We start from the raw sequence: 144,179 nt of genomic DNA, 5'->3' as shown, positions 1-144,179 counted from the left end.
GATCCCAAAAGCAGCTGGAAAAATTAGTGACAGAAAAGTCCTTAAGCTCTGTTACATGCACAGGCACGACTTCTTGCTCAGGGTACTCCTGCATCTCAGATTGTCAAAACTGGGAGACTCTTCTAGGGAGATACCCATCTGCATGTTCTGTTCTTCCGCTCTTGACTACCTGTGGAGTAATCATCTTGGGCTTGTTGGACTTTGGTTTGAGTCATGATGGTTCCTAATCTTTCTATATTTATGCTGTGTCTCTGTTAACAGTATCTTTGTTGATGTTTGCAAGCAAACCAGTTTGAGTCCTCATGCTGTCTCCTCCTCAGGACAGTATGTGCTGCTGTACGTGGGCACCTGTTCTACTCTCCAATTCAGTGGTTTTCTAGGCCAAAACTTTGTCCTCTCCTTCAGCGTCTGCCTAAGTTCCCCCAGCACAAATGCAACACCAGAACTGCCACTCACATTTGCTTTGTTTGGGCAATGCAGTGAGCAGCAAGACGGCACAACGTTTGACAAATGGCTGGTCAAGCAATTACCATTACAAACTAAGTGGGCAGCTGCTAGGCTTCCAGGTCTCCCAGCCCTGTGTCCTCTGCATAAAATACATATGCTGCCCCACTGCTTTACGTGCTTACCAAGTGGCTTCAAAGCGCAGTTATGTACCTGGCACACATACATACACACTCACCAGTTTGTCTCCTGATCATGTACTTCATTGAAAGCCAGTCGCATCCTGGGCTCCATCAAAACCACTGTGGCCAGCAGATCCAGAGAGGTGATTCTCCCCCTCTACTCTGCTCTTGTGAGACCCCATTTGCAGTACTGCATCCAGCCCTGGAGCCCTCAGCACAAGAAGGACATGGACCTGTTGGAACAGGTCCAGAGGAGGGCCACGAAGATGATCAGAGGGCTGGAGGACCTCTCCTATGAAGACAGGCTGAGAGAGTTGGGGTTGTTCAGCCCGGAGAAGAGAAAGCTCTGGGGAGACCTTATAGTGGCCTTCCAGTACCTACAGGGGGCCTACAGGACAGATGGGGATGGGCTGTTTGCAAGGGCATGTAGTGATAGGATGAGGGGCAATGGTTTTAAACTAGAGCAGGGCAGATTTATACTAAACATTAGGAAGAAGTTCTTTACAATGAGGGTGGTGAGACACTGGAACAGGTTGCCCAGAGAGGTGGTGGAGGCCCCATCCCTGGAGACATTCAAGGCCAGGCTTGATGAGGCTCTGAGCAATCTGATCTAGATAAAGATGTCCCTGCTTACTGCAGGGGGGTTGGACTAGATGACCTTTAAAGGTCCCTTCCAACCCAACACATGCTATGGTTCTATGATTCTATATGAACACCCTTGCCGTATTAGGAGCTGTTGTGTCTTGTAGTCACACTGTGGTTGAAACTGGGAGGTATCTGAGCACCTCTAGGGGTGACATGTATACCTGAACTACTACATACTTCAGCCTCTTTCCACGGTTTTGGTCCTTTTCTCCACCAGTCTGTCCCTGTAAGCCTTCTTTCAGAACAACCACCTTCATCCTTATCACACTGTTAGCATGTCAAAACAGGAAAAAGGAGAAAGGTAATTGAAGGTAAGAGATAGAAGCATGAGATCATTTGGCCCTTCCATTTTTCCTCAATGTTTGGCAATAATTCATCTGATCTAATCCTTCATACAAAATTTTAGCAAAACCCCCTCCCTTACTGCAAGGTGTTTAATAAGTAATTTGATACTAATTCATCACATCAAGGCTTTATTTCTTGAGGGAGGAATTCTTTACCATGGCCTTTTTGGTAGGGGGAAAGTTTGCTGGGCTTGAGATCAGCAGGTCTTTCTTTTTGGACAAGTGTCAGGATATCTTTGGCTCCAGAAACAACAGTGGTGGAAACCCCTCTAAATCTTTCCCCCCTAATTTCTCAGTTAATACTTTGACCCCTTCACTTACATTTATGCTACACTTATGGGGCCTCAGGCATAGACTAAGTGCAAACCCCTCCCTCCTTCTCCCACACTCGACAATTAGAACTGGTCAAAGGTTAACTAGTCCCCCAACAGACCTGGCCGTGAGTAACTGCTTGGGTTACCTGTCCCTAAACCTGGCTCTCCTGCTGCCTCTTCTTTTTTATTTTGTACCTTCCTGGCTTTTTGTCTTTCCTACGGACAGCACGTTAAAAGCAACGGCAGAAAGTGCACCGGCTGCAACTGAACCAAAGTGTGACCTGTCATCTCCTTACCTCTTGTGGTTCCCCACTGGTCAGTGCTCCCAGGCAGCCATGGCAGGTATGAATTCAACAATTAATGTTTCGTGTTTCAAAAACAATTACCAGCAGTTGGGGAGTAAATTCTCGATCCTACTTCATAAGCTGCAGCAAAACCTCTCCCAGGAGCTCAGTTGAGACTTGAAGTTAGATCACGGTATATAAGCATTTCTGTCAGGAAAGAGATACCTATGAAGATATTAAATTTTGAACGTGCTCCTGCTTTGCGATTACTGATTAAACAATGTGTATCCTCAGTGGTCACACAGTTGCAGGCAGCATTTTTGGCAGTTTTCCTAGTGTTGTCTAATTGCCACCTGTCACATCAACATGTCAGGTATGATGCCCCTATTGAGAAAGGCTGACTCAATGAGTTAGAACAAACACGCCAAGGGACTTGTTTTTAGTTGGTTCACAAGAGGCTTTGTTACCGTGGCATTAGGCATTTTAGGGGAGAGGGGATAAGAGTCTTGCATTACTCAAGAGAACTAGGTGTTTTGCCAAAGGAGGAGAGTTAAAGCTAGGAAAACTTGTTATATTAATGCCAAAACAACACAGAATTATTTGGTCACGGGTACATGAACATGCAAACATACATACAGGGAAGAGGGATTAAATTAAATTAATATTTTCTGAAGCTTTTTGTTTAACTATTAGCTCATTTCCTAACCTTGTTTTGACCTGTTCAGACTGCTTGTCTGCAAAATAAGTTTTCTGTAAGGGGACTGTAAATGCCCCATTTGGTTATGGGACCAGGAGTCAGTCTTTGTTCAGCTTTTATCTGGCTCTACAGACATAGCCAGAGTGAGGTGGGCTTTGAGGCTAATTGCTCCACATTTCTGCCAGTAACTTGCTCTCCACCCATACTTGGGAGGCTCAAGCTTGTGGAGAGGGCAGAGGAGGAACGATGGAAGTTGTAGAGACAAAAGCACTGAGAAACAGCACTTCACATTGCACTTAGGAAAGCAGCTGGCTCTTTGAATACTATAATGCTACTAATGAACTGGAACAGGTCACGGACTGATCTGCCAACCACAGTGACAAATGTCAGAAAAGTGTGCTTCAGTCCAATGTGGGGAATGGAGAGGCCAGGAGACTTTTCACCTTTCACAGAAGTCACCCAGGATGGGAATAAAGTTTGTTTCATGGTAAACCCTTTTGAAAAAAAAAAAAATCTCTTTCCAGATTTCCAAATGTTTCTAAACCTCAGAGGAAACCATGGTTGAACCTGGAGCACAGCCAAGGGAGAAGAGGTTAGGATCACATTTCCGTGAAGAAAGAAGCACAGGGACTTGCTTGAGAAGAGCTCTGCAGTGCAAACTGCCGTGCCTAGCGTGTCAGTGGTCCTGTGAGCCCTCAGAGAGGCGCATCCACAGGGTCCCTGCTGCAACTCCAGCTGCTTGTGAAGCTTCATGGTATCAATGGCCATCAGAAGAGCCTGTCCCAGGTGGGTGCCTTTGGTCAGACCTGCCACAGAAACTTCTGTGGTTCTCCACGTGCTCCAGAAACCACACAGATTTATGAAAGATTTTGTTCAGTCCTGACATGCTGTGAGGAAACCGTGAGTTTGTATAGATCTATAAACACGCTCAGAGGGAGCAATTACTTCTGGCATGTGAATGATAGGATCAATACCTACACATTCTGAATAGCCTTTGCCCCGCCTGCTCAGTACGTAGGGGAGATTATTTTTAGCAGCACAAGTTGTCTGCCAAGGTAGATTTTTCTGCCTTTGCTACAGTTACTTTAGCCTGGGAAAGGCCAGGGGAGAGACATCTGGTGGAAGGGTATGGATGGAGAGCAAGCTTGCTTCTAAATGAGAGAAAAAGTTTGGACCAAGCTTGCAAAGCCAAAAGCTAGGTTAATTAAAATATTTCATCCTGTCATTCTGATGCTCATTGAAGCAAACCAAAATACTTAATAGTGCCCTTCAGGGTCAGACTGATTTGCTTCACTTCTCTTCTAGCTGCCTCTCCCAGTCATTGTTAAGTGCAAGCCTCCAGCTCATAGGGACATCAAGTTTATTAATCAGGTTTCAGATGAGACCACATTATATTGGCCTGGGTTCCAAGGTCACCAGGTGTTTTCTGCAGAGGACTGAGTCTGATACTTTAGATTGATTGTCTATTTCTGAACATTTAGTGGAAACCTATTCTCTACAGTAATCCTCATAAGGTATCACCAAGTGAAGTACATCACAAGCTGTAAAAGATTAGCTGTATTTCATATTAACAGAAACCGTTTGGGGCTAAAGTACAAGTGCACTGAATCGTGTAGCATGGAAGAGGAAAGTATTGAAACAAACTCTTCCAGTGTCCACAAGTTACCAGCAAGGGTGGCTGCAATATGGAGTTGCATTAGGCTTCTGCTGAATCTATAGAATTTGAGCATTAATTTCCTCAAAGTCCTTAGAAAATCTTAAATTGAATCTCCCTGAAAAGCCATACATCAAAATGACAGAAGTTGAAGACTACATTTGTTGCAACTCGAAGCTGAAATCAGTATCATGGTCTCAATGAAAAGAAGAGAGCAGAAAAGAAGCTAACAAGTTAAGACTGACTTTCCCCCCCCGGCCAAATAAAAAAAAAAGAAAAGAAAAAGGAAGATCTATCATGATTGAGGAGAAGGCAAATATTCGAGAAAAAAAAGATTCCTAAACCATTGTACATCACAGCCACAGTGACACACTCAGGAGCCCAGGTTGTCTTTCTCCTCAGGTTCTCCAAACAGTTCTGCCTTTGCCACATTATGAAGGGATGGCTCCTCCTCGGGCCAAAGAGTTCTTGCAGGAGGTGGTAGCCCCCAGTATATTCGCTCAAATTTAACATGACCTCCACACCACTCTTGCTCTGATAGTGTTGGTAATAAGAAACGCAGCATAACTGGGTACTCTCAAATAAGTGATGGCACTGGACAGTGGGTCACAGCCTCATTGGTGAGCTGAAGCAGGAATAAAAGCCAGTGTTGCACCATTCCAAAGAAACAGCTTCTAGGCAAAATGCCAGCCAATGTTTATTTCTCCAAGTTAAGGAGGAGATTACGACATTTTTCCTGGAACAATCCGAAGGACTACGCAAGAAATCTGGTCTAGTGGGAGGTGTCCCTGACCAGGGCAGGGGGGGGGTTGGAATTACATGATCTTTAAGGTCCCTTCTAACCTGAACCATTCTATGATTCTATGAAAAAGAGCTGACACCCAGCTGTCAGGTTAAACAAGAGGCTAAAACCCCAAGGATAAATACCGTCTCAAAAGGATAGATACCATCTCCTTTGCTGCCGCTCTCTATTCAGCTTTAGGACTCTTGTCTCACTCATGGAGGTTGACTGTAACTAGATTAGTCCTGAGCACATACACTGTCTGCCCTGAAATTCAAAATCTGTCTCTCCTTACATGTGAAAGAAGTAATTTCTTCTATATTTCCAAGTTTCTGAGGCAAGCAAAGGAAGCTCCACCCTTTCCTTGGCTACTGTCTCTTCCTGGCTCATTGGTTATCACCAAGAGTTGTGATCCTATGGCTCAGCTCTTCTCTGAGTCCCTGCTGGTGTCAGCCTCATTCATCCATTTCTTTGCCTTCTCCTACTTCAAAGTCCTGTTCTTCTGTAAGTCCCTCTCAATCACCACCAACGACAGAGCAGTAGTTCAACAGGTGTACATCAGCAGGGCACTGGAACAAACTTTACTGAAGAACAAAACAAGGGAATTTCAAAAACCCTGTTCCATATGGTCCAGAGCTCCTTCTGAAATGATGCAATGTTATTTCCTATTATTGTCCTCCTAATTTTTCCTTTATTCGCCCTTGTCATAAATTAAACTGGAAAGTCATTTCTTCCTCAGAAAGCAATGGAAAAACAAACAACAGAATAAGGAACTATAGCTCTTTTTTTTTTTTAAGACTTCACGTGCTTCAAAGGAACAAGATCGCAGCTCGGCATCACTTGGACGAATAACTGCCGGAGGCACAACAAACTCCTTTACGGCTTAGCAAACACCACTAGAAACAAGAAATCAAATGCGAGCCCTTCCTTACGTCATGCTGAGTCCTCTGTCGTTACTGTAGCTCTTCTCTTCTTCTTAAAGCATTTCCTTTCTTCTTCTTTATCTCAGCTGACTCGTTAGAAGGTCTCCAGAACTTGGGCCAAGGGTTGAGTGAGGTGTGGGGGAAGGTCCTGTAGTCCTGTCTGCAAGGCGAGTTATTTCCTCTGATGGAGGGGGAGTGTATTGGCCAGCTCAAAAAATTCTTCAGTGTGGTCTGTTTTACTGAGTGTTAGTGTAATGCTCAGCGTTTTACTGAGTGTTAGTGACTTTCAGAGGCCTTCAGCAATGTATAGTATTCGATGCTGCTTGGCAACTCTCATGAATTTATCACATTATTTGTGAGTTTGATTTCTGAGGAAAAATTATACACCCTGTTTTTGCGACCCTTTCTCCTTCAGAAGCACAGGTCTTAGAGCCCTCCATGCATACATATAAACTCAGTTAAAGTCAGTCAGGGATATTAAGACAGATGAGGAAGTTGAGGTTTGAAGTCTGGGAGTACCCCTCAGAGCTGTGAAGAAGGTCTGGGACAGAGAAGATCAGTGGCCCAGAGCAGGAGACGGGGTGTCTGAGGGTGAGGAGGTGGGAAGAGGGATGGGGAGCTCACGGAAATGAAGACTGATTCAGCAATGTGGTTGCTGAATGGACTGTGGCTGCTGTAGGGACGGGGAAGAGGAGGAGGCGGAAGTGAAGAGGTTGGTGAGGAGAGAGTGGGCTTGAGGTAAAAACACGTTGATAGTTTCAGGTTTGGGGCTGACATATGGAAGGACATGGAGAATTATACCCCCAAACTCTGAGCATCAGTCTTCTCCAGCTGTCAACACACGGCTGTGAAATGCCACAACAGAGTGCGTGCCGTACCAAGTCTGGTGGAGGTCCTTGCAGGTGGGGACATGGCACCCTTGCTGCTGTTGGGGCCTGTGCCAGCAAAACAACGACAAGTGCTGTGGATTGCCCAAACCTGTGACAACAGGATGGTACCTAAAGAAGCCTTCGATTTCTCCTCTATTTGGGTTTTTTAGAAAGCTACAAAGACTTTATGCAAAACTATTGTTAAAAAAAATAAATCTAAAAAATGCTGTTTGCAGACGCAATGATTTCAAAGATCAGCAGCATCAGATGCAGGTGCAAATCAGTCTTGGATGGTATGATACTAAATGTTGCCAGCGTCATATGGAAAAGTAGCGTCTGAACATGTAAAGACTCTCTCATAAGGCATACGCAGTAGAGGAGACGTGTGTTACATTCAAATTACACAAGCAAAGTTTGAGTTTTCCCAGCTTATGAGTGCTTTTTTTGGCAACGATAGTAGGGTTATTTTAGCTTCACGAGTTCCATGTAAGCCAGTGCTGAAGCTAACAAGAGGCAGTATACACTGAGCTGCATAATCACGTCTATTCTTACTGTGAGAGTTTGGAGCATTAATGCCCTTTAAAGAGTTTATAGCTTTTGGTTTAACTGGGTGTTTATTGCTCAGTCTTTCATATGTTTGAATTTAGCCTCTACAAAGCCTATATACACAGTTTGTGTGGTTTTGTATGTAAGCTTATGTAGATAGGTATAATGAAATATTGTTCCATCAGCTTCCTCAAGTGAACTATAAATGGCACCCAGTTTACTGGTTTGTATAGGTTATATGTGAATGGCATATGTGTACCTAAGCTAAAAACACGCATGTGTGGAGAGAGGGCGTTGAAGATTTTCTCAAAAAATACTGCTTTCACCTTCTGCTGTTTGTATTGCTCTATACCAGCCATACGTAAATGTGCTAATGTTTTGGGGTCTGGTTTTGTTGGTTGTTTTTCAGTTTTGGGGGTTTTTTGTTTTTTGTTTGTTTTTTTGTTGTTGCTGTTGTTGTTGTTTTTTGGGTTTGCTTTTGTTTTTTTCTTGTAGCTGGGTAACTCATCTATCTATTTCCACAGCATTTTGACTTCTAGGAACACCTAATTGGTGTTCCATTAGGCACAGTGCTAGCCGCACTTCAAACAAACACTGCATCCTCTTCCAGTATGCATCATTAATGACTGCATAGCACACAAAATCGTTCTCCATGAAGAAAAGACAGATGGCTTCTTTACTGTTTTAATATTGCACACAGTCAAGTCTTGCACTTGCTTTTATTCAATAAAATCTTTTGTCTCCTCTGCAGTAAGATGTATTCTAGCCTTTATGGCCTCACAACTTATTAGATAAATAATTACTGAATTTCCATCTATCACTGAAGGCACAGATATGCTATAGATACAGATGGGACTGGAGTGTGTTTATGAAACTGATAGATCATCTTTAATCAGTGGGTTCCTAAAGTGACCTTCAGAGGTATAAATAGGTACCTGACTCTGAAGAAACTCTGTTTTCTTCTTCCTATGAAGAAAACAGAGTAGGTAAGGCATGTCCAGAGGGCAAATAAGAGGAGGAAAGTCACAAAGGTACTCTAAATCGTTCTTTGAGAGGAAGGCTACCTCCGCAGATTAGGTACAGTGCCTAGTAAAAGAGTGTGAGCACCTAAATAAAGTTTGACTCCCAACAAATGCCAGTTGAACCCTGCCTTCTTCCCTCCTCTCCTCCAAGGAGAGTAGGAAGTATCAGAGAAGAGACTATCTTGGCAAGTACTTTTGTTATAGAAAGTCCTCAGCCCCAAAGGTGGTCCTGGGCATCTCCTGCCAGCTGCCGTAACTCAGGAATGGCCAAGCACACGCTCAGCCTCTGTCCTAATCTCAGAGACAGTATATTATTTGCTGATCCTGGGAAATAATGGAAAATCCATTTTTTAAAGGATTATTGGAAATGTATTTACAGGAAGATTCTTGTGCCTGAAGAAGAGGCAGAGCTGGGCTGTTTTCTGGCTGTTTACCCACTGTGTGACAAGCAGTGGGACAATGGGAGGAAGGAGAGGTGGTCTCCTCCCCAGCTAGAAGTTAGTGATCTGCTCTAAGCTATTTACCTAAGCTCCTCTGTGAGTTGATGAAGGCAGAGAAGCGATCCCTTCCCCCCCAGTCTCAGACACAGACAGTCCCTCCTGGAGGTGCTTGTCTCTTCCTTATGATGCTATAGTGTCCCAAGTGAATGCATCCGCAGCACGTCTACATTTTAGACCTACACCTCTTGGGACCTGAATCACTTTTGTTTGGGCCTGACGCCTACTGCAGGTATCACACAAGACAAGATTTGCTTTTTCACAACAGCTTTTTAGAAAAAATCTGCCAGTCTGTGGTGAGAGGCAGCACATGTGAACTGAAACGGAGAGGGGCACACTGTGTTTTTCAAATCTTGGGTGGCCTGTGGCAATCAAGTACCCATTCTTCAGACTGTTGAAGGGCAAAACAAAAAAATAAATAAATCACCTTCCCTCCTGTGGATAAGAGCAATAGCAAGAAAATAAAGGATGGCCATCACTGGCAACCTAAGAGAGCAAGGAGAAATTGAAGTTAATTGCTGCCCTATTCCACAGAGGCCACAAGACCCTCATTAGGGAAGTCTCATGCAGCCTCTCACTTGGGCGTTGGTTTTGCCATGGAACAAAGGTAGTTATTGCAGAGGGGCAAATGATTGAAAGCACAAATGTTCTGCATTGATGCTTCCCTTGTGAAAGGCCCAACCTCAGCCCTAGCTAGGGTTAGGAATCTCCTTGGACGTTACTGAGAATGAGAGCATCAAATGCTCATTCTGACTGCTCTGATCCCAAACCAGAATCATTGCTTTCTTTTGCAGCAGTGTAACAGAGGCATAACACAGTTGGGCAATTTTTAAAATGCTGGAAAAGGGCACAAGATATTCACACAGCTATTTTTGCAGTGGATTTGTTTTTTTCTCTAATTTTTTTAATCCAGATGAAGAGGAAGCTCACGCCATCTGTACTTTCAGGATAACCTGGACAACAGCTGTTTCTCTTACATCAATGATGAACCTTTTGTTCTCCTCTGTGATTTGTCATCTGTGTTTTTGTTTGCTGTTTTTACTTTTTACTACTATATTCTTGCCCCACTAGGTCTAATTTTTCTCTGAGTTGTAAGGGTATAAATCAACAGTGAGTCCAATGAAGTCAGTGGTGCTGTGCTGACATGGAGACAGCATTTTCTCAGTGAAGTCTTTGGGCATTGCTTCCTAATGTTGTCACACACTCTTCTGAAACTGTGCAGGAGCTGTGGAAGCTAATGATTTTCTGAACCAGCAATTTTAATATCTAGTTACAAAATGTAGCCATATGGTCATTTGTCTCTTGGTCCTAAGGGCCCATATATCTTTGCATGCATCCTCTCCAGGGCCACCGCAGATGAAGAGCGCTTTGGGGACAGAACACAACAATAGCAACAGCAACACTCACTTCAGCTGGGTGGGAGCAGATTCATACCATTCCCATGGTATTGTTGGGATCTTCCACTTGTTAGGAGGTTTATCATTTTCAAGTTACATAAGACAAGCATGTGTGTGAAAGGGAGAGAGACATACACAGAAGGAACATTCTGTACAAAGCCTTTGTAAAAAATATATTAACTGGAAATGGCAAAAAAATGCTATTTTGCCTCAATGGTATCAAATGTCTTCTCCATCTTCCCCTTGATCTACAAATAGGCATTCAGGAGTCCAAAGTTTACCCAAATGTGGAGCGGTGACCACCATTTTAAGCAAGATCTGTCTCTTTCTGTAAAAACACCCCTGGTTTCCATTACCCACTCAGTGACCCTGCTACTGGTTCTGTTTCATTAGCACAACCCGTACTTGGGTTGGAAGCCCACCCCAAAATCATTCTCCAGCACAGCCGGGCAGTATCTCCTGACGCTGTGTGAATAGGCGTGATGACTGTCTGTGACCAAGAGGACTACCTATATCCACCTTTCTCATTATGGCACATCCTATCTTCCTCCTTTTCCTCTTTTAGATTATATTTCTCTCTAATTACAGGTTGCAGTACCTCTGGATGCCAGCAGGTGAAGGCAGGAGATTTGTAACCCTCCTGCTTAAATTCGAACAGCTTGGGCTGTCCATCAAATTGAAGATGAATGTGCCTAAAGAACTTAAAATTCAGGAAGCGAGATTAATGGTACATTGCTTTTTGTTTCATGCTTCTCAAGTAGTGCTATGTGCTCCTATGATCTTTATTTGCCTTTCAATCACAAACAAAAGCTCACTGCTGTGCTGTTCCTATTCCTCACATCTGCTTACAAAAAATCTCTCTGGACGATGCCTGATGCCTCCTCTCAGATACATAATTGAAGAAAGGGAACCTCTGAGGGAAAAAAGCACTTAACCATGTTTAACTTCTTGAATTAGATGCACATGAGTCTTTGACCCTAAGGATGGTCTCAGATACATCCCAAACAAGATAAATATTCAGTAAGGCTCTTGAAAGTGGTGTTTTTCTATTCGCCAGCCTTCTTGAATTTCCCTCCTAGCTCACACTGGTCTGTGTCACTTTTCATGCAACTTGTAATCTCCAAGGGGAAAAAAAGCACTTAACTATGCTGTCAGGCTCTTACTTCAGGCTCTCAACAATCTTCTGCTTCCTCTGAACACTAGTGTATATGCATGAGACTTATAGATATTGTCTGACTAAACAAATCAAACCACCAGCTATCTCATGGGAACTCCTGAGGTAGCTTTACTCCCCTACTCTTCAAAATGTCAGGATGTCTTTTAAATAGGATTGAAAGTCTGCTAGGAATGCCAACCAAGTTGTAGTAGCCTGAAAACAATCGAACGAATGTAGGTAAACAAGTTTGATAACTTTGCCCTAATTAGATACATTTTAGTAATAAGACATTAGAAAGGTGTATATATATACATTTATGAAATAATACACATACAAATACATTTTAATCTTGTGTATATAGTAAGTATGTGCATATATAGTATAGCAATGTAGCATAATAGCATACATATTGTTTTCCTATTGCTCTGTAAGTCTGATTTCTAGGGACACTGACAAATTTGGGAACTCTAAAGGAAGGATGTACGTGTGACCAAGAATATATTAAATCTGTCCCAAATCACACTTGGAAAGATACCAGGAAGTTACTATGTCTTAAATTATTATTAATTCACTCCTGAAGTAAAACATAATTTGGTGGATGTTCCACAGACAAGCATATTATCTGGGAAAATGATTTACAGAAGAATAGGCTGTCTGAAAAAGCATACGTAGATGGATGGTCCACAGAATGGATGGGTTATCAAGTTAACGAAAACAGGAAACATCTTTGGGAAAACCAATTAACCTTGTGTATGGATCATATAAGTAATCACACAAAGTATCATCAAAGTTGACTGTAAGTAATATCTTAGGTTGTGCGTATCAGACTCCATCACGCACAGCTGAGTTGTGCAAATACTGCTTTCCTTCAGAGTTGGGTGTGGGGAATTGTTCACGCTGAGATTCCCTACTGTAACACCAGGTATGTCACTATTAGTTTAGTAATATTAAAGGGAAATACTTTTCGATTGCTGGTGGTTGGTCTGGTACCCCACCCTTGAGATGTGCCTGCAATTTGTATGCAACAGAGGGATTTCTTCTGCGTTGCTTTCACAGTTCTTGCAGACCCTATGGAACCACACACAGCCCTACAGAAATATAAAGGATTAGTCTGAACCTATTTTTCTTCCTTTCTTTTTTCACTTTCTTTTCTTCCACGCTCAGTTTTCTAGCCATCACTTAGACATAGCTCACGGTTTGTAAAGAAAGCTCGAACAGCCTAGCAAATGGCGTGAGAACAAGCTCTTGATGCAGTACTCTTGTACTCGACGTCTCTGCACTGGCAAGCGCTTACAATTCCCCTTGGGTATCTCTAATTATAATGTATGGTTCATTAAAAATGACAACAGAGTTCATTGAGCCTGCATTCTTGTGATTAATTACAATGTTCTCCTAATCAGTTGTTGTTATTTATACCTCTGCCTTTATGCAACTGATTATACTGTACATTTGCACCATTCAGCGAGTAACAGAAGGGACAGGAAGGGCATGTTTACATGACGCAATGGAGCATGGTGTAGACATGCCTGAACCAGCGGTGACCCAAGCTGTGTGCTGGCACTGCACAGAGCTGTACAGCGCTAGAGAGACTCGCCTGGGTCTCCCTCTCAGACCCACAAGGAAGCGACGCCAAGCTTATAAGCTCTGCCTCTCAGAAGGATTTGTTAGCCTCTAGGAAGGGCTGTAGAGTCATGGTTTTTCTGCTTTCAGTTCCAGAGCTCATGCTGTCCCCAGTTGGTGAAAAATCACAGGCAGCTCAGTGCAGGTATTTCTCAGGAACTCCCTTTGAGTGTTCCTGCCTGTATGTGTGTATGTGTATATCAGATTTCAGCAGCCAGAAGCTAAATCCTTCTCTAAGTCTCCTAAAAATATCTTTAAAATATCCTAGATCCACTGACTAAGCACTGCTGTGTATTAAAGAACCCGTTGAATAAAACCTGAAAAAATATCTCTGAAAATCAGCTCCTGTCCATCAGGAGAAGAGAAATTTTGAGGGTGCAAAAGTCCATGTGAAGTTGCCAATAACAAGGCTGTAGTTTGATTTGTGTGCAAATGATTTCTGGCGATTCTTTTATGATCTCAGCTAAGGTAGTAAGCAGTTTTGGGGGCCTGTTATTGGATATCCCAACCCAATACAGACAGCAGTAATCTGATTCTTGGAGAAACTGCAGAGCAGTAATCTCTGCAAATTAGTTGGTTCCTCTCGTTTACGCTGGATGCACACACAAAAATGGTGCCGGTGACGTGCGAGCTCATTTTTCAGGGGATTTTTGCAGAGAAGCTACAAACTTCCTGTGTTGTTACAGATCTTTCTTATGCCTCCCTCTTCTTTTAGTTTTTCTGCTTGCTACACATCTGCTCTGCAATTCTCCTGTTCCTCAGTTTCAGGCTTTTAGTTGCAATCTAATGCTATTTGCACAGCATTATCGCCTGGAGGCCTAAGTCAACTTTGGCAAGCCTCCTACTGGCATGTTATGTTAATAACTGATTGGTTTTGTTCTCAGCGAGAGCAATTTGTTCCAACAACTGGGATGCATCCCACTTTTTTAGAGAGTACACAGCTACGCTCTAGCACAAACATTAAAGGCCAAGATCTTTAAAAATAGAAAGGGAGGGCCCACCAGCATTGCTGCATCCGATCCAACAGCTGCAGGCAACCATGGAGTAGCTGCCTAGTCCAAACTGCACACCCACTCCCGACCCCACTGTCACAGAGCCCTTCCCAGCTCCTGAAGGCAAATTTACATTTTCAGACTCCTGACTGAAGTTTTTGAGCATCCAAGCATCCCCACCAGCTTCAAGTATTTAGACATTTCAGCCAGACTGTTGTTGAAACTTTGGCCCATTCTGATATACTGATGCTGCAGGAAAAATCACGCAGCTAAGGACCTGCAACTTACTGCGTTAATTCATATACAGCGATGGGAATTAAGGTTGCAGGGACCATGCTTATCTGTAACATATTTGCTCTTCAAAATGTGCAAAGTATGTCCCTAATATTACAAGCATTTGTATTTGTCAATATGAGGATGTATGTCGATAGTTTAAGCTAGGCATTTTAACTGCCTGGGAAGTTTTAAAAAAAATCTCCCCAGACAAACAAAAAATGCTACTCGCGAGCAATGAAAAATAGTACGTGAAAATTACTTTGTCATCACATGCAATTTGCATTTTTAAAATGTGTCTGTGAAATTTTACAGTCATTTGCATTTCAAGTCAGCAATTAGATTAAAAAAGCCCACAACTGCAGCTGTGACAAGTACTCTCTTATTTGGAAAACCATAAACAATCCTCTTGTCCTCCAGTAACAGCTCTGATGAGAATGAATTTTAGCATAGCGCTCAACTTTTGCCTCTTCAAGGTTGCTTTCATCCTTGATATAGTATAACTGGAAAACTTAAAAGAACTGGAGTCCAAACAAGATATGTATTTAAAAATACAAATTGCTCTTGGTATTGCACTTGACCCTTTACAGAGCATCTTTTCAGGCACCATTAGGATCAGCTGTAGAGGAGCCCCGGAGCCACAGAGAGGCTTTTCCTGGCACACAGGGTGGGATGACATCCCATCAGCTCCACCATCCTTCAAATGAAGGGTAGATGAAGGTCTCTGGGGATGGACACCCATCAGCTCCCCCGGAGCTAGGACCACGTGCCCTCACAGGAAGGGGAGCCGAGGACAGATGCTTTCTCCCCCATCTTCCCCACATGTCTTGTTGACAGAGACTTTGAGGCTTTGTTTGGCAAAAAGATATACTTTTGTATTGCTCTATTTGAGCAGGACTGCAAATAAATATCACCTCTTTTCCCCAGCTTCCTCAGCTCTTAGCACCAAAACAGGCACCTTCCTTACAGACGTGCCTCCAGCTTGTCCTGGGCATTAGTGAACCCAATCCCAGGTGTAGCAGTCAGTCCATGACACCTTTGGGGAGTAACAGGTATTTGGTGTAGAGAGGACTGACACTGAAAATTTAATTGCTCAACTGCTGCAGGTCTCTGCATTAAACAACCTTTGTCCTTGGTTTTGTCTTCAGCTTCTTTCTGTCCTGTCAAACAAAGCGTCTCCCCACTTCGCACTAGAACCAGCAGGTCATGACTGGCTGTGGGATCACCACTTGCCTTGGGGCTTGAATGGGATCTGATTTTCATCAGGGACATTTTGGAAATCAGGACTCCAGGCAGCCCAGCAAGTGGAGTACCCAAAAAAAAAAAAAAAAAAAAAAAAGAAAGGAAAGGGCAAGCAGTTTTAGTCATTTTAGAAAATGACAGCTAGTATTCAGTAATGGGTTTTAAAACACGTCTCTGCATCAGCAGGAAAGCTCCTTTGGCTTTCTGAAGCACCCCTGCTCCAGCGGGCTGCCGGCTGCGCCTGCAGGGCACAACCCACACCGGGCAGCCAGAGACACCAACAATTAGTTATAAGCGCAGTGCAGCGCTCTGCTACGTGCTTGGTTGTTGCCATTGCTGCTGTTTTTCTCCTGGGTGGTTACTGAGAACAACATTTGTGAGTAGTCTTTATGCTTAGCTGATCTGGCGAGAGCAGGTGCTGTGGTCCACCACAGCCCCGTCCCAAGCGCCTCGCTTCACACACGGACAGTGGCTTCGGTTTCAAACCCTGAGATACTTCAGTGTTCAGCGTCTCTTCCTGCCGGCACTAGTGCTCACAGGGGCGTGTTAAGCCTGAGCCCCAGCACCTTGCGGAGGAAATATGGCGCCTTGGAAAATATCCATCACCAGTCAATGTCTGGATTTCTCTGCGCTTCAAAACCTGTTCTTGCCTTATTTGTCAGTGGAGCTGGGTGAAAGATACAGACTACTTGGGCTCTGTTACTCATCGGTGAGATGGAAAGTAAGCTTTCTCTTCACCTTTAATTGAGGGCTTTTCCTTCCCTGTAATATGTGTTATCACAAAGTCCTTTCCTTATATCAAAAGGCAAGTGGATAGCACAGGGAGGAGAGAATTAGAGACACAAAAGAAGATTGAAAATAAATGATGAGCTAAAGGCTGGTCAGGGGAAGAGACTGACAATGGTTATGAGAAGAGTGTGTCCAAACAACACAAGAGAGGATGTAATCGCGAAAAATAAAGGCAGTAGGAACAGTATATAATATTTTGGTGATTCATGGTCCAGAAAAAGGATGATGATGATGATGATGATGATTATTATTATTACTATTATTACTACTATTATTATTTTCTGCAACAGGTGAGAGAAAGACTAAGATGGTGGTCAGGGAAGAGAGGAGCAGGATATGACTAAAAATGAACTTGTTGCAGCTCAGCAAAGGGAAGGTTGAGAAAGATGTGATTTCTCTCTAGAAATCTATCGAAAGAGGAAATGCCAGACGGAGAACGGCTATTTGAGCTAAAGGGCAATTTTGGCAAAAGCAAAAAAAAGAGGGAAAAGATCAGCCATAAGTACATTCAGCCCGGAGAGCTTTCCAACCATCTGAGTGGCAAGAGTCTGCAGCGTCCTCTGGGCTGGAGCCATCGGGGCAATCTCTGGGACTTCAAGGTAGAGGCTGCTCGCTGCATGAAAAGGAGTGAGTGACGGGGCTGCCTGGCTTTGACAAGGCAGGGTGCTCCTGATGTGCAGGTCTCACTCTCGGAAAAGCCAATGAAAACGGAAATGAGCGCAGGATTTGCTGGCAGCCTTTTTGTTAGCCAGCAGCTATCAATAGGACTGAGTGCACTGAAAATTTCCACAGCGAGCTATCAGACCCTCATCCAGTCAGTGCCCTGAAGCTCTTACCTTCATGTTTTACAATCACTTTACAATGGAAAAAGGCATATATCCACGAAGATGGTGCTTCAGTGGCTATCAATATTTTTTTCTTATTACTGCTGAAGCTACTAAATATGCCTTTCAAGATCATTTGCCATCTCAGCCAGCATTGAACTCCAAATGGGCCACTTAAATTTTAAACAGAAATTCTCCCCACAATACTACATTATCAGCAGCATGGCGGTAGCTCCCCTTGCCTCCCTGCATTCAAGGTTCTCATCCTTCGCAGTTGTGATTTCTCTGTCCTTGTTTAAACCAGCAGTAACTCACCCTCAGACTGCTGGGCTGGTGTCAGCAGGCAGGAAATGGCACTAAAATCAGGCTCCTCTTCTTGTTTTTCATAGAATCATAGAATCATAGGGTTGGAAGGGACCTCTGGAGATCATCTAGTCCAACACCCCTGCCAGAGCAGGGTCACCTAGAGCAGGTTGCACAGGAACGTGTCCAGGCAGGTTTTGAATGTCTCCAGAGAAGGAGACTCCACCACCTCTCTGGGCAGCCTGTGCCAGTGCTCTGCCACCCTCACAGTAAAGAAGTTCCTCCTCATGTTTAGGTGGAACTTCCTATGTTCAAGTTTGTGCCCATTACCTCTTTTCTTGTCGCTGGGCACCACCGAAAAGAGCCTGGCCCCATCCTGACACCCACCCTTTCAGTATTTATAAGTGTTGATAAGGTCCCCCCTCAGTTGTCTTTTTTTCCAGACTGAAGAGACCCAAATCCCTCAGCCTTTCTTCATAAGAGAGGTGTTCCAGTCCCCTCATCATCTTGGTAGCTCTCTGCTGCACCCTTTCCAGCAATTCCCTGTCCTTCTTGAACCGGGGAGCCCAGAACTGGACACAGTACTCCAGGTGCGGCCTCACCAGGGCAGAGTAGAGGGGGAAGATGACCTCCCTCGACCTGCTGGCCACACTCTTCTTGATGCACCCCAGGATGCCACTGGCCTTTTTGGCCACAAGGGCACATTGCTGGCTCATGGTCATCCTGTTGTCCACCAGGACTCCCAGGTCTCTTTCCACCAAGCTGCTCTCCAGCAGGTCAGCCCCCAACCTGTACTGGTGCATGGGGTTATTCCTCCCCAGGTGCAGCACCCTACACTTGCCCTTATTGAATTTCATAAGGTTCCTCTTTGCCCAACTCTCCAGCCTGTCCAGGTCTCTCAAGAGAGGTCTCTCCTGTCAACAGGTCTCTCCTGTTTTTGTACATCTGTAAGCAGTTTCTGGCCAAAAATGTCTCATACCTTCAGCTACAGTAACCTGGTTCAACACAGTCTGCTCTTAGATAAGGTTTCCTTTTCAACAAAGCATGCAATATCTCTATATTATTATTAAATAACAATAAAACTATTAATATTATTATATAAGCATTTGTGTTAATTAAAAATAGTAAGAATACGTATCTGTTGCAGTAGGACATCAGCCTGCCTCCAGAGGTGGGGAGAGCCATTTCACCTGCCAAAGGTGCTCCACTTCCATTTTTTTGAGTGGTTTGGAGGCTTTTTATTTGGTTTGACATTTTTTTGCTAAGGGACAAGTCTGGGTTTTGTGGGCATCCATGGCCAAATGAAAATGCACTCTGCTTATTTGTCACCTTACCAGTTGCAATGTACTCGATTAAACTAAAATCGCACAAATTTCTGTCCCCTGCAGCTATCGCAATTTCAGGTTTTAGTCCTCTACTGTATTTTAATCTTTCCCATAGGTGCCTTAAGTTCTGGCATTTTTTTATATCTTGAATTTTATGTAATCAATTAAGACGTAATTTTTCCATCAGTCTGGCTAATATTAACTTCAGGAGCTACACAAAGTCTGTCGAAACCTCCGAGAGTTTTCTATCGACTATAATGGGCTTTGGATCAGGACTCTTAACAGTAGTCATTTGTTTGAATCTATTCTAGTTTAATGAGTGATTAGCAGATGTTTATTCCACTCTTTACCTAACAGTTGATAAACCAGAATCCGTAAGGAGCTGTGTACTAAATAATGGTATGATTTTATAACCCTCAAATTGCTTTAGAAAATAGATTTATAAATCGTGCACATAAAAGTAAAGGATATTGACAAATTCTCTGCTATAAAAGAGGAGGCTTGCTGTGCTTTATGTGAGTCTCTCAACAATAAAGTGTTACCTACCATGGGACACTGGGAAAAACTATCAGCTCTTTATATAACTTGGTGTCTTGGGTACCTCTCCTTTCTGTTCTCTTTTATTTGAGGTAATTTACATGTCTTTGGTACTCCCGCTCAAATTCCTGCATCTTTTAGGACCAGATTCTTGTTTAAACAATGTTTAAATAACTCATGTAGGAAAAGAGTTGTGCAAAGAAAAAAAAAAGCCCTAGTTTTTCCAATTACTTGGTATAATTTTTTAAGTCACCTTCTGATCCAAGTAACGTTTCTAACGCTGAAAGATACCAACTATCAGGATTTGTTCTACTCGACCTTTCATGATATTTAGGCATCTGGCTTTCCAGCTCAAGTAATCAAGATAATAATTAAACCTACATCTTTGTGAATGTCAAAACTGTCATCTGCATTCAGAATGTAACAGGTCTGCAAGAAATGATGATCAAGAAAAATTTAACATCAGTGAGGTCATTAGGAAGCCATTCCAGCATTGGCTTCACCAAAAAATGCCTTGTCAAAGCAAATGAGATACATGGACGTGTGCTATATGGACTGCCCATATAGAATACCTAATCACTGTCATTATAAACTATGCATACTTTGCAAACGTAATTGTTGACAGCAATACTAAATCAGTAATAGCAGGTTATGGGTATCCTTTAGATTGTTTCACTATTAATACTTAGAATCATAGAATCTTCATGGTTTGAAAGGACTTTTGAGATCATCGAGTCCAACCAAACAACCTACAATCTCTGCCCTTCAGAGCATGCCCTGAAGTGCCAAATCTAGACGTTTCTTAAATACCTCTAGGGATGGTGACTCAACCACCTCCCTGGGCAGGCTGTTCCAGTGCCTGACCACTCTTTCAGTGAAGTAATTCTTCCTAATATCTAATCTAAACCTCCCCTGCCACAACTTCACACCATTTCCTCTGGTCCTGTCATTATTCACCTGGGAGAAGAGGCCAACGCCCACCTCTCTCCAACCTCCTTTCAGGGAGTTGTAGAGGGCAATGAGGTCTCCCCTCAGCCTCCTCTTCTCCAAGCTGAACATGCCCAGCTCCCTCAGCCTCTCCTCATATGACCTGGTCTCCAGACCCCTCACCAGCCTGGTAGCTCTCCTCTGGACACGCTCCAGCACTTCAATGTCCCTCTTGTACAGGGGGGCCCAGAACTGAACACAGTACTCGAGGTGAGGCCTCACCAGTGCCGAGTACAGAGGCACGATCACTTCCCTGCTCCTGCTGGCCACGCTATTCCTGATACAAGCCAGAATGCTGTTGGCCTTCTTGGCCACCTGGGCACACTGCTGGCTCATGTTAAGCTGGCTCCACCAGCACCCCCAGGTCCTTTTCTGCTGGGCAGCTTTCCAGCCACTCTTCCCCAAGCCTGTAGTGTTGCTTGGGGTTGTTGTGACCGAAATGCAGGACCTGGCACTTGGCCTTATTAAACCTCATACCGTTGGCCTTGGCCCATCGATCCAGCCTGTCCAGGTCCCTCTGTAGAGCCTTCCTACCCTCAAGCAGATCAACACTCCCACCTAGTTTGGTGTCATCTGCAAACTTACTGAGGGTGCACTCAATCCCCTCATCATTGATAAAGATATTAAACACAACTGGCCCCAAAACTGAGCCCTGAGGGACACCACTGGTGACCGGCCGCCAAGAGGATTTCACCCCATTAATCACAACTCTCTGGGCACGGCCATCCAGCCAGTTTTTAACCCAGCGAAGAGTACACTTGTCTATGCCATGATTCGCCAGGTTCTCCAGGAGAATGCTGTGGGAGACAGTGTCAAAGGCCTTACCAAAGTCCAGACAGACAATGTCCACAGCCTTCCCCGCATCCAGAAGGCGGGTCACATGGTCATAGAAAGAGATCAGGTTGCTTAAGCAGGACCTCCCTTTCCTAAACCCATGCCGGCTGGCCCTGATCCCTTGGCTGCCCTTCATTTGCCATGAGAGCTCACTCATGATCCTCTCCATGATCTTTCCTGGTACCGAGGTCAGGCTGACAGGCCTGTAGCTTCCCGGATCCTCCTTCCGACCCTTCTTGTAGATGGGCGTCACATTAGCCACCCTCCAGTCATCTGGTACCTCCCCTGTTGACCAGGATTGTTGATAAATGATGGAGAGAGGCTTGGTGAGCTCTCCCGCCAGCTCCCCGAGTACTCTTGGGTGAATCTCATCCAGCCCCATAGACTTATGTGTGTCCGGGTGCAGAAGCAGATCATTGACTACTTCCTCCTGTGGGTTGTTCTGCTCTCCATCCTTATCTTCCAGCTCAGGAGGCTGAACACTTTGCACTTTGTGCAGTTGTAGACACTTCCAGCTTAGAATAAGGCAAAGTCAGGACCTTTAAGTTCATGGGAAAAGGTGTCTTGAAATTGTTCCCGTTTGCAGATGAAGTCATGTCATTCTTTTCCAATCCCAATTAGCAATCAGAAGTTAGTTCCCAACAGCCAACATGGTCCCGAGTTTCCAGCCAAAGTTGTAAGCCTACACTTTGCTCTCACCGATACCGAAGGGGAGGCAGTAGGACAAAGTGTTGACCATCATACGGGATCACTTGCATCTATCATATGGAACTGAAACAGTTTAGTCCAAAGCATTATCAATTTAGGCAAGCATAGGAATTATTTCTATTTCTCTGGCCTTAGTCCTCTCTTGTGCTCCCTGCCACTTTTAAACTTCAAGCACAGCAACTCCAGGGAATGAGTTCAGCCCATGTGCCCTCAGACAATTCTGAAGGGCAAAGCAGCACGTCCAGTGTGCAACTGTCCAGGAGAAGCAGCAGGAAATACAGAGCTTAGGGAGAGTCCATGCCTTGGAGGCACTCACTGCTTGCACCCGGAGCCTTTTCATGACAGGAGGCTCCCCTCCATCTAAGATGCAGGTAGCTGCAGTGTTTTGGTCAACTCCTCTTTACAGCAGAGGCAGATGAGTAGAGCATTTGCCCAAAGGGTGCTCTGCGTCACTTACCAGGACTGTTCTCAGCTGAGCTGGGAATTTCCATCAAAACTCTCCAGCTGCTCAGCCGAGAAGAAAGACCTCTGAAAGCAAGAGGAGCACAAGTGCCTGGCTCCAGCCTAGCTCTTGGGCTGCCTGCACTGGGAGATTTACTGCATGCTGGTTCCTGCTCCCGCGACTGTTTGGGCCTTTCACATCAAATATCCCTGGAAGGAAAACACACGGAAAGACTTCATTGCCAGCAATTTTAAATACTTTTGCATCTACCTACTTTACTGGTGTTTTGGACTGCAAACTCTTAAGAGTAGCCCTAGGCAGGAAGAATTTTGTACCAAATTACTTCTGTCCCTGTGGATTAAATGTATAACCTGCAGCAAAATTTGAGCCTGGGTGTACAGAGAGAGGTTCTTAATTGCCTGACAGCCTGCAAATTCCCATTTTTCTAGTAATTTTCAAAGGATGAGAAAATGGGGTCTCTAGTGGCAGAGCTGGCATTTTAGATGGAGAAAGTGTGAAGCAGCAGTTAGTTGTTAAACTAATATAGCATCTGATCTGTGAGACACTTTTAACAAGCAGAATATCTAACGGTACAGCTGAGCAAGTCATCACTTGGCAGCACACGTCTGCAGGCTGGAGCTCTGGGTAACCTGTAGACAGATGGTTAACCTAGTGCAGGGGTAATGTAAAACCTGACCTGTGATACGGATGAAGGGTGGTGGAAATACCCAGGGGAATGCTGCTGAACGGATTTTAAGTCTTTGGAAAACTCCCCATGCTCTGTCCCAGACTCCCGAGTACATGCACATAAAAAGCACCAGCACCTGGAGACAAGTGTGTTAACTCCTGAAGGCTAGAGCATAAACTCAAATACATTTAAGTACAATATTAGAACGAATAACCTAAAGATTACCATGATGTATCATAGCCCCGAGTACACATGCTGTTTGTCGGTGTGCCTCCTGCCAGCTAGGATAATAGCTACTTTATCTCCAGATTTTTGCAGCAGGAGCAATAACATCTGAAAGAAGCCAACTGCTGACGGTAAACTGGGGGATAATTCAGAGTTTAGCCTAAGGCTCCCTCTGGAGTCAAAGGAGAGAGATCGGTGCCTCCAAAGAGGGATTCAGAGCAGGGACCTGAGTGGCTTTGAGGACCTTGGTCTAGGGAAAACCCAGGGAGGTGGTCTCCCTGTGCCTTGCTGAGGTATGCCAGTGCAGGGCAACCTTGGCCTGACTGGCCACTTCCTGAGTTTTCCCTTGTTTCCAGGGGAGAAAAAAAACCTGCTAATCTAATCTAAATTAGGCTGCAATGCAGGGACAAAGGCTTACTGCATAGCACTTTGCAAAGGCAGGGGACGCTCTCCAAATAAATATTGTGCTTGCTTAAGCACTACCTAAAGTTCAGTTAATTAGGCAGTAATATAAACTCTGGTTGATTTTAGGGACAGCAGCTGTTCTTTTCATATAATTACATATCCCTTTCATTTTCAAGTATGACAAGTGATGCTCTGTGTTGGGTAAGCTGCCAAAGGGTTTCATTTTCAGGTGTACGTGCCACAAGTCAGGCCCTCACAAGGTATAAGAACCACATAAATTAAACACCCCAAATCTGAAATAATTTTAGAAAAGCTCAGACCCTTTATTTGGAGGAGTTTGAAGGCACTTATGAGAGATTCTGTCTTTGTTCAAACAAATTTCAGAGAAGCCTTGGGATTCCCACTGCTTTTAGTTTAGTTCTCAGCTGTCTGCCATACTTCTATTGGCAGGTAGTATTTGCTGTTGAGACCATCGTGACTATAAAAGCAACATCTATGGAAATAGTCTTGATACTAAAAGGACCATATTTATTTGGGGAAAACAGCCAATCATTTCTAATAGAACCTGAACTCCTTTAATATAATGAGTAGTACTTAAGCCATTAATTGATAATGGTTATGAATACGTCATCTCCAAAACACTCAAATAAATATGTGTCTTATGAGATATTCCCAACCACAAAACTAAGTTTGGTACATCATTAATTTTTTCTACTATACAATGCATACAGGACTGGAATAAATAGATAATAGATGTTACTTATGATCTGGGAAGTGTTGCTAAAAGTGAGCAGAAATGTGCTAAAATCAGAGCCTTTCTGTTGATTTCAAAGGCCTTGTAATCACATCTATGGTGCTGGTCAAATCCTAAAAGTTGTGACATGTGCCATTAGCTACTATGAGATTTAAGCAAGCATGAGATCATTGTAGTTTAACCCCAGCCAGCAGTTAGGGCCACACAGCCGGTCGCTCACTCCTCCCAGTCGCAATGGGGGTGAGAATCAGAAGAGTAAAAGTGAGGAAAAAACTCATGGGTTGAGATAAAGACAGTTTAATGGGTAGAGCAAAAGCCATGCATGCAAGGAAAGCAAAACAAGGAATTCACTCCCTCTTCCCATCGGCAGGCAGGTGTTCAGCCATCTCCAGGAGAGCAGGGCTCCATCACGCGTAACAGTTACTTGGGAGGATGAACAGCACCTTCCCTGCCTTCTTCCCCCACCCTTATATACTGAGCATGATGCCATACGGTATGGAATACCCCTTTGATCAGTTGGGGTCAGCTGTCCCGGCTGTGTCTCCTCTCAACTTCTTGTGCACGCCCAGCCTGCTCGCTGGTGGGGCGGTGTGAGGAGCAGAAAAGACCTTGACAGGTTAGCAACAACTAAAAACATTAGTGTTTTACCAACACTATTTCTCATCCCAAATCCAAAGCACAGCATCACACCAGCTGCTAGCGAGAAAGTTAACTCCACCCCAGCTGAAACCATGACAGACAGCTTGTTCCAAAGCAAAGCATGGCAACTGGGTTTAAGGACAGTCTGCTTTCCAAATCTTTAGGGTATTTTTTGGTTCTGGGGGAAGGGGTAGGTGAACTACTGTCAAGATGACTTTAAAACCCCTCTTGGAATCTGTCCATATCCTGACTCCTCTAAAATAACTTACTAATACTTAGCAATAAAAAGTGTAATGAACACAATTAGCATTCCTGGATAAATTTTTTTTTGGTTGGTTTTGAAATGTTTATGATTTGATTAATGAAACAAATAAACAGGATACCACTGTCTTGTTCAGGTATCAAAAGCTCTTTAGCCTCCTGGGCAGGTCAAACTTTCATATAAAGCAGAGGACAAACTTTCTGCTCTTAACGGGCCATGCCCCAGCTTGAGCAGAGATTCATTCGCCATTAAGAGTCTCGCTAAGTCAATGAATGTAGTTTTTCCCTCTTCCTTGATCTACCATAGAAAACACTAGAAAATATAGTAGTTTAATGCTTAAGAACCCTTTTGCTACTTGTGTGTCGATAAGGAAGTGCTTTCATGTTATTTTTCTGTAAAATTGGGTAAGACTAACCAGTACATTATATTCAATATGTAATTGAACATTAAAATTCAGCCCAACATACAGTCATCATACTCCCGCCATCCCCACAAAAAAGAAGTAAACAATTAATCTTTAAATCCTTTTTAATAAATGAATATTCATTCATCAATATTTTCATAAAGCATCTCTTCATCATTCCATTTTACTATTCTTTTTTTTTTTTTCATGGCTGAAAAATACCAAAAATACATAGATGTGCCTTAAGCAAAAAAGACTGGGTTTTAGTTTATCTTTACAATGGGATGAAATCAACTTAGAGTTAAACCACCTTAATATTTCTACTGTTTATTGACCTTTTGGCCTATAACATAAGATAGTACCAGTTTTGTTTTTTTCTTAATGCCTTTTACAAACAAACGATGTGCGAATGTTATTTATAATAGTGCTGAGTTAGAAAGGAGTTAATTAGCTATGAAATACGTTACTCTGGTGCAACTTGGTTGAAATTACCATTTTTAGTCTTAAAGCCATCTATGGTTAAAATCATACACTGCAGCTAGCATAAAGGGACAAGAGCCAGAAAATGGGAGGTCAAGGCAAACACTGTTCTTAACACATGGTTGTGTGTGTGTGTGTCCGTGTGTAAGAAGTGGTGCTGGGACTGGAGGAAGGGAATTGGCAAAAAAAGGCACAAAAATGCGTGTTAAAGATGAAGTGTTAACCTTAAGTGAGAATTTCCTGGCTTTTTTCAAGTCAAACCAAGACTTCGATTTGTTCAAGGTTCAAGCTGCTCGTGCCCCACGGAACTCAACTAGGCTGATGACCATGAAATCCTGTGAAAAAGCTGAAACGTGCAACTGGCTGCTTTTTTGCGATGAGAGGCAAGGTGGGGAGTACGGTTTCATGGAAGAGGCTGCAGTAACACACCGCCCTCCAGTTGTGCAAAGGGTTAAGAGAGGAAGGGTCCTCAGAGACTCGATTCTCTTGCCCATGCAGGGTCCAGAAAATGCACATTGCCTCTTTGCCCTAGCCAGATAGTCATTTTCCATCTGCTTGAAGATCCTGGCTGAGGCCACAGGAGAACTGTTTTCTGCAGGACTTGGGAGTACACATTTCTATCAAAACTAAAAAGTCTCTTGTTGTTAAAGATCCCTGCCTGACCTCAGGATCTCTAGGAGCTGAGGCTTGAAGAAAAGAGAGAATTGTCATTAAATCATGCGGGTGGGACCACTATCTTCTTGAATCCCATTTTTCGGGGTAGTTGTTTAGGGCACTTACTGAAAGACTTGCTCAAAGACCATTTCATTAGGGTAATTTTTCTAAAGCAAAGCCTACCATTTTTAAATTTTATTAAAATCAGGGTTTTTTTGTTTAATTATATTTTGATATTAGGATAAAAACTTGGGAGGGCTTTTCAACAATTCTACTAAATCTGTACTTTGGGAGGGTGTTAATTGTTTAGTTGCTTTGATTATAATGATGACAATGTGCTCTATAATCTCTTCACAGTTTGAAGAGATATTAGAGAGCTCGTAACCCACCGCGGTTTACCAACGGGCGCTAACGCTGAGGAGCTTTTAAAAACCAAGTTTTTCTGCTCCAGCTGTACGGGTTCCTTTGAGGCTCTTCATACTGTATAGTTGTCTGCAGGCACAGGGCTTAAAAAGCTGCGGTTACAGCCGCTGAGCACCACTGCCAAGGATGCAGCAGGACTGCGGTGCTGATCCTGCAACGCGCCGGCAGCCGGGGTTGCGGTGAACGCCACCAGCTGGGGATCGCATTGCAGCTTTGCTGCAAGGCAACCCTGCCGAGCCCATTCCGGTTCAAGGAGCAGCCCCGGGGACGGGATGACAACACAGCCCTCGTAACCCAGGTTCCTCTATGCTGAATTTCAGCCCAGAGCAAAGTTTCACAGTTCAGTTGCAAATAGTCGGGGGCGGGAACAGTAAGGGACCGTACACGGCAGCGACACAAGTATCATTGCTCTACTCACAGATAAGTCAAGTACTAGCGAGAACACGGGTCATTACAGAGCCAAGGCAGCCTTTTCAGTTTCATCCCTTTTTGATGTTTTCGGTAGATGCGTACCCGCACATTTTTCTCCCATAGACATCTCTAACTATCATCCAAAGCTCTCTATCTGCCAAAAATCCCCATCGATGTCCAGAGGGATTCTACATGCAGAGAACTGGCAGGGCCATGCCTGAATTGTTTTTTTTAAGATCTATTTATGCTACTGTATCTGTTGTTATTTGTGAATGTACATGATAGAAACACTGCTTACAAAAAATATATCTTCTTTTCTTTAGAAAGGTTTAGTTCTGATAAATAACAAATTAAGTTTACAGATCTGAAATTGGCATACCTTGACGACTACAATCTACTAGACTGAAAAAAGTTGGAATCCCGGAGGGGGAATGAATACCAAAGTGGTCACATTTGCATGAAGGATATGTTTGAACACAGTTGATGCTGAAACAAAACATACTGTTTGCTATCTCTTGTGATCTGTGACGGCAGCACACTAGCTTGGTAAATGTACGTGTATATACTTTAAGTATATAAATAAAATATGAAAATGCTCCATTACTGAATCAAAGTATCGGAAGAGCTCTATTTCCTCAATTCTAGAGAATAAAAAGTTGTAACATCACAGAAACAAAAATATGACATAGCATGCGGTCACGATAGCAAGCACAGGGAAGAAAAATATTGAGAAAATATACTTATATGCATATTATGCAAATATATTTTACATTAACATACAATGTTATAAGGATGTTAAATAATGTGAATGCATGTTTAAAAAAGGCTACAGCTAGGGGGTTTCATGTTGAAGTAGCAAATAACCTGAGACATCTTCTATGCTTTCACTGGAATAACAATCTTTACATCTACAGCAGATGTAGAACACATTGACAGTAGTTGAATTCTCAGCTAAATTATACTAAAAATGTGCTGTTCTCTTTCAGAATGACATGGCAGCTGGAAGCAGTCCAAGGGAAGGAAAATGTGCTGTACATTTACAGTACTTACAAAAGATTCGTTTCACTGTTGATGGACATTTAAAATGCTTGTTTGAAATATTATGAACACGTATATGTCTCCAAAGACCTAGAGCAACACTCCCATGATCAGTTTGCTTACTGCAGAAGAGAAAGCAAGAGATCATTAAAAGCAATGCCCATTCAGGACTGGGGGGAAAAAAGTATTGTGACATATATAAACCCAAGAAATTTTAGCAAAGAAAAATAAATTTGGCTTGATGACATTGTAGTTGATGGATCTGCAATACAAATGACCTAGTTTAAACTTACCAGTGTAACTCTACCACTTTTTGATTAGTGTGTATGGCAGCATTTACAAACAATGTTACTAAATACTGACTTTATACACGATTACAGCTGTTTGAAAATTTCTATGACAATCAAAGTTTTGCAGTGATAATATACAACACTCACTTTCTCAAGGCTTGTTGTTTTGACGACACCTGCCTTCCAATTTAAAAAGTTCCTCTGAAGTGCATTCTATGTTAAAGTGTCCATAACCTCAGAACGAATGTGCACGTGTGTGTGCATACATATATTCTTGCTTCGCAGTGTGTGCTTTTATGTATGCACAATTCCTTGCTATATGTATTCACACACACATGAGTATGGTCTACATAGTAAAAGTTCATATATATATATATTTTTATATATAAATATATATATAAACTCTGCAGGCAAATAGTACTTCACTTGTTATAATTGAAGTCCTTTAAAAAAGTTCAGTCACTCAGTTAACATAGTATAGCCAGTAAATTAAGTTGAAAAGAGAAAATGTGAATGGAAACACCATTCTTGACCATCTGTCGATGGCATTCACATCTGTTAGATCAGGGATTTTTATTTTCAGTTGTGAAGACCTTCTTCGTAAATGGCCCCTCTTGCTGTGGGAGCCTGTTCTTTCTGACGGACGCCTTCCAAGGCTTTCGCGATGTGAGCTTTGTTTTCTGTACTGGATTCCTGAGTTGTCAAAGGATATCGTTGAATTTCTGGCATCCGTAACGCTGGTGGTGACCTCGTTGCTTGCCACCTCGTTGTGAATTTCAAGCGATGTTAGCAGAATGTTTCCATGGGTGTCCACCTAGGGGGCAAAAATAGAAACAAAAGTTGTTCCAAAAGACTTGACATCCATCAGCAGAATGTGGGTGTATTTAAACCTCCAAGCCCACACATATTTTAAGAAAGCATGTATTCATTTTAAGCATGTGATAATCTTAGAAAAAAATGGCAATACTCAACTGCTTAAAATTAGACAAGTACTTAAATACTCTTACAAACAGGGTTATCGTCGTACTACCAACATCCAGCACAAAACCGTATTTGGCAAAACCAATCATTTTCCTCTCCCTCCAAACCAGCCACATTGTAAAGGATGGTGTAGCTCAGTGAAACCTCTATTTTGCTAGCCATGGGGGGAGAGGGTAAGGGATAGATTCTCTCTTTGCTACCTATGTGTGAAGTTTGCTAAAATCATGAGACTAGCTCTGACTTGCTGAACTCTTTGCATTTTGGAATCACGAACCTTATTTACAACTTCTCTCTTAAACTTTTCTTTCCAAAGTCATTTGCACAGTTTTGCAATCATGGTAATGCTTAACTGTGGGCCTTTTCCATTTGGATAAGTGATCTTAAAAAGCAATTAATTTAGACATGGAAGAAAGCTGCTGAACTGAGGAAACAGGTGGCACCCTTCCCTTCCACCTCCATATCTAAGAGGCACAGGTGAGCACAGTGTTGAGCACAGGTAAGCAACGTGATGCCATTTTCAGTAAATAAGCGGAAAATTATGAACATTTAGAGTCCTTAAATTCTGGTCCAGACTCTCTAGCCCCTCTGAGTACTGACAGAAGAGGAGAAGCACAGAGCTGGGTACGGCTCCTTCAATCCAGAAAAAACTTGCAGTTCCCATGAGTGGCACTGATGGGCAGTGCCAAACAATGCTGTCTTAGTCTCTATTTGGCAGCTTCAGTGGTGGGGCACCACATTCCCTCATGCCCCGTCCCCTGCGTGCTGGAGGACGGGCAGAGAAGACAGCCGATGCATGGATCAGCTCCAGTTTTCCTGCCTCCTTCTGGGAAAGGAAAATAACGTCCAAATGTAAAAGAAATGCGCTGTACGGAGTATTTTCAAGCTGCTAACGCATGTGGAACTGTTCATGTGAACTCGGTTCCCCATGTCAGAAATAGACAGTGAATCATGGCATGCAAGATAATTTCCAGTTTTACGTATACAATGTATTCATCCACCATTCATCCTGCAATTAATACATTTTTCTAACCTGCCACATGATCTAACTGTATTAACTGTGCAGCAGTTGAACATCTCATCCTAGAAGCATCTGTTTAAAAGTGGTTGAGAAAACACACTATTGTCATGGCCTTTTGAAGTTTGTACAGTCATCTGATACCACGTCCTTTGCAAGCTTTGTGTGACGCCTTAAGAGTATGCGTAGCTATGTGTCTGTCCACATGCATTTAGGCTTTTTTCAATCCTGTTAAAATTCCGTAAAATGGATATTTCTTTCATCAATTATTGATGCTACAGCTTATCTTTTCTCAGTGAAACCAATTATGATAGCGTATCAGTAATGCTTTGCCAAGCTTCTTGCAAATGGAAAAAGAATATAAAATGACATATAGGCAAGTAGAAAAATAATCCTAAAGCATCCAACAAATTCTGCTGTTGTACGCAACAGTACACAATGCTGTGAGTGCCTATAAATAAAAATAAACAACGTGAACCAAAATAATGGGGTGGAGAAGCCTCAGTGGTGATTAAGAAGAATTTATTTTCCCCATGGCAGAAACCCATTGGGTACAAAAGTACAAGCTTGAGGTTTGTAGAAACGAGTTCCTGCTGTTGAGCAGTATCTGTAACCAGGGAATACAAAGCCATAAAATACAACCACAGATAGCATCACTACTTATGGTGGTCTCTGAAAAGAACTGATTCCATTTTCTCTGTTTTTATTTCACAAAGAGTACAAGTTATGATCAGGACTTGTAACAGCATTGTGCAAAATATCTCCACAATATGCATTTTCCTTATGAAGCTTTAAATCTCTCATCCAGGCCCTCACAGCATCACGCCATCTCCTTTCCTGTCTCCTCCTAGGCTTCGAGAAGTGTCCTTCAGCTTACTGAAAAAGCCGCAGCAGAGACCATTTTGCTGGGCTCCACCGTGACAGCACTGCCTTCCCCTTGCAGGGCTCTGCTCCCCTTCCTTCCACCACCACAGACGGCAACTGCTCTTTCTCTCAGGGCTTCCTGATCTCTCCAGATTCTGTCTTCCACCTACACACAGACAGATGTTAGCACATCCACAGGTACTTTGTCCTTCTACACCGAGCCTGGATTTTTGTGAGGTGGCAGCTGAAAGCTTATATTCCAGAGGGTACGTCTATGTCTTCAGGCTTCTCCTGCCCAAGGAAATTATTAATTTGATTCCACTTATTTCATCCCAGGGAATAAACTGCTTCACCTTATCTGCTAACCTTACATGCCACCCTAACGTAGCTCCTGCATCTGATCTGCCAATGATGCTGCCACTTTTCACTGCTCGTCACTGCATCTATAAATCGAACCAGAAAGGCGGTCAAGGAAGTTGCAACATTTGTGTAAATGCTTTGTCTGAACATACCATTATGTCCTATGAGGCTGTATGACAGCATTTATTTTCTCAAAATGTCAAATGAAACATATTTGGAAACACACTTTTGAAAAGCATCTCTTTGTTAACAGGGCAACAGACTTGCATGGCAAATAGAAGGAAGGAGCAGATGGAGAGAAGAAGGGGTCTGCAAAGACTGAAATCAGGCTTCTGGTCCACAGATATTCTTGAGATCTATTCCTGAAAACGGTATTGATTCCTTCAGAGGTTTAGGATAAACCACCTAAGCTCTCAACAAATTTAGAGCAGTATCTGCTAATGCTTTCTGACAACCTTAAGGTGATGTTGTGAAGTATGAATACTAAATGCATGCAACATGTTAAAAAGTATTCGCACATATTCTGAATGATTTAATCAATGATTTAAATGACTTTGACAAACGTACATGAGCTCTCTCAATGAATAAAGAAGCAAACCAATAATGTCTCATGTATCGTGTGCAAGTTGACTCATGTTTGCCTGAATATACAGGTAAGGCAAAATCCTCCATGAGTGAACATGAGTGCAGACCGGTGGCTCCAGGGAAACTCTTACTCCAGGTACAGATACAGATTAAGAAAAGTAGCTTCACAATATGGCTACACATGATGAACAAGGCCAACGTCTTTGATAAAACTTTGGTTTTACTCATTATGAGCCTTATAATAGAATTGTATCACTTGGGTCAGAAATGTCACTGTCTGTGCACTGGAAAATCTCCCCAAAATGTAAACACTGGCCTTTGCTCTTGAACCTTGTTATAGAGAGATGACATTGCGTATTTGGACAAGTTCCCCTCACTCCTTACCTTTTGTGTTTTAACCTAAAAATTCCCCTTTTCTCCCTGTACCTCCATACCTCTTGTGGTCCCCTTTCTGCCTGACCGTGGCTCCACCTGAAGCCATTCATTCCTGTTTCCCTGCTGCCGGTGCTCCCGTCTCCTCCCCGACACAAGCCAGGGCGGGTTGTTTCCATGGAGTGTTTCCCAATGAGCTCATCAAAGGAGTCAGAAACAGCTGAGTACCAAACGATTAATTAATTCCCTGCTAAATCAGCATGGATGCAAATATGCAAGACTGATGCTCATATTTCAGAATCAATTTTAATCAAACCCCACCTGTCCCATCTCTGGACAACTACAGCCCCTGCATCAGGGTGAAGTGATTGAACCCCACATAACTCCGTTTGGAGGCTGAGAAGCATGAAATGCTGTGAGACATTTCATACATGGAAAAAGAGATTCACTTTTAAAGGTTTACCATTTCTGAACTATACATGTTACAGTACAAAGAAAAAAATCCAAAACCTCTAGCAGCCTAACGTCATCACACAAAAATCACCATAACTTACCTAACTGAAGCCAGAAAGAGGAGACTTAAGATAGGGCTCACAAAGAACCTCTCATCCTTGCTCATGGAGGAACACCACGTGTCTAATAGGCTTAACTTGGATTGTACATTGTAGATATGAAACTTCAATGCCCTTTTACACCTGGAAAGTCCTGAATCTGCTTCTTAATTCTAGACAAGTCACTGGCTCATTTAGATGTTAAGCATTATATTTTAAAAGAAATGCAAGCCAAGAGCTGCTATTGAATACCTTTCTCTAATCAAGACCCTTGGAAAACTTCAGCTTTAATGCGAGTTTGGAAACACTTTACTAGGGTCGGGAAACTACCATAAGGCTTGATTTACTATTAGGTAGTGTCTGAATTATTTCAGGTTCATTTAGTTCTCTGTTTAATATTCCATAAATTTTAAGGAGTACTTTACAATGAAATCTCTTTTTCCTCCTAAGTCTTTCGCTCTACTACACAAAAAGAAAGAAAGGAAGCATTTTGCTCAAACCCCAAAGGCATGTTTAGGAGTTCATCAATCCCAAATTTTTAAATACCATGTAAACACTTTCCATCATATGAAGCAATATAAATGCAAATAGCGGGTTTAAATAACAGCACGAAAAGCTGTCTCTGTAGTTAGTCTTGTATTATTTTACATCAAAATTACTACTCAAGTAGATTATCCCACAAAACAGATCTCCCCTTAAAATTACAATAAAATGGAAATTATTTTTGGCTGAAATTGTAATCTAGACTCCAGCTACCTGATTCTCACCTGGTATGCCTTGGTGCAAGCATCTATGGTTATGCAAGGGGCAAACTACCTGGCAGCAGTTTTCACCTTCTTTACTTATTTATAGATGGCTTTCCAACAGAACAGTAAACCATCAGGCCCTAAGTGTTGTCTGCGCCTGAAGCAAAATTCATTGACCACATTATGCCTTGGATATTTTAAAAATAATTTAAAACTGCAAGCACAACCAAAACGATAGCGTTGGAGTGTTCTCCTTCAGTCAAAAAGTTGGTACTTCTCTCACTACCACTGTAACATGTTTACATTAATTAATAAGCATAAAAAAATGAAAGAGACTATTATGTCATATCAGCCTACTAGGTGAACCCAGGGTAGCCAGCAGAACTAGGGAGATGGAAAGATCTTGAAAAAAAAGGAAAGTACAAAGAATAAGAAACCCCAGGAAATTGTATCTTAGTATTACCGTCCATCAAGTAAGAATGGAGTTTGACAATTAACTTTGGTACATCTGAACTGATGAAGTAAAGGAAATGAATGTATCGTCCTCCCTTTCCCTGTATTTTACATTGTCTGAGGATTCTTGCGCTCTCTGGGCTGTACTGTGGATTGCATGCACGAACCTTATTGCCATCTCTGGATTTGCACCATTCATACTTGTTTGTGCAAAGTGGCTGTTGAACAAAATCAGTACACACACGAGTCTCCCAGTGCAACACTGATTGTCTCCATCATAAGCGCTACAGGACCAGAGTTCTTCCCACAGGAACTGTGCCTGTCACCCCTGACAGATATTTTTCAAGACTTGGCACCTACTCATCACACTCATGTTTCAGAAATATCCCACTGTTCTAAACAGCACTGAAAAAAGTATCCAGGAAAGATGAAGATGCACAAGAGAATACTGGCAGCTTTGCTATTCTCATATTTCCCAATTTAAACTGAGTGATAATTCTGCCACAGCAGCCAAGATATTCATTCTCAGAATAAAATCCCACTTGTGAGAAGGGTTGCTACAATTAACGATTCTTTAAAAGCGCTAAGTAGATGTAAGTGGCCTCTATTCTCAGCAATGCCTGGTGGGAAGCTGCCGCCTTGGCCGACAGTGAGAGTTTGAGCCAGGAATCTCCAGAGCTAAAAAAACATGCAGGAACTGCCTGACGAGAAGGGCCTTTTTATAAAGGGTTATGCATTATTTTTGTTCAAAGGAAGCTCTTCCCACATGTCTGACAGCCACAGGGGGTTGAAGCTTGAGTAAGCTTGTGTAATAGTTACCCTCCTCATTGATACCCCGGGGCTGAACTTTTGGTCCCACCAAACTGAAAACGTGAATTGCCACAGCTTGAACTGAGGAACAATATTTTTAGCAGGGGACTGTAACAAATCATAACCTCTGTGGATTGGCCCAGAAGGAGCAATGTCCAAAACACATGCCCACCAGCTGATTATGCCAGTAGCCTCCACCACAAGAGTGAACAACAAACGAGAAGAGAATTGCCTTAGAGCTCTCTCATGATGATTTAGTTGTAAATTAGGCTGCGTCTGAGCCTTATTTAAAAGAAACAAATTATGTAACAAAACTGAAAGTGCACAGAGAGCTACAAACGAAGCTTGAATCTGCCAACTCCAACAGGAGAAACAGAATTGATCCGTAACAATGGTGATCAGTTTTCAAACGAAAACACTTTTACAGGCCGCTTATTCTTTTCTGACAGCTTTTAACAATTGCAGGACTTTAATTTAGGCACCCGTATTATAGGCAGAACAAATATTTTACAAAAAAAATCAAGATTCACTTCCTCCTTTATCCTAGAGCTTGCCCTTATATACGAACGAATGTATCAAGTGTTTTGAGAGAGGGTTTTCAATCCGAAACTGGTATGTGTACAAATATTGGTTTACACAAAAAAGGAGCATCCTATGTTCATCTCCAGTAGCTACGGTTTACCGGGAAAAGGCTGGAAAAGTTCAGCAAGGAATACTATTTACAGTGCATTATCTGAAATAAAATATGATGCAAAAGCAGTCAAAAGTAGAGATGGCTAAGTGTGAAATTTTCTTTGTAGTCAGCTGCTGATCCACAGATGAGTCATTCCTGAAGGCTCACTCAGGTTTCATCTCATCACCAGCTCTGAATCTTCTGAAACCATTTCCAGAGATTCAGTTTAGTCAGACGTGCCTCAGTCACCGTGCCACCTCCAGCAGTGCTACACGGGAGAACACAGGGCAGAGTCTTCCTCTCCCCACTGCTTTTCCTTCTCACCCCCGCAACATGAGGACACCGGCTGTGCCGTTTCCATGCTGCGAGGGCTCTTTCTTCCCTTAGGCCTGGAGATATCGGGCTCGTTGGCTTTAACACACAGGCAGAGCTGGACAGAAAGCCATAGCGGGAGCAATGAAGCCAGCGGGCAGCTCAGCGGCAGCAGCTGGTGGAGCCCTCCTCAGCACAGCAAGCCTCAGTGGCAGCGTAGCAGGAATAACTCCGATAGAAGTGCCTAAAAAGCTTGGCGGTGGACAAGCGCGTCCATAGCAGCAGCATCAACATGGAGACGGCTGTGCCAATTTCAGCTTTTCGAGCCCGTAACCTCTGACGCAGGACAATGCAAATGCAAATTGCATTAGGAAGCAGAGTTACTGAGCATGAACAGTGGCTGCTTTGCAAAGCAATTATCAAATAAAATACAAACATACCCACATCTGTGGATTTTGTGGCCTAGAACATTTTTGTTATGAAAACTCTCCTGCTTTACAATCACTAGGAAAGCATGAAAAGGAAGTGGAGTGTTTATAACCAAGCCTGCTAGCTTGCACTCCAGACTTCAGTCCTCCGATGTGTAAAAAATGAACTACAATACCAGTGTCCATGCTGGTTCTACTGGTTTTCCACGGGCTAAAACGCTCCTGAGTGAAAATAACGCAGCATTTTCCCCTCATCCTTCTCTCGTTCCCCTTGCCTGAGAGAAAGACGCTGCCTCAGCAGCACTCCCCGGCTCGGGTACCATATGAACACTACTTGAACTCAGGGCCTGAACGCCAGGCAACACGTTGTGCTGCCTCTGCTCTGCTCGTGCTGCCTCCCAACACAAACAAGCCATTTCCACGGCACCGAGACCCTCCTGACTCAGGCTGGATCTGACACAGCACAGAGTTGTTCTGTCACTACACCCACAAATTACAGCACAAGATGTGGACAACAAATGGACTAATGTTTATTTATTTATTTGGTTTGGTTTGGATTTTGTGCTTTGGGTTTTTTTTTCTAATGCTCTGAGCTAGGACTCTAAATCAATGACAGGGAGCTCATGCAGGGGGTTCGTATACAAGCAAATTCAATTACTAAAACAAAACAGCAACACACATCAACCCAAAATGCTAGTCTTAGAGACAAACTAAAAATAATGCCTTCTTGCAGTTTTGTATTTGAATCCTTTTCGATCTTCTTTCCAGCACAGCGTACAATCTGACAGTCATCAAATAGTGGTGATAGCTGCTAAGGGGGCTGGCCTGTTTTTAGGCACTCCCCCTGTCTTTGAAAATGTTGCTCATCCCCAAATCACATGAGATTTGAAATATTTCCCAGGATTAGAAACCTTCTCTTTCTGAATGAAAATACACTCCATAGAAGCCTCACCAAAAAGACAAAAATAATAATTTCATTGAACTTGCACAAGGTAGTCTTTATCCATGGCTCTGAGCCTCCCTTACAGTGCAATATGCCCTCCAGTTTGTGAGCCGCTCCCAGGGCATCCAGCCCCTAAGTCCCAGCTCTAAAGCAAGAAGCAAGTAAGTGCCAAGCAGCCATCATTTCCATCAGATTCAATGATCTTCAAGAACTAACAAAGGAGAGGTTGGAAGGTAATGTCTCTTTACTGCCCCTAAAGTGGTCAGAGACAAGGTTGCAGAGCTTTCAGGTACTGTCTTCCACGGCAAGCATGCTAAAAACTCTAGCATGGCCACCTGTCCCACTACATCCATAGAATCATAGAATCGTGGAATCATAGACTCACAGAATAGTTTGGGTTGAGAGAGACCTTTAGAAGGTCATCTAGTCCAACCCTCCCTGCAACAAGCAGGGACATCTTCAATGAGATCAGGTTCCTCAGAGCCCTGTCCAACCTGATCTCAAATGTTTCCAGGGATGGGGCATCTACCACCTCTCTGGGTAACCTGTTACAGTGCTTCACCACTCCTCTGGACTCACTCCAACAGGTCCATGTCTTTCCTTTGCTGAGGGCTCCAGAGCTGGATGCAGTACTCCAGGTCAGGTCTCATGAGAGCAGAGTAGAGGGAAAGAATCACCTCCCTCAACCTGCTGCCACGCTGCTTTTGATGCAACCCAGAATATGGTTGGCCTTCTGGGTTATGAGTGCATATTGGTGGCTTATGTCCAGCTTTTCATCCACCAGTACCCTCAAGTCCTTCTTGGCAGAGCTGCTCTCAATCCCTTCATCCCACAGCCTGTATTCATACCGAGGACCGCCCCGACCCAGGTGCAGGACCCTGCACTTGGCCTTGTTGAACCTCATGAAGTTCATATGGTACTACTTCTCAAGCCTGTCCAGGTCCCTCTGGATGGCATCCTGTCCCTCAAACTTGTCAACCGCACTGCTCAGCTTGGTGCTGTCCGCAAACTTGCTGAGGGTGCGCTCAATCCCACTGTCTATGTCACTGATGAAGATATTGAAGAGTACTGGTCCCAGTACAGACCCCTGAGGGTCATCACTTGTCTACCGATCTCCACCTGGACATTGACCACTGCCCTTTGGATGCGACCACCCAACCAATTCCTCATCCAACGAACAGTCCAACCATCAAATTCATACCTTTACAATTTAGAGAGAAGGATGATGTGGGGAATCACGTCAAAGGCCTTACAGAAGTCCAGATAGACGACATCCACTCTTCCTTTGTTCACGGATGTAGTCACTCCATCATAGAAGGCCACTAGGTTGGTGAGGCAGGACTTACCCTTGGTGAAGCCATGCTGGCTGTCTCAAATTACCTCCCTGTCCTCCATGTGCCTTAGCATAGCTTCTAGGAAGGTCTGTTCCATGATCTTCCCAGGCATACAGGTGAGGCTGACAGGTCAGTAGTTCCCAGGGTCCTCCTTTCTACCTCTTTTAAAAATGTGTGCAATGTTTCCCTTTTTCCAGTCTTCACCTGACTGCCATGACTTTTCAAACATCATGGAGAGTAGCTTGGCAACTCCATCAGCTAGTTCCCTCAGGACTCTGGGATGCATCTTGTCAGGTCACATAGACTTCTGTATGTTCACGTTCCTCAGGTGGTCAAGAATTTAATCTTCTCTTACAGTGGGAGGGAGTTGGCTCCCCCAGTGCCTGCCTTGTGGTCCATCCACTTGAGATGTGTGTGGAGAGAGGTTGCCAGTGAAGAGTGAAACAAAAAATTTGTTGAGTACCTCAGCCTTCTCCTTGTCCATCGTTACCAGTTTGCCAGTCCTGCCCATCAGGTGGGATAAGCTTTCTTTGACCTTCCTTGTCTCGCTAACATAGTTGTAGAAGCCGTTATTATTATTCTTTGTGTCCCTCACCAAGTTCATCTCCAATTGCGCCTTGGCCTTCCTGACCCCATCCCTACACAACCACGCAGCGTCCCTATAGTCTTCCCAAGATACCTGTCTCTGCTCCCACTGCCTGTGCATTCCCTTCTTGTCCTTTAGTTTGACCAGCAGGTCTTGACTCAGCCATGCCAGTCTCTTGCCTTCCTTTCCTGATTTCTTACACCTGGGGATCAAGAGCTCTTGCACTCTATGGAAAGCGTCCTTAAAGATCTGCCAGCTCTGTTCTGATCCCTTGTCCATGAGGGTAGTTTCCCAGGGGGTCCTATTGACTAATTCCTTGAACAGCTGGAAGCTTGCTTTATTAAAATTCAGGGTCCTGACTTTACTCTTTGCCTCACCTGTATCCCTCAGGGCTATGAACTCCACCGGATCATGATCACTGCAGCCCAGGCTGCCTCTAATCTTGACATCACCAATTAGCTCACTTGTGCTGGTGATCAACAGGTTCAGTATCTGGTAGGGCTGTCTATTACCTGGCTTAAGAATTTATCCTCAATGCATTCCAGGAGTCTCCTGGATTGCCTACAGCTTGCCGTGCTACTTTTGCAGCAGATGGTGGCTGAAGTCCCCCAGCAGGATGAGAGCTTGTGAGCGTGATGCCTCCTGTAGCTGTAGTAAGAAGGCTTCATAATAGGCTCCCCTTGATCAGGTGGCCTGTAGTAGACATCAACCAAAGGCTCCCTTTGTTGCCTCAGCCTCTTATTCTTACCCATAGGCTTTCAACCTGCTCATGGCTATTCTTCAGAGACAGCTCATCGCACTATTCATTTCTTGATGTAGAGGACAATGCCTCTGCCCCTCCTTCCTTGCCTGTTCCTTCTGAACAGCCTGCAGCCATCGATAGCCGCAGACCAGCCATGGGATTCGTCCCACCAGGTTTCAGGAGCAACTAGGTCTTAGCTATCTAGCAGCACAGTGGCTTCCAGCTCCTCCTGTTTGTTGCTCATGCTGCATGCATTGGTGTAGAGGCACTTCAGCTGGGCTGCCGGCCATCTCACCTTCTTAGAGGAACACCCCTTAGTTCCTTTGAGGTATTTCACCGTTGTTTCCCTCTTGGCTCCTATTACCTCAGGAGCCCCTGGTGCATCTCCATAAGACTTCAAGTGTGCTGCAGTGTAGCCAGCATGTCTCAGAGCTACAGGCTGAGGGTACTTGCTGGTACCCTGTCCCTCTAACCTTGGCATGACATCCCACTATGTGTCACGGGCAAGCCTGGTATCATCATCCCCCTCCCCTTCAAGACTAGTTTAAAGCTCTGTCAATGAGTCCCACTAGCCTGTGAGCAAAGACCGTCTTGCCCCTTTCAGAAAGGTGAATCCCATCTAACGCCAGCAAGCCTGGATGACTGTACATCCATGGATGTCCGTACAGCATGCTACACAGTGGGCATGATCCAGAACAATGGAAACCATTTCTCTGCCTCAAGGCTGTTGTGTCTGGAAACTCTGGCAAACTTTGTCCAAAGCAGGTCTTCTAGATGGATTTTTCCTGAGCTGCTCATCCTGAAAGCAACAGGACCTCTGAGCAGTCCCCTCTGCTTTGCATTTGCCAGTGTTTCTCAAATCAGAAATTCAGATTTGACACCCTACATGAACTGAATCTGCATTTTCTGTCTATGCTGTGTTTCAAAGGAAGATTTCTGATCAGCTCTACCTAATGTCCCTGTCTTTCCCTATTGTATGCTGGCATTTCTTGTCTGAAGGCACTGAATCCAGTGACTGAAGCGAAGCTCTGTTGACTTCACCAGTTGAGGCCTGGAGACAAAATGTTTTCCGCACAGAATGGAACCATACCTCATTATTTATCCTATGTCATTTGAACAGCAAATATTCACAGTCAGTATGAGCATATGCATTTCTACACAGCATACAGAGTTCCTTTTTACAGCTGGGACTCCAAGGGACAAAGTAACACACTCCTCTTTCAGCTCTGGTGTGCTGAATTTATATCCTAATTTCATTCAAGCATGGTGTATATTATTATTAAACCAGCAGAAAAGTCACAACAGTCCATGATATTTGCTTCAGATGGCCCAGAAAGAAAAAAAAAAAAGGTTGCAAGTCAAAAGTGAGAAAAAAAAGATTGATATATTGTATGATCAGATCTGGGATATAAAAATTACGCGATGAAACCCCCTCATTTTCATTAGTTAATGCACATATGCTTCTTTTGACGATGTAGACCAATTGATGTCAAGACAGAAGAACAGTCAGGCATGGGGTGCTATTGGGCCCATTAACAAGACTTGTACTGAATTATGTAAATCATTTAAATGGATGAGATTCACCAGATGGTTTCCTTTGGGAGAACATCTGCATTACCTGCTTGCTGCTAAAATCTTCTCCATTACTTTCAGTGGTACTCTTTTTTTCCACCATCGGCTTTTTTTATTATTATAACTATTTATTTTTCCAGGAAAGGGGATTCATTCTTCCTGCTAGCTTGGTCCTAGGCAGTACTGCTGACTGTGATGAGAATTTGATTTCATTATGGACAAAAATGAGTTTATTGATTCAAAAATTATTTCACAGATATCAGTTTCAATAATTAGGTGTGCATTACATTTCCTATAGCAGACAGAATCATTAGGGTAAAAAAATACAGCTTGAAATTACTTTTATGATACTGGTATTTAATACACAGGTAGTAGTTTTGCCACTATGAGCTCTTCTAATTATAGCTGATAGAAAAAAAATAGTCTTACTCAACAGAACGGAATGAAAAAGACTCACTGGGAGCATTTTAGACAAAAAAGGTGTCCTATTCAAACTGACATGGCTTGCTGACATCATATAGTATTGAATACCTTGAATTTTTCTTCCAAAGGGGAAAAGAAAAGTTATTTATTGGATGAAGTAACACTCCAAGCAAGGAAATAGGCTGGAGTGTAATCAGCACACACCATGCCAATACTGTGCTTCAGAAATCAATTTGAAAGTTTCTCTTGCAATCATAATTTTCTGCTGGTCCTAAACAGCAGCAGATGACAATGCCACACACAGCGGTTCAGCTCTGCTGGACAATGAATTACCACGGCAGAACTAATCCTTATCTGTTCTCTCCCATTCTAAATGTGTCTGCTCTAAGTGAGAAAAAGTATGCTCAGATCCCAGATTCCCGTATGTAGGTACTTAAACGAAATAAAAAATAAATTATATTTGCTTTAGACAAATAAACTCCTTTGTAGATCTCGGCCTTTATTTTCTAGCTAGCTGCGCTCCCATTGTTTTCTCCTTCTTACAGTTACTTGTCATACTGATCATACTCACTTCAAGTTCCGCATGCCTAAATATATTTTCTATGCAGGTTCTCGAATATAAAAATGCCAAAGTTTGTCCACAAAAACAAGATGTTGATGATGTTTTTACGCAAGCTTTTTTTTGTTTGTTTCATACAGTTAGTTTTTATAATAAAAGAAAAGAAAGACTATATATAGATTAAAGAATCCTACCCGGCTGCCTTCAAACTTTGAGCGATCGTTGTTTGCCTTTGCTGTTTTTTCTGCAAGTTTCTTCTGCCTTTGAGGGCCTTTTCCAAAGAAAATGTAGTTGACAAAGGCGTATTCAAGTAAGGCCAAGAAGACAAATACAAAGCAGCCCATAAGATACATGTCAATGGCTTTAACATACGGAATTTTAGGCAAAGTCTCTCGCAGATGAGTGTTGATTGTTGTCATAGTCAGCACAGTAGTAATTCCTACACAAAAGGAAAAAAGAGCATATATCTTACAACTCCAAGCAGATCATGCTTCAATTTTGTTTTCATTTTTGGCAAATTTGCCTTATCAGTGTGAAGAAGCTTAAGAATTTGCGAAAGATACGTCTCCGGCGACATCACTGCGAAAGAAAGTAAAAATAAAGCTTGATGTGTTATTATTCTGTTACAATACTTCCTTCATATGATCGGGGGAACAGCTAACAAGGGGGCCTGGCACCACTGCCATGAGTTAATGTAGCTTCATGGAAGGCAGTGCAGCTGTCCTGAAGATCTCCTCCATGAAGACCAAACAGATCTGCGACAGGAAGGCAAATAGTCTTCCAAGCATAAAAAAAGTTGTGCTCTTCCAGCACGGTGCTGCTCAACATATTGCAGAGAAATTTTGAAAAAGTAACAGAACTAATTGGGGGTCTGGATAGACAAAACTGCACGCACACATTAAGGCAGAGAGTTCGTATAGATGGTGAAAGATTCTTCTCATGCAGTTTTAAATTTCTAAGAGTTAAGCCATTGGTTGAAGTTAGTTCTGTAGGCCCCCCCTGTCGTGGGTGGAGAGAGACAGGGACCTTTCTAAAGCAGTTCATCCCATCTGCTTTAGATACCTATTTCAGGAAAGGACAATATAAAAGAGGGATTTGAGATGACTACTTTAGAGCAATAGTCTAATTTCTACAGAGAAAGAAGTGAGATGAGCAGTGAGCGGCAGACAGGTATGTGCATTTGTGGAAAGAAAAAGCCAAGGAGGGAGAGCAGCATTTTTATTGTGATCAGCTGGACACTAATAAAGTACCTAGAAAATCTATAAGGTATGTCAAACCCTTGTTTGTTTACCTGAGGATGGACATAGCACCTGAAAATACATTATAGAGCACTGTTTTGAAAAGCTGGTAAGAAAAGCAAATTTATTGTCAGTCTGCTTGAGTTCACAATAAACCACAGGGTTTGTATCTCTGCTGGAAATTTTATGAGAATCGCAAATCACAGGTGGCTGAAAACACAGATTTGTGGAATAAGTCTACAACGGTAAAAAAGGCAAGCCATTCTAATAGGTCCCCTCCATTACTATATTCTCTGATTCCATAATTATACCATCAGGTTGTAAGTAATCACTGAAAATGCAGGAGGTACAAAAATAAAGAATGGAAGAGAATTGTTGCCATATAATAAAGCACAGCTTCTTTTACCTGAAGAGACAGAAATAAACACAATATAACTCAAAATCAAGCCGTCAGTGTAAACAGTGTCACTCCAGGGAACTGTAGCGGTAGCCTATGAGGTTCTGTAACAGATATTTTGTATATTTAGTAGGTCAGTGTCATGCAGTTTTCAGTGCTTTTCCTCTAAACCATGAAACAAGTGTGTGTTGATGTCAGATGTTTCACGTCTTGAATTACAGCAGAGACACACAGAGCACAAGCTTATTTAAAAATTTTATTGGGTATAACTCACCCATCTCTGCAGTAAAATGAGGAGTATAGCTGAGATTATTTTTACCTAAAGAAACTTTGACAAAGTCTCTAGAAAACCTCCATGAGAGCACAAGCAACAGGGGTGAGAAGGGTGGAGGACTGCAGCAAACACTGCAAACTCGTATATTTGCAGCCCAAGGGATTTCACTGCCTGAATTAGCTTCTTTCCTTGTAGGATTACCTGCTGCCGCTTCCCATAATGGATTCAATGAATTATCTAAGATCCAATTGTTTCTTGTATCAGAAATCCCACAGATTCCTTTTAACACACCCTTGGCATCTCACTAGCATCCCCCAGATGCTTACCAAAGTGTAGGTCAACATGGGATTTAGATGTCCACCCAGTGAGGGTTATGATGCCCATGTTTTTGGTGCCTGTTCCCAGGCTGTAATCTAGATTCCAGAGATAAGACCTTAAACACCACACGGGGAGAGTCTGGTGGCTCTCTTGGTGACCCAGAAGATTAAACACACTGAATAGAAAGGTGGCTATCACTAACCGAAAGGAATTACATCCTCTGAAAGATCCTGATACCCTGCAGGCAGAGGCCCTTCTGAAGATCAATAATTTATTTTAAAGCACAGCTGGAGGAGAAGCAGCTGACACTCACCTATCATATAAAAATAGGATAATCTTGTGGTGATTACAGCCCTTTACAAGAGTGAGAACTCTTGAGATTATTTTTCTTCTCTCACAAAGGACAAAATTTAGGAACTTCTAGGGATAACTAGCAAAATCTCAGTTTTTAACAGAATGATGGTTTTGAATATTTCTCTTGAGATCAGCCCTATATCAGCCTCTACCTGCAGTGTCCATAGCACGTAGTCTCTGGGATGAGCTGGCCTTTGCTCTATGCCTACGTTTCTCGGTTGAGGGAACTACTCGGTTCAGTCCAGGCTGGACCACAGACAGCGTGTGCAGTAAGAGTCAGGGACGGGAGCAAAATATGGAAGTGAATGAACTAAAATCAGGCTCTTTCAGAGAACACAGGCTTCCTACAGGTGTACAGTAAAAGCTTGCCTCCATATCCCTAAGGACTGCACAGGGAATTCTTCCTCTAGCAAATACCTAAGCCAGCAGGCCTTCTCCTCCTCTGTACTGTGCTTTTCAGAGCCAGTCAACTTTGATACCATTTCATATCAGCTTCAGACTCATAAAAGGGGCTATACAAAGGAACATAGGATTAGACCCATGGTACTGAACTTTATTATACAAACATCACAGACGTAATCACCAAGGCACTAATTGTTCTCACAGAAGAACCTACTAGATGGATTTTCGTCCCCTCAAAAGGACTTTATATCAATGGGAAGTAGAGCATCTGGGCTCCTGAGCCTGCTTTGAATGTCCTCTCTGACTTTTGTTTTAATATTTGTGTTGTCACAGTACAGTACTTGATGAAATTCTGCTACACAGAAATAGGCCACATGAGAGAGTCCTATTCCTTAAACAAGGAAAAACTGCGTGAACCGATTATAGAAGGGCACGGAATGTCACTGGGTTTGGTAACTTCTGTCTAACCATCTGTTCTCTGCAGTCCTGGCTGGCATGTAAAAATCTAGATGCCGTCTGATGTGTTTGAAGCATACCCCTCACGCGGTCATAATGTCTCCAGGGTGGATCTGGATCCAGTAGTTCATTTATGAACACATCAGAACAGTTTGGACTCTTTACCCCACCTCCCATTAAGCTACTACTTAGCTGCAACGTGCCGAATGTGCACTAACTGCTGAGTGGCAATGCTAGGCTGTGGCGCACCATATGCGCCAGCTAACCCACAGTAGAATTACTGTAGAATTACCGTACAGTAACTGCAGTTAATTTACAATATCTTCAGTTACCCAAGTTCAGATGCTAAGACATAATATGATGTTGCACAAATGTGTGGCTGTAGCTGCCCAGCATGCTTTGGTATGTGGGGTCTTGGGAGGTACAGGGTCCAGCAATGGGGAATCACATGGACACAGGTTGGAGTCCCGGTTTGCTGTGGTACATATCAGAAAAACAAGGGAACTAGGGAATGTGTTCCTGTTCTAAGAACAGAAGAGATCATAGCAGGAAGCTATACAGCATAGGCTTAGTGTCAAGTTTTGGGAAGGAAGGTATGTGTTCTTGGGAAGCATAGTGTTGAAGAAAGGATTTGGGATGAGATGAGTGGCAGTTATAAGGATTTATGGATCCATTTAATCCTCCTTGTCTATAGCTATTCCTGAGCATGCTTCTTAATAGATGAAATATTTCCTGTGAGTTATTTTGAAGCCACCTTCCCTTATCTAAAGGACACTTTAATCTGAAAAGGCCTTGGACAGGGATCACCAACCTGTGCCAAATCCATGTTTTTCTGCCATGAGGTAAATGGCACTTTAAGCTGTTACAAAAATGAGCTTGGCATGCCATGCACTCTGAGGCTTAGGTGGGATGTCACGGTCTGTAGCTGACGTGCCCCTGCACTCGGAACTAGCACATGGTTCTTGAGGTCTGTTCCTGCCACTGTCAGTTAAAGCGGGCAGGACCTCAGGTGGAGGCTTGGAGCCACACTTGTCTCCCCACAATGAGCTGGACTAAGAGCCCACGCTTAAGCCCTTGGAGTACAATCCTGGAGCTGGTCCCCTTGCTGAAGCTACTGACAACAACTTTAGCTTTGATGAGAACAAGGCTGGGACCCATATGAGCAGCTCATGTCAGAGATTCAGTGGTAGCTAAATTCTTGCATGGAGGGGAAAACTCATCACTTTTGAGGCAATACTGGATGACGTGATTTTGACGTAAATGATTTTGGGATATCAAAACATTGACATCACGTTGCAGTCTTTAACAAGCTCCGAAGGCTACATTCAGTCTGACATTTTAATGTCCCACTCATTCTCAGCACATACCAAGGGCAACTCTTGCTGCTGATGCATCATAATTGATCCAGAATGACACCCATGATAAAATGGTAATCAGTATGGAGGGCATGTAGGTTTGAAGAATAAAGTATCCAATATTTCTCTTCAACCTGAAGCTCAGTGAGAGTCTTGGATAGGCACCTGAGGAAAAGGAAGGGAAAACAGCGTTATTTATACTGAAGAAAAGACACTTGCAGATACTTGTCTTCAGTTTCCGTAGAAACTACAGCATGAACATTTTATGGGGTAGTATGACATCTGCAGAACAGTAGGGAAAACGCCTTCACTCTATTACTGGTTGGTATTAAAAGAAGCCTTGCAGTGAATACAGTGATATCCAAGCGATTTGTACTTGTAAAGAAAAGAGAGAGTAACTTATTCTAGATTATTGAACAGATGGGTGAGCACCGGTTAGGTTTTAAAAACAGATGCTTAGGTCTCCATGTAAAATGCTTATCCAAATATACAGTTTTATGTATAGTATTTATACTGAGAGGATTAATAATGTGCATAGTTTTATATTTACATGGAAGAGATGTTCATGAGATGGCACTTAATTACATCCGAACTATGAGAAACATGATATCTGTGGTGTTAAAAATAAATTGTAATGAATCCCAGTGAGGAAAAGCCTTCAGATTAGATCCAAAGGCCTCTAACAACAATTACAGCTGGACAGAATTTTTCTTCCAAAAATATTTTAAGCAAAAAAAAAGACAAATTTATATGTGTGTGTGCATATATATACACAGTATACATATATATGATTCATGAATTGTTACAATTGGAGCAAATAAACAATGAAAAACATGAATAACCTCAATAAAAATGTTTCAAACAAAACATTTTATTATTTAACTTCAAACTGGTGTATTTCAAAATTGGTGTTAATCTTCCTGACTATATTTTATCCATTTAGAAATCCGAAACAGTTGAAAAATCATGACTCCTTTCACCAAATGCAAAGAGGGTTAAATCTGAGTGCAGCTGTACAAGAAAAAGGTAGTCATTCACACATTAATTCATGATTTCAGTGTTTGCATTATTAGTCTTAGATGTGATACTTCTAATAGCTCATCTAAAAGCTCTAGTTATAGTCAACACCCTAAAAAACACTTCTGAACACACTGAGGGCCCAATTAGATACTAGAACCCATCCCATCCAAGTCTAATGCAAATATGTGCAAGACACGAAAGATTACATCTAGTAACAAAGAAAAAATTACAAACTTCCCTTTAAATTATGCTGATATGTTTGCATACGAACATAAGAAATTATACTTGCACATATACACGTATACATATATTCCTGAGAAAGAAGGTGAAAGAAGGCACAGAAAAATGCAGATTTCATCACATTCCTGATAGTTAGGTATACTTTGAGTCATATGACAGAAAAAAATGCTACACCATTTCCAGGCAGCAGAAGCATCCAGAGAGTATCAAACTTTATGCAACTATCCTTAACTGTTTTACCAAACAATCTCAGAAGAACTACCATTTTAAAAAGAAATCTCTGGTAGATGTATTTGGTTGCTGTGATTACTTCAATAAGTAATATTTTTTTCCAGGATGAAATGCCTTCTAGTTTCACCAATAGAAGTTTATTGGTAGAGTCAGAAGAATTTAGTTCATCATGAAAATCAGACCAAGGTTTTCTGCTGTCTAAAGCAGTCAATGTAACTTTCAGCAAAGAATCATTTAGAATTTAGCTTGCTTAAAATCTTCATTTTCCAATGATCAAGTTTAATTTCAAAGGACAAACTCGGTTCTTGAAACAATGCCTGCTTTTTTGCTAACAAAGCTTAACTCTTTCATTGAGCTTCTTATGAAACGGTATCTATGGCTTTCTGTCTGCAGACAATGTAAATAAAACAGGAACATACCCTGCCATCATGAAATACATTAAAAATGTAGCAGACCTGATCACCTTTCTGCAGTAAGAGTAGTGCATCAGACAGACATCTTTATAAAGCTCTGTTGAGGAAAATTATTTCATATAATATACCACCCATGTAAAGGATTCTCTATAAATCTTTTCCACGAGTCCTGTCAAGGTCTGGGTGTCTGTGGAATACCATTGATAGAGGTGATGACTGGAAAATCTCCCATAAAATACTGATTCTTTGATAAATAATCTGAAAGATTAATTCAAGAAGGTTCAGTGGAACTGAATCACTGAATCAAAGCCTCTTCTTGGGCTGCTCCAGTGCCGAGGACCCTGGACACATGGGGGAAACCTCAGAGAAAGAACACAGCACTTTGCTATTGATAAAGCAGGGAAAATGGTGTGGATGGAGGAGGTGTGTGTTAACAGTGGAGAGAGTTAATGCGTCACGTATGTCAGTAATACTCAGTAATTAAATCCTGAACTGAGAATCGGTATAACAGAGCAAACTGTAGGCATTTATCTTGAATGCTTCCCCTGTGATCATCATCCATTACCTCGTCACCACCTCCATCTACCAAGAAGGTAATTATCGAAATTAGTGGGACCTGGTCTTAAAGGTGGACTCTCCAGACAGATTGTCCAAAGGCCAGAGATGTCAACATAAAGTTGTTTCAAGAACCAGGTTCTTTGCCCCAAAGCTAGAAGGTAAAACCCTAAGAACCGTACCTAGGGCCAGGACTGTCAGTGCTGGCTGTCCTCCCCCTCTAGAGATGGAGCTGGGCTGTAACAGAGAGATTCAGTTGCAAATCTGAAGGCTGCACTGCTCCTTTTGAGATGTCTTATGATATCTCAGGCACCAGCATGCAGCTGGCAGATATCTTTTCAATCAGCAGCTGGAGACTAAGAAGGCTGCCCTATGCCATCTCAAATAGCAGTTGATTAAACAACTCACTTTAACTGCATACACATGAGCTAGGTGTCTAAGCTCCCCTTACATTTATGGGAGAGTCAGTTCATCTAGTCAGTCTAGTAAACAAAACCTAGAGAATTATCTGTCTCTTCCTAAAATAGACGCCTATTGGTGGATTGGATTTGTCTCCAGACTCCATGGACTGTATTGACCAGATTCCCATCAACTAAGACACTTAGTTCATATGTAGACACTGAAATTATATTCACCTTAAATCAGAGCAAAATGAATCCCAGCCTTGCAAGTCTCAGGGCAGGTTTTGAGGGTCTGTAGCTCCTGGACAATCTAACCAAAAGTCTTGCTGGCATCACAGCTACTTACTGGAGTTGACACAGAATGTTGTCCTGTTTTGTGGTGATTTTCCAAGCTCAAATTTTATTGGGAGGTCTGGGTCTCAGGAAATTTCAGAGTAAGCTGGTCTTTGTATAGTTCAGGTTAAAATTGAAACATAAACTGGTAGCCCTGGTTTTTTTCATACTATGCAGCCAGATTTCTCCTTTAGGCAGCTTTTCCAGAGACTACAAAAGTTTGTATTACTTTCACCTGTATTGCTTTTATGATCTATTGCTATCTATGATCTATTATGATCTGTCCTGCCTGCAGCCTGCTATAATATTTCACCACCAGCAAACAGACCACAGGAATCTGTGGAAAAAAAGAAATAAAAGAAGGAACACTCCTTGTTTCCCCTACTTATTTTCCCCTTTGTCTAGATGGCTAAAGCTCAGTGAAAAGGATGGGTCCTAACCTGCATGGAACAAAGATTGTAAGTTCAGATCTTTATTTATCTAAGAAGGAACCATCTTGTGTAATTTATTTAATAAAAATGGATTTCTTCCTGAGCTCAACAATTACACTGTTACTTGCCTTATTATGCTTGGATAATGATTTGTCAATTAAGGCTCAGTACATTTAGAGATTAATTACCAGGAAATTCTAGTTGTTAACATTCCATCAAAATTTGTTTTCCCCTAAAGAAGAGCATTGCTGTTCAGGGACCAGATTTGTTACCCTTCCTCCCATCTCATATAACATGTTGATGTCTATGGGCTAATTTAAATAGTACAAGAATAACAGAATTTGGCCTGAAGAATTAAAATCTAACAACAGCATTGAGAATGCAAGCATGAAAACAAATACTTAATCAATAACTTAGCTCAAAATATTCCTCTTTCGTATATTTGGGCACTTAGTAAAAAGTAATTACTTGTTTCTGTTTCAATTTCATTCAAAGCTACCAAGCTGAGACATCTAGCTCCAAGGCTAAATTATTCTCTTGCTGTTTTATCCAAGTATGAACCAAGATAACAGAGTTGGTCAGTTACAGAATTCTCATTTTACTCTGTCCTTCTGGGAAGGTTCTTTGGCTATTGGAAATGTACTTTACAGATTGATCTTTCAGAATACAGCAAATAATTAGTTTTCCAATCTTTTAAGACCGCTCTCCTCTTACCAACAGGTTGCTAATCTGGCTCTGACTGCTTTATATCTTGAAGCTTTTAGGTGGTGTTTTACATAGCCCTGTTCCTGTTCAGTTTCTTAGCATTTCTGGATAACAAACATTTAGGAGGCAGATTCAGCTCACAGGTCTAGGCACTGCATTTCAGGTGTTTGTATGCAGATTTTTACACATGGATGACACATAAGCTCTCAATGTAAACCACGGAGATCTAGACTTACAGCCAGCTGATTCTAAGGGTGTGATTTAATTGCCTGTATAGAAGTGTCTAATGCCATTTGATATGCCTTAGGCTACTGAAGAGTGAACTTAATACTAGTTAAGTAACTAATACTGAAGCAGTAGTTTGGCACATAGGACACAAGACTGTAAGACTCCAGAACAGCAGCCTAACTGCTAAGCAGCGAGCTACAGCTACAGCATCTCAAGAGGCACAAGATACCTATGTTTAGGCAACTGAATAGTGTCCTAAGAGCTATTCACTTGACAGAATAGAGGTATTCAAGAGCTGAATAACTCTTTAGGCTCCATTGAGAGCACTGATTTGATATCATTTGCCTACGGGCTTAATTCAGTTACTGACACCTAGGTATCCAGTGCCATTTTATATGCCTTATGGTAGCCTGCATGGGCTTCAGTTGGTGTTAGAATGATAGTCAAACCAAATTTTTCTTCTTCAGGGCAATTTAAATACTCTCTTCTCTTTTCGTCATGGATAAAGAGAACAAACTATTCCTTATATCTTTGCAGATGCTTTCTAGATGCTTGAAGACTTTATTTGCCACCAAGTGTTCTCTTTTTTTAAACTACACAATCATACCTGGCTCTCTGGAAACCTCGTGTATTCCATTTCCTGGAATTTTCCCTAGACCCTCTTTTGTTGCTCAACAACTGTCTTGAAGAGTTCTACCCACAAATATGCAGCTCAGGCTTTAGCAATGGAAGTCAGACTCCTTGTAGGATGTGGGTTTTTTTCTTTTTTCCCCAAAAAGATGTTATTGGCTCATGTTCAGTCTGAGATAGATTGATAGTAACCCCCAGATTTCTACACACAGAAATCTGGCCTAACTTGGTATTCCCTGTCCTGAATTTGGATAGGAATAATTAGTTGTATAAAGGTTGTATTTTGCACTTGTCCATACTTACTTTTATACTTTTTTCCTGACCCATTTTGCTAATTTGGCAAGATAATTTTGCACTCCAAAGCTATGCTTCAACATGCATGCAGTTCCTCTGCTATTCTTGCAGCCCCGCACAGCTTTATGCCATTATCTATGGGTTTTTTCTCATGCTTACCGTTGCTTCTCAGTAGTAACTATGGGAACAGATTTTTCCATTTGCATAAGTTACACAAGATTATACAGCACTGTTCCTCATGGACGACAGGAGAAACAACCACTCCAAAAGCTGTTTATGGCATGACTCTGAAGTCTTCTTTTAGTTTTATGCAATCAAAGCACACTAGTACTGAAATCTCTGAAATGTTCACTGAGATACTGCACTCAAAGAACTAATATCTTCCCTTGAGACTTCAATAACCTCAAAGTCCCAAAAAAAAAAAATAGCATGCCTGACTTATTTTCCACAAAAATGTAGAAACTGGCCCTAATTACTAGGGCCATAAAAAAAGTAGGGTCTTGAGAAGAAATTTGAAAAGAGTGTGCTGACTTTAGCCGTCAGATTCACTAGCATGCTTCAGATTTACAGTTAACTATGTGCTTTTGAGAAACAAATGTGATGTTTTCCCTGCACGAAAATACTTTTCATAAAATTTCATAATTAATCAAGCATTTTCATAATGTCCTGTATCTAAATAATAGTAAATACAGTATCATGTCTTCATCAGTGACAAAAATTATATGCTTCAGAAAATGGTACAAGAAACATAGAGTAATCTGGTCTCTGTGACTGTCTCATCCTACTCCCTAATGCCAAGCTGTCTTAAACCCTGAAGCATGAGACTTTTTTACCCCTTCCACAAGTTTTTTTGGGAAGAATTGTTATGAGTCTGAATATTTGGTCAGTCATATAAATGTTTTCATCCCTAGTTTTCATTCTCTCTCATAGTTGCCTCAGAGGTCTTTGGATTTCTCTTTTTTCCTGAATTTAACATATCTCTCTCATCCCTGAATTACTAAATCATGTCTTTACCTAAATACTTCATATGGAACTGAAAGGTGGCTTCGGACTGTCATGAAAACTTTCCAAATAATTTCTCTGTATTCTCATTGTTGTCCAAAGAGCTATTCCACAAAAGTATATCCAGTCTCGTGGAGGGGCAGATAAGCCCTGGCTGCTGAAGGTAACACTGGCAGCAGAATGAAGGGATACAGGGTTAGAGTATTGATTTATCTTTAAAACACCCTTCCATTCACAATGAGAAACAAGAACAGCAGCAGTTGGCAAACCTCCTAATATTAATTTCAATCCCAGCAATATTTACATTTTGTTCTGAAATACAACTTGTGTTTCTGTGTACTTTGAAACAGATGCTGTGTCCAAAGAGTGGGTGAAGTGATGCTTACAAACATAATAGAGCTGTGCTTCATTTGTTCTAGTGCGCTGGGACAGATGGAACAGCACACTCCTGTGGTCTGGACAGTACTGAAAGTCTGAAGGTCCCAAAAAGTGGCCCCACACTTGCTGATGGCTTTCTGTGGCGCTTTGGTGTTTTCACACGTAACAACATTTTCCTATGCTGGTATCTAACATTAAACATGTAAACCAACGTTGTGCTATGTCACCTGAAGACATCCAATGCTGTGAGTTACCAGTAGCTTTTATTACATCTTCAAGGAAACAAGGATGAAAACCAGGGATTTAATTTTAGCATCTTAACAATGATAACAAAAGCACTGGCTGTGTATACAGTACTATATACCCATCAGTGCAAATCAAGATATAAAAGGCATTGCATTCACTACGCAACAACAGAACAAACACGCACTGAAAAGTTGTAGGGAGGCGTTCATAAAAACTGCAGCTTTTTGACCTGGTATGCCAAAACATACTTATGTATGATCAGTAACCCTGTAGGCTACGTTTAAACTGATGATTCAGAGGTGAATGACTTCATATTTATTTAGATCACAGATATTTAGGCGCCTGGTGAAGTATTACACACACATACACAAGAAAAAGAAAAGTAAACAAGAAATGCTATTTCATCGACGTCTGGCTCCAGGCTTTTTCAAGTAATTTCTTTAGCCAAACACACAACACAGTGCTAGGACTATATATAATTACAATTAAGAAACCAGTAATTCTCATACACAAGGAAATTAAACACCAAATGGGCACTTGCCTGTGGCAAAGACAACATTCTTTGACACCAGTCTATATTCCACGATGGAGAACTGAGGAAGCTCAATCCTCTCCACGCCAGTGACTGCGTTATCTCCACCTCTCCAGTAGAATTCTATGTCGTCAGTTGTGTAGCCATCTGCATGCAAAGCAGGAGTAAAAAAAAGTCAGAAATAGCAGCAGACTGAAATGTAGCTTCCAACACAGTACACACCGTTTGTCATTTGATACAATGAAAAGAATCAGAAGAGCTGGAGTGGTGTATGGTATTCTGTTCTGTCTGCCTGTGGGAAGGTCTTCCAAAGAGCTCTGCCATTACAGTCTACACAGGAATTTGAGGTAAAATACTCTGTTTTCTTTTCCTTTTTTTTGGTATCATTCTCTTAAAATTCACATAAGGATTAATGGCCCCAATGAAACAGAAAATGCTACCCAAAAATCTGCAAAATTGCGGATTAGCATGATTTAAGACATCACACGCATTTAGCTCTGAAACCAAGTGTATATTTATGCTGATAATCACCAGGAAAAGACGGATTATTCAATGAATACAGACAAACATAATTGGGGCAGATCTTTTCCGCTCACTAAAGAGGGGTAGTTGCACCATTTCCATTAGCTTCTCTAGTGGAGGAGTACAGTTGAATATAGACTGTATACCAGCATTTTCTGTACATGGCCCACAATGTCCAGCCAGTAGCAGAAATGGAGCAGGAATTCTTGAAGCACAAATATACATCTGAATATTGCAATCCTAGGACAAGGCTAGGTGGAAGAGAGAATCTGGCTCTGCGTGGAACAGAATTGCAAATCATAAATGGGGCTGATCTGCAAGGCCGGGAGGGGTCCTGCAACAAGACCATCCATGCATAATAAAGCACACTGAAAGAAAATGATGTCACAGTGTTTGCGCTCTTGAAAACGGATTTGATTAAAATATGAACGTTAATTCTCTTGTGTTGAAGATAAGCATCCAGTCACTGCCTCTGCCAAGTCAGGCTGGAGCGATAAATGGCTTCATCCTGTCTCAAACCCATTTTTCTAGGATGTATTCATCCATCTAGAAATGGATGACCCCTTATATTTTTTGAAAAACTCAAAAGAACAAACAAAAAATCCAAAGGGTGATAATTATATGATTCACATAGTGTTTACAGACACCACTATAAATATTACACAGTTCTATAAAAGGAAAACCACCCAGCATCTGAACTAGGTTTTACATGCATTTTCTTATATACATACAGCTTTCTATTTCCAGAGTACAGTTCTGTTCATCTAATGGGTATCTTCTCAAGTCCATCATACAAGCTGCAGTGGTTGTGATTCTGAAATACAAACGTCAAATACAATTACTGTACAGCCAGTAATCCAGGTTTTGTTGTCGTTGTTGTTTATTTTTCAAAGTGAGGACTCTCTGAAGAATAGCTTACAATAATTGAGAATCTGGTCCATCGTTCTACATGGAGCAGCAGCTTAATACAACAGCAGTTACACTGACTGCAGTGGAACAACTCACTGTGACTTACCCTTATGCAACCAGTCCCTTTGGGCTTCAATGGACCTATCTGCATATGCAAATACTACACCAAAATTTCCTGAGATTAAAGACTATGACTTCATATCAGAAAACATGGAGAGAAAACAGCTTGCTACAAACGTCAAAGTAATTGACATAAAGCCTGTGTCAATAACCGATGACTTGGTTCTATGGCAGCTCTAGAAAAAAAAACGGAATGTTGAAAAAATATCTTAAGTCCAGCGAAATGCTTTGTTTCAAAATTGAGCATACTTCTCCAGTTTTCAAACTTAAAGAGGGTTTTGTAATGAAGCACCATATTGAATTTTAAATTCTATCTCCAAATAAAAATATATTTTTGCTTTTTTACTGCTAATGCAGGCAATTTAGCACACTAATGATGAATTTGCAAAACATTTCAGTAATGATGAATCCGCGTTTTTCCTCCGGCTGTTGTATATCAGGAGTGTCAACAACACACATGTACAACCAAAACAATTACAATAGCAGCCTCACAGAGCATTTGCACTTTATTTTTAAATTAATGGATTTATATATTTGTACTAAATTTTAGACTGATATAACCGTATGCTCATGATTAACCTTCAGTGTATTTCAGTGTTTTGCTGAATCATAGCCTTCGCCAAGAGTATGTACATTATTATGTATCATTTCTTTATAATGGAGTCATATAAATTTCACATTTAAATTATCTTCTGGGCCTGACTAGGTCTGTTCCTTATTGATCCTTTTCTGATATAAACAAGGCATGTACCTTGTACACAGTTAATTCCTAAACAAATAATACTCTGGTGATAATTTATGCTCACAACACAAGAGGGGAAATGCCTTAAGTAGACCTCTAAAAACTGGAACCCTCGATGTTATGGTTTTGTCCATGTGTTTTCTCAGTTTTGAAGCTTTCTCATTAATCCCTTAACCTTCAGAAATTACAGTCTTCTAATTTGGTAAAGTAGTTTAAAATTCAGGACTACCATTTCAAGAGGAGAAAAGCAGTTAGGTGCCTTTCTTTAACTCTTTCACACCTTTCTTTCTTTAACTCTTTCACACTAACGAAAAACCTGGTGTTATTATGAATATCTTATCCAATTCTCCCAGAAAAGGAAGGAAAAATGCTTATCCTTAGCATATAGGTTATTTCAGACAGATAACTTCACATAAAATCCAAAGGAAGGGATTAAGACCATTATAGCTATCTCACAGGACAACAGAATCCATCTTCTCTTACTGAGAAAACGCTTTTGCAAGAAAATACTATAATTTCTTTGCCAAGGGGGAGACAGCTGTATGAACACAAAGGCAACGGGTGGGCCAGGAAAGGTACAAGCTCAAGGATTTGTTACTCAGCATATGTTTTCACTTGCCCTCCTACCAGTAGCCAGTAAGAAAGACACGCACTTGATCTTTATCCTTCCCAGCTATATCTACAGCATGATCATGCCTTTGCCTCTGCTGTCCACGCTGGGTGTTCTCTGAATACCCTCCTGTGGGTCCCACAAGCTTTCAGGGATCAGGTATTGTATCACAGGATACAATCAGGTCAATCCTCCTCCAGATGCCTGTTGGGAGATGCTCTGGTTCCTCTGTTAGCACATGTCCCAGTGGGCTGGACCAGCCTCAGCTGCTCTGCACTTTAGGGGGAGGTTTTCTTTGCACCGAACATTTACAAGTGCCCTTCTGGACCTTCAAGCAAGGTGCTAGATACAGGGCTACTATTTATGGCTATGAACGTCTCCTCAGTATGATGACTACTAGCTGCTCTAGCTAAGCATATAAAGTTAGTACTAGCCTATGTTCTTAGAAGAGAATACTTAAGCCTTAAATCTGTGATCATTGATGATCAAGTTCTTAGCAGTAGTCAGCTCTACAAAGACATACTGATTGCCCAATCAAATGATCTTGCTCCTGAGTCAATTGATAACTGTGCTCCAAGTAAAACACGCAGGCCCACTTGGGCATTGCGGCTATGAGGCTTCTGTCCCATGCTTTAGTACATTCCCCTACTCTGACCTAGGGCTCATTTAAGATCCTGCAGCGCAATCCACATGAGCTAAGTGGATACAAGAGGGAGTGTGGTACCAGCATCTTAACTGCTATGTTGTATAACTAGCTTTAAATGCCAGCCATACAGAAAAAATGCACTTACAAATTATTAATTTGGCAGAATTATTAAAAATTAGGTAGCTGGCAATCTTGCATTCAACTTGTTAATTTCCTTACGGCTTTTTAAGGAATGTATTTTTGTTTTGGCCTATTCACGTACCATAGTGGTTCTGTGTCACAAGTTCCAATACCAGAAACTGCATATTATTGCTCAAGAAACTTTTTACACTACAGCAAAATGTATGTTTTTAATTTCATAAATATCCACTAGAAAAGAAGACACAGCTAGATATAGATAGAAACAGATCTACCCCATCTACTCAAAGTAAGTTGAGTGCTCAGAGGTCCCTCCTGAATGAACATTCAAGCAACCAAATTTAACTTGCACAAATGCTCACCAAAAGAAAATGTTAATTGCTCAGGCTTGTGCACGCTCCCAGGAAGAGCAGGTTTATTTTTATGGGGTGGGATATTGCCTGACGCAGCAGGACACAAAGGTTTCAAGAATTCATCATCACAGCAGTGACAGAGAAACAATTACGAGCCAGACAAAGATAAAGCGGTACACAGATACACATACATTTTGGGTGAAAGCAATACACAAAGGAAATATTCTTAATTGTTTAAAATTTTCTACTCCAGTTATCTGTCCTCTGGATACAGCTTCTCTTACCCTTCCCTGCTATTCTATTACGAGGCTGATTGCTTTTGATTATTTTGATATATTGTATAGGAACCCCACCTGTGATGTGCTGGGAGGTGCTGCATAAACAACTGACAGAAGGATATTTTGCGTCCCCAAAATGTTTACAATATAAATCAGTCTAAGCAATATAAATACATCTTATGTGACTAGGCCAACTTGATCGTCTTCTCATCTTGACACAGAAATACACTCATCCAAAAAAGATCAGAAATAAGTGTGGTTGCCTGGTCTGACCAATCACAACTAACCTTTTCACCTTGCAAAGATCCATCATGTTTTATATTCATGCAATAACTACATGAGTCGTTTCAGATAAAACAAATCTGTTCCTCCGCTCTATTTATTCATAACATTTAGCATTGTACTGCCTGAGAACAAGAAGTATACATACGGCAAACACACAAGCAGTCAGAAAGACTCTATTTTTTGATCCCCAGCCTATAATGTCATGATTTCTTTTTTGGTCTATTATGAAAAAAAGCTGTTGTATCATCCTATGTCTTGTATACTGTTCTGAACAAGATGGAACAAAGTCAGTATTGTGCCCAAAGAAAAAAATTCCCCAGAAACGGATTGAACTTCAAAAAGCTACTGCCCCATTCTCCCCAACACTCACAGACTTCTGCAGCGGTAGCAAACTGCTTTCTCTGAAGTAGAGAGGAACCCTGGATAACAGAAGGTCAAGTCTTTCAAAACTATGATAAATTCCATGTTTTTCAGAAGAGAGCACAGAGCCAGTGTGGCCTTGGGATCACTTTCGTTATAAATTTTGGAGGAACTGCTTTGCTCCATGGTTATTCTATAATCGGTTTCAACCCTCCAAAATTTCCCCTATTATTCTCAGTGGCCCTGCGTTTTGTGGCACATAAAACTCCAGGTTCTGGCCTCAGCCCATAGGATGAATCACTGCCTCCAGACTGCGGCTTGAGGCCAATGCCATCGGGATGCGCTGAAGCCACAACACAAGAAGTTAGGCTAGTGGCAGAGCAACACAAAGCTAAAGTTTTAAATCAACAGAGCTAAGGCTCAGATATTTTCTTCTTTCTGATCACAATGTCCTGTATTTTGCAGAGATTTAATTTCAGACAGTTATCCTTCATTAAGTAACTTGGCTGCTTCACACCATGGATATTTGACCATGGATATTGTGTGCTTTCAGAAGAAAGGGAATGGAAAGAAGTTTGCCACACATGAGCCACTGGTGAAATCCCTGCCAAGCAAATACTATCAAGTGAAATGCAATCTGCTTGTGCACATTTACGTTTTGCAGAAGAGGCAGCTAACTTATTCAAATACACTATTTTATGACAGATAATCCTCACCCGAATGATTCCAAATGCTTTTAGCGTGACAGAAAGACTTCTATACATTATTACAATCACAAGATTTCTAATCTCCATCACTTTTTTATTACATTGCTTGTGGGGATGATTCTTGAGATACAGTAAAGGAAACAAAAATATCTTGCATCGTTTTTTGATATTTAACTACTTGTGGAAGGAATCCTAAACCAGCAGCGTTCCATATTTGGTCAAAAGCATGCAAGATGAAAGCCTGCCTTTCCTAAAAACAGTTAATTATAAAGACAACATTTCCTGAACATCCTAAACTTCTTTCAAATTTCATAACAGGCCAAGTCTGGTTTTACTATGTCTAGAAAGATACATCCAATTATAGTCCATACATGATATGTAACAGGAATTAAAGAGGTGAGAAGCCAAGAGCCAAGTCAGGTAAAAAGTTCAACTGTTGATAAAAAAACAAAAACAGGTAAAGCAGTCATACAATCCATCTGAACCACTTTTCAGATCTCATTTATTTTTATACTGGGGTCTCTTTATCCTGCACTATGTGTGTACAGCTATCTCGAGTGTTATCTATGCTTAGAAATACAAGAAACTTCTCATGATGGAAAGGCACCATCACTGGCAAAGACTTGTTTTGACGTTATAGTTTAAACCAATGGAGCAAATGGAGTAGCCTGCCTAAAGAAAGCAACTTTTTGATACTACTGAGTCTTCATTAGGATTTTTGCTAGTGTAATTATGTTTATTAAGGGAAGGATTTTTCATCATTCCTAACCACAAAAGCTATGACAGAAAACAATGAAAACATAGGACAAGCCTAAAATACGTAGAAAGTAGAATAATGTAAGGTCACTTTGTACCTCTGGTTTGAAATATAACACATTGCAGTGCTGATCCCTGTTTGAAGAAATCACTGAAGGCACCCATAGTCATGGTCTTGCCTGTGGCTGTCTCCATTCAACCAGGGCTGCTTGTGGCTTTTTCTTTATAGACTACAGACACATCAAGAGACAACATAAGCACCCACGTTCAATCTTACCGCCTGTATTTTGGACAAAACTTTCAGGTTTACAATTAATGCTTGCCTTTCTGCTTCCTGTAGCTACTGGGCTTTCCAGATATGGTGACTCTACAGAAACAGATAAAACCTGACTGGAGGCGCTTCTGGCAAAATTAAGAAACATCGAGTGTGTCATTTGTTTTCTACAGGCATCTTTCGGAGTTACGGGAAGGTTACATAATGCACTACCCATTGTTTGTAATAACCTTGTACCAGAAAGCAAATATCAACAATACCTAACGACAGTGATTAAATCTTCATCACGGAAGTACAGACCTGAGACCGTAAAGCACCGTTCCATCTGGGTGGAGGCGAATCATTCGATTCTTCACGGTAACGCCATGCACAAATGATTTCTTGTCATTTAAGAAGTAAGTGTCAGGCACCCAGAGTTGATCTGCCACTCGGTTATCAAGCGTGAGGTTGAGAGGTATGCCAGCGTAAGCCAGCCTCTTATCTCTCCAGTACTGTTGAAAATACATAGTCAAAGTGTAATCCTGGTGAGGAAAAAAAAGAGAAACACAACAGTCAATCATACTTGGCGTAACTAGCTTATTTTGCTGTTGGTTTAATTCCATTTTAAATATTTCTATCACTTATTAAATAATTCTAATCTAGTATCACTTATTAAATAATTCTAAACTAGCATCACTCTAGTCTAAGGGAGAATTTAAAATCTTAAGAAATTCAGCTATTATTGGTATGTTTTGTCCTGCTACTCAATTTCTTTCATTTAGTTCCCCTGACAACTATCCGAAATTATGGTGTTTGTGGAATGATAAATGAGGTAGTAGGTAAATACTGCGATCTTCCCCATTTTTAAAACCGACAGCTGAATGCAAAAACTTTCACAGTATTTTGAAGTAGTATGCAAAATTGTTTTTGAACAATAAGCTGTAAAGATGTTGTCTATACATGTGCCTTTATGTGAGACTGCACCTTGCATGACATAAAGATTTTCTCATCAACAGGCTACATCGGTACTTAGAAGAACAGTAAATTGCAATAAACTCCTACTAATGTCAATGTCTGGGTTTCATAACTTTGTCACTTAAGGTTCATGGTGTCTCCTAAGAGCTGTGATCACTAACATAAGAGCCTAAACATGGATACAGAAGCATAAAACATCCATTTAAAAATTCTATATTTCATTTCAGAATTTGCTAACTTGACGTGGTCACGTCATAATAATGTTATGTTGAAACACTTTGAAAGTCTCAGACAATAGGCATTCATTAGCTTCATGGTATTATTAAACAAAAAATATGGGAACGTTTTAAAGTTAAGTAACAAAAAAATTGAAAAAAACAATAATCACATGAAATAGCAAAATTTCCTGTTAGGAAAGCAGAGCCTTTGTCCCTTCATTCCCTCATAACTTTCAAAGTATGGAAAGACATTTTCCTTTTTAGAAAGCCTGTTTTTATGCATGAAATAAAAAAGGTATCTGAAAATAATACTCTCTTATATATGGACAGTAATGTTTACAATTAAAATATTGGGTTTAGGTCTGATAATATTGTCATATTTAACAATGAAAAAAACGAGACGGCAAGTACAGGCCATTAAAACACTGATTTTCAAATTACAGAAGTGCTCTAAAAGACAAAACTCTTCATGAAACTCTTCACAAAGCACTGAGAAATCTATGTGATCTCCAAACACATTTAAATATTTAGCAGCAGGTGTGCAAGCCACAGGATACCTGCATTTGCATCTGGTTCTACAAGCTGGTGATGCAAATCCCCTCAGGCTTGCTGCTTGTTTGGGAAAAGGATGCTCAGGATTTCTAACTACGGCTGTTGGGAAGGGTCTATTCTTGTAATGGGTTTCGTGTGGAGACAACCCAATTTCAGGCACTGATCCTGCCCTGCTTCCCTCATGCCCTCCAGCCTTTCCTTGAAATCAAATGAAACCTGAGAGCACCTTTCACACCCAGAGCCTTGGCGTTTTTTATTCAGTGATTCATCCTCTTTAATGAGGGAGCTGCTATAGCTTTAAGAAATCAATTTTAATTGCTTAGAAAAATAAATCATTATAGATATCAATGACAAGCTGTTCCCATTTTAGGAAACTAATAGGAGACCTTTGAAACCAAAAGGGCCCGGTGATGGGAGAAAGGAGCTTGTATGGAACTGCCTGGAAGGAAGGTCATCCTTCAAAACTCAAATCCAACACGACTGCTCAGGAGAACATGCTCCGACCTTTTGGTTAGAAGCTTTCTTTGGTGGGACTAATTGTCCCTGCTCATCATGGAACAAGGTACATGCCACACTGGGTGCAGTTGCCTTGCTTCCCGTAGCATGTCAGGAAGACCACATCTCTCCTCATGTTCTCTGCAACCAATTTTCTGACACTGACGGATTAGAATGAATACCCTCTACCAGCTCCGTCTTGCCTTAATTAAAACTTGTTTCTATTAACGTTCAAAATTTGCTATGTGCTTGGCTTCTATAATGGTTTGCACATCAATGTCAAGAAACTGGGGATTGTAAAAGCTGTGGACACATCAGCAGTACACCAAAAGCTCACTATGTATAAATGCACAATATACACACAAAATAATGCAAAACAGAAATAAAGAGATGGGGTGGCACTGCACAGCGTTGAAAGAAGTGAAATAGCTAGCCCTAGAATATGAGAGAAGCAGTACATTTGAGCAGAAGAGAGCTTTAGGCTGGCCTCCTTTTTCCTTTGGCTTGAGATACAATTCATGTTAACAGCTAATGAATGGAGTAATTAACTAGCTAAGTAAAACATATGTAACAACACATGCAGTAATAGTCTGTCATTTTATTTGTTTATTTAACTATGGCAGGGAACAATGGAGAAAAAAGTTTACAAATTGCACACAGCCACAGCAACATCCAGCAAACGTCAAGAACTTTCAGTGGCTTGACTGAAAGACAAACTTTCAAAATACATCCTCTGAGGTACAAATTTTATTAGTACGTTCTCAATTAACCTTGACTTCTTATTTCATCTTAACTCTAAATAAAAAACACCTACCTATATATCTGCTAATGTATGCAACTATATTTGCACGTATTGAAAGCAATGATACCCCAATAAGTTATTTCCAAAAGAAGTACATTATTGCATGTGAAATACCAGTTTATTCACAGTTCTTTGCTGGGGATCTAGTAAGGAAAAAGCTCAAGCCACATCTTCTGCAATGGCAATATACTGTCCAGATGCACTGACGCGTCTGACTAACCCAGCTCTCTGCACTTTGAACAACAGGCAAGGCACAAATAGAGTGCCCGAGCAAGCATGTGTGCTACCACACACCTTGAAGGATCACTGTACACTTGTGCTCTGTCAGCCTGACCTGCTCTGAAGGCCATGGGATAGAAAGAATGAATACGAATCATGCTTTTTCACCATCACACTTTTTCCGATCACCTCAAGGCAAAAGGCAGCAGCAAACTCAAATTAGAACTACACTGCAACTCCTTGGCTGTGCAAGGAGCGATGAAGTGAGCAGGAAAGGCCAGTTCCTTAGGGCGGCTCTACAAAAGTCACCACCAACAGAACCTAAGCTTATTTAAACCCGTAAGGATGTCAGCTCTCATTCTTTCATTAGCTAATTTGCTAGGCTTTGTACCCATAAAGGAAGTTTTCCCCCTTTCTACGCTCCAGAGGGAAATGCAAAGGTGGTTTGAGTGTGGACTGGAAAAATGCCCTAGGTATTTGTCAGGTAAAATGAGAAAATGGACTTTTACCCCTAGGTAAGCAGCCTACAAAGTTTATTAAGGGCTATCTTCCTCCAGGGGAGCTTATGGTGACTAGCACTGATATAGAGGCCAAAGGGCAGATGTCTAAAGCTAGAAGAGATTAATCCCACTACAGCTACTGTATTAGGGTGCTATTATATGTCAAAGATGACACAGAGTTGCCAGCTTTAGGAAATTCTAACTACTGCACAGAGCAGTGGACAATTTTCTCAGCAGCAAAGACCTCCATAAATCATAATTTTTTTCCCACACAATACCATGCCACATTCAAGGTCCCCCTTTCACCTCTCCAGTTCCTCACAGTAATAGACGCTTCAGGTGGAAAATGGTAAGAAAATCACTCAAAGCCCTGAAAGAAGGACAAACCCAGTGCTTCTGAAGTACAGGAGAAATGTCCTCAAAATAGGAAAAGCTAGGCTGCAGAAGAAACATGAGCTTTCTTTTGTATATTCAAAGACCATGAAACATCCTACAAGGACAAAGAACAATGACGAGCATCCCTTGACTTTCTAGCACTGCCACGGTGCCACTAATGTAAGGAAAGGCACACAGAAAGGTGTGCTGGTGTTTTTTCAACATAATTTCCCCCTGAGGAAAAAAAAATAAAAGAAAAAACTCAAATAGTAGATAATACTAGGGAAGGAACTTAGATACAATGGTAAAGAGGCCTCTATCGCAACGGAGCATAATATATCTGTATTCTTTGTGTGTATTAGCTGTGATTTCAAAACATCTGAAGCAAGAATTATAGAGACTTACAAATACTATATGATGCTAACCTTGTACAAAAAAATTTTTAAGCGTTTTCTACATGATATTTGTCTCTTCACATACTGAACATACCATGTAGGAAGCACGCTATGATTTAACTACAAAGCCACTTCAGAATGTGCAATAGTATGCTACTCTACAGTACCTAATGCACTGGCTATAGGACTAACGAACAATAAATAATAATATGCTGCAATACGAACAGCAAACGATAATTTGTTTTCTATTACAGGGTTTGTTTTTTCTCTCCTCCACCCAATAAAAGGGAAAGAAAAATTTAAAAATATAGTTTACTCATCAAAACAAAATTAACAGCATTGTATCAGCAATAATGCTCTAAAATTGACTGTCACTGTTTACAGTCTTGGTGTGTTATCTATCAAGGATGTTAAAGTTTTCCATTAGCTGAAAAAATCTTGTGTTTCTTCAAAATGACTACTAGATAGAACACTATAATTAATAATTATGATGGAATACTGTTCATATGGCAGTTATAAAAAGAATTTATTCATGCAAAACAAAAATAAATATATTGAAAGTTACTGTAAATATTGGAAAAAGTTATACAAAAAACTATTCTGCTGCATGGGAGGACAGCCTTGTATCTACTTGAAGTGCAGATTCCTGTCTTAGATTTGCATTTGAATCTAAATTCCCATCCTGGTTTTCTTGACCAACAGACAAATGTGATTATTACCATTGGCTTGTGGATTATTTATTTTGATGAGTTAATAAAGTAAATACTCATTCAGCGGATAAACAGATGTGTTGAAAATCCATGTCTTAGTCTCCATATAACTTCAAGGTCTCTTTCCTCAACTTCTACATAATTTCAAAACTTAGATATGGCTGCTGTAGTGTAAGGAGCTATTTCTGAAGCATTGATGATTGAGTTACATTCTTCCCAATCAGCCCAAAGTGAGTTGCAAAGCCAAACTCATAAATCCTACACTTTGACAACATAGCTGTAAATCTGTCCCCCTACTATACACAGAAGACAACTGAGAAACAGATTCATGGACACATTAATTCACGTAGTTAAATATGAACATAATAAAGACATATTCAGAAAGGCTAACCTTAGGAAGTCAGAATTTACCAGCAATAATAGTCTGCTGTGTGAGATGATCGCTTAATTTTTTTTCTCAGCATTCAAAGTTTTCTAAAAGGTTCAGCAACTTTCATATTCAAAAAAAAAGCTTTATTGAAGAAAAGATTTATTAAAGAAAAATTTCCATTACATTTTACCTGTTGACATTTTGATTTGCCCAATGTCTAAACTACATATTACTTATTTAATTGTCAGTGAATGGAGAAAATCACCAAACTCTGTCCTTCTGCAAAGTCTTCTACAGGAAAACTGCCTGATTAGAACCTCTTTGGTGTTAGATGTAGTTCATGAGCAGCCTGAGTGAAGGAGATTTGTGCATACACTCAGACACACACATCCACCCTACCCCTCCAAAGCACCTTCCTCTAATGTTTCTTGGTCTACATGCAGTTATACTCAATATTCATCTCACCTATAAGATCCTGATCCAGGCTTCTCTCTGGCACCACTCAAAAAACCCTATAATAATGACCAGTTGAAAACACGGCACATATTTTCCCAAGCATGTTGCTGAAATACTCTTCTGTTAAGAAAATGTAATACTAAAGCACTGATTTCAATTACACTGATTTCACTGTGACCCTCCATATATCCATGTTCTCTTGGCATCCTTTGTACCAAACTGCCATGATTTTTTTCCTCTTTTACTGAAACACGCGAGGATGGTGTTATAAGTAAGGAAATATTTAGCCTTCAAGAAACCATTTGATGCCAAAACCCAAAGTTTTCCAAATAAATGTATGATTACGTGGGTCTTTCCTGCCCTCTTATACCCTTTGCCACAAGAGTTTCCATCTCCAACACAACCACAGTGCCTTCTCCGAAGAGCCTGTTCCCCACTGAGCATCTCCAGGTGCTCCAAGGAGGGTTGCCATACCAACCAGCGCTTGGCTTTCTGCAGGCAAAGGGAGCACGGTTGACATAGCAACCGGCCAAAGCAGCTTCTCCCCAGCTTTTCAGGGACAGGTGTTGGTCACTGCAACAGAAATTAAGCTTCTTAACAGGAATGAGGGGAGCAGCCAGGCACCCTTGGTGGGCACTGCCCCATGGCACCTTCCTGCCATGGCCACAGGAGCTTACTACTCAAAAGCTGGGTATTGGCTTTTCTCTGTATGTGTTCCTCTGCCCACAACAAACTGACAGGGATGCCCTCCCGCTCTTGGGGTGTTCTCTCATCCACACATCAAAGGACGCCAGCTGACAAGGAAGCAAATGCTTTGTCTCAGCTTTGGTAGGCAAATACAGAGAGAGACAGAAGAAAGTTCCTGCAAACACTTCAGGGATGTAAGTCAGGGCAATAAGAAGTCAGTCTGGGCTATTTAATCCCTGACAGATGGGGGTGGGGGAAGAATACTTAAATATATTTCTTCTCTGATTCAGAGTATCACAGTTAGTGTATCACAGCATCACAACACCATAGGCTTCTCAGTAGTCAGGAGTTTCTATTCCCAAAGGGCTGATCAAAAAAAGACTAACATACACCTTTACACATCAGGGGTATCATATTCTCTGATCTGGTGGCAGAAAGCTAGTTAAAAGAAGTATGGTTTTTCACTACACCCCTGAAGATCTGTCCAAAGATTAGGTGGCAAATTGCAATCAAAATCCACTTGATGATGGACAGATACAACAAAAAATTCAACATCTGAAGAAGCCCTCCTAAACAAGAGGAATAGAAATAGAGATGTCAAATGTTTAGATGTTATACTTCAAAACTCTGAAAGAGATCAAGTCAGAAAAAAATCCACCAAATATCCTGGAAAAAAAAAGACTTATAAGAAAGAAAAATAATCCTACGCTTACTGAGGCACAGAACTTGCTTCATGAAGCACAAATTTATTTATTTTAAAGCTGACAGGACCTCAAGACAACAGGTACATTTAATTGCACTAATTGAAATCCTGCTAACAACCTACCGGGAAGAAAAAAAATCAACCTTTATCAGCTGTCAGATGGTTCCCACGATTGAGGCAGCTGACCTTAGAGAGATGGGAACTGACAACTAATGGATTGTGCCTCCTACACAGTAGCGGGATGTGCCACAAGTGAGTTGGAGAAACGAGCTAGCGCCCTAAAATCTTAAAGCTATGGTTTGGGTTTTTTTCAGTTATGAGATACGAACAGAGGCTAAAAAATTGGGATCTACCAGGTACCCATTTTCGAGAATGAAGGACTTCTCACACTTCTACTTTGTTCTTTCAATAAATATTATCAGCTTATGTCTCTCTTTGGTATTACTTGAATTATCAATAAAAATCTGGAAGGAAACACAAAACTCAAAGGAAACCCTATAAGTTGAAATTATTTGTCACATTTGTTCAGGTCTTCCTACTTCTTAGACTATTGCATGCATAATTCTTTTACTGTTTGCAAGGTGCTCCAGGACAGCAGGGATGGAGTTAGTTAAGACCCTCCATAGTTCTTTTTCCTCTTCTATTTTACTAGATACACAGATGTGTTTCAAATAATGTGACCATACATATACAGTTCCATGCCCCTCTTATTTGCTATGATTAAACATGAAAACCCTCCAAAACAATTTTCAGTAAACCCATATATCAGACCAAAAAGTCTACAATCTTTTTGTCACCATGGAATTGCAAAAAGACCTTTCTAAAGGCACTCCAGAACTCGTATGATATGTTTTTAATCACTCCAGAGTTCAGGAATAAAACAAAACTATATTTAGAAACAGAGAGCTAACGGAAACATACCCTTGAATGAAAAATGAAATGCATATCGGTTCACATCCACACTTTTTGGTTAAAAAAAGGAATATTTACTCCACTGTGGGGAGAACTTTTTAAATTTTCTCACCTCCAAACCTATTCATTTGCTGACTCCGGGAGCCAGCCAGTCTCACTGGCAGTAGAGCAGCAAGGCTGATGCCCAGATTTCTACTTGCTGTCTGTGATTATCTGAACCACCAGATATTCTTACAGGAAATCCCATTCCAGACAGACACCACGAACGAAATGCCCTTTGAGAAAGAGAGTGGGAACACGCTGGCCATCAAATGCTTTTAAAATGCGTAACTTGAAACATGATCTGTGTATTTTTCAGTATCGCAGCATACACCATTTGGGTATGCCAGGCCTGGGGGGCATCCCCAGATCTTGTTGGCCCTGCTGGTCCCCTGGGGCTCTTCCTACCCTGCCCAAAGCCCAGGACCCCATGATAGACCCCCAAGGCCGTCAGACACTGCCCCAACGATGCTGCAGCAGGGCTGATCTCCATCTCCCCACAGCCCTGCCCTGCCTGGCCATGGGGCCCTGATTCAGGCCCACCCACAGGGCCATGTCCGGGCCTTGGCCCGTCCCTATCCCCATGGAGGTGCCCGATGCCCAGGGCTGGGGCTGCCCTGGTGCCCCCGGCGGCTCTGCGCCTGGCTGGGGGTGGGACAGGCCCTGGCTGCCAGCCCCTGTCGTCCTGTCCTCCATGGGGAGCCACCACCACCACGGACACCATGACAGGGTGTCCACAGCAACTCTGTTTTTTCATATGTAAATGGGCAGTTCATCTTGACCAGGATGTTATGTGTTCGTTTTTAAGGAAGGAAATAAACCCCGCCATGGCAGCGGCTTGGAACTAAATGATCTTTAAGGTTCCTTCCAACCTAAACCATTCCATGATTCTATGATTCTATGAAACTAGAAGAGATTTCTCTGCAATGGCTGAGAGTTGGAAAGGTGATCAGCAAACTGCCCTGGGCAGCCTATTCCCTTCCCTCCCAGGCACGTTACTTAGGCTGCCAGCTTCCCTCACTTCACCCTTTCACTCTATCAGCAACGCTAAATCCAACTTTACGTCTTGCAGTCACAAAATTGGGATGCATGCTAAGTCAAAAGGAAAACTACGCATTTGCTAAGAACTCATTACTGCGGGTACGATAAACTCATCACGTGCCACAGCTATGCTCATAAAACTTGGTAAAGCGCAAAATAAATAAATGGGTAACAAAAGCCAAAAGCTGCATCCGAGAGGAAATATTACAGCGTACGTGATATTCAACCCCCACACAAACCTCTTGCTGTACAGAGACTTGCAAAAGAAGTGGAAAAGAGTGTGCCCCAGCCAGTGCGTTTAAAAAATTAGGCTGTGAGTGATTTTAAAGGCAAATGTCTTGCTGAGGGAGCGTCTCCCCTCCTGCACATGACCCGAAAACCCTGCAGAGATCTGCTAATAGCTTCTGGAACCAGGGAACCAAAATCTGTCACTGCGTAAAGAAAAATGAGGAAGGTTTCAAACTGTAATGCTGGCTGGCTCCTGAAACCACAAACAGGATGGTCTAAACAACCGACATGAAACATGTATTTATTCACAAATATTCCAGTTTTAGTATCTGGATTTTTTGAAGCAGAGTTCTCTGATGACAGCAGGTACTCCCAGGGTTTTTTATCTACTTAGGATACTTAGAGCAAAGCTGATCCTGTAGTGGATAATGTGTTGGTTACTTTCCCCTTCATGTGAATCTCATGAGGTTCAACAAGGCCAAGTGCAAGGTCCTGCACCTGGGTTGATACAATCCCAGGCACAAATAGAGGCTGGGCAGAGAATGGGTTGAGAGCAGCTTGGAGGAGATAGACTTGAGGGTGTTGGTGGACAAGAAGCTCAACATGAGCCGGCAATGTGCGCTCACAGCGCAGAAAGACAATTGCATCCTGGGCTGCATCAAAAGAAGCATGGCCAGCAGGTCAATGGAGGTGATTCCCTCTACTCTGCTCTCTTGAGAACCCACTGCATCCAGCTTTTGGGCCCCCGACATAAGAAGGACATGGACCTGTTGGAGAGAGTCCAGAGGAGAGCCACCAAGATGATCAGAGGGCTGAAGCACCTCTCCTATGAAGACAGGCTGAGAGAATTGGGGTTGTTCAGCCTGGAGAAGAGGAGGGTCCAGGAGACCTTATAGCAGCCTGCCAGTACTTCAAGGGGGCCTGCAGGAAAGATAGGGAGGGACTCTTTATCAGGCAGTGTAGTGATAGGATGAAGGGTAACAGATTTAAGCTGAAAGAGGGTAGGTTTAGGTTAGATATTAGGAAGAAATTCTTTACTGTGAGGGTGGTGAGACACTGGAACAGGTTGCCCAGAGAAGTTGTGGATGCCCGATCTCTGGAAATGTTCAAGGCCAGGTTGCATGGGCTTTGAGCAACCTAGTCTAGTGGGAGGTGTCCCTGCCTGTGGCAGAGGGGTTGGAATTAGATGATCTTTAAGGTCCCTTCCAACCAAACCATTTTGTGTCTATGGTTCGATGATCTACATATAGTAAAAATACTTTCCTCAATGTTCTTGTAAGCTATTTTCCAACATCAACATGTGGGTGCAATACGAGGTACCTGCAAAGACAAAAAACTGTGAATGTATTCTGCCATATGGTCACTTCAAGTAATCGAATGTAGAAGAGGCTACTTGTGTTTTGCGACATTCCTCCTAGTGTGGTACCAACTGGGAGGACAGAAGGCAAATATTTTTATTTCCTTGGAAATTTGTTGAAAACAATGAGAACTGAAAACTTGGTTTGTATACCTCCCTTACACAAAGTGTTTTTCTCTCTCTAGACAGTTACTCTGCTGTATGTAATGCCTGTCCTGCAGCAAAATTAATTGTATAAATCTGTGCTAGGTGGACACACTGATTTCAAAGGCACTCCTTGAATTCAGAAGTAAAGACCCAGACCAGTTATTTAAAGAACTGGAGCCTTCCCTACCACAGGTATAGCCTATAACCACCGCTCAATTACTTACCTAATTCATCTACTATTGTCAAATACCTCAGAAGCGGCAAAGTGCATTTAAGAGGCAAGAAATCATTTTCCCCACAAGGCCTGTGGGTGAAGAAAATGTGGCTGACTAAAGGAGCATGAGCAAACTGCATTATATACCATTGCTTTCAGCCAGAGATTAGTATTCTGCAGAGCACCTCAGTTAGGATAATCAGATGGCCTCCTCAAATACGAAAATTATATCCTTGATCACTACTTCTGCTCTTGCGCTGGCAGTGCTTTTTCATGCTGGCTGGAGAATCAGTCTTTCGGACATCAGCATAGGGATGAAGGGTTTGGATTCATCAGGAACTGGACAAACTTTATACAAATTCTGCACAGCAAAAATAGGATTTAGGTAAAGCTGCTGGAATTAAAAACCATAAAGGTTACTGGAGAAGGGGATTGAATTAAAGACTATAGGAAAGTCAACAGGTGCAGAAGAAAATGTGGCTTGGGGGATGAATCATAGAGGGGTGAAATTATAAAAGCTTTATATCCTTGAGCAAAAGATAAGACTGAAGCTGGTAAAACTCATTTAGGACACAAGTTAAGCTCATTCTGCACCAAAAATACCATTTAAAGATAGCACAGAAAAACAAGCAACCAGATCAAATGCATACATGCTACTATTGAAATGCTAGAAGTTTTTAAATAAGATGAAGGAAGTAGGATATTTATTTTTAAGTGAGAATATTCACCTAATAGGAGCACCAGAGACTCAATGGAAGGAAAGCAGTCGGTAGAAACCTGTAACACAAAACAAACTACATCATAGGCAAGAAAAAGAAGGATGTAGTTTATGTTAAAGAAAGCTTTGCATCAGATAGTTAACTGTACTGAATATTACACTCTATGGATTAAGATGCCAGGCCTACATAAGTATTAGAAATAAGTTGTCACTGCCTAATCAGGATGACAATGGTGTTAGTAAGGTGCCAAGAGAGATTTAAGAGACAGCAAAAAAACCAAATTAGTAATCAGAAAATTCAAGCACCCCCACATAGACTGGGTAAATGTCAGGTTGGGGTGTGATGCAGAGACTAAATGACACCACAAATGACTGATTCATGGAGGAGCTTTTGGTGAAAGCTGAAACACGGCAAGACACTCTTGACTTGGTTCTGAGCAACGTGCAAGTCACGGGTCAAAATACTGTGACAGAAGAACTGCTCCATAACCCTGATGTAATTGGGAAATCATCTTTTAAAACCAAGAAAAATCTAAAATGACATAAAAATAGCCTTCAATTTCAAAAAGTAAGCTGTATGAAAATGAGGCAGCTGGTTTCCAAGTTGGAGAAGAGATTGTTTCTAGTCATCGTAATTGAACTATATATCAAAAATAACTGTTGAGTAACAAACAAACAAAACCCAGAATGTTTAAAATTTCAGTTAAACAATTTTATTAGAACTAAAAAGATGTACTTCAAAAATAAGAAGTCACATCTGAAGGTGAAGAAATAGCTAAGAAGATAAACATAGAAGAGCAAGCCAAAACCACATAAACAGTAATTTGCTAAAGACATAGGCACTTACTATAAGTTATCAAATGGTCTTAAGGAAAGCCTTGTAGAACAAGAAAGTATTTCCTGCCATGGAGTAATGACCAGGTGAAAGATAAGAAGCAAACAACAGAGCTCAGCAGCCAGTTTTCACAACAGCAGGAGTACACTTGCAGACCTGAATGGAGACCTGTGCAGGACTTCATTCTGGTCATCATCCTCATAAACAGCATAGACAGGGGATGCGCATTAAGGTGCTTATATTTGCTACAACATTTCCCAGGATAATAAAAACGAAAGATGCGAGTGTGAGGAAGTGCAGAAGAACAACGGCATTCTGAACACCCCAGTGATAAAACAGATAAAAGTCAATCTGATGCACAGTAATGTATATGGAGAAAAAACAATCCTAACTATGGACCAAGTGGTAGGTTCTGAGCTAATTATGACCACTATGAAAAAAAGGTTGCGATATTAATCAGCAGTTTTATGAAGAGATCAGTTCAATATTCTGTAAATTCAAAATAAGCACACCGAATGCTAAGATGGCTTGGAAAAGCAATAAAAAAAAAGGAAAAATCATTGCACTGCATCATTTTACTCTACTTAATCTATTGAACACTGCGTACAGTTCTGGTCCCTGTACCTAGGGCAGAGCATAACAAGGTACCAGGAACTGCAGCAAGGGGAATGAACGGCACAGAACATCTCCCATATGAAGACAGACTAAACACACAAGGACTTTTCTAACCACGAAAGAAGCAACTAAGAGCTATATTGCAGATATGTCTATTAACTTTATGGAGTAGGCCAACAAGTACTCATAGCTCCTCACTTTGAAGAAACAGAGATCAGAAAAATAAATTACCAGATGTTGGCCTCAAAACAAATGAAAGGATACTCTATTTTCATGCGTATGTGTACAGATGTGCATGTTTAAACTGGGCAGTTCTTACCCACTGCCTGACACCAAAAATATGCAGGGGTCCCTGCTGTTTGATGCTGGAAGAACATCAAAGAAATACCACAATTTAGTCTCATCCTACTTTTATACTCTTCTTGAGGCTTCACCATTGCCCACAGCTGAAAACAGTATACCGGGAAAGATGGACTTCTGGTCTAACTTCACAACACTGTTCTCAACTCTTTACTTTCTTGGAGTGAGCTATTAAGTCATTTAGGACTTCACTGTATTGTTCATGAGCTGATGAGCTTGTCCTGTGGTGTTAATAAGGACTGCTGTCGGGACTGACAACTAATTGTTCCAGGGAGAAAGAAGTAGAAGTTATGACCTGGAACACTTACGCAATTCATTTTTGATTCAACTGCACATGAAGATAATTTTGTACATGAGATTTTTGCAAATAGCATAAATATGCCAATGTAGAATATTTAACTGCCTGTCAAAGTTCAGAATTTATTATAGAGGCGCTTCTTTAATGATGTTGAGTGATAGTTATGTTCACTTTAATTTGTCTAACATCTGCTCCTGGCAAATGTAAGCAGATGCGTCTAATTATTACCTTTCGATACTTGTATATGCATAGCATGAATAAGAATATGAAAAAGTTAGATTTTTGTAAAGTAGAGGTAAAATTCCTTTGAAGCAAACGACAGAGCAATGAATCAGATAGATAGCTAAAATATCTATTTTATAGTTGGGAAGTTAGCAAATAAACACAGGAGATACATTATTCCAATTGAAAACCTTGTTTGAAGATGATAGATATATTTAGTCTATGTGAAATTTAAATTAGTTTGGCGCTCGAAGTCAGAACTGTGTTCTTTCCTATTTATGTTGATTGATAGGGGTAATATTCTTGACCTTATTTTCCAACTGCAACACCATTCACATTTTATTTCAGTGTTTTTTACATGCTGAAAGATTTTTAAATTAGTTAAAACATCAATTAAAGCAGTGCATTTACCCTTTTTAACACAACACAACAATTACATACATTTCTGGTCAATGTCAGGAGACAGAAGTTTAACTATAAATCCTCCGCAGAAGGATTCTCCACTCAGTTATGTCTGTCTCATCAAATTGGCACCTCGAATCCCATAGCCCCTCGTGCAGCCTCTCCACCGCTCTCACCTACATCTCTAGCCCTAGATTTTGGGTCAGTTGTTGACAGCACAGCTCTTGGACTTGCTGCTGTGCCCAGGGACAAATTGCTACCACTCAGCTGGTTGCCACCATGCAAGCCTGCAGGCAGGCAACGCCGCTCGGCTGACATGCAGGATCTTTCTGCGGTGCAAGGGAGTAGCTGTTGGCTTTACTTCCGTAAAAATGAAAAAAAACTAAACCAAACTGTGTTCAGTTTTAGGCCACTTACTACAAGAAAGGCATTGAGGTACTGGAGTGGGTCCAGAGAAGGGCAACAAAGCTGGTGAAGGGTCTAGAGCATGAGTCCTATGAGCAGCAGCTGAGGGAACTGGGGTTGTTCAGCCTGGAGAAAAGGAGGCTGAGGGGAGACCTTATCGCTCTCTACAACTACCTGAAAGGAGGGTGTAGCCAGGTGGGGGTCGGTCTCTTCTCCCAAGTAACAGGCAGTAGGAGAAGAGGAAAAGCCCTTAAGTTACACCAGGGGAGGTTTAGGATGGATATTAGGAAAAAATTCTTGACTGGAAGGGTTGTCAAGCATTGGAACAGACTGCCCAGGGAAGTGGTTGAGTCACCATCTCTGGAGGTATTTAAAAGATGTGAGGATGTAGTGTTGAGGGACACGGTTTAGTGGTAACTTGCCAGTTAACAGTTGGACTTGATAATCTGAAAGGTCTCTTCCAACCAAAACTATTCTATGAATCTATTTCTGACAGGTTGCTGTCTTCCCTGTCCCTGGCGTGGCTGCTGCTCTACATGGCAGCATGCTGGAGTCTCTGGACTCTTCGGGGTTACAAAACGTATTGCACAAAGAGGGTGCGACAGGTTTCTAGGGCGATTTGATCAGGAAAAAAAAAAAACCTTGACAACTGTTGCAAGAACAACATAATCTCAAGCAAATCAAGAAGTCATACCATTTGCACCAAGTGCAAAGTTGGTTAGGTTATCACCTCTCATACACCGAGCACAGATCACGCCAGTAAAGAAGGAAACATTCGACTTTAAATATCTGACTATTTAATCCACAGATAAATTCTTTCAGCAGTTTAAATTTTAAGGACAATTGTTTCACTGTTAAATGATCTGATTTTATTCACAGTATGTAGACAAAATGGCTCCGCTCATAACCAAATATCAAATTTTTTACATGGTAAAAAACCAACCTGCAAATAGTTCAAGTTCTGATAGATAAGAAAGATGTTTCTAAAACTGTACTGCATGCCAATATGTATCGCTGGACAAGCTAAAAATAATTATTCATCCACCTTAGTGTGGTAGAGTGAATTTTGATTCTGTTCCTATCTATGCAAACAGATACTTTTTCTACACAACTAGCTAGTTTCTGTCATGACTATAATAAGTTTATATCTTCTTTCTAATTAGAATTGCAATTATCAGCTACTAGCAGAAACAGAATTACCAAATCATTAATTACATAAAACAACAACAAAATGTAGACCGCATCTCAAAATCAGAAACGAAATGTATGTACACTCTGTACTTCACTATATAACCTAGTTTTACTTTATCTTTTTCACGTTTGCCCAGGTTCATCTCACAAAGAATTCACTCCTACACGGCCAGCTTTTCTCCATGGTCCCAAATCCAGCAGCTCACCTTCAGAGTAGAAGCTGCTGAATACTGAGCACATTAAAACATCTGACGCTATACTGGGAAAAAAAGCTCTTAGAAATGTCATGGTAATGATGAAAATGGATGCATTCGAAAAACCTGGTTGATTGGTTATCTTTTAAAACTACCTGTAACAAATGCATTTACACTAATTAAAAAATTGACTTTCTTTGAATTCAGACCCTGTTCCCAAGTGGATGATTTATGTTATGCTTAGAAAAGGCCTTTGCTAGAATTATTGATGTATGTGTTGTTATTAGAATAACAGGACATGGTAGAAATATTCCAAATGGATTCAAAAAGTGGGTCCCTGGCAATATAATAACTAAATACAAATATAAAGGATTTATCTTTCCTAACAGATATACAGATCATACACACATTTGTATGTGCAGGCATGCAGGCTTTAAATCCTGGTTCCATGCTACTGTACACAAAAGAAAAGTCCAGTGTTTTCATGTCACACTAACTCGTATTTCCAGTAATACAGCTACCCCATCCGGGCTTTAAAAAGCTACTGGTTTTATGTTAACGCTACTGGTTAATGTTACCATTTCAAAAAAGTAATTTGCTGATCATTCACAAACCATCTGAAATATACAAAGAGTCACTGCTTGCAGTTATTTTTTCAAAACCTTTACCTGACGCTATGAATTCTAGAAGGCTAATTTAATTAAAAATTATTTTAAAAATATCATTTAGGCAATATTGCTTTCTCGGAGTACCAGAATTTATTTTACATACTTTGTGTTTTCAGAATTGGCTGACCTTCCTTTGCAGGAATATTCTTGAAATGACTACGAAATGTAATGTCATTTGGGTGTTTTCAGTAACAACAAATACAAATTATATTGAAGCCTGTAGGAAATTAGCTCCTGCCTTTTATAAGGCTAGAATTTCATCGATTGTCACAGGTTCAGCCAAAGAGGATATGAAGCGGTTTGAAACTGGGGAACGCAGAAGTGGAAAGCCATGCACCAAGGGACTAAGAACGGCAGCAAAGTCAGCTGCTCAGTAGGTAGAAAGCGTGGAAGATGAAGCTGGGTATTTCGGGTGGTTGCAAGAGTACTATGAGTTGTCAGTGAAATGCACATGTGAAAGATGCTATTGTGACCCCAGCACGCACCGCGCGATGGAAATAGCGGTGTCACTGCACAAGGCATCAGTTGCGATTTCACCTAAAGCAAGGTGTCAAGTTCTGGACACCTTTCCTGAAAAACTTAAACTGGAAAAGATATAGAGAAGGGCTAATAAAAGGCCAGGGGAAGAGAGAACCTGTCTTCTGAATAAAAAACTGGCTTGTTTACCTCACTGACATGGAAAATGGAGTGCATTATGATTCTCTATCCACTGATTTCTTTCAAACTGAGTAACAGGAGGTGGAGGGAACGTGTGCACCTGCGTCTCAGCACAACACACAGTCAGGACGCACCTGGAGTGCTTACCTTGATCCTAGGGAAGGAAACACACCATGTTCCGATGCAATCTAAGACAGTTCACAATTGATTGCCCCAACAGCCACCCAGCCACAGTTCATCATTTGGCATTAACCTTTCACAGAAAGGTCTAAAATAAACTCCAATTTATATAAAGAAGCAGGCAATAGGTCTTTTTTCTTTCAAAGGTGCCTAGGTGCTGTTAGGATGTAGGCTCCTAAATTACTTATGATCTTAAACTCCTTACCAAAGATCTCATCAAATAAATTGTTCAAATTTTAATGGGAATTAATCAGAATAAATTAATCAGAATTTTTCTAATTTATTAGAAAAAACATATCAACTATATTTAGATGTTTAGTTGCCTACTTAATGTTGATCTGATTTGTTGGTCTCTGTCATTGATTGTCACTAATGAAAGATTCAAAATGTTTATTTTGGATGATTTATAGTGTTATGAACAGCAAACAGAAAGAGAAACTAAACCTGAAGTTGCGGGACCTGTCCAAGCACATTCGGGGCGAAAGCCACAAAACTATTTACATGTCTCAATGCTACTCGAGTGCATACTTCACATTGCACACACACATCAGTGTGCATTTGGAAACCTAAACATGGACCTCAAGAGCGTGTCAAACCATACGCGTGGGGTGTAATGATACTGGACATACAGCGACAAACTGCACCTCTGCAGCATGTGGAGATGCCTGATGCCACCTGCTGATGGGCTGCCTCACCAAAAAGTGATGTAAAGGCCCAGGAGTATGGGAACGGGGGGCAAGAGCACGCTTTGAGGCTGTAGTTTGCGTTGTCACGAGTCGGTAAATAGGAGTTGGAGACCTCTGTGCATTTGTGAGTTTCCCAGGAGCGGACTGATGCCCCAGTATCAGGATCCAAGTGCGACTGATGCAGAGGGAAGATTGCTCATGAAGGCTGACGAAGAAAGAAGACACAGAGGTAAAGCTCTGCTTTGGCACCCCAACGCTTGACAAAACCAGGGTGTAAGTTACAGCCCAGGTATAAGCAGTTGCTGCTTTCAGACTGTTTCTACATCACCACGTTAGCATTATCACAGTTTCGTTTTAAATATGCTTATTCTTGCATTTGAGGATTATGTTCAATTTCGACTGAAAGGAAGCATTACAAGTAGAAGATATTGATGAAAACCTGCAACAATGGTGATAGCATGCAGTTTACATGTAACTACAGTTACTGTTGTACTTAGGATGAGAGCATATTCATAGGTTTAATGCAGCAGACCTATGGCATATCCATGCCTGGATAAACATTCTCTAGAACAGAGTCATAGCAGAAGAGATGCACATTTTAAAATACTTCTGTTGTGTGATTCGGATTCTGGACTGAGCTCAGACAGACAATTTACAAATAATAGGCCAGACTCAGCTAATGTGACGCTATTAGAACTCTACAGGTTCTGATGGGGTTGTACTCCTCTAAAGAAGATGTACGCTTCTCCCAGTAAACAGTAAAATAATGATTCCTGTAGAATGCTATGGTACAAGACTAAATACAACCCAGAATTAAACATGTATGCTTCCCTCCTTTCAGGGCACACACCGCTCTTTCTGTAGGTTTCCGCCGGCTAGATAGTTCTTTCTCCTTTTATAAACTGAGTTTGTGCTCAGGCAAATTCTTCATTTATTGATTTTTTTTAGTATTCTACCCACAGACATCCATTATATGGCCTATGCCACTGGAGCTTTATCCTCTTTGCCATATTTTTGTTTCTGAGTATATCTGATTTGGTCTGTTCTTTTAAATGCATTCCTCCTTCCACAGAAATCATATTTCTTCCTCTAAATGTACTCTCCCATACTTGTTTCTGCCACTGTGCACTTTTTAGATTACACTTGTTGTTACAATACTATCAGACCAGAGCAATAGATTCCTCCTTATTTCTCTGCTGTGGATTTAGTCTGAATTCACACAGATGTAACAGTGCAGAAACTGAAATAGAACATTTTAAGGTGTGGGAATCAATCTGTTTCCACAAGCCAGCGCTTGTATTTATGGCAACGTGTTTTAATAAGTATTTCTCTTCCTTATAAAAGTGCTGTGAATAACAAGCAGTCATGCAGTTCTGCAGGGCTGGCCTTGGGAACTTTGCTGGTTGCTGTGTGTTGGGTATCACCCTACTTCTGCGCATCAACTGTTAGATGCAACCAGTTTAAACCTCATTAATCTAAATGTCTCCAAACCCCATAGGTAGTAAAAGTAGCTCCCTGCCTAGGAAAAAATACAGATTATTGAAGCCACCTAAGAACTAATGATTTTATCGATAAACTCAGGGGTTTACATGTCATCTGAGCCACCCGGGCCCAGATTTACCAGGCCCATAAATTCACCAGGCAGAAGGAAGAGGAAAGCTGGAAGACTTACAAAGTTCAGCCAAAAGCATTCTGCATTTTATTCTAAGATGATGTGCAGGTAAAAAAAGGTAACTTTGGCTACTGATCCCTCTCTCTCTGGCAGTTTCCACAGGCTGATATTGCTGTGTGTTTTACTGTTGTGTTACAGAATGAGAAGTATTCACAGGACAGACAGTTCGTTCAGGTCTAACTACCTGGATAGTTAGACATACGGCATTAAGGGAATTGCACTTAGTCATTTGGAGACTTTTGTTCGAATTATGTAGATTTCAAATCAGTTCCTCAAAAGGACCTCATGACAACTGTTGAAAGTAATTAAAATATTCATTAGCGAGGAGTGAATCACAATAGATTGCAACCAAACTAATCTGATGCAGTCATTGTTTTTCCTTATTTGTTTCCCTCATAAACAACACACATCACAACTTTCCCAGGATGCCCAAACTTCCTTCAGACGGATTAGCCAAACTATTTCTAAGCAATTTTTAAAACTCCCTTCTAAAAATAATTTTTAGAAATTTCTATTCTGAATATTGCATCTTTATTGAACATTTTACTCTTTTACTCTTCATATGCGGAAAAAAAAAGTCAATACCCTTTACTCAAAACATACTCTTTAAACACAATACTTAAAAAAATATTCTGGAGTGTATACACTTTCCCTTCACTGATCATTTTACCTGTGAAGTTGTTACCCAGAAATTTTAATCACAAAATCCTCAGTGATCTTGATCCAGCAATATTGTTCTTATTCTTTAAGTTTTTTTTAACTACTAAGGAACTTCCGAAGTTCTTTGCTGTTTTCTGTCTCAGAAGCAAAATGGAGCGATCTTAAAACGATATAACTTCAGCCCTAACCTTTGTTTAAACATGCGGTGCCATTGTTACTAGAGCCTCCAACCATAACGATGAAACCCCATTCATTTTGTGTATCTGTCACTCCACAAGAAGAAAGAGCTGCCCAGAAAACACCACCACTGAGCTTTACCTTTTTGTACATGTATGACTTAGTCATAGCAGTTTAGCTATAGCATAGACATAATCCCTGCGGCAGAGACGGAAACAATTTGGAAATACAAATGCTCTGCTGCAATGAAGTCAGAGTGGCTTGAGGGGTTGTGCTCTCCCTCGTTTGGCAGTAAGAGAAGCAAATATTTTGATTATCTATTACCATCACACGATACGGTGTCACTGGCTGATACATTTCAATCCAGTATAAATAAAAGGAACACAGAATGACACCCCTGTGCAACAGAGATTGACACTAAAAATATTTATCTGTCAAATGCCTTTACTGAAGCCAGAGGGGAAACAAACCCAAACCCTAATGCTCTCTGTTCAATAAGCCTGGCAAGTACTTCAGTCCAAAGGAGATATCACATTTGTGCAGGTATAGTTTTACCAGGAACCCAGACTTCGAACAAATAATGGAAATACCCAAAATACTATGAGGTCGGCACCTTACACGTGATTCAGCTCAGCAAGAAAAGGTACGCATCATACCAGTGTCTGAGGACAGTTTGAAAATGCAGATGCTGGAGATTTAGTTTCATTATAAAGAGATATATGAAAGGAAGAAAGGACCAGAGTAAAAATGCACCATCCATGAGGAGGAGGCTGCATGTGCAGCCCCAGGAGAAAGCCAAAACCCACAGGGGTTTTTCTGGGGCTAGAGCGTTTATAGCAACGACCAACTTATTTCTGAACACAAAAGGGATGCCTCTTTATGCACAGAGTGACCAGGAAAACACGACTTTTCATATACTTTGTTTCCTTTGTAAACAAACACCAGGATTGGACCAAATAATATCAAACTCATTCATTTCCCTTTCTCACCAAAAATGTAACAACACCCTTTATGTTATCAAACTGCACAAATCTCAGCACAGTAGTATCCACACATGCTGTTACAGTTTTAACGATTAATTAATTAATATTCACAAAACCAATTTCCTTATTTAGTACTTACAAAATTGATTCTGCCTGGAATACACATTATGAAGCAACAGGTGAACGGAAAAGCTGAAAAGAAACATGCTCCAGAGCTGTTTATATATTAATGTATTTTAATACGCCTGAAATATTTTTTTAGTGAAACCTTTATTTTTCACTTCAATTTTTGAGATTTAAGCCACCGTTGAAGCAGAAGTAATTGACACCCTGTGGATGCAGAACAAAGAAAGACAATGTTACTTTATACTTCCAGTATAAAAATAAGGGTAAACAAATGAGTTCCCAATTGCCTGTGTATAGAACTCAAGGGCTGAATCAGCTCATTCCTAGAGCTGCGCTACCCTTCCAGTGTTTCCAATTCAGGAAAACATCAGCCCATAACTAACCAGAGTGTGTGGTTAAAATCCAAGATTTGCTCATTTCTTGCTCATACAAGATTTTATTATGATCTTTAGAAACGAAATTAATTTAAAGAAGTTGTCTGCTTAGAAATAGCAAGCTGCTTCAGCTTAATGCATTTGCTGGGGGTAGCAGGTGAAAACACCTCTTTCTTTCAGACTCAGTAACTGCCATTTCAGGCTGCAAAAAATAGAAAGCAGTAAAATGTCAGCTGACACAGTGAATATCTGTATAAAAGCAATGACACAACTTGGCTAAAGTTAGGGAGATGTATGTGATAGCTGAGGGCAGTAGAGCTGTCAAGCCTGCTGTGCAGATTTTATTGTATTTCTCATGAAAAAAACAGTAACGCGGTTTATATCGTGCACTACAGATACAATATTTCTGCATTTTTTAGTGCTCACCTTCCTATCAGCACTTTTACTTTGTCACTCGTATATTAGTAGCTGCAGAATAAAGGTATGCAACAGGGTGTAATGGCTTGGTTAACTGGTATCTGCTTGTCCGCTTGTGCAATTAAATCAGCTCATTGAAAATACTAAAGCAAGCTTGATTAAAAAGTAACCTCATTTAGATAAAAAAAAAAAAAAAATTTACATGAATCGAACTAGAGAGTCTGCCAAATTTCCATGATGTCAGTTTTAGTGAAGAAGCAACCCAAAACTCCATGGGCAGCCACTCTGATGCTTCGGAGGATATTTGACGTACACAAGTGCACATCATTTGCATCCCCATAAACATGAGATAAACACATTTCTTTCTTGCATCTGTCCTCTTTCTGTAGCTTTGGACTATTATGTGATCTCTGTCTACCAATATAATCTGGCTGGCACTAACTCAAAGAGTATGTTCCTGCCAAATAGTTTTCCCTATGACAAAAATGCTTCATATTTTCGCTTCTGTACTCCCACACATATTTACATCCATCTTCGATAGCCTGTGGACTGTTGGGCCTCAGAAAACACTCAGAAAGTTTGTAGAAAAGAAACTATTTTAGCTGAAGAAAAACAATTTCAGAACATTTTTGTCTTAGAAAACACTTCAGTATTCCCATTGTCCTCAGCAGCGGGTTTGCGGATGTTGCCCTCATTGGCAGTACGTAAAGCCCAGGAGCTCACCAAAAAGAGGACAAGGATAAAAAGAGTACCCAAATGTCAAATAACTTTTCTAAGCTGGTGTCACCAGTAAACACCATGGTGAAACCAGGACACGTTTCCCCGGTACCCCATGCTGATCTGACAGTAGACATGAATAGTGAGACTACTGGTAAACGATGTAAATCACTTACTACTGATGCCAGTACAAGCTCTCCCTTTGCCTTTCATAAACCAAATGACATCATATATAAAAAGGAAAGAAAACCAGTGGCAATGATTACTAGCAGTTTTACTTCCTTTTTGACTTTTAATGAAGAGACAGCACAACAAATTACAGATGATAATAAAAATTCTATCCAACAGACACTGTTTACTTATAGTCTGTAAAAATTGAACACAACTTCATCTAGATCTATAATCATTGTATTGTTGCTTTGACGTTTGTGTGTACACACGACTTGAAAGAATATATACATTAAAACAAAATAGCTTTTTTCCTGAAATCTATAAAGTAGTGACAGAAGCCTACTTGTTCTGAAATACAAATATTACAAATATGAGAAAGCCTGTTCAAATCTAGGAATGTAAATATTGATTATGAGAGAAACTAACTTAGAATGTGTACAAGTATTTTTTTTTCTCGCGTGAAAAAAATAAATAGTACTTATTTTACAAGGATTTCTTAGAATTTTTCTTCAGTGGCTCTTTACAAAATAATTCTAGTCCACAATATAGTGTCTTTCAGTGTGTTACTTGTAGCTCATTTAGTGCTCAAGGTTTTGTTTTTTCAGAGCTCTCAGAATCTGGCACCCAAACACCAGCTTGTGACCCCGCAACACAAGTAACCCATCTCACATCTTTGAAGAAAAAGAACATTTTCACTCTACTGGATACTTGACACACAATGACTCATGAACTGAATGCTTGGCAAACAGATTAAAACACCATTTTCTAAACCTTCTAGTAGCTTGCCGACTACTTAATAATAATTCAAATTTTCCCACTCCAAACCATGGCTTCTTTTTAATTTAGGCTTGCCGTTCTCCTCTCCCTTCTCCTTCTCTTCCCTTTCCCTAACCTTCCTCTTTCCTTACTCTTCCTCTCCCCTTCCCTCTTTATTCATTTCTTATCAAAAATAACAAAGGTCATCATTTCTGCCATTATGCAGTGAAGGTAATGAAGAGACACTCAAGTGGATGTTGGATGACAACAGGAATGGTACCCCATGAGAAGCTTGCCCAGAATACTCTGCTGTAGTTTAGTGCCAGTGTTTTGCATTCTTAATTCTCCAGCCCTGGACTCCTCCTGAGCACAGACCCGCGATCATTTCTGAGCAGAAAGATGTGACCACATATTTCAGTTACAGCTTCCATATTCTGAACACTTGTGATCATTGAAAAACTCCTTCACAGCCAGTAATACCAAATATTGCTGGACATTAAAGAGGCAGAAACTTCCAAGGAAAGAAATACTACACGCTACAATAAACATCTGAAATGAAGCCAGTCTTCTATTTTGTTGTTGTACGGAGAGTGACTGTAAATACAGGCTATATGATGACCATGCTTTCTTTTTCATGAATGACAGGAAAAAGAAAAAGAAAACATCTATTACTTCTTCAGAGAGCATAAGTGTTTAGGCCCCGGCTCATCCCACTGACTTTTAAGCACCTACATGAGTGAGGCACGTAATTGCCCCGGGCCAGTGGAGAAGGCAACTTATTCTAGAGGGCCATTTAGGTCTTAGGCAAGCTGAAGCATCGGGAGGTGCGCTTCTCTTTCCATTGAGTGCATATGCAACCTAGGACAAATTTAGGCTTGTAATTTAGGCTCATAATTTAGGCACCTCTTATGAACTCCAATTCTGTTTTCACAGGCAAGTTACTCAGCTTGGTCTAATCAGAGTTGAAACAAGGCCACCTCTGAACTAAACGTATCAGAATCTGAATCAAATGTCTATTGCAAGTGCAGTTTTAGTCTTTTTCACCACATAATTGCAAGCAACTCTTGTCCGTTTCAGCCCCTCATTATATTTCTAGAGCTGAAGAGTTGATGTTTGTTTATAATAGATTTAGGAAAAGATTTAGATTTCAATTTCCTGCTGCCTCCAAATGTTCTGTAAATAGGAAGGATCATCCATTGTCTACTTACTACTCAAGATAGTAAACAGATAACTAACCTCTTCTAGTACACCATATGCCTCTATAAAAATTTCACAACACATTTGCTTGTAGAAATAAAGCAAGAAATAACACACCTCCTTCAGCTAGAGCTGGCAGTCACACTTGCCAGACAGACTCACAGACTACTGGACAAGCATCGGTGTGTTGCGGTCATCTTACAAACACACTCTAAGGTGGTAGGTAAAATTTTTGTACACACAATTGTTAGCTTAACTTTGTTAGACTATCGAAAGCTGTAATTTCATATTTATTAGAAACCTGTTTTTATTTACTGCGAGGAAACAGAGGGGAAGTGAACAAACAGTAATAAAATAATTAACATTATAGAAAAAAATTTAGACTCGCAATTAGACCTTAAACCCAAACTAAGTTTCTTTTTATTTCCAGAGAGAAATTAGCCCTTTGTCTGAAGGGCTTAATAATCAACAATGTCAAGCAAGTATTTGCACACTAGAGGCATAACGTGGGGAAAAAACCCTGCCTGACAGGAAATTCATTACAACGGGTGTAAATATGTAGAGGTGAACAGATCTCTGACACTAAAATTCATTCTCCTGGAGTCTAGTGTGTTTCTGCACTCTGGCGGCTCTGGCAGATCTCAGCGTATCCAGTCCTGTTACAGTAGTGCCTCCGGCTGGCCTGGAAGCTGATTCACATGTCCCTTTGGTACCTGCGGGCAGGGTTCAGTTACCAAGACACACAAACCTGCTCCTCTTCGGTATCTAAAATTTCTGCACAAGACTGCAGATAGGACGCATGACCCACTCCCCTCCCGGGACTCTACCCGGACGCCAGATGGAACACCTGTAGCACTTAAAGGGACAGTAGATAACTGTAACTGAGCAAAGGACTCCAACCCTCTCTACTACAAAATTAATACAGATTAATTAAAAAAAAAAAAAAAAAAAAAGAGTGAGATGAGCAAAAGTTGCGGAGGCATTAGACTGAAATAGCCGACTGAGTCACAAGTAGCAGGCAAAAGCATAGGCCACAAATTCTGATGTCAAACAAATTTCATGCCTCCTGTGTAACTTCTCCCACTTTCTGTTCCATTTTGCTAACTTAGTCATAGAAGAAGCCCCTGCTGTTTCTCTATCAGGGTTTCATTTTTTCTTTGTAAATGAGTCAAAAGAGAAATGAGATAAAAGATGACAAGAAATACTTAACTGATTCAACTCCTTTTCAGTCCATTTCCGGGATGTTCATTGCCAACTTTTTCACCCAGACGTCCTCAAAATAAGTTACCAGAATCAGAGTTTCAACTCCCAAAGCTGTAAACACCTCCAGATAAACAATGCTTGACAATGCAAACAACACTTGGCAATATATACACTTATAGGGTAAACACTCACTGTCCTGAATGGCTTACTGACAGAGTCTTCCAAGAGGGTGGGATTTTATATTGAATAGGTAGACATATAAGGTCCTAAAATCTCTATATTTACAGCTAGAAATAGTAACTTGAAGAGGAACGATCCTTGACGGTGCAGAATTTGTCTTTTACAACTACATGCCTGGGATCTCCGCTTGTGCAACTGTGGTCTTCTGGTTCAAGCACTCCAGCTTTTTCCGAGTATGAAGAGAAATCAAAATATAACTTAATTATACCAATATTACAGTTGTTACATATTTTATGACCTAAAGCAGACAAAAGGTATAATTTTAAGTATTCAAGCATATGCATATCTGGAGAATACAGGAGTGTTTATATCCTATTCATCTTTTGTGTACAGAAGTAATTTTTGAAAACTCAAAAAGCAGAGTCGACACGAACAGCAGGAAAAGGTTCAGTCACTCTCATTCATTCTACATCGAATGAATTAGCAAATTAATACCAGAAATGTATCTGTCAGACATCACTCATTTTACAGAGTCATTAAAATTTGATGTAAGAAATATTGGATGGATAGCAGAAGAGCTGTGTGATACACGCTTTTAAACAGAAGGGCAAAATTATACTCTATGCAAATTGTTGTCCAACTAAGGCACTTTTACATATGATTAATTTTTTCACAATAACTATTGAAGAGCTGTTGAATGAACTTTTGGGATTTGAAAAAGGCAATATGATTTATTTCTGGGACAAAGTATGATCAATACTATATCAAGGGTGTGCATCCTCATTAAGAAATCTAGTGAGGAGGCATAAAAAGAAGCCCATCTTATGGGAGTGACCTTTAGAAACTGGCAAAAGACATTCCAGCCATTCCTGAGTACGTCAGCTGGGGCAATTTGCTCAGGATAAATGTACTGGAAGGATACGTCTGTGTTACAGAAGACAAGCATGAAAGCAGCCCTCCATAGGCAAAGCTGCAGTACAGACCTTGCAAAAGATTCTGGGTTGCACCGAGTTCAGAATTCAGTTGACTTCTGTTGGTGGCTGCCACGAGATTGACAGAGAGAGGGAGAGGGATGGAGAGAAGGAACTTCAGTAAGATTTAGGCCATCATAGCCAAGGAAATCAGAAGCTCCACATAGAGTATTCCAGTGGGAGAGCATAGAAAACTCTGAGTAATCCCTCTGCTCTGGATGTAGGCTGATCTTGGTGACAAGCTGAAAGTAATTGTGCCTGATCTGGTGCTGTCTCACACTACAGCCACAGCATAGCCCCTGCTGTACAACACTACGTATGCTTGATACAGGTAAGGGGAGCTTTCACAGAATCACAACATGGTAAGGGTTGGAAGGGACCTCTGGAGATCATCTAGTCCAACCCCCCTGCCAGAGCAGGGTCACCTACAGCAGGTTACACAGGAACGCGTCCAGGCGGGTTTTGAATGTCCCCAGAGTTGGAGACTCCACCACCTCTCTGGGCAGCCTGTTCCAGTGCTCTGCCACCCTCAAAGTAAAGAAGTTCCTCCTCATGTTTAGGTGGAACTTCCTATGCTCAAGTTTGTGCCCATTACCTCTTGTCCTGTCACGGGGCACCACTGAAAAGAGCCTGGCCCCATCCTCCTGACACCCACCCTTTCAGTATTTATAAGTGTTGATAAGGTCCCCCCTAAGCCGTCTTTTTTCCAGACTGAAGAGACCCAAATCCCTCAGCCTTTCCTCATAAGAGAGGTGTTCCAGTCCCCTCATCACCTTGGTAGCCCTTTGCTGTACCCTCTCCAGCAGTCCCCTGTCCTTCTTGAACCGGGGAGCCCAGAACGGGACACAGTTTCACTGTGTTCACCAATTTGAACAGTTGCACTGGTTCTCTGGAGAGAAGGGCTTAAAGCAAGTTGCTCAGTCTGAAAACAAACTGTGAATGAGTATGTACGTCAGAGTACAGGGCAGTTCTGGAAAAGCCCCCAAGGACAAGTCACACATCGCCCTGATGTGTGCTTCTGCCCCCTTGCACAGGGTTCCCAGGCTGCCCGCGGTGCACAGAGCAGGCTGGCAGACAACCACCAGTCTGGAACATTGCTGTAAAACATGCAGATGCATGGGTTGCATCAGAGCACCTATGGACAGGAACAGCACCTGGCAGGACTGAATCTGAATTTGTTTTCAAACACACAAGGAAAACTAAGACCAGCCTAAATACCAGCAGATGACATTAAGAGTAAGGATGCAATTTTACCTCCTTGGGAAAGCAGGTTAACATCAGAAGGCTTGCTGTACCGATGCCAGATGGGGTTTTTCAAGCATCTGTAGATCAAACTGAAGGCTTCAGGCAAACCAGAGACAAAGACACGGCAGTGTTCATCACCCACTCATAAACAGTACCAGGGAAAACCAAACCAAACAAGCAGATGCAAACAAACCTGGAGGCAGGACTTCCTATGTTTTAGGCATTAACTGTGAAGTGTATTGCTGTAATTTCTTTGTGGTCAGCTGCCCCAGCAGGGACATAAGGCAAAATTAATACAGCTAAGCAACTTTGATAGAAGAGTGCAGAGTATAAGAGTAGAAACAATCTGCTTTTAAGTAAAAACATAAATTTGTTTACACAGGCATGATTTATAGACATGATCAGAAAACTCTTTGTAAAATTCTGAGGCAACATTTTTCTGCTCAGATTAGCCACGCCAAATGGGTGACAGATTTTCCCTTTCTCCCTACTTCCTTTTTCTTCAAAACTCAGAAGTTAACAGTACCTCTAAATTCAGCAAAATGTAAGAAAATGTAGTTCACGTGCGAAAAAGACAACAGAATTGTTTTTATTAACAATTCAGCAAGGGAACCAAGAAATACCAGTGTTTTGGAAATGCCAAGATGGTACTTCAGAGCCCCACTTTTCCTTTTTCTACCTATAAGGTAGTTATTTCAGGCTCAAGAATCATCCCTACATATCACCTCCAAGTGAGGAGAACCGTGAGGCTCGTCAGCAAGTGCTCCGCTGCAGACAGAGCTCTGCTGCTCCTCCTGTGCTCCACGAACCAGTCGCCTGGGAAGGATGGAACTGAACTTCCATCCAAATCCTCCTCCCCACCCAAACTTGGGTAGGAAAGCAACAGCCACACAGGTCTTGCTCTGCCTCGTTCTCTGTTCTGGTGCCAACATGTATGGGAGGCTGCCCATGCTAGCATCTACACCAACAAGTTACATCTCTTGAATCTCCAACCAGGATTAATCAAATCAATTATAAACTGATCAACAGAAAGGATGCTAATGAGGCAATAATTAATATCACCAGCCATTTCAAACATTTTAAATACAATCAAAGCAACAGAAGCGGAAAGCTAAACGTTGAACTACTCCCAGTACAAGAAAGAAGCAAAGCAAAAAAGGGAGGTGTTACTTTTTTTTATCCAGTAGGACATCTAACAAGCATGATAGCTGGCTTTAGTTGTAGAGATATGAATTCAGATCTCTCAGACAAGTGTCCTTGACAGGGGTATTCTGAAGGGTATTTTGAAATGCCTTTAAGCTACTCCTGTCTTTAAGGCTTCTTGTTCTTCCACTGGGTTTAAAATACTCAATACTCAGGGAGCCATTAGGAAGCAAACATGAAGTTAACTCAGTCACCAGATGGCTAGGACATTCACCTAGACACTGAGCTCCTCTTCCTGCTCCAGTGAACACAGAAGCGTTGTATACCAAGTACAACATCATCAAATAGGAGAGACTTGCAGGACCCCACATGCAAGTAAACCATGCTCATGGTTATATCTTCCAAATGGTAAATGGGTCAAAACTCATTACAACAACGAAAGGAACTGATCCTCAGATGTCCATGCCTAAGGGTGCCACTGAAGGCCTATAAAGTAAAATGAAAACTCTTCTATTTAATTATTCTGACTTAAATAGTCTTCTTTTTTTTTTTTTTCCTTTGGAAACTAATGAGTGGCTTCTGAATCAATCTCACTTTTTACACACCTACACACAAAAGAAAACTCTAATTTCGATACACTTAGCGGAGGAAAAAATCACCACTCCAAAAGAAACGTACAGAAACCAAACAGAAAATTGGAAAGAAAACTAATCCAATGAATCCAGTTTATAAGTCAAAGGATATATTGGGAAAGATCATGATCTTCAATGGCCTTTCTTCCAAATCCCATAAAGAGTAATGTTCCACATCTATTGGAAAACAATGACTCTGAAGAAGATAAATGGCTGAAATAGGCTCACTGTGGTATCTTCCTCTTTAACTGGAAGGTCCTCTGAATTTATCTATATATTTCCACATATAAACTAGTAGTAATTCATGGTCTGTGTCTGTTTATTCCTCGTGTTGGGGGAGGGAAGACAATTTCTGCCCAGCCAAACTGAGACTCTCTGTAGAAAGTAACAGGCCAACTCTGTCACTTGGGGGCTGCTACCTCACTTTCTGTAATTCTGAAAAGCTACGTCCTCTCCATCTCCTGGTTGCTGCATTAAAACATAGTACTTCTGGAATCTGAAATTGATTCTCCAAGAAAAAAAAGGTACCAGTTTCATGCCAGCCATGGAAGCACTACTTCACTGGTTGTTTTCCAATGACACAGTCATAGTAAATCCCCAAGCATGAGTCTTGCATAATCCTGCAGCTCATTCTCCCTTGTTTGTGGATTTAATTATAGCCGGATAAACTATTGCCCAGATAACTTAAGATACAGGAGAAAAACAATAATCCAATTTACACAACAATGTAATTAAATTTCACAGTGCAAATGTATGCTGTTTGTTTCATTTGTTTAAAATCATGTGCCAAACACTAACCTTCTCTCTAATAACCATCAACTAGCAACACGGAAAAGTTGCGAAGGATGTAGAGTCGTGCCGAGTGCTATCTGGTTGAAACTTTAATTTGTGTGGAGGCCCACGTGAATCCTCGGGGCCCATTATGTAAAACTGTTGCTGAAAAGATAGACGGGGCACAGTGAAAGGGGGTGAACTGAGGCTCCCTGGTCTGGGTTAGCTGTTTGTGTTTGGTACTTTGATGTTGCTACGAAGTTGTTATAGCAACGGGCCAGAACCCTCTGGGGGAGAAAAAAGAAAAAAAAAGAAAAAAGAAAACAAACAGAAAGACTTTATGTGACATGTGGGTCACTGTGAACCTGTTTTGATTGAACAGGGATGGGGAACGGGCACTGCCCTGTTCCGATACCTCTGTACAGGCTTGAATTTCTCCGTTTGTTTAGCTTGGGACTTTATCATCCATTAGACTCCACAAACAAACATGTATGTCCTCCTTTAACCTAAATAAAATCCTAGCTGGTCCAGTCAAGTAGAGGAAAACTGATGGGGATATTACAGAAAACAGACAGGGATATTAACCTTTTCTTGACTGTCTCCCAACAGGTCTGAAATTGCTTAACTTTTCCTCTCCTGCCATTCATGCCTTCACCTTACTTCCCTGCTTTTCTGACCAACAACAGCAGCAACCTGTGATGTAAGTGGTTTGGAAGGATTAGTGAGGTAAGGGAGTTGATCGGACTTATATTGAGCGGGGAAGCATGGAAACTATTGAACTGCAAACAAGAATGTCAGATTCTTCATCATTGTCATCTGCCTCCTTCTGACTTACCTTTGCTGGATTTTGAAACACCCACCAAAACCTGACCATTCATAACAATTTTATCTTTCCCAAGAAGAATTATTATAAATACATATATATAAAAAAAAATATATTTATATATAAATAATATAAAACACTGATAAGGGAGAATTCCTCACTATAGGCCTAATTTCAAAATTTAAATGGCCTACATTTGTTATCCTCACCCTTTTTTCTAATTTGGTAAGAAAATGGAGAAATAAATTTATTTAGCAATGTACCGCAGGTAAAAAAGCATTAAAAATCTGAGTTTTTAATAACTTCAGCATCTTGAGAATAATAAAGAGAGAATTAAAAGGATAATTCAGAAGTGCATTCATTCTAACCGTTCATTGCGGCATTGGTGTGGGGAGAGTCGCACATCACCTTGAGGTAGTACAGAAGACTGGCTTATAAAGAACCAAACCAACCTGGATAAATGTTCAGCTCTTGGTGCATGGCAGGCAGCATATGGCAATCTTTGGTTTATACCGTCAAATGTAGATACAGGATGGGTAACATCAATTTATGACAACCACATTATTCAGATACAGCAAATCTAAGTTTCTAAAGCCTTCAGGGCTCTACAGTATGTCAAACATAGTTACATTCTCATGTTTAGTGGCCCTTAAACGTGTATCCTAATTATGTAAATACCTACGTTTTACATAAAACTCCTCAAGGACTACTGGCAGGAAAGAGGACACACCTTTTACACATACAAGCATACTCCAGAAAGTGGGGTCCCCAATCTTTCAGCTCTTTTCAACCCAGGACAAGCAAAGGGCTGGAGGAAGAGATGAAGTGCTTGAGCTGCCACAAGCAGAGCAATGACTTTCCACCCACATACCAAATTCAAATAGGACATAAACGTAACTTCTTGCACTACCTGGGAAACCAAGATATTTTTGAAAACATATCTGGTTCAGCCTGGAAATAAATTAGCCGCTGTACATTCAGCTACATGGGGACGTGCTGAGGATGACTAGCCAGCTGAGGATTATTCATGGCTGTGAAACCTGCTCTCAGCATTCCCAGCTGATAAGCATACAGTGCATGGCCTTTTGGCTGTCTATACTTGGACCACTCTGCTTAGAGGGCTTTGCATTCGCTTAGCATTGGCCAGGTCATTACAGCAGGCATCAGCGCTTCCCTATAAAACAGAACGATTGCCTGAAGCGGTTTTAATCAGTTTGTAACTGAAAATGTCCCATACAGGTCAATGGCTATCAGTTGTCGGAGTGTGCATAATGTAATTAGCATGGGCTACAATTGCTATTTTTGACTTAAATTAAGAGCCTTTTTGCTAAAGTCCACAGCTTTATCTGAAGAGATACTGAACTGTCTCTTTCTTGTAGTAGTGGCACAGCCCATGGAGGCTTCATTCTCCGAACCATGAAATTTGGACTCTTTAAAGAAATCCATTATGCATAAATACTACAGGAGAGGGAGAAGGAGATGGCTGTTTGGTTTTCTTCAAGTCAATACTCTGCTGCCTTTCCTCTGCAGAATTTAGGAGTTGGCTTTCCCTTATGAATCAATATAGAACACGTATTGATTAATACATATTGGAGGGCATGAAAGATGTTACTACTGTTAGCATATACCTTGTAAAGCCCTCCACAGGCTGTTCCGTATTATGCCATATGTTATTCACACGGTAGCAATTTTGTCTTCTGAGTCCTTTGGACTCAGTTCTCTTCTTTCAGCAGAATCTTGGAACAGTAGCTTCTGGGCTCCTAGGTGTCTACAGCCCTAAAAGCATTCAGGAACTAAAAGGACATTACCTTTCTTTCAAGCTCTCTCCAAGCTTCAGTTCCTGCAGCTCTCTCCTGTGTTTCTAGGTAGTTTGGTAATTAAGCATACCTGGCTTTGAGAGGCAGGTCACGCAATTATTCTGAAGCAAACAAGACAACTTCTCCAGGCTACTGATAGCGGCTGTTGCCCTCTCATTGTGTTTTGCATATTTAAAGCCGAACTTCCATCACAAGGTAAAATTAGCACTGAAGCAGATAATTTTTTAAAGCATCAGTTCATAATGTTAAACAGAGCAAGCGACTTTCCCTTTGAATTTACATGTTAACAACCATCCCCACAGTCTGTGTGTTCCTTGTTTTAAATGGCAATAGGTGGGAAAAAAAAGCCAAGGAGGTAAAACAGCAACAAGCAGTAATGGCGAACTGAAATAATATTTAATGCTAAAAAACCTCTCCTTTTATTATTATTGAAAAGCAACATTAAAGCAGCACCTGAATGCATTGGTTTAGATTAGGCTGTATTTGGTAACTGCTGTACAGAATAGATATGAATACAGTTTTCATTGTGTACAGTTTGCTCTCTAAAAGACATACTGGGATGCAAAAGGATGTTTGGGAAGAAATACAAATACAACCAATGCTACTGTTACACTAACCTCTTTGTGTATTAAAATGATAGTCAATTATTCTTGTGCCATCACCCTCTCAATGTACTTGAAAGCACAAAATCTTAGAGGTCTCTCATTGGCATTCCCGCAGAAACGGGTCATGAGAAGACTGAAACCTTACCCAGGATGGAGAACTGCATCCAAAAAGGTGTGGGCGTTTTTCTTTGAGTAGCAGAAGGGTGAGGAAGATGAGGATAGCTCCCTTTGTGGAGGGGTAGAGAGCAATCTGATAAAATACAAAGGGAACCAGCCACAAAAGATACAGCTGTTTCCAGAAGTTGAAGCAGACAAGGCAAATGTGATGGAAGAGGAAGAAGAGGCAGTGGTCGGATTCCCAATGGGAGAGCTCTGAATTCAAACTTACTGGCAAAAAAAAAAAAATTGCTTGAGTGTCTGTACTTAAAAAAAGAAGAATGGAAAATGAGCAAGATGCGAGGAAAAACAGAAAAGGAAAGTCTATGTCACTAAAGGACACTGAAGTAAGCTTGGATCACACAAGGACATGTTTTAGAAACTTACTGTAGAGATGCATTAGCAATTACAAGCAGAAAGAAAAGAAATAAAATGAGTTGTAACATTAACCAAACACAGAATATGAATGGAAAGGGAAGCCTGGGGCTACGTATTTATCTAAGCATTGTTCAGCCTTGATCAAGGAAAATGAAACCTTTGGATTGAAATGACACAATAGATCAAATAAAAATATATTGACAATAGCTAGTGCTGGTTCAGACCTAGACAAGAGAACTCATGAGAGGGTTTAACTATCACATATGTACCCAGGGAATTCTTTGGTAATAATTACGGAACGAAAGAAATTCAAGCATGGTAGTTTGTCTTAATAACAGGCAATGCTGAAGGAGTCTTTCCAATCACGTTCAGCCCAATTAGAACTTTCCGGCGGAGGAGGGGCTGGTGGCGGTGGTGTTTGTGGTTTGCTGTGTCTCTGACATAATCATTCAGTGCAGGGCTCTACTGGAGAGAAATGCCAGTCTGCTTCCGACGACCAACCACTGGAATTACAGCGCATTGCTAATCACTTTTTCATCCTGCTTATTTGCAGCCTCGATCTATTCCCTCTCCATGATCTTTGCACATTCTTTTTGCTGTTCCCTTCCTCACGTTCTTGGCAGAGAGGTGAACTTTTGGAAGGCCAAGAATGAAAGGAAGCAAGAGGAGACTGCTTTGAAGTCCCTCTTTCTCCCCATGCCGAGCTCAGCAGACAGTTTTATGGCTTCTGGCATGACTTCTGTACTTGCAACTTGGGGTACCCTCCCCTGTTTCTGGAAGGAGCCATTTGGACTGGTATCTTGTGCCCGTTCTCCTTATTTGTTTGTAGACAAAGGTACCAGTGCAACAAACTTCGGAAACATTTGCTGTTCGCTGGGTCTAATGTCTGGGAGGTGGAAAAAAGGGAATCTGAATGAATAGCATTTCTACTCAAACATGTCTACAGATATTTAGTATTGGCTTAAATCTAATCGTAAACTTTAAAAAATCTAACCAAACAAAACTTCACTCCCTCTTCGCAGTAGGGAGGCTTCGCAGGAGTAAGTGTACTCTCAGATATCCTTGTTTATAATCAAGACCAAAATGTTAAGCTTCATAGGCAAGCTCTATTATATAAATTAAATTAAATAGTTCAAGCTGGCTTAATTTGTATTGAAAAGATCCCATTAGTATGTACATTTTTCAAACAAAAAGAAATCTGTCTACAAGTGCAGGGTGTATTTATGTGTATAATTAGTGTAATTGTAATAGCTGCAAAATGAAAATCTGCAGAAACGCTCTAGAAAACATGGACTAACCAGTAACAATTATCATTCCTGTTGATATAATGTGCTAACTGACTGAAGAGCTCCCTTCTAGAGACTTCCAAATGTGTTTATTTTTAGAAAGAGCATGAAAAAATAGACAACTCAGATCCTTTCACTGCGGGTCATTTCTCTAAATCCAGTGCAGGTTACAAGAGCCGGATAGTCAGTCATGTACTGAGCATGATTCACAGCCTATATGAAAAATTTCATTCTCCTTAATGAAGTCTTAAAGAGCGCATCACAAACCTGGTTAAGGCACCAATGCTGAAATGTGATTAAGAACCGTTTTTTTCTTTAGAAGCCTGGCTAAATAAATCCACGCTGCCCAAAACATTTCAGTACATTCCTAACTTTATGCCTAGGCAGGGGTCCCATGGAAGCAAAGGGGACAACGTACATGGTCCAAGCCTGAGACACACCTAAGTGAGCTGCTGAATAAGACCTAAATTACAACCTTGTGAGTAAGCTCAGCTGGGAGGCCAAAGTCATAGAATAAATTACCACTTCGCCCTCAGACATGCCTTCCTCCAGACTCCAACTGAATTATATCAGCAGGGGCTGGGGAGAATTTTGCATTGGTGACAAGATAGGTGTGATTTTCAATTCAACCTAAGGAGAGTGATAATATGGCAACCCCTTCCAATACTCCCACTGGCACTCCAGGTGTCCTGGGCTTCTGAAATGAGCTCCTGAGCAGATCTCAGCTTGGCTTTCCACCTCCTGTGTAATTGTACTGCTTTTCAGGATGCTATCATCATGGTCTTTAACCAAATTAAAACTTGAAAATCCACAGACAAAATGCTGAATGATAATTTTATTCCAGATTTGAAGAGTTGCTTGTAGGAACTGGAGTAATGTAGGATGACAAAAAATCTCTGAGAAGAGTGGGATAACCTCTGCTAGTAAGACCTTTGGAAAACACGCACCATTCAGCTAGGTATCTAAGACCTAAGGGTAAAATTCTCAAGCAGAAATGACTGAACTGTACCTTGAGAGGGGAGACCCACTCCCTGACTACTCTCTTCAATCTATCTGTTCATCATGATCCACTTACTCAAATCATGGTGATCAATAAACTAATGGAGGTCTTTTTTAAATAACCTGGTTCTGGCCATAACGTCTTTTCAGCTAACAGTGTTCTATCACATCAGCAGCTGTAAAAGAATAAACCAAGGTATTTCCTCAGACAAGTCTCTTGCTTCAGTCTGGTGCCCAGCTGAGAGGTGGACGATTCCAGGAGAGCATGGCCCACCAGCGGATGGGTGATGCAGAACCGCGCTTGCGCAGCTGGGGCTGAGCTGGCACCTGCAGGTTGTTCCCTTCCCTGCCATGGGGGTGGTGGGCTTGGCTTCCAGGAGGAGGATCTTGCTATTCCTAGGAATCAGGCCCCTTTGGCCACATCCCATCCTAGCAGAGGACTGACTGCTAGTACCAGTGCTGTGCATCAACAGGAGACTGCAACCCTCGGGGCTACTAGTCTGGTTCTGCTCCCTTCACAAGCCATGAAAATTGTATTTTAAAACTATATAGATACACAAATATATATCCAAGAAGATGATGGCTTTTTATGCTACTGATAAGTAGCCCATAGGTCAGCCCACATGTTTGATATCTAAGATGACAATATTAATATTTCTATTATCTTTGAGAACCAGGGTACACAGCTACCCTGAGGAGTTTTACATTATTTTCTGCACATTGTATTACTGGGTTTATATTCTAATAGAAAACAGAAGTCATTCTTTTTCTGGCATACTCCAGCTTGCAAGAGGAGATCAAGAACATTGTGTGAACAAGAATTCAGAGAAAAAAACAAGTCTAGCTGTTTGATACGACAATTAATTTACCAAAACAAATAGAAAGAAAAACCATTTGGCAAGTGGTGATGGACTTAGTGCTGCTGCTAGCCAATTTTAGTTTACTTCCAGTAAGAGCACGTCCACCGCATAGCAACCTTGAGTTCACTTTGCCAAAATCAGTGGAGAAACAGTCTGTCAATTGCAATAGATGACGCTGGCCTTGAGTAGCTGGCCTGGAGTACTCACTTTCAAAGTGGTAAGTCGGTAAGGCTTGTCTTCCATTTGGGGGCACAGACAGGGCACCACTGTTCATACTTGTCTTTGCCTCTACTCTGTGGGTTGTCCTCTGGTCTTTAAACAGGGCATACAAAGTGCTAAACAATGATCATCTAATTTTATCTGGCCATTCGTGTTTAATGAAGTCTGCATTGTTCCTTCCTGTATGTCAAAATGTATCATTCGCAAAAAAAAAATAAAATTCTTAAATAAAAAAAGAGAAACAGGAAATGGGGGCTGAAGAGGGGAAGGACTACAGAATAAAAATTAAGAGGAAAAACACAGAAATATGGCTTGACTATCTAAAACGGTCCTCCAGCTGAGAATTCTTAGGTTCCCTACAAATAGAGTTGCTCCCTTGTAAGTATTTTATAAATCACTATTCTGCTGGCAAACAGTACGTAAGCCATTAAGCTCTTACAGATGTTATATCTACATCAGAAAATAATGCTCTATTTTTAGTCACAAACATTTTCTGGTTAAAGAAAAGCAAAGTAAAGCCATGACAATTAAACCTAATAGCTGTGCACAGCAGTCTTGTCAGGCTGCCTCTCTATAGGTGAATGGAAAATGCAGGGGGACTAAAAGCTCTGTAGCTGAAGGAAATTGCACAATCGAGATGCTTCTCTGATTTGGTATTTTTAATCTGGTTTTTAGGAGAAAGAAGCTATGACTTTGAGATTTTCTTCTAGTAACAGGGAAAACATTTCAGCAAGACTTGTTCCTTTGATCCTATACCTTGTGTATATACAGTGTATATACAAAGGAAACTCACAGAAATACAGTGAGTTTCCATTTCTTAGAGCATGTTCTGCTATAAAAGAGAGGAACGAGAGGAAGATGTAATCATTCACCATTTGGCTCTTTGCTTTCCTTTCATGGTTCTCAACTCCACCTCTAGTCTTTAGATCCTCAAAAAAAAAAAAGACCAAAACCCAACCAAACAAAAAACAGACAGACACACAAAAAGACTTAAAAACCAAAACCAAAATGTAAAACCAAAAGAAACCCCTAACACAACAAAATGCTTGTTTCTTTTTCAGATATTGCAGACATTTCTCATTAGCAGACCTTTCTTTGGCCCAAATTTGAGAGTGCTTGGTAAAGCCACTTGTAAGATACGAGACTCAGGATAAATAGGTGTTAATTATGTTTTGAAGAATCTCTTAGCACTTTTTGCCATGTTGCATCTCCAAAAATTGTCTGTTCTGGAAACTTCAAATAAACCTCATCTGAAGTGAGATGTAGCTGAAAAGGGCCATTAGAAGAAGCAGGAAGGCATTCTGGGATATTAATTGTTAGTAATTAGGAAAGTAAGAAGAATATTACGAGCTTTGAAAGATGTTTAAAGGATGTGAAATGACTAAATAAGATTTGGAGTTCTAATCCTTACAGTTAACCACAGGTGAATGTGGCCTTGGAGAAAACAATGGAGTAACAAGATTATTCAAATGGCGGAATTGAGCTCTCTTCCATCCAGCTGAGAGACATACATTTTCAAGGCAACTAGCAAGGAAGTTTTACAGCCAACACTGCCTTAAGATGACATTTTCAGGATGACACTAGTGCCTGAGTCAGAGAAGCTTCCTTCAGGTTTGCAGTGGAAAAACATAATCTTACTGAACTGGAAGAGATTTAGCAGGTCAAGGCACAGACCCTACGCTGCATGGGGTACAGCACATCTGGCCCTTTGTGTCTGAGATGGACCCAAAGATGATGGACCAAAGAGACAGACCCAAGAGATCTTCCAGGTGCTGCTACGAAGGCCAGAAAATAATCACAGCGCTTACCAGCCAGGCCCCTGAGCAGGACACGGGGGACCAGTGCTCAGGGCACGTCTTAGAGTCTTTTCTCTGAGGCTGAGGTATCACAGTGCTTCTGCTCACAGGCTGTGATAAGGGTCAGCTGAACGTGGGGGAAAAAAAAGACTGATAACCGGCAAATCTAACCACCTGTGCAGGTTTTGCCTTTTTGGGAAACTATGATCAGCAGCAGAAGGCTTCCCAATGTATTATTTATAGGGATGCTGGAACTAGATATTTTAAAAAAGGGGAAAAAAGGATTTCGAACAGCAGCTAATACAAATTTCGCGCATTACAGCTCTCTCTTAAAATAAAGGAGTAGAACCAATTTATGATCTCTGAACAAGGCTAGGCTCTCTCGTAGGTGTTTGGGAGTCTGTGCAGTCTTTTCCATACACAACCACCCTGTTCTTACACTCCAGCCATGGTGAGCTTCATAGAGAGAAGCACCGTTTCACATGACACTCCGTCTTAGTCAAATGGTTCGCTTCAAGATGACTATCACAAAGATTTCATTTTTCTTTCCTTCAGAGGGCATACGCTCCTACCCACTCAAACGCTGAGACTGAAGTATCTCTTCATCTATAATAAAGGCATATCACAGCAGTGACAGATACAGATGCTGTGTTAATAAACACCGAGGACCAGAGCCTTATTTGTTACAGCTTTGTATCTCTGAAGGTCTGCAAGGAGGGAAAGCAGAAATCAATACGTGGAGGCAGTAGGAACACGGAGAAACTGCCGAGGTGGACATACGTAGCTCTCCAAAGGCTGGGGGAGAGGCAGGGGAAATGGAAATTCATGAGTACAGAGCAATATAGAGAACCCACAGACCCATGAAAACTCCTCTTCAAATGTTTTGTCCCAGTGTCTCACAGAGAAAATATACAGAAAAGGAATTCCTAGAGGAAAAAGTCTTTATTAAGCTAAAATCATAGTTCAGAACTTATTTCAATAACTAAAGGTAATACAAAAGTATTTCACTTGCAGTGAAATAATCACTAAAAGAGGAGGAAACTGAGTGTTAAATACAACTAAAACTCAAAGATTCAAAAGCACTGAAAAGCGTGTTATCCAAACAGCTCTGGGTCTGCCCAAAAGCTATTCATGTGGAACAACACAAAAACCAACAACAAAATAAAACCCAGTTCAGTAACTCGGAGATCACCTTTTTCACCAGAACGAAACGGGTTCATTTTCATCAGCAATACAGCAAAATAGAATTATTTAAATTCAACTTTTAAATTTTTATACTAATACCATCCTCTGGGATCCACAGAGAGCTCACAACAGAGGCTGTAACTTACACCAGCTTGACTCGGGGCAGAAGATGGAAGTCAACCTTCCACAACGTTTTACTGTGAAGCCTTCCATTATGTTACAGAAGCTCAGGGTGTCACACAAAGGCACAGAGTTCACATGAAATAAGAGTCGCGCATATCTATAAAGCAGCAGAGGGAGAAAGAACCTGACCTTAAACTGTTAATTTAACAAAAATACAATTGTGCTTTTCAGCCTGAAGCCAGTGTCTGGGGAAAGTACGCTTACATAAGTACAGTAATAGAGAAAAATGGTTTCCATGCAACATAGCTAGATAATCTATCTGAATAAGAATCTATTTTTAGTTTTCAAGAAAAATTACTTCTTCAGATGAAAGCATCACTTTCACTATACTCAAAAATGACTTCTCGTCAAACAGTCATAAGTATAATGTGCATCATCTATTTACGTGTTTCGCGCAGATTTGATATTTTACCTGATACATTTCTTAGATGCTAAATTCTATTAAAATACATATAATTTGTTCTTGATAGTAGAATATTTCATTCCAGTTCTATTTATTAAAATGAATGAATACAAGGTTTTCCTTGAAGACGACTGCGTTGTTATGTGCTGTGAATAGAAGCCAGTGATGTTTCTGTGATACTAATTGTAATTTTTGAAGACACTGATGTAATTTCCTTATAAACCATTTTCTCACAACAGTACTGTACAACAGCATGATAAAGATTTATTTTTTTTTCTAGCTTATCCTTTAAGGATCTCTCTCTGACCAGTTAAAAATTCTTTTGCTATGCTGAATGCATGGCACTTACACACAATGCTCATCACAACTGAATTCAGAAGCAGCTATTAATTATGTCACTGATTTGTATTAAGACAGGATTAATTTAAAACAGGACCCCACACCAGCAGTCTCTGAGCCAGTCCCTAAACCAAAGTACTTACTCCATCGAGAAAAGTCAAAGAAAAAAAACAAGCGGAGAGGAGAGCATGACAGCGACAGAAGTCATATTAGCGTCACAGAAAGAGTGTGCCATGCTTTCTATATATAGATACGTAAGGCAGGATGACAAAAGAAGTGGGAAGGCAAAAACGGCAGAGGAGAGGGAGCACAACAGGAGAGGGAACAGTGGAAAAGAATAACATAATAGAAGCAATTGTCGTAGGCAGGCGGTTAGTGGATGGACAGGCGGTCACAGGTGACTGAAGTCCTGCGATTCCAGTTGTAACTCGGCAGCTCACAGTGATTACCCTCGGCCCAACCCACTAGCGAAGTAAAAGCATTTAGGACTTGGGGAAGTGGCTTTAACCAATAAAGTTTACTTCACGAACAGGAATGCAGGAGTGTGAGTACGGTCACTGGGGGCTGAGGAACGATCCAGCCTCTCATTTCATGAGATCAGCTCCCTGTCTTCAGCAAGAGCCGCTGCTGGTTGTTTGAGCCAAGGGCACAACCACCCCAGGCCTGTTCATGTATCCTTCCGTCTCGCCTTTACCAAAAGCCAGTGATGGCCACCGTGGCTGTTCAGATTTATGTTTTTCTCTGATGATCAGTTCTGCATGTGTATGTTAGGAATATCATGGACTTAGTTCATATATATTCAGAGATAATAATGTAGTTCAGCACTACCAGCTCCTCCTGGGAAAAGGAACAGTTATTTAGCGTAAACACTCTGTTTGCAGCCCAAACTGAAAAATAATGCTGGCTAGCCAGCTGACATTTGCCCAAAACATCTTTACGTGACAAAGGAAAACTCCCTCAAACAAGGACAACAATACAATAATGAATGAGCAAATGAGATCTATTGCTCTTGTAACACTGTAATTAGGATGGGATTTTAAAATGGAAACAATTTTAAAGGAAAATTTGATGTAAAACTTAAACCCAAAGAAGTGACTATTTCTAGAGGGGAAAGCCAGAAACCAGAACTCTTAAAGATGATGGATCCCATAGAATACATACATTATCTCATCTGAAAAGTATTGCCTCCAGGGACGTATTTTTAGGCATCAGCCTAGGATGACGGATGAGCTCAACAAAGGATACATAGCTCTGCAACACCAAAGAGTTTGGCTGTCACCTGAAAGAGCAAGAGCCGGTAGCTCTGAATAACCATTTTGCGCACATATGGGGAAATCTGGTTTTATGAGTAATGGGGCATTCAGGCAAAACCTTTTAGTGCCCTAACACCCCTGAACGTGTAGTAGGGGAAGTAGTAGATGGGTACTGTGCTGGTCGCCTGGGAACCTGGAAAAAAAATGATGCATCTTTGTGGATCTTTCCCTGCAAGTCCTGCAGAGTTCATAGCAAGACACTCCATCGAGAACTGTGTGTCCTTACGACATATACAAACAAAACTCACATTAGTAGCTGCAAATTCTTTTCTTATTGCTAATATTATTCATGAGATCTTTATTTAAGGGGTTTCTGGTTTGTTCAGTTCTCTTTTTTCTGAAGTTCAAACAGAACATTTTAGCTGTATTTCAGATGGGGTCATCCTGAACACTGCTACAGCAATCCCTGGCACAGATTTTGACCAAACGTGTTTGGATTGAGACAACTTGGTCATTTAATTTAATTAAATTTCTCTACTCTTCTCCCTTTTCCATCATGTATAATTTAAGCCATGTGTAGAATCTTAGGTTAATGCAGCAGTGAGAAAGCAAATCTTTCTACCAGCAATTTCTTTAAGTAAATCTTACACTAGTGTTGTTAATAAAGGGAGTCAGGGACTGAATGAGAACAATCTTATGTTTAATAGTTTTTAAAACCTTGTACATTTAAGGAATACTAAAAATTCATAATGCTAGTATGTCAGTGGTGTTACTGTATACTATATACTCTTCAGCTGGCGCAGTCCCCAGGCATATTGCTGATAAAGCACAATAGCTGAAATCATTATGCCACTAACACACTTAGGATGTTGGACTAAGCAAGCTGATTGCTATTATTAGCATTTGCCTTTTGATGCAAAATAATAACTCAGGATATAATTCAGTGCTCTAGAAAAAAAAAAGAAAAAAAAAAGAACCAATTTCATCTATGGCTCAGTTCCAGTGAATATATGCAAGGAAGACTTTGGACCGATTCATCAACTAAATCTGTTGTATTACACATGTTCACTTAAGTGACAATGACTTTATTTCGAAAAGTGCTGAAGCAGCACAAAATAAGCAAAGAATCTGTGTGCAGCAGAAACTGCAATTACCTGAGGTGCTCCTTGAAGCTCCAAGTCAATCTTCTTTAGCTGTCATAGCGAGATTGTCATGCAGAATTTTCCGATATTTCGCTTTTAGTAAAATAAAAGCATACGGTGAGGTCTTGTTTGGGGTTGTTTTTTTTTCCTCCTGGTTTTCAAGACTTGTATGTTCTCAAACATTACCATTCTGTTGCGCTGTAAAAATCTTGCCTGTTGCTGCTCTGCTATGTTTTCGATTATTCCCTGTTTCAGTCTTGGAGCATATTAGTCTTCCTACAACTACCTAGCTGGACTACACCTTTCTGTTGAATACTGAGAAAAGTTAGGGCACGCATACACACTCCCACATCACAATAATCATGACAGCAGCTTTTTTTCCCCACGACAAATCTTCTAGGGTTGAAGTTGCCTCCTTGTCTTCCATTTTTAAAGGTGGGAGTAATTTGTAAGGAGCATTCTGCGTTCTGGCACAATTCAGTTGGAAACCTGCTGGCTTCCCCGGCATCCTATGATTCAGCAACAAGAAAGGCAGGTAGCATAGCCAAGGCTGAAAGGCTGGTCTTACAATCCACTTAATTCCCTTGTGCACATATGTAGCCTAATCCTAATCTACCCTTTAAAACTAAAATAGAAGAAAAGGATTAGACAAATACACACACATGCTTGTATTAGGAAAATAAAGAATGGATGTTACATCCAGTAGAAACAAATTCCATGAACGTCCCTGAATGTTTCTTCAAGTGTATAATATTTACTATTTTATGTGTTAGACAACCGAAAGGATGTTAAAAAGGAAAAGGAAAATTAGGCATTGTGCATTTATACAAATTCACTGAGGACATTCCAGCTCCAAAGGGGTGGAAGAGCCCAAAAGCAAAAAAGAAAAATCTGATCACCTGTGATCTGACAGGCCCAGAAAATTGTGTAGCAATATATGAAACTCTATTGCTTTTAACACAGATTTAGAAGAAATTCTATTTGCCAGAATGAACAGAAAAATAATTAAACTTATTACTGTGTCAGAAGTTTTCTACTTTTCATGCTAGTGATTAACTGCTGGCAAAAATTAGTTTACATGTCTTGTATCTTTAAGAGCTATCTATGTCTACTGCCCTCTGGACAGTTTGGGTCTCTTAAATTACATCTACTGCCTAAGAATTTTAATAACTGATTCAGTGATTGATATGTTCTGGATCATTAGGAGCTGAAGACAAAGAAAGCAGCACTTCAGTGTTTACTATCAAATAATGCTTTTAAGTAAATATCCAAAAAAAGAAAGAAGTCTTCAGCGGAACTGAAACTATCTGGGCAAAAATGATCTCACTTTTTTTTTTTTTTTTTTTTTTTTTTACAAAACAGAAGTTTCCTAATGGGATTTGGAAAAACTCTTCACAGACCATGACAGTCAGGAGACTATTTATATTCTGAACATGAAAGCAACCAAAAGTATGCATGTGAGGGGAAAGAGTGGTGTGAGGGGAGATCTTTTAATCCAAATTGTTTCACATAGGATTATATGATATTGCACAAACTTGCTAAAGTTACATAAGAAAATTGTAGGCAGAGCTAGACTCTAGTATCTTCACTCTGCTTCTAGAGATCTTCAGTAAGCCTATCACAAGGCACTAGAGGCCCAAATATAAAAGGACTAATCAGCGCAGGTAGGAATATCAGAATCGGATCCTACACTCTTTCCAAAGTGAAATCTCATAGCTTTTCACTAAAACACAGGTCTGACTTTCAAAAAATTGGAAGAAAATTGAAGAAAATCCCAGAAAATTTGTTTTTTGAAAGACACTTCCGCAAGCTATTTTCAATTACTTACATGCTAGCTAACAATTCTCTTAAGTTTTTTCCTTTTGGGTAAATTATTTTTGCGTAAATTGGTGTGAAAAGTCATGGTAAAGTAATAGAGAAGCACTGAATTTAATGACTGCTAGTCTGATTTCTTGATCCCTAAGAAGTTCGGTGTTTGGTTGTGAAGAAAGCTACAGTAGATAGTTGATATCAGAACAGAAACTACACCATTTCAACCACGGTATGCAGAGTCAGGAAAAGGGAAATAAGAAGACAGAGAAGGTGTGACAGAAACTGCAGTCAATATAGAGAGAAGGTGATGGCAATGGCCATGTCTAATCACGCTCCTGACTACTTAAAACATGCACTGGATGACACAGAGAACTGAGATTTCCACAGCATAATTAAGTTTGAGAGAAGCACAATCTCTGATGCAACAGTTTTTCTACCTGATGCATACATTAGAAGGTCCTCTAGAACTTGAGCCACCATAAATATCAAAACCACAAAGCGATAACACTGAGGTAATGGAAACAGCAGAAAGATGGGTTAGAGCGATCGAGCAACATCACAAGCACTGATTCAGCAAAATACCTGACACAAATTCCAACGCCCATGAAGGAACGCAGCCTTTTCAAAACCCATGCTTCTAATTTGAAAATACATCTTCATTTGTGCGACTGCTGAGCTGGCACTAACCTCACCACTCCAGCTGGAATGGGATGCCTGAATCACAGAAGAGTATGATTTACAGATTTTACCTCTTTGTTGGGTAACCAGAAAAGCTCCCCAGCTACAAGCATGTTCTTGAGCAGGAATGGTGTGCAAGGTGAAGGATGGAGGAGCACACATTGGCTCGTGCACCATCAAATGTTCTGCAAAGACTTTTTATTACACACAAACCTGTACAGGTGTCTGTGCATCTCATCAGTCTGACTCATTTAATGCCACATGGGCACTCTCAACAGTGAGCAGTCATTAAACAAACACCATTGCTTACAGTTCACTGTGTTTTTCCATCTGTGGATTGGCTGAGAACAACTAATGGAAGCATTTGCTACCCAAGATTTGTTTTCCAAGTTGTACAGATCAGCCTGATAAGCCAAACAAGCTTAGGAGAATTGTTTCTGGAATGGAAAACAATGATTTGTATTGGAAGAATGTTTTAAAAAACCTGGCGTTTCCCTATGTGGCACAATATAACGTGTGAGTATGAACAATACACAAACAATCTCTAAAGAAAGCCTAGCCTCGTTATTTGATGAGTAATTCAAGGCTATAGCTGCAGTTACAGGACTGTCTGTCTAGGCTAATTTAGCCTGCTGTCATTTTGCTATGAAGAGATTTTCAGCATTTTGGAGTTCTGAGTCTCATGGGAGAAGGGAACACTTTTCACGAGACCCGGCAATTAAGCAGTATTAGCAAATATTCAAATAATTTCAGCCTGAATGCTGCTCAGTGCAGCCCTAGCCCTGAAGGTTAAAATTATTATTTAACTCCTTACTGACGACATCTGCCCAACTTTAATCTTGTTGCACACAGGGCATGGTGGGGTCCTTTACTCTGTAAATGGGTGAAATAAATCCACTGCAGATTTACGAGCATAGGAACAGAGAATGAGAAAGTACTATCAAAGTTACTGAACGCCATCCCTTGCAATGGCAGGATTGGATGGAGTCACAATTCCATCCACTAAGAGAACCAGGAGGGAGTAAGCAACCAGTGGCATTAGAAGGGCAGAAGCAGGCTCTTAAATTAAGGTTCACCAGCCAAAGACTGGTAGAGACATTGTTTTTCCTACTGTACTACTAATCATTATGTAAAAGGCATGACTTCCAGTTTGCAAACTTAATGTTCTTATGCCCAGAGAATTTCTATGGGCAAAATTTAAATTGCTTCAATGCTTGTAGAAGGCACACACAGCAGCAGTATAGATACAAGCAGTGCCTGCTCAGGTAAACAGTGCAGTGCAGTAAACTGCCTTCTCCAAAAGCTCAGGAACCTCACTTCTGATATTTTTACCACCGGATGGAACCATCAGCCTTTGAGAGTTATTTTAGATACCAGTTAAAATGCATCTGATATCAGCACGCAAATGGACAAAAGCCCACTGTCGTTTCCAGAATCAAAGGTCTCACATACAATGCAAACTGTCTGATGTATTTTGGGTAGGCACCTCCTGATGACCTTCAGGACTAAAATGATCACAGATTCACCTCCTGACTGTGTGCCAGAGGTGTGTCTTTAACATCCAGGTAGACAGTCGGTGAAAGCTGACAGATAAAATTTGGCAAATCAAGATCTGCTTGATAGGTCGTTTTAGTGTCTGTTTGCAAAGTAAGTACCGCATTCCTGGGTATTTCAGTTGTCAGCCATGTTTGAGCAGATCGGCCTCCAAAAGTAATCTGATGGACGGCAAGAGAGAAATTGTGTAGACACGAAAGGTTTTGCTGCGTGGTAGGTGACACACAGGAGGACTGAGTAAATCCAGCAAATACACCACACAAATGAGAACAGAGAGTCACAAGGTCCCGCAGACGGCTCTCGTGCCCACGGCGCAGCAGTAGCACCGCATCATGGCACAGCAGCACTAGCCAACTCCTGAAAACACAATAGCTGTACTGGGACAGTGACACCACCGCTCCAATATGCTCAGCCACTGCATGGGATATGGTGTAAGGGAGAACTTTGTAGAGTGGAGCTGATGGTTGGACTCGATGATCCCAAGGGTCTTTTCCAACCTAAATGATTCTATGATTCTATGTTTTGATATCCCCTTGGAAGTACCAGTTCCCACTGAGATTAAATTTCACAGAGGAATATAGCCTGCTCCAGCCCGTTTTGGTTTGGTTGACTTGAGGAAGTCCACCGCATTGAAGTGGATGGCTGCAAACGTAGCACAAGATACTTGCCTCCCAGTTTTGGTTTTGAATGTTGGGTATTTGCAGGAAAGAGGCATTAACACTGTCCTATCATTGTCTTCTTCAGAACAGCAAAGTCTGAAAACTTCTAGTAGAAAAACACTCTGGCATTTTACCGATAGGGAGGAAACTGAAGAAACAAAAAAGCAGAAAATCTACACTCCAGAAATGCCAGAGAAGTATTCTGGTGAAAGGAAGTGGATGATACGACAAGGCGGCGGTGGCAAAGAAGATGAAGACAAAGATGAAGAAAAAGGTCAAGGAGCCCTAGGATCATTTTTTAACCCAGTTTTTGCTCATTGCAGCAGAAATAGAGGAGATTTCTCTTGAAACTTATCTTCCATATCTATATTACTACTGCACTGTTCATTTGGAGTGTCCTCTAAGGCAAAAGCTATTACACGTGCAAATGAAGAAACTATAACCTATGGAGCTAGGGAGCCGTATTTCAGCTGTGGAAGAAATTATTGGACCTTTTTATAATTACATGACATTTAAAAAGGGTGTTGAGATGCCTCATACTGTAAGATAGTGGCTTGCACATAGTATTGACAGTCAAGAATTTACAAGTTTTACCACATTTTTTCATAATTTACTCCATTTTGGCAAGCATATCACTTCAGTCACCACCTTCCTTAAACAGATAGAGCTAGGCACTTATATATATTTTGAAGAACATAGGTAAGTGTTTGATGCCTCTCACCTGCAGTATGCGTCAAATTGAATAAGACCCGTTAACTAAACATTAAAACACTACTGAATTTTTCAGGAAGAAAGTAGTGTGGGATGTGACGCAGCAGGAGAACTGAGTATGCTCCACTTCACAGTCCACTGCCAGACTTCTCAAAAAAAGGCAGCTCAGGCTGAATATTTTTGAAGGCAAATATTCAATACCTAATTACATTTTATGAGGATACAAATGATGACACCATATCCCAACATTACTAAAAGGAGTACAAACATTATCGAACCATCTGTACAACTCAATCGTTCTTTTAAACACTCTTTTACAAAAGCAAAGTAGGCAAAGAAGACATTTTCATCTTAACAAATTGAAATTCCAGCCCGGCATAAGCAGGGGAAGTCAAAGTATTATTTCCATGCAGTCATTCAATAAAAGTCTACTATACATCTCAGTAGGATAACCGAGGGCAGAAGAAGGAGTTCTGTACTTAAGATCCAGGTGAAGTATTTGTCATATTTAATCACACTACAAATTCATTAAAATCATAAGTCGTGACAAGTATTATCATTAGGGAAATCAGAATGATAAAAATTGTATTTTTAACAGTATTAAATGTCCTTGAACTCTGTATGCTGTAGTACTCTATTTGCTCCTTTAACTAAAATATTCACTATCAACAAAGTAAACAATTTACTTTGTATTTACAGTATATTTCTATACCAAATGTTGACTTACATGCGTTTGCTTACTAGCAGCTTCTCAAGATATTGGTGTTACAGAACATCAGTGTTTCATAGTTGTCAGCATGAGTAATTCAGGTTGATGTTCAATAAGGCGGGTTTGTTCACCTCAGCATGTGAAAATCTGAAGTGGGGTTTGTAATTCATCCCTTGAAAGTGCGCAGTAGCACTGATAGGATCAGTAAAAGTAAAGAAGGCTCATTTTACTTTAAAACTGGAGCATTGGTAATTGAGGTCTATGTTCAAGTTGCCTTCCCTAAAGTGCACAAGCATCCTTAGGCCTGTGCTCTGATCACTGAGGGAAACTTTCACAGTTTGATCAGCTTAATATGTACAAACTCACAGTTTAAAATGTTTTTTTTCTACATTCTCCAAATCAAAGAATTTGTCCAAAATACAATCAATTGCCTTACTTAAATATGCTAGAATCTATCAGGCTGTGAAGTGGTTTGGCAGCAGCTTTCCATATAAACTGAAACCTCTGCAAACACCAAGCACAATATTTTCCAGCTTTCCAGCAGTTATCATTCCATCCCTTATTTTTCAAAGAAATGGGGACAGACATCAAATAAATGGTTTGAAATAGTCCTGGTAAAATTATACTCAGGCTCAAAGTGGCAGACAACCCAGGTCACATTTGTTCTCCCTTGCCTTAAGCTTTTTATTATACAGCAAAGTTTTTTCTAAACATGCCTTGCAACCCTGATTAAATTTAATTATGCTTTAGCTGTTATCCAAATAACTTAAAATGAGTAATCTTTGTGATTAACAAATATAGTAAGATTGCAACTTCCAACCCAGTTGCATTGCATCTCGCACCATTTTAAATCTTCGATAAATACACATGTAGTTAGTTAAATGACTAGCAGTTCACCGAGTGGACAAGCACTGAAGAGCCCACTGAAGGGTAAACTCTGACTGTAAATATGCATGACATACATAGGCATTTATCAGTTCTTAATTCAGTTTCATTGTCTGAAAAAAACATAGCCTATTGCACATATGCAAATAAAATTGTCAATTACAACAACAGATGTCTTCAAAGTATTCCACACTGTAGCCAGGTTTCAGGTAATAATGACACTAAACTACACTGTCTACGCTCTTGATAAACACCATGTAGAAATCAGAATTCCCTACAAAAATACTAAACGGTGGGAGTATTATTCATTGTGTTTTCTCAAAAATATACGGTCAAGGGATTTCAACACAACCTGTTTTGTTGCCATTCTCTATGAAGTGCCTGAAAATTTAAATAACGTGTCTGAGCTTTAGAGCTGTCTGGCCAGAGAGGTCTCACTGGGAGGAGGAATATTAATCACGGTGTCTTTCAGATAACGTGGACTCCTTCCTTCTCCAGCATTTTCAGATGTGCTTATTGTAGATACACATCTAGAAATACCTCTGAGAGCTCTGAGCACATAGCTGGTAAGAAAAACAGCTACAAAATTAAGGGCTATCCACTTCTATAATCAAATCTTTCCACCCCCTACCAGAAGGGAAAATTGAACTTAGTTTTATATACAAAGGCTTGATGGCAGACTGAAAAATTACTTTACAGAGCCTGCATAATGTGCTTCTTGTGGTCACTTACGACTTATATTATTCCAAATTCCCATCAAGAAGGACTTTGTAGGACCCTGCATAAAGACTTTTCAAAGGACCAACTCCATGAGAGAAGAGTCAAAAATAATGTCTGCCTCACTAAAAATTCCAAGGAAAATTAAATCCTATCAAACTCCCGCCATTTTTAACAACTGTATTTTTTTCTTTCTTTTTTCTTTTTTTTTTATGTATGATGAACTGTTCCAAGTTCACTCCTGCAATTCTGCTTCTCAGTCCTGACTACCTCTCTCTGATTTCTTATCCCGTCTATATGCTTACGGGCATATAGTCTTCCAGACTAGAGAAGCTCTGTTCAGAGGTACATACCATTACACAGAAGCTCAGCATAAAAAGGAAAGGTACAGGAAACAAACTCTGGGTTTGGAATCATATAAATTACAGAAGAACTCCAGGTTTTTTAGAATTTTCTAGCCCATATAGTTGCAGAAAAAACCCTTAAAAAAGTCAATTCTCACTGCTCAAAATCCATAAAACAAGAAAACGCCTAACAAATTGTTTTTCTACCTGACAAGCACTAATACAATTCAGCCTTGTAATCAGTTTCAAGATGCAATAGCCGTCATTAAACTTCGCATCTGGCATCTGGCCGTAAAAGAGAGCGCTGCCGCGCTCCCGCTCTGCGCTGCGCCTTCGCCAGGGGATGCCTGCCCAGCCCAGCCCTCCGCTCCAGCGCTGGCTCTCTCATTTAGCAGGGAATACAGATTTCACATTGCCCCAGTTCCACTCTACGTTCTTGGAGGTTAAGATCATGTCACCAATATGATTTAGAACCTGATGCAAAAATTTATTGAAGGCAGCCAGTGCTGGATTGGTTTCTCAAAGGCAAGTATTAGAAGTCTAACGCTTCTACATTCTCAGTCATTTGGCAGTGGCAAGTATCACAGTGGTGTCGAAGAAATAAGGTTTGCTCAAATGACATATGTACATCCAGAATTATATTGTTCAAAGTTAAAAGGTGAGTTTAGAAAACTAAAAGACCTGAATGCTACCCAGTTTCCCCGTACATTCGTACCGACAAACATCTACAAAAACACTGTGGAAGTCATCTCCCCAAGAGCTTCTGCTGACCTGGGCTCTCCAGTCTTGACATTCAGACACAACGCAGGATTGACCACCTTAAAGCTTCACATCCCTCCTGAAGTTTGTTTTTTTTAAGGAGTCTGCTGCTGTTCATTTGATTTCATGATCGATTTTAATAAACAGGTGAAATTCACTGATGCCTCAACCTTGGAGCCAAAGCCAGCAGACCACACTCTGCTTCACCTGCAACGCCCACACACAAACCAGTCGAAACCAAACGAAGGTGCACAGGAAAAGAGCATAAGGCAGATTATTTTATAAGGGCTGAAAGAACAAAAAACAAATATAAAAAAATCCTGCCAAATGAAGGGAGAGAGGTTTTTTGTTTACATATGTTAGAGATGGCAAAAGATACTGACTTCTCCTGCTAACCCGGTCACTTAATATATGAAATTGCTTCTTCCTAAGCATGTTGGTACGCAGTTTACAAACAGAGACTTCCACTGCTTAACTGTCAATCTCCTCCACAGCCTGACATATCCCACTGACCAACTCTCCCTCACATTTCTTCTAAACCACTGCCATATAGATTATTCGTATGGTGTGTCTCCTCTAATGACTCTGAATTGCTCTTTATGTTTTCAGTATCTGTACACTGCAAGCAGAGATTATCTCAGGATTAGGGTGTTAATTTAGAGCATATCAGGTGGTCAGAGAAACTAGTCTTGTGCTTGATCTTATGTCACTTGAACCTTAAGGCAATTTGCCATTCTTTCACTGACAGGTAAACAATTTCTAATTAATTATTAGCAGTTATTTTGACTTTCTTTTCTGATCTTCCTACAGAAGGTTCATTCCGGTTTTAAAATTTAAAATGTAGAAGAGACTATGTGGCATAAAACAAAATGCTAGTAGTTAATACTGTACGTAACAGTGATGCTGCACTTGAATTAGCCAAGTATGAGAACAATGTAAGGGAAAAATAAGGCTTTACTCATAAAGTGTTTTAGTCTTGATCTTTAAGTATAGGGCCATTTATCAAATTGTATTTTTAAATGGACCATGAATCTTGAAACTGTATCTATTAAACTCCTCCACAAATAAATAATTTTAAAAGCATTTCTTCCCCAATAACACCACCAAGTCAGAAAAGCACTTTCATTTAGCAATTCATTTAGCATCATTTAACTCTGCTGACCAGGGTGTGCCTCACAGCGATGCTGAACCCAGGCCTTAAAACGTCACTGCCAGTTTGAAGAACCCTGGCAAGGCTCTGCCCTCCGTCGCCGCCCTTCCTGCATGGCTCTGCCACAACGCCACTATAAACCAAGTAGAAAGGACTCCCGCCACAGCATGAGTGGAATAGCCGGGATGCTGTCATTCCCGAGGTGATTTTCAGTAAATGAACCGAAAGAAAATTCCTGCAGCCGTATTACAAATCGTGGGCCTTCGGGCTGCGCTCCTTCAGAGGCTACGCAGGCTTCAACGGAGCAAGGAAATGCTGGCGACGCTGACCCAGAGCACACACCGCCTTTCTTTTAGATTTTCCCTTCCCTGCTGCGATCATTCTTTGAAGCGGGTACACGGGGCAAGAGGGGAAAAGGGTTAAAAGACCACAGATGCCACAACATCCCACAGCCTGGGGTACGTGGTGCTGGTCCCCCACCAGCAAATCCTCGGGGAAGGCTCCCGGGAGGGAGCAGTCCCTCATCGCTCACAACACCGGAGCCATCAGCTCCTCCTGCCATTTCTCAAATGCATTTAACTGGGAGAGTTAAGTAATCTCAATTTGATTTAATCTAGTGGCTCTGGGGGGACAGTAAGTATTTCAAGCTCTATCTAATTTCTGGGGAAAGCGGTAGATTTAGGATTGGAGGAAGAATAATGTATTGTTTTTTTTCCTGACTTTACATTTCTCTGCTTCTTCATGATACAGAAAAAAAATAAAAATAGCAAGATAACTTTATCTTTTAGAATAGCTTCTATTCCCAAAAGGTGAAGCTGCATTTGCTCACACTACCGCTCAAGAACACGATAAAGACATTTAAGCCAAAATGAAGAATTCTAGTCAGAAATCATCCACGCTTTTAACAGATGACAACAAAGGGATTAGGAATTTATGACTCTAATCAAGGTAGGTTCTCCACATTAAAGAAATCATCTTCAATTAACAGAGCAGAAAACCTACACAGAGCCTCCAGAGACTCTTTGGGTTGCTCTGGGAGTGTGGAAGTCACTCACAGTTTAGTGGCCGCTCCTCTGCGTTACGATATGCACCATGTGCCACTGCAGTAAAGGAACTTGTAACAAACTTCATTGACACTAGCATTAGAAATTTATGATGAGCTCTCCCAAGTATAAAAGACCATTTACAATGACTGACAGAAGGGAGAAGGTTAGAATTGCTATTAACTTTTATCAGACTCTGCAGTAAAAACAATGAAAAAATATACTTTAGAGTTTTAACCGCAACTTGTTAATAAGTAAAAGTCTCCATCTGGTTTTGAAAACTTTAAATACTGAAATTGCATGAAAGAAAGGAATACATAATTTTTTTTTTCAGTGCCACTTCTCTACATTTTGCTTGCAGTCATCTAATTTATTATTAAAAAATACTCAGCAACTCTGGAAAAAGGAAATATACATCAAAATAAACATGTTTTTTAGCTGATAATCTTATCCAAGTAAGTACAGAGAAAAAAAAGCTCACAGTGGGAATGAAAACAGGAGTTAATTTTACTAGCGCTACAGGTCAACAAGAAAGATACTCGTTAAAACAATATTGTTTAACGCGCAGGAACAAATACCACTGTTGAGTGAAACAATACAACATTTAGTGTTGGTTCATCTTACTTACTCCTCTTTAAGAACACAGAATTATCCATGATTTTACCTTTCTCAAATGTTAACTGGATTTGCAGAAGACTGAGTGCAGCACAGGACTGTACCTCGGAGGCAAATGCCTACCTTTACAAGGAGAAGCAGTTCAGACACTACAAAAATGCACGTGAGCTGTTCACGCAGAAACACGATCCGAACAAAAAGCAAAATGTCATTTTGAAAAATTCAATGACAACAGGCCAGGACACATTTATGTAAAACGTTCAAAGTCTGCCTTTGTTTATTTCTAAAATTATGAGATATCTTAAAGGAAAATAAAATGAAAACTCAGGCAACTAATGTTCTATTAAGCAATCAACAAGTTATAAATAATTACGAGCTTATCTATGCACTACTACATGAATAATTTTTACAGTTATTTTACCCTAACATACACACGGTACTGCTAGCCTTGGTTAAGATACAGCCAAAATCAAACAAAATAATTTTTTATGTCAACATATTTTTAGGGGCGACTACAGAGAGACTTTTGAAGTTGGGATTTTTGCTTGCCTATTTTGTTGTATTCTTCCGTGAAATGATTCTAAAATCAACATGTTTCTAAAATATTGATCCTAAGATGCGTTTTGTAATCATAATTCCAGTCAATTTAAATAGATTATTTTCCCCATTTCTATAACTAATAAAGTTTAAGCAATGCCACACTGACACTAAATTATTTCACGTACAAAGGAAGAAAATACACTTGCCAAAAAGAAGAACCTGAACAAAACCTGGGTGTTCCACAGAGGGGTGACTAATTAGATCCATAACCTTGTTCTACTGTACCCAATCTCAGCTGAACTATTGAAATGTAGCATAATAGAATACCATTTTATTTTCGTACAGGAGATAATATACAGCATCTTAAAAAAAAAAAAACAAACCAAAACCTAATTCCCGATGGATATAAAATGTCACAGTATCACTACTTTCAGAAGTGAGGTATTGCAGATAGAGGCACACATGTTGGGTCATGGGATGATTTCAGCAAAGGAACGAGTTTGCCAGCTGCATCAGGTGGATGACAGAGGGAGCCGGCCACCGCCTGAGTCGCATGTCGTGTGTCAGCATCAAAAAGAGGAAAAAAATACCTTCTGCAGCAATTCAGGAGGTTCTGGCAAGAAGGCAGCTCACTGCTTGCTACAAGCAGCCTCACTGGAAGACAGCACTGAAAAGGCTGCAACTTCAAGACAGGCTTTCAGTTTCCATTGGAATATTCCCTTTCCTCCTCACAATAATTCACTATTATATATAGCTACGTATGTTACTGGGGATGTAAAATATATACTTCCTGTGATGGCTAAAGTGTAAAAAAACTTATTAAATAAATCTGTTGCAAAAATCAGTGTGCATATTATGCATCAAACAGGCGATTTGGTCTCTATTTTAGAGTAATTTCTAAAACTGACTTGCTGCCCAGCGGCAACCACTCTAATGTAATGACATGGTCTTTACAAATGCCACATCACAAATGCACGCACCTGGAGCTACTTTCCTGAGCCTGGACTGTAAGCATGACAGCAGGATGTTGAGGAGTATGAAATTATCCCAGTATGGCCCCAGTAATAAGTCTACCCTGAGAGTCGAGGGCTTTCTGTGATTTTTGCGATACCCGTGGTCTTACCTAGGAATTAATAGCCCAATCTAAGCATGCATCAGCTAATGACTCTTACCATCCCGGTGTAGAAAAACACGCTTAGTCAGACTCCGCTTGAGTTCAGCCGGCTTGCTGTATGTTTAAGGACAGGCTGTTACGTCTGTACACACACCCCTGGCTGGTATGACCACTCCTGACGCTACGCCTCTCATCCTAGACTTCATCCGGCAAAAGATCCTAACACCCCTTCGCATCCGCCCCTGTCCAGACTAAGGAGGACCAAATACTGACCCACATATTCTTCATACACTCATTCAGTTAACTTAATAGAGCAAATAATACTCTAAAATCAGCAGACCTTTTGTTGAGGGGATGTAACTTCACAAAGGATCATAAAGGTCTGCCTGATAGGGTATATTCCTACCCTACCTTTTGAGATTAGTCAGTCAGAAGTGATTGCAACTACAAATCTCCAGAGAAATATTTAATAGGCATGTAATATTTACTTCTCTGAAAGTATCCGATGCAACTGCATCCCACCGTGGAGGACTACACTGTCCACAGAAGCCTCTTTGGAAAAAAAATTAACAAATAAATGAGCGAATAAATAAATAAACAAATAAACGACCAAGCATATCTCCGTAATAAATTGATTTCAAGCAGAGATTTGCTGGAGCATGACATAGGATATAGTTACAAAGCAAAGGTGTGATCATCATGTGCTAAAATGCTGGTGCTACCTGCGCTGGATAAAATAACAGCGAAAGTGAGAACTTGAAAGCTCAGGCTTCAATACACTCCTGCATTCCTGGAGTTAGCTCTGCCATTGCTACTACATGCTAGTAAATAAATAAAGGCTATTCTAACTCTTTATTTTCCCACTTGTACTGAAGAGATTCAGCAGGCACACAGATGCCAGTTTTGTTACGCACGCACTTCTATTTTGCTAGGAGTGCTTAGCACCATAATGAGTATTCTAATAGCACTATAGTTGTTTTCACATTGCTAAAAAGTACTATGGCATCAAAATTATACTTTGTCTGCCAGAATATATTGATTTTGACAAAATGCCATTTAGGAAAAAAAAAAAACTGTTTGAAGAAAATCAATGTTTTGTTGCAGTATTTCAGTAAATATTTCAGTATAGTTTCATATTAAATTAGCACTATATTGAAAAAAAATCAGCGTTACGATAAAAAACATTTTGACTGCTCCCAAGAAATATTTTTTAAAATACGTTCTATTGAAAATATTCAAATATGAAAATTTTTTGATTCTAGGCCAGAACAAATGTGTAAATAATAAAATTGCCATTAAGTGGACAGTCCGGTTCCTACACAACTCCCTTAATTAATGTTTTGCATCTGGAAGTGACCTCAAGAGAAGACTCACATTACAGTGAGTCTACCGCTTGGTGTTCTCCTCCCATACACTCCAGACTTCTTCTGGAAGGCTTCTACAGTGGCTCTTCATACCCTGCAAGAATAAGAGCTCTAATTCCTCAAAATGCACCTTGTGCCTGTTGCCTGCCTACCTGATCGCAGCAGGAATCCACACTGGAGTCTGACAACTCACAGCTATGGTTAAGAAGGGGTGGAGAACGTATGGACACTTGTGACTCCTCTTGCACCATCTGGTCAGCAACTTTTGCCAAAATAGTCTTGGAAGATCTTGAAACAACTCACCAGAGAAGAATTTGGGCATTTCACCGCATCACAATAGAGGGAGAAAATGACTGTGAAGATTAGCTTCTCTCTCTGTCTCCCTGCTCTCCATTCTCATTATTTTGCTCTGCACCATACCTGAAGCGACGATGATTGATTGATCTGGAAAACTCTATAGCAGTACCAGGGTAGACAACAGTGAAGAAGATGCTGTTGTGAAGAACATGAGGAAGCACTTACTGAGAAGACAGTGTGTCAGTGAAAGACCTGTGTGTGTAGTGGGAACCACAGATTATGTCTGAACTGAGACACGCGGGAACTCGTTGCCAACTCCTGAATAAGGGTTCATGTCTCCAGGCACCATACCCAAGAATGCCCTGACCACAGGAAAAATATCCTCTTTTCCACCTTTTTATGATGCAAATAAAAATTATATTGCCCATTTTAAGAAAAGCAATACTTAATCCTGATCTCTAATCGATTTTCTGACCTAGATTTCACGATGACATACATTCTGAAGCTTTATCTTTTCGGAAAGGGAGGAGTGGTGAGTTCTTGAAAGAACACTGCACCTGCTCTCAATTCCTATTCTGCATCAAAAAATACAGATTTTAACAGCTTTCAAAATGTATTACAGTTTCTTTTTTTAAAGTTCATTGAAGTCATCAGAAACTCTCATCTTGGGGATTACACACTCCTATATCTTACACTGTAGAACTCAGTATTGTAGGCAAAAGGAGCTTGAGGAAAAGTAATTTCAGACATAAATTAATCCATGACTGAATATCCAAAGACATTCGGATTTTCTCCTCCTGAATTCACAATAACATAATTCAAACATTACTTCAGAAAGATTTTTGAGGACTAGTGCGATTTAAAGCAAACAAATTGCTGCTTTGAGATTTCCAGACTGGAAAAGTCCAGAAATTTAGGGGAGAGTTTACAGTTTTTTCCCTTTTATAGTCTCAGACAGACATGCAGTGCTTTATACTGTTTGTACACTGAAGTTTCCTGGCATACAGAAGAAACAGTTGATGAAAGCAAGCAACTTCCAGAAATCTGCATGATAGCACGGAGGTAAATTTCACTGCAATATCAGTGATTAACACTGGACATCTTTGGGGATTTAACGAGTGCAACTAACAACAATGATGGCGCACGTTGTAATAATATGTTGTAAAAAGTATGATCTACAAGGAAAAATGTGGCCAAAACCTATACATAGTGATATCTTTTATCTAGGAGTACATTAGCTAAATAACTGCAATCATTTATTTTAATATCCTTTAGCTTAAGCATTAAGAAACCAGCTGCAACCACAGATATTCCTGTACTGAAAATTATGAAGGCTGGGAGATTTTTCCAGGGAAGTATTGCTTTTTTATGCTATTCATTGAACATCTGATACTAGCCATAGTCAGAGATATGAGACTGGGCTAAGAGACATTTGGTATGAGCTGATACAGCAATTCTTACACCTGTTTACAACTGCTTCTTGTGAACGGCAGAGAAATGAGAATAAAGATGAAGATATCACTTCCCAACTAGTTGCTAATTAAGTGATGAATAAATAACACATCAGATGGGAATGTGCTTCAGTGTCCCAAAATGAAATGACAATTCATCCTAAAAATGGGAGTCAGTATGGCTTTGAGTTATCTATATTAGCACTGTAGCTCTAATCGGGAACGTGCTTTTGAAGTGAATGTGCCAGTGGGTCTCCCTTACTATACCTTGATTCACGCTGCAAAGCTGTTTGGGAGCATGACAACTTTACTCCTTTTGGATGGACCCAAACCAGAGGCACTCTCCATAAGGATACCTAAAACTCCAACCACAACTCACCATGCAGCTCACTGAACCAAACCAGAACTACTTCTACAAAGTAAACTCCCAACAGAAGCATTTAATGTGGACATCGGCCACCCAGCTGCGTTCTGCAGATCTCCACCTACTGGGTTGTACGGTACCAGCCTTTGTCACCAAGAACTGGACCATATCTCATGAAAGCAGGGTCTGTCACTGGTCTGCTGAAGGATGCTTCCTTCACACGCTTCCTTGTCTGTGGCACACCGTAAGACTGTTGAACTCCTTTAGATGGAACTTTGAGACCTATCAGTGAAAGGCAATTTCCACAGTTATTTCAAATGCATGGTTAACATGACATTCTGGTAATCAGTTCCCTTACAGTGGTACAGCATTGTACCTTGGCTTCGTAAACTATCTACAACCCGCCCACAACTCACTCATCAAGCTCTTCACTAAAGAATAGAGACATTTGGGCAGAATCAGACCCTCTGGAGCCCATGAGCAGCTGGAAGGTCAGCCCACAGAGCACACAGGTAGGTCAGTGCAGAGAAGGCATTCTTACATGAAAATCTTACAGATTGCTGCTATAAATGGAGATGTCATTCGGCTTCATTCTCCACTGACGTGTTTCCAAAATAGACAGTTTCCCACTTTTGTTAACAGAAAGCCTGCAAAATAATTCTACATAGCATTAAAAAAAAAATTACCTGGTTTGATAAGTACACATCAAACAGATGTTTATCTGTGTTAATTCTACTGACATTTTCTCCCTCATCTCTCACGCACACTGAATATCAAATATTTCCTCGGAGTGCTACAAGCGAAAGAAGAAAGAAAGTTTGCACCGCAGAAAGGCTCTGATGGTGCCAAGGATGAAAAGCGCAGGGTGGTGGCATCCGGACAGCTGGCCATCGCACCCAACAGGGGCAACCTGCCAGCGCAGCATCAGCTATAGGTGTGAGGCCTGTTGAGTCCAGAGTCATGCATTTCCTTCAGGAAAAAATTCTTTGGGAAAAGCTGAACTGCACACATCACTGGGGCCTTTTGTCACAGCAAACTGTGGGGAATTTTCACCAGCTCTGAATTCCAGCTGAGAATTAACCCTCTTTTAAAAGTCCAACAGGTGTGCCTTAGTGAGGATGTTTAATAAGGCTCAATGCAGTACAGCCAGTACATCTGGTTAAAAGAAATAAAAAAAAAAAGAAGCTGAATTTATTAGGCTTATAGGTCAGTATATAAATTTCTCAAAGAGACTCTATGGCTATGTCTCTACTAGTGTATTAAATGTGATGAGAATATTAAACACATACTCTAGCACTGAGGCCATCTGGCAAGAACATTTCGAGTCCTTACTATTAGACTATCTCACCCTCCAAAAAGGGGTGGCTGTAGGCTAGCTGGGTATCAGAAGCATCTCTTGCCCGTGCAGACTCCTGAGCAACGCCTGGGAAGCCTTTGAGGGAGCGTCAGCTGGCAGGGGCTGAGACCACCCCAGGAAATGCTCAAGGATTTATTGGTAGGGTTGGTTGGACTTCCAGTACTTGGGAACGTTTTCCAAAACTCTTTACTTTACTAACATGGAGCAGCCTACTGGCAGCAGGGTCTGCATGTGTGTCCCCCTGCCTTTTTTGTGTAAGTACACACACACACGTCAGGGAAACTCAGTTCCTGGGGATATTTCTTCATGGTCCGGCAGTAACTGCTGAACTGCAAAGTCTTGAATACTTACTTTAGGATGTACACTAACTCTAAATGACACTAAGCCTCTGGAGATTATTGAATAATTAATAAAACATTTTTTCTCCCCTTTTATCAGTGTCTAATGTTCTAGTATGTTTACTCCCATGAAGGGAAACCAAGAAAAAAATGGGTTGGACTTGCTGGTAGATAACAGACACTAAGACAAACAAAACTTTTTATTCAGTTTCTATGTTTTTCACCAGCAGATTTGCTTTAAAAGTATTAAGAAAACAATGTTTTGAAAATGTCTTGATCAGATCTTCATCAGGTAAAGCTTACAGTCAGAACAGCCGAAGGGAAAAATGGGAAAAGTTGTCTTAAATCACTTTCTTGTTCCTCTGATCCCAAAGCGGACAGACTGAGCCAACTCCCAGCATGAACTGCAGCAGAGCAAGGACTACAGAAATATGATGCTGCCAAGTCATCTCAGTGTCAAACAGACCCCGTTGCACACAAATTGTGTCCTCTGCTCATCCTGACAAGCTTCTCTCCATATGCCACCTGGACAGAAAGGGGTTATTAGCTCCAGGGAGGTATTTCCAACAGCAATTTTCTTCCCTTCTGGAAGGAAATCCTCAGCTTCTTATTTACTCTCTTGCACTGAGACAACAACCAACAACTATACTCCAGAAAAGGATCTGACTATTTCCTAGACCTCTGGATTAAAAAAGCTCCTTTTCATACATAAAACTTACAGTACAATGCTAGACAATAGATCAGCATGAATCATGACTAAACCACTAACGAGAACACTTGATTAAAAACAACAAAGATAAGCTGGGGACTGATTAATGAAAAAGGGCAAGTTTTAGAAACACATCAGCATTTAAGAACTCCAGCCAATACTCTTGCAAAGCTAAAGAGTAAGTAATACTGTTCGCATGCATATGAAGATACTGAACTGAATACCAGCCACAGTTCTGCTACACGTTTTGCTGCTTTTAGAAAAAAGGCGAGGGCAGAACAAGACCTAAAATTCATACAGATCATGGGACGATCAACCGAAGTAGTGTCTGAAAAAAAGTTCTTCAAAGAAATGAAGATTTTAAGTATATTCAGAATTTAGTCTTGTAATTACATGTAATTCTTCTGCCGTTTTTAACTCACTCTCCACTACTCACAGTGCTGTGGTCCTAGTTTTTCAAGGAATATACATAGGATGGAAGGTATGGCCAATTCTCACCTTTCAAAGCACCTAAAAATTCAGGCTATGATACCTAACCGCTTAAAAACTACAATCTTGGCAATTAGCTGTGTCTGTAGCTTTTGTGCCATCCTATGAAGACATAATGGGATAAGCTGCTGGTCAGGATATGGGCGTTAGCACTGGATTGCTTTGCTTCTGCCAGTCTGTGCAACAGCCCACAGAAGATGGGCCGAAACCTCTTCCGTTAGCACTGGATTGCTTTGCTTCTGCCAGTCTGTGCAACAGCCCACAGAAGATGGGCCGAAACCTCTTCTCTCTGACTCCCCTGAAATTGCACCACTGCATGTAACAGCCCAACTTGACACTGTATTTTCCCTGGAAGGGAAAGGAAAATGTGTTCCTCAGAAGTCCGATATGACATAATATGCTAAAATAGTCTTCTCTGGAGTTTTTTCAGTCAATCAATAAAGTAAGTGTCTTGGAGGAATACTGAATGCATGTTTTTGATCACGTGGAGATCACAGCTCCTTCTGAGTAACTGCCTATTTACCAATGGTTTTTGTGGAAAACAATAAACATACTCCGTCCCTGCTGAGCAATGATAATCAAATAAAATTGAACTTTCACTCCACTGCGATCTTACAGTAATCTAAAAATTGAACAATTCCCCCTCGAATTCCTTCCCCGTGTTCACTAACTCCATTAGAAACAGTCACAGTTTATAGTATGGCTCACTACAGCAAAAGCAAAGGTAGAAGTAAACTGGAGTATTTTGTTGTAGAGGACTGGTCCCTCAAGTCTTTTAAAGATTTGACCCTTCTTATATTTATTGATACAGCACAAATGTCTGCTACTCAAGTCAATAAAAAAATAAGACATAGCATAGCAGTATCATTAAAAATAAGCATTTTCTCTTTTCAAAGAAATTAACAAGCCTGTACTGACAGCCGTGCCACGCCAGAAGAAACGGAGACACAGAACGAGATTTGAAGCTGAGCAATGAGGCAGGGTAGCCAGCTGTAGGCAAGGGTGTCTTGAAGAATATGAAAAAGCCTAAGTGGCAGTGGGTTGGTTGTGCTGCAAGAACTGATGAAAAAATATCACACCTCTGACAACAAAACGACCGGAGAGTAATAGACAAGAAGATTCAGCAAGGGACAACTAGGAGAAAAAGATGCAAATATACTAGTAGTCTCAGTAGAAGCTAGGACAAAATCTGGTTGCAGTGATAGATGACTACAATTCAATGACAGATTGAAAAGTAACCCTGACACTTTCATCCTTTGATTGCCTTCATCAACATTACATCTAGTCAATTCTTCACACCCATTATTTCCATATATCTGAAGATTTATCACTCATCTTTGAAAGGCAGTATTTCATTTTGTGTCCTCTAGAAGCAATTAACTAAATCCATCTTCTGAATCTTCAGCATTGTTACTGCATTATTGCTGTGTTTTAATCAAATTCCTCAGAAGTGATCTGCCATTAAGTATAGATTCATCAGAACATTTTATTTTAGGTTTGCTTTGGTTTTATTATAATGAAGGTGGCCACAATGACATATCAACGTATAAAAGACATACAGGATTCAACAAGCCACACATAGCAGGGTAAAGATGACATTTAATATTGCTCTGTAAATGTTATAATCAAACAGCATATAGCATTCCAAAGAATTTTAAAACTCATTTATTACGACGCTGTGCCGTAGCAAGCATCAGCTACAGTGAAACTCAGGACTAGCTACTTGTGTGCCAGAAAATAGCATTTGTATTTAGCTTAATTCAGCAGTGTTTTCACGGGGAGGGAGGAAACTAGTTTTCCCACAAAAGATTATTTTTTCTTTTAGACCTTTAGGAAAAGGACTAGAAAAATAACGATGAGAAAAATGGAGCCTCCTGCTTCAGAGCACAATAAATGTGAATAATCAAGAGTCAAGAGGGAAGAGAAAGAAAAATTGCAAAAGATTCATACAGGAGTCTCATGAGATTTGGACACTTTCTTGAGCTATTAAAAAAAAATCATTCAGTGACTTTTGGGGAAAAGTAGTAATAAATGACTATGGCTTCTGTCTTAAAGACAGCTGTTCAGTGAGAAGCAGCAGTCGAATTAATAGGCATACTTAGATCTGAGTGGAATAATTCTTTTTTCGGTCAAATCACTTTGCACGTATAGAAGCCTTTGTGCCAGCAGGTTACTAAATGACATTATACATGCGTCTCTGTGGGTAAATTAGAGGAATATAAGGCAAGATACATTTAGATGTGACTAATGAAGGAAAGGAATAACATGACGAGTGTTAGGGCTAGACTATTTCTTTAGGAAGGCTAAGCAGAAGTGATCTTCTTTAGAGTTTGAAATTATTTATTTTTTTAATGTAAAGATAAATAAATACTTCCTTAATGGATAACAAGATTAGTTTATGCAAGCTTCTGGCTTCCTTTTCCAAATTACAGAATCAGCATCCAATTCAAAGGCACATAACACCACATAAATGGGAATGCTGGGAAAGACGCAGAGTATCAACCTTGATGCAGTACTTTACAATCAGGTTAATAATATATGAGCATGCAACTGAAGTGGGTCTACTGGAAAGATAAGCTGATCAACTATCCTAAATGCATTTTCTCATTCAGTGCCCATTTTTTCTTCCTTTTTTTTTTTCCTGTCCATTTAAGGGGGAGGGTTTATAAAAAGAATTGTAGGCAGATAATCATAGCGAATCTATTCCCAAGCTAGCTCAACTGTTTTTTTCTGGAAAAAAAATGGAAGAAATGCCAAGGGACACACCACTTTTTGATTAAAAGGAAATGACATATTTCCTCCTTAAAATTGATTTCTCTTAATCACCTCTCGTTCATCACACAAACGCACAGGTAGTGCTAACTACTTCTCTTCACTTTCCCTAATCCCTTACTGCCCAAGGACAAACTGCTTTCTCTGTCACATGAGGTAAAGGTGAAGTCCAGTCTACCTCATCTAGGCAATTAACTTGCACCCACATTCTAGGTGCCTAATGAAGGCTGCACAGGGGACCTTGGTACTTTCTTTTGTTTGTTTTTGTGAAGAGAGGTAAGTACTCTGGAAACCCTCTACAGAAAGATCACTATCTACCGAAACATCTCCATCTGAATTTAAGTGCATGTTAACTGCCCGGTGTAGCTGGCTTGGATGCCAGCTCAAGCTCTTTCTCTTCATCAGTGGCTGTCACTCATCTACCAGAGTTTCTGCTCTTTGATGCAGCTCAAGATGCAGCTTTCAAACTATGTGGGAAGTCACTGTCAACGAGTATGAGCCAACCGAGACCAAGAGACAGAGCTCATCCCCGAGAAACAAGCTTGCAACAGCAATATCCCAATGTGCAGAGAATATTTGTCCACCTATTTTCTGTAAAAAAACACAGTCTCCACAAGAAACAAAGAGCTCTGACAGCAAGGCAGAGTCAAGAGGACATGCAGGTGGCATTCACTGCACCTATGTTCAGAATCTTAACCCACGGGCATTTGCCCCAAGTCATCCTCCCTGTACAGAGCACAGAAAGAAAGGAGTCCTCTGCAATGAGTTATCTTCTAATACAGTTACTGCCAGTCAGATGGGACGTATCACCCTCTGGAGAGTCACAGCTCTCCCACTAGAAAAGGTGACTACATAACTTCACAGGGGTGCAATGTGCTTTTTTTGGATATATCTAGCCTAGCAAATAAAGTGAGCCAGGGAGTTTTCTGGTCCGAAGGACAAGTGGCGTGGCATGGCACAGCTTGTTTCTGTCTAGATTAAGTTATTTCACAGCACAAGTAGCTGCATCCAAGCTGCGTAGTGGGAATGGACCTGGCATGTGCTAACGTCCAGACAGTACCCAAGTACCACCTGGAAAAATGCTGGGCCAAATCCATGCTCGTGATTAACACACGATGGGTGCGTGCCTGAGCTCAGGCACCATGCTCAAAGCACAGAAGTCTTGACATTCTGCAGATTATCAGGAGAGTCACAACTCTTCAATCTGGCAGATCCATAGCTTATGGAGTCCTTTCAAAAACAAAATTGAGGGTCGTATCTGTTCTGCAAGTCCTGCAAACATTTTCCTACACAAAGTTCCAGTTGTTTTGGGAGATGTTTTTATTATCTGAATAGAAAGCCTATTTTACATGATAGGAAAATGCTTAGAAAGGCCAAGTGTTGTTATCTGAATAGCCTAGGAGGTCAGAAGCTAAAGCAAATCACTGCTGGTGCAAAGAAACACAGACATGTCATTGTGTTATATCACAAAAAAAAGGCCCGAGTTCATCTTTTGTATTTTAATGAATAATAAGACTTAGTGCATTACTCAGTACTCCCCTCTTGAGTTGGTGTATTTTAAAATTCAGAATTTAAATGCATTTTTGTATTAGCTATTATTTTCAACTTCAAAATTTCAGTGCATTTTAAAAGGCACAGTGGCATCAGAAACCACTGAAAAGAAGAAATATAGCTATCTGCTTACAAAATAAATTTAGATTAAGTAGAGAAATGATTTCCACTAGTTTACATTTTAGCATTCTAAGTCTGGCAGATTCAATTTCTTACTCTTCCAGACTTATTTCCCCACTGAAAAACATGAGAGGGGCTCAGCTTCCCTGCACAGCCAAGCTCAGCTCCTGGAAGGGGAAACCCTCAGCTCTTTAATTCTGCCCCAAAGACTCTCAGTCCCAAAGAGTGGAGGGTCCTGCCAACCGATCTCACATGGCACGTGAATTGCATTGCACCTCAACAGTTGACACTATAACTAAGCAATGAGCTCACATGATAAGCCTATGATGGATAAGTAATCACCTGAATGGGAGATGTTAAAATATTCCCTCATGTGATCAGGAAACAGGCACTCAAGGGAATGAAGCTCTTTCCCTTCAAGTAACTTTAGGGTTAACAGACCAGCAGAGTATGATAGTGGGGCTATCTTACATCTCAATTAAAAGAGCAAGGGATGAGCTATTTTTAAATCACATGGATCTGAGCTTGCTTTTAAAGGTTATCTTCTCTGTCCTACATGTATTTCAATTTAGGACCCACACAAAATCTACCAGAAAAACCTTACATAGTTCAAACTCTATATAGAATTTTACATGCATTAATCTGCTGGGTAATATTAGTTAGTGCTGCTAAAGATCACCTGTGTACCAGTTCAGCATAGTCTTCTACTTACCTTCAAAAAGGCAGGTTAAGGAGGAACGATAGGTGTAATTCATCCCAACATTAACTAAAACTGAGCATCTATCCTAGGACAATCAACTCCTCTCATTGTCTTCTTTGTCCTGTTACCCTGTTAGCACTTCTAGATGGGCACTTCTGGAGGGCCAGTCATCCTTACTGTCTTAAATACCTGTCTTAGAACAAAAAATAGCATCTTATGGAACTACTTCTCTCTGTTAAAGGGAGCCCTGATGATCAGCGCTGGCTGGATGCTGGTCCTATGCTGGGTAACCTATGTAAAGCTTGTGAAACAAGTTGTATTCAAGGACCTAACTCCCACTGATACAGCCATGCTGTACAGAGCTCCGCACTGACATAACTTCAGCTTCCAGAAACTGCACTAGCTGCACCAGAGGTACCTCTGGCATCTCTGCAGAGTGCTGTATTGTGCCATGGAGACATACCCGTGAACTAATGAAAATTCAACATTCATATTAGTATAAAGAAAAAAAGTCATTAACTGCTATTGAACTGCCAATTATCCAGCGTAACTGCAGACCTCCCAGCACAGCTGTTTTACCTTCCCTCTCTGCTGTATGCAATATTACATTCATATTGCAGGTTACATTATCACAGCAACCTGTAACCGGTTCCTAACTGCTGAGAGAACAAATTATTTTGCCAAAATTATTGGTTCGAATCTGCAATGGTGAATAATGAATTAGACATGCCTAGACTTGGGGATTTTTTCCTTGCATTATCTGCAGTTATAAGGAACTGAAATTCAATTACAAATATTAAATGAACTCTCCTTTTGAAATTATTCTTCTTCCAGCTATTTTTTATGACTGTGTCACATGGGAGAAAAAAGAAAGTTTGTCCTGGATAAGCTAAAATCCCTAATGGTAGCTAAATGTTACTCAACCTTTTCAACTGAAAGTTTACATTATCCTTCAGTATTGATGGATTGCACTTGATACTACCCAATTTTAAATTTTTACCTAATCAAATCTGTATTAAAATGAAAATTGGAGGGAAAAGTGTATCATTACTAAATGATCCCAATGCTCTGGTGACTCCTAAACAAGAAGTGCTCTCTCTCAGAGTCTCGAGACTCAGGAAGTCTCAAGTCACAAATCATGGGAGGTGGCAAGAGTACACTAGAGAAGTATTAACGCGTGTTTATTTTATTCTTCCCTAAGTGTGCACTACCAGCCAGTATCAGAGGCAGGACACTTGGCTGGGTGGACCTTTAGTCAGACGTGTCATGGATGTTCCCAGGTTTGTATGTTGTCTTCTGCCAAGCACAAGATTGCCTGCCATGCCTATATCAAGTTGTTAAGCTTTCTGTGTCACTACAGACATTAAATTATCTGAATAAGCACTCAGTGCATGAATAAAAAATCTTCATATAAATATCACTCTCTTTTTTCTCTCTTTTTTTTCTGTCTTCAAAGGAATGGGAAAAATTGCTAGACATGGAGTGGGTATAAATCCGTGAAGTTTCTGCAAATTTTCCACTCCTGTATAACTTAAGTTAGTGTACTTCTTCAATACTTGGGCATGATGAAAAGCTGTCAACAGAAGTAAAATTGTACTTATGGTTACATGCACAGAAGTCCTGACCTTGTACTTTACAACTCTTTTTTTTTTTATGACAGGTATATTCAAAAGGACATACCTGTAAAACCTGTTGCAATCAATGCAAAGATACCGAGAACACGATGAAGATACATACACAGTGGTTACTAACATCTCGGATAGTGTGGCATATCCTTATGACACTGGCATACATTACAAACGGCCTATGGGAGACTGCTGATCATCTTCAGCATCAGCATGAGACCAGCAGGGGCATCCGAAACCACACCAAGACACACTTGTGTGCACAACTCAGGGGAGCACTGACAGAAATAATAATTAAATCAGAGCAGAGATTCACAGAAATATGGTGCTGGAAAAGATTTCAAAGCATCAGCTAGCCCAGCCTCTCCAGGGGCAAGAGCAAGACCATTGGAAGAGGTATTTTCTAGTCTGTTCTTGAAAACCTGCAACAAAGGAGATGCTACAACAAATGTAGATGGCTGAAAACTAATCTGAAATCAATTAATTAATTTCTTTAGGTCTTACTTCAAATGGTTCTAAAGAGCAGCTGATCATCTTCCTCCTACCGCTAGCTTCCTACATTTATGTACTCTATCCTATTTTTCAGTGGTAAACAAAACCATTTACTTCAACGTTGCCGCATACGCCCTGTTTTCTAATTATTTTAATTAGAAACATTTGTTTCCCTTCCTTACACCTCCTGCTCATTTCCATCTCCCTAAAAGCCAGCACAAAAACACTGGACATTCTTGCTCAGGCTTCACTAACGGTGGACAGAGAAATCCCGGTGTCTCATGAATGACACTTCTATTTATGTACCCAAGAGTAAGACGTGTCTTTTTTCAATTGTATTGCACTTGGGATTTGGATTAACTTTTTCACTTGCTTTAGACTCTCGTCCAGTAAAAACTCTACATCCTTTTTTTTCTGCGCTGCTGCTTAGCCAATTCTTTCTCATTTTAAATACTGGATTCTTCCTCCCTTACAAAATGTAGGACTTTGTGCTTGCCCCTTCTTTATTTAGGGCCATTCCTCTAATTTGTAAACATCATTTCGAGTTCCCTTTTTCTCCCCTGAAATGTTTGCAATTATTCCAGATGGATGTCATCACAGATTGTACCTATTCCATCATCCAAGTCAGGATGATTCAATGTTGGCAGCCGGGGTTGGTTTTAAAAAGCCTATTGCCACCTCCCACCAACATAAACTACCTTCTTTTCTCTGCATAAGCAGGTATTTCTTCCCCTTTAGAGCAGCCGCTTTCCGCTGCAGATAAGCAGAAGCCTGTCATCAGTTCCCCTGGCCAAACAGGAGTCATTCTCCTATCGCGCTGCCTGCTACAAGCATTTCTCTCTGTCAACAGGAACTAGGAAACATGACAGGAGTGGGGAGACAGAGTGAGGCAAGCTGGGGGAATCCATGAATTCTGTCCCGAGGAAGAAAAATGGATGGGGTCAAGAGAGGGGATTAGAAGGAAGGATGCTCTTGTTGCCAGCTGGCAACGAGAGGGCAGGTAACCGGGTAAGATAGACTGTCCTTCAGAAGCAGTACCCACTGCTGCCATCTCCTAGTGGATGGCTACTGGCTCATCACCAGCACAGCGAGACCACGCTTTGCAGGGCTATGCTGGTCTCAGGAGATGCTTCCCTGCCTGGGCAGTGTTTCTTTCTTCTTCTTCCTTTTTTTTTTTCCTATCCATCAAACACATACACATATATATATACACACACACATACACAAAATTATTTATATGGTCTATCTGCCATATCTATTTAGTACGATCTACTAGTCTCCCTACGTACATTAAATCATAAAATATATAAAAGCAAAACTCAGTATATAAAGTTATATATTCTATTTCATACTCTTGTGATTTGTGATCAAGTTATAAGCACTGCACACATTAATCTCCTTCTAGCTAGAAAACTTGTGTTTGCAATAAAAATGATTATGTAATCACTCTATTAGTACAACTCATTTAATTTCTCCATCTGAATTTTCAAAGCAAAATATGTCACAACACAGTTATGATTTCCTGCATGAGGTAACTTTGAGATTCTATTTCAAAATATTTATAAAGTAGCTGTTTATGGTAGGAAATATGATCTATGTTTATGATAGGAAACATAGGTTACATTTCACCGTGCCTAGCTGCAGCCACACGAACTTTGGTGGTTGGACTAGATGATCTGAAAGGTCCCTTCCAACCTAGGCAATTCTATGATTCTAGGATTCCATGAAGACTAATCAAGTTGTCTTGGCACTCCCACAGCCATTCAGGAAAGATGGACACCTCCCAGAAAGACGAATCCTTCCATCTTTGAAAAAACCCCACACAGATATCTCTAACACATTAGTGGTTATGTCCTCCTGATTCCAGAGGGAGCCTGGAGGATGAGCTTTGGCTGGACACATAGGGAACAATTCACTTACCTAGGCAAGGTGTCTGGTGCCATTTTGGATGCCCTGGATGACAGAATCCCTGTACAGGGCTGGCAGGTACAGGATGGGATCTCTGGGAGTCCCCTACCCTTCTGGAGAGGCAGCTGGAGTCCAAACGGGATACCCCGAGGCATTTAAAATATCTAAGAAGCGCTATTGAAGTGTCTGTTTTAAGATGAACAGCTCTCTGGACTCCATCACCTATATTAACAAGAGCAAGACTCAGTTGTTTAAACTTCAGGAGTTGGTGTCATGTCTAACACGTGCACAGAGCACATGGATATGGCAGAGGGCTTGTGAGAGATCTGTGCCAACCTGGACTGGAATTTGGAGGGCAAGTACAATACCATGAAACCAAAATGACAGCAGACACCTTTGCCTATGCAGCCACGTTCTGTCCTAGATCCCCGTTAACTACAGTCATAGAGCTTATCAATCCAGCTCACATTTAGACATCTAATTGTATACAACTCAATTTACATGAATTGAATCCCACCCCATTTTTTAGACATCTAAAGTAAGATGTTACAAATCTCATCAACAGAAGTTTGAAGGTTCTGCACCTTCAGTACTTCAGGCGAAGTATGAATTGATTCACCTCATAATCATTATTTATGCACCGCTATCTAAGGAAAGTAGACAATATTTGCCCTCGATGAGTAAGAACTTTAGTTGACCTTACAGCAGCAACTAAAACACAGTTTGTCAGAAAGATGTCAAAATTGCTTTGAAAATCAGCAGGCACCCAATGTAGTCCATATGCGTGCTTGCAGTTTTACAATGGAACATATGTAAAAATAAAAAATTACAGTGTTAGCATAGAGCAGATTACATCTTTTTCAGAAACAACAACTCGTAAGTTTTATGGTCTGACTTTATGTCAAACTAATTTTCTGAATACAGTATTCTCAAAACAGCAGGATAACTATATAGCCAATGATGCCTCCTGGGTTTTGCTGGTTTGAGTTTAATTTTATCGAAATTAGAGCCTTTGAAAAACCCTGGATGAACAGCTCTGAAGTCCCCTCTATACACAAAGAGAATGCAGGCAGCACTTTAGAAAGCAGTAGCACAAGTTTCCTTTCCTACAGGAGATCATACTATTCTCTGCAAAACATTATCTCTCAGGAGAAAGGTTCATTTTTGCACTGATCCCCTTGTTTTCTCTATCCACTTTATAGCTTTACCTCGCATAAACTGTAAGACACGTCCCAGAATGATGTGAAAATGAAAGCACAGCACCTTAGTCTTCCAGCTCTAATGATGAGTTTATAGAAGGGGTTATTTGGAGACTCAATGTATTGATTATTTAACTTCCTGAGGATAAAAAGCTACGGGAGTATTTGGGTGCTTGAAAATTATATGCCTGGAACTAACGCATTTGATTCACAGACCTAATGTTGAACAAGAATCAGACTATAGAAATTCACCAACTGTGGATATTGTCTGATCAGAAATAGGCTGACAGACTAGTAAAAAGCACCAGAACTGTTTATTTTTCAATTCATATCATCTAAGCAAAACATACCTCTAAAGCACAGAAAGTAAAGAACACAATCAACCCAAATCATGTAAAATGATAAATTATAAAGCCAAATTATTGAAATCTGACAACAGTAATGTTCCATACTTTTTATTTGTAAAATGACTTACAGTGTTTTCTCAGTATTACGTCTGTTGTTATTGATTAGTATTTTGTTTGGAGAGGTACATTACTGTACATTTTACAGGCATTTACAGCAGTTTTAAATGCAATTATTGGAGGTATGCACAAAAAAAGGCAGGTGGTTAAGTACCCAATTACAGGTATAATTTGTGAAATAGGCAAATAATAATGGGAAAGCATGCACAGGTAAATCAGGGAAATAAAGCACGTATGGAGAAATACATACATATGCACATATATATATACACACCTGCAGGTCATTAACAGACTGCAGCCCTTCCTTGAATAATGCACTTCTCACATGCAACTTCATTAATTCATTCTTTCTACAATATATATAACTCAAAGGATAAACATCAAGGCGTATTTTTTTTACTTCATAAATGTTTAGTATTTTCAGCATGATGTAAATAGTGTAGCAGAGTAACAAGTTCAATAATGCTACTCAGTATTTTCAAGATGTTATGAGATCAAATAGAAACTGCTTATTTAAAAAATTTCAGTAAAACAACTTGATGCTGTGCAGTCCTGATACTTGCATCATTCCTCCTGATACAGCTTAGCATTTCAGCATTAAAAGTAAAGAAAAAATTTAACTGTTCCATGTAATCTGAGAAGAAGCAAATTACTATTCAATAAGTCTATTCTAAAAAATAGCTACAGGTAGCCTGGATATAGGGTGGGCAAAGGATTTTTAATATTTTTCAACAGAAATACTAAAAATACACAAATAAATTTTTAAAATGCTGTAAAGCCAAACGAATATCTCGTAACTGAAGATTCATAGAGGAATATATTATACATAAGCCTACAGTTTGATTAAGAATAGAAAAGAGTATGATACAAGCTGTAATTCTTGTTACAAAGACTTGTCATCATATTACTGAAAGCTACATTACAGGCTGCCTAGAAGGCAGTATAATAAAACTCGCTGTAATAACTTTTTATTTATATTCATAAAATTGAAGAATGTTAATTCTCTAGTTATTTTATTTTTAATATAGAGATGAATTTTAACAAGCTAATTTATAAAAGGTTACAACAATGTCTAGATTTAAATCAAAGGAATTAATGTCCATACTACCACAGTTCATAGAGAGAAATTCTTGTAAGACATTTCAATAGTTGATGAGGCTAAAGGTCAATGCTCACAATATCTGCTTGGAATTAAATGAAAGACTATGTCAAAGATTAAAAGTTTAGTTGGTAACCAACATGAAGTTCAACAGCTATGGCTCAGGTCTTCAAACTAATTGTGACCTTTTGTCCCTCCTCCAAATTACTATCTCAGAATGTATACTTCAGTGATCTTGAAAAGCTCCTTCTGTTCATCCTTATTCATCATTTCTTGATATTTACTCAAGAATCTTTGCAGAACAGTATAAAGTTACCTAAAACAAGTGGAAGCAATCAACTCAGGCAGTACTTGAATATAGCTATGCTTAGCCAAAGATGACTTCTTTCACAGGCAGAAGAAACAAGATCAGCTGAAACTTTGGTTGAAGTAAGGTGTTCACCAACCAGAAGCCCTTTCTGCTCATTTTTCCTGAAGCAAATACACTTTTTATAACAACAGTACTTTAGCAATTTCCTTCAGAAACCTGTATTTGTTTCTGTCGCAAGATCTGTATTGTTATTTTTCAGACTTTGCATTGCCTCACGAGAGGGCACAGAAAAAACCTCTTTGCTTTTTTAGAGCTCTGGCAATTAATGGGTACCAGCGGGCACTGACTTGCGGGCCAGCTAGAAACTAAAGTAATTGATACCTTGGCTCACTGTCCGGGAGAAAGGGATGACACCCATCATCTTGAGGAGCTCTTGTCTTATTCAAGATCTAATTACCCAGTCTAGCAGCACAACAAGCAGTGTAATTACTTACTTTTCCTTATACTCCTGCTACAGTAGATTGGACAAGTTGTTATTTAAACCTAACAGGCTTTCCCACAGCTGTGGGGGGGAACACAAAAAGCACTACACATCCTCTCATTTTCTTTCCAGTCTCAGCCTGCCTTTCTCTGATATTTATTGCCTATGTGGCACTTCACATACATAAACTGTTATATATTAATTTAATGCATAATGTGGTGCTTCCCTGAGTATGGAGCATAGCCAAAGGTGCGGAAGGTGGCAGTGGGGATAGTGAAGTCAGACTTTTGAATTACTCTTCAAAGACTCAGCTTCCATTTTTTTGGGAAGCAATCCTACAGGTACAGAAAAGCCTGTAGAATATATAAGGTGTCTCTGCATCTGCCTGAATTTGCAGGAAGCCTAAAAGAAAATCTTACAAGTAAGAACTATCTCATTTGTCCCTCCTGAATGAGTAGAAAGGCAGACGTTGGTGCCACTTTTAACTGCAAACAGGTATCTCTGTTAAAACCATTTTTTAAAAGACTGGAAGTAGAGCAAAAAGTTTCTATCTCAGAATCTCAAGTACAGCGGGTGAAAGAAGGGGCAGGATTAGTGAAAACACACAGATCATGTATAAAGCCAAGCTGTGCTACCTTGTAACACTGCATCAGTGCATTGAAGGAGGGGTAGTGCTGGTGTCAGTGTCGTTTCCTGAGAGAGAGCTCGGCTTCCAAACGTGCAGATTACTGTTAATGCCACAAATGTAACTACAGCATTGCAGAGTAGGCTGATCATTTACCTCAGGTTTGCAAAAGGAAAAATCCAAGAGACAGGGGGAACGAGTAATTTGCTCAGAAACACGAAAAATCCACCTCACATTTAGGATTAGGACAAGAAACGTCAATTCTGCCGTCCAACCCCAAACCACCAAACTGCACAGACCCGGAGACCGAACCGCAGAAACACACTAAACACCTGCCTTTTCCTCGGTGGCCCCGACAGCCCCTCAGCAGCATCGCTTTGCCAAGCCAAATTACAATCCCTCCGAAGCCCATAGGCAGTCGCACCTGCTCTACGTGCCCGACAATAATTAACACGCTCGCACATGTACAGAGTTTATCCCCCGACCAGCCGGGTTGTGGGGAAGCCCGAACCGCGCCAGCAGCGGGAGGGATGCCGACAGCCGCGGCCCTCCGACACCGACACCGGCAACCCCCCCGCCGACCGCCGCCGCCGCCGCCAGCCCGCTCCGCTCCGCATCCCGCCGGCTGTGAGGGGCCGTCGCAAGGTGCCTGTGACCCGGCGGAGCCCCAGCGAGCTCCGGCCGGTGCCGACCGTCGGTGAACGAGGAGGAGGAGGAAAGGGGGTGTCAGGCATCCCGGCACCCCCGGGCTCGGCCGGGCCACGCACACCCGCGGCAGCGAGAGGGGAAAAGGAGGGCACCGGGGAAAGCGCGTCTGCGGGGAAAATAAAAGTTTCCAGGCGGAGAGGGCAGCGCTCGGGGCCCCGCTGGGCTGCCCCTGGCAGCGGCGACTTCGTGAGAAGGGGAGAGACGGGAAACGGGCGGCAGCCCCGGCCCCGGCGCCGGCCGGGCTCCCCCGGCTACTCACCATGTTGACTTCGGAAACCATGTCGATGCTGGCGATGTCGATGTTCATCCCCACGCAGACGGGCGGACCTGCGGGCAGAGGAGACCGTCACCCGCCGCCGTTACGAGACCTGGCGGGCCAGAGGGGCCGCGGGAGCCGGCTCCGCCGTGCGGGAGGGGCGGCAGACCCGGGGAGAACCGGTGGGAGGAGGGGGCTCCGGGCGGCGAGCCCGGTCAGGGCGACTCACCTCCGAAATCCGGCCGGAGGCGGATGTCGTAGCCCTTCAACAATTTATCCACAGTTTCTTTCACGAAGGACATGTTGCCGGGATCGTTCACACTGTGGGGGCGAGAGAAACGGGGGGGGGAAGGGGAGGGAGGGGGTGTCGGGCGGGGGAGGCAGAGGACGGGGTGCGGGGGGCCGGGGGCGACGGCGAGAGGGGGGGAGACGGGGATGGGGGCGGGGGGGGGAGCGCATCAGCTTGTTCCCCTGGCGAAACGCATCCCGCCGCCGCCGCCGCCGCCGGGGCACGCTGGCTCCTACCTCTGGGCGCAGCAGACCACGGCCACCAGGACGGGAGCGGAGAAGATCCCGAAGATCCTGCCTCCCCCAAAGCCCCACATCCCTCCGCTCCGCGCTCCCACCGCGCAGCAGCAGCAGCAGCCGCCGCCGCCGCCGCCGCCGCGATCCGGCTGCCCCGGCTGCCGCTGAGGAAGAGGCGGAGGCGACAGTCCCCGTCGTCGTCGTCTTTCTCCCCCTCCCACCCCCCCCCAGCCCTCCCACCCCCCCCAAAAAAAAATAAAAAATAAAAAATACTATCCCCCACCCCCTGCCCCAAACACCGCTGCCCGGCCCGCGGGAGCTGCCCGCGCACCCGGCTGCGCCCACCCCGCGGCCGGACGCCGCCGAGCCCCGGAGGAAGCCGCCCTCCGCCGGAGCCCGGCCGCCTGGTTTCCCCGCCGCCCGCCCGCCCGCCCTGCCGCCTTCCCGCCAGCCGGGAGGGGAGGGGAGGGGGAGGGCGCCGCCGTCCCTCCCGGCGGAGAGCCCGAGGAGGGGCGCGGTGGGGAGCGGGGCTTCGGCGGGGCCGGCCGCGGGAGGCGGCGGTTCCCCGGGCACCGCCTCGGGGCACGCCCGCCCCGCCGGCCGCGACACCGGCCCCGCGGCAGCAGCCCTGAGGCAGGGGTCGCCCCCTGGCAGCCGCGGCTCCCCGCGGCCGGCTCCTTCTCTTCGGGAAGGCGAGGGGATCCGGGCGGCGGCCCGCCGGGACTCCCCCCTGCAGCCGGGTGAGAGGGGGCTGCCTGCCGCCGGGCCGGCCTGAGGGGCGAGGGCCGGCCCTCAGCCCTGAGGCCGGCCGCCCTCCCCTGCCTCGAGCGGGGCGACGGCGCCCACCTGCCCCTCGGCCCGTCCGCCGTGCCCGGGGGGAGGCCGCTGAGGCCGGGGAGGGAGCGGGGCTGGGAGCCCGGCCCTGACCCGCAGAGGGCCAGAGGGGGTCCCTGCCGCGGCCAGGGGTGTGTGCGGCGGGCACATAGAGGCGCTGGGCCTGAGGGTCCCCTCAGCCATGCCTGCGAGGGTGCCATTAGCACGCATCTAGATCATCGTGTTTTGCCTCCATTGGCTCCAAAGCGCATAGAACCGGGGCTGTTAAGTGGGATGGTAATGGAGGGAAACTGCGCTGGTGCCAAAGGGACATACAGTGAGAGCTGTGGTCTCTCTGTTGTGCTGCCTGTGAACTCCTGGGTGCTCCTGGCTTTGTATAAAACATTGGTTGGGGTGGAGGCAGCGCGGTTGTTACTATTGTTAACCTCCTTCCAGGTTAATTAGTCCTTTCAGCAGGACTAA

At 41.2% G+C, this 144,179-nt stretch overlaps 1 protein-coding gene across 1 annotated transcript; it reads right to left on the bottom strand.

The window, feature by feature from the left end:
* Positions 1–26,160: 26,160 nt before the first annotated feature.
* Positions 26,161–143,396, bottom strand: GABRB3 (gamma-aminobutyric acid type A receptor subunit beta3). The gene is made up of 9 exons (XM_074608228.1): positions 142,884–143,396; positions 142,588–142,679; positions 142,362–142,429; positions 63,046–63,266; positions 57,299–57,381; positions 56,055–56,192; positions 48,419–48,571; positions 43,807–44,051; positions 26,161–30,117 (listed from the first exon to the last, which is right to left on the bottom strand). The coding sequence occupies exons 1-9, from the start codon at positions 142,961–142,963 to the stop codon at positions 29,767–29,769; spliced, it is 1,431 nt and encodes a 476-aa protein (XP_074464329.1). The 5' UTR covers positions 142,964–143,396; the 3' UTR covers positions 26,161–29,766.
* Positions 143,397–144,179: the final 783 nt, after the last annotated feature.

This window comes from Larus michahellis, chromosome 1 (assembly GCF_964199755.1).
Source record: "Larus michahellis chromosome 1, bLarMic1.1, whole genome shotgun sequence".
NCBI classification, from domain to species: Eukaryota; Metazoa; Chordata; class Aves; order Charadriiformes; family Laridae; genus Larus; species Larus michahellis.
This window is presented reverse-complemented; position numbering and strand designations above follow the sequence as displayed.

Coding starts and splice junctions, on each gene's coding strand:
- GABRB3 (XM_074608228.1), bottom strand. CDS start 142,963: ATGTGGGGCTTTGGGGGAGGCAGGATCTTCGGGATCTTCTCCGCTCCC. Junction 44,052..48,418: donor AGCAGCAAGAGTTGCCCTTG/GTATGTGCTGAG, acceptor CCTTTTGTGTAG/GAATTACTACTGTGCTGACT. Junction 30,118..43,806: donor CAAAGTTTGAAGGCAGCCGG/GTAGGATTCTTT, acceptor TTTGCCCCCTAG/GTGGACACCCATGGAAACAT.